Source organism: Dermacentor albipictus, chromosome 5, assembly GCF_038994185.2.
Source record: "Dermacentor albipictus isolate Rhodes 1998 colony chromosome 5, USDA_Dalb.pri_finalv2, whole genome shotgun sequence".
Taxonomy (NCBI): Eukaryota; Metazoa; Arthropoda; class Arachnida; order Ixodida; family Ixodidae; genus Dermacentor; species Dermacentor albipictus.
Window position 1 is genome coordinate 139,916,970 of NC_091825.1, and position 103,738 is coordinate 140,020,707.

The 103,738-nt window shown below is 43.5% G+C and overlaps 5 protein-coding genes across 8 annotated transcripts; 3 read left to right on the forward strand and 2 right to left on the reverse strand.

Annotated features, from left to right (window-relative positions):
• Window positions 1-2,973: 2,973 nt before the first annotated feature.
• On the forward strand, window positions 2,974-16,958 carry LOC135908396 (major facilitator superfamily domain-containing protein 6-like). 3 transcript variants are annotated; one of them, XM_070539002.1, is made up of 5 exons: window positions 3,083-3,098; window positions 3,351-3,464; window positions 8,840-9,004; window positions 10,217-11,494; window positions 16,594-16,958. In XM_070539002.1, the coding sequence occupies exons 2-5, from the start codon at window positions 3,449-3,451 to the stop codon at window positions 16,782-16,784; spliced, it is 1,650 nt and encodes a 549-aa protein (XP_070395103.1). In that variant the 5' UTR covers window positions 3,083-3,098; window positions 3,351-3,448; the 3' UTR covers window positions 16,785-16,958. The 3 variants fall into 3 exon arrangements, with proteins under 3 accessions (XP_065296255.2, XP_070395103.1, XP_065296253.1); XM_065440183.2 differs by lacking the exon at window positions 3,351-3,464 and having other exon boundaries at window positions 2,974-3,098; XM_065440181.1 differs by lacking the exons at window positions 3,083-3,098; window positions 3,351-3,464 and adding an exon at window positions 8,537-8,675.
• A 14,805-nt stretch (window positions 16,959-31,763) lies between these two features.
• jagn (jagunal) lies at window positions 31,764-34,265 on the reverse strand. The gene is made up of 2 exons (XM_065440151.1): window positions 34,080-34,265; window positions 31,764-32,587 (listed from the first exon to the last, which is right to left on the reverse strand). Exons 1-2 carry the CDS (start codon window positions 34,166-34,168, stop codon window positions 32,095-32,097), a joined length of 582 nt encoding a protein of 193 aa, XP_065296223.1. The 5' UTR covers window positions 34,169-34,265; the 3' UTR covers window positions 31,764-32,094.
• Window positions 34,266-34,436: 171 nt separating this feature from the next.
• On the forward strand, window positions 34,437-72,098 carry LOC135908376 (X-linked retinitis pigmentosa GTPase regulator-like). The gene is made up of 18 exons (XM_065440148.2): window positions 34,437-34,654; window positions 36,726-36,851; window positions 39,489-39,581; window positions 40,623-40,685; window positions 41,924-42,082; window positions 43,848-43,997; window positions 44,942-45,103; window positions 48,530-48,688; window positions 51,995-52,122; window positions 52,638-52,766; window positions 54,782-54,830; window positions 55,571-55,722; window positions 55,817-55,897; window positions 56,094-56,174; window positions 59,738-59,930; window positions 60,338-60,403; window positions 62,147-62,181; window positions 62,368-72,098. The coding sequence occupies exons 1-18, from the start codon at window positions 34,624-34,626 to the stop codon at window positions 62,389-62,391; spliced, it is 1,881 nt and encodes a 626-aa protein (XP_065296220.1). The 5' UTR covers window positions 34,437-34,623; the 3' UTR covers window positions 62,392-72,098.
• Window positions 72,099-72,949: 851 nt separating this feature from the next.
• Window positions 72,950-74,472, reverse strand: LOC135908379 (transmembrane protein 242). Its single transcript, XM_065440152.2, has 4 exons — window positions 74,298-74,472; window positions 74,080-74,180; window positions 73,854-73,991; window positions 72,950-73,103 (listed from the first exon to the last, which is right to left on the reverse strand). Exons 1-4 carry the CDS (start codon window positions 74,365-74,367, stop codon window positions 72,969-72,971), a joined length of 444 nt encoding a protein of 147 aa, XP_065296224.1. The 5' UTR covers window positions 74,368-74,472; the 3' UTR covers window positions 72,950-72,968.
• A 208-nt stretch (window positions 74,473-74,680) lies between these two features.
• Window positions 74,681-101,959, forward strand: LOC135908377 (palmitoyltransferase ZDHHC18-like). Of its 2 annotated transcripts, XR_010566302.2 has the most exons (11): window positions 74,681-75,344; window positions 76,235-76,395; window positions 77,903-78,061; window positions 80,503-80,640; window positions 82,273-82,324; window positions 83,352-83,454; window positions 86,059-86,168; window positions 88,667-88,757; window positions 89,682-89,865; window positions 92,333-92,408; window positions 99,340-99,479. XR_010566302.2 is itself a non-coding variant. In XM_065440150.2 (10 exons), exons 1-10 carry the CDS (start codon window positions 75,109-75,111, stop codon window positions 99,495-99,497), a joined length of 1,392 nt encoding a protein of 463 aa, XP_065296222.1. In that variant the 5' UTR covers window positions 74,682-75,108; the 3' UTR covers window positions 99,498-101,959. The 2 variants fall into 2 exon arrangements, 1 of the variants encoding a protein (XP_065296222.1); XM_065440150.2 differs by lacking the exon at window positions 92,333-92,408 and having other exon boundaries at window positions 74,682-75,344; window positions 99,340-101,959.
• The last annotated feature ends 1,779 nt before the right edge of the window (window positions 101,960-103,738 follow it).

Consider the following 103,738-nt stretch of genomic DNA (forward strand, 5'->3'; position numbering starts at 1 on the left):
ACTTAGGTAGACATAGGGAGTCTAAGCGTACCGAAGCCTGTCCAGTTCGAATTCCACAACATATATTACTGTGCCATACAGAAGGGAAGGTACGTAGTACATCACAAGTAGATGAATTTACAGCTTAACTACCTAAGCAATGCTTTTCTGTTTATAATGTACAAGCATTATTAATAATTATTATTTATGTATTGTTTTAATATATTATTCTCTTGTAATTTTTACTTTAAATTGTTGCCTTTACTTTCTTCCACCGCATCCATTCAAATTACGTCATAATCGCCAACGACCTCTCTAATTAACCGCATTTCGTTAAATTTCCTTAAACCATACGCAAGCGTAATGGGGTAGCAGGAAGCAGGCACTCCCGCTCCCCCTCCGTCACCCCCTCCCCTCATATATTCGGCTAATCTCCCTGTTAATCCTGCGCCTTTAATAATTTATTTTAATCACAACATGTTACAATGGCGGAAGTGAAGTCAGTCAGAACTCAATGCATGCCCGTTTTTTGTAGACCAGGAGCGATTTCGTGGCGCGCGTCCCCAGATTGTGTCACGAAATTAATTGGCGTTGCTGGTAGTGTCGTCCCCCCAGTGTGTAAGCTAGAGTTTCAGAAATGGAAAATTGAATGCATTCCATCAAGCGACAGCCAAGCGAACACGGCACTGCAAGATATGAAGGTGACAAGAGCAACCTGTGTGCAGACGGCGGTGGTGTTTAGTGCGTCTCACGGGAATAAACGCTATGGGGAAAGTCTGTCTCCGGTTCTTCGCACCACTATTGCATAAATAATAAAGATGGTACACATTTTTTAGCGAACTAGAAACAGCAGGAGAAGACTGCACACGCTAACATATACCACATGCACATCCAATCAGGCACCACGGCTACAAGCAGCCCTCTCACACCAACGGAATTACGCGATACCGTGTACTCGGACACAACCACTACAGGAGAACATAGAGAGGTTCGCAACAAATGGTGCCACGTCAGGGGTCGAGCGCGGCGTCGATTCTCGCATAGAAACCTCAAAGCATGACACAGGTACAAAGCAACTAAACAAATTGTGTAAACAGGGAAGCAGACTAGTCAATAGGTCACTGAGACACTAGTTCATAAAACTATTATGCATTAGAAAATCGCAAAGCGGTCTGACAGCGCACTTCTGCCAGTTAAGGCATGACCACGGTTTAAGCACGGTAGGCCACTAGTACGTATGGAAAATGGCGCAGACGACAGGACAACCGCACGTATTATGGCAGACGACACAGACACAGTAGCTGCGTCGTTCTGTGCGTGCAGTGCGCGCCGATGAACGCGCCACTAAAACGCCTTAAACTTCGTAAAGTGGTGACACTCTCCTCCTCCGCCTTCCCTCCTCCTCGTTACTCCTCTTTTTCACGCACCCTCCTCGACCGTGGCGCCTCCTACACTGCTGTAGCGTGGCAACGGCGCCAACATCATGCGTTCCTCGCCACTCTGTAGACGCTTCTCGAGCAAAAATGCCGCTGATGCACGGCGCGAGGGCCCACGTTATGCTATTCGGCCAATAGCGACGCGGCGTCGGCCTCGGTCAGAGCGTGCGAGGAGGTGGCGGTATTCTTCAAAGCGTGGCACTACTTCACGAAGTTTAAGGGGCTTTACGCGCCACTGGTGGCGTCCTTGCCCATTGCACTCGGGAAAGGAGCCAGCCGCCCGCTGTAGTTTTCTGTGTCGTTGATCGTGCTTCTCTGTTTTCATTCACATTTTCAGAGCAAGACAAGCGACACCCTTCGCAAGTGTGGGATGGCTAAAGCTTCAAGGAATGTCGAAGAAGTGTTGCACGGTGGGGTGCTCAAATACTGGCAAAAACGTGCCGGCGATACGGTTCTGATTAGTCCCCGCAAAGCCTCATCAGCGGGGGCAACGGTAGCGATGGATCGCCGCCGTTCGGCGGGAAATTTCTTGTTCTTATCCTTTCTTTTGTCGTGTGGAGGCGCCCGTTAGGTGGCTATCAGTGGCGCCTCTATAGGCGGTGCACTACGCCTATACTGGCGATCAGTCGTCTGCGTTACTGCATAGTTGTGCGACTAAATGCGCTCGCAAGTATTCTGTGCGGGTTTTCACAGAGACCTGAGATAACAAAACTATTCACCAATTTTATATTTAGAGGAAATTGAGGTGGGGTGGGTGATTACGTTAGGGGCGATGTGCAGGCAAATTTTGAAGTGTTTGAGTTAACTAGCGACTAAACTAAATTTGCCGTATTCTGTATTCCAGCTTGTTTATGTGTTAAATGAAACGCTTGCATTGTCTCTCCGCTGCCTTGGAAAAACCAAAAGTGGCAGCATTTTATATTTGGAGGTAATGGGATCATATGTTAGGGGTGACGTGTAGCAAAAGCTTGAGGCATGTATATTAATTATGTGCTTTGAAACTATTTACTGAATGCTCACATTTTTTTATCACCGTTTTCATGCATTATGCGAGGCGCGTAGTCTCCCCGTTTCCTCGGTGAACTAGGTGAGGCACGTTGTTTATACTTCGCTAAAAAAGGAGGCATATGCCTTGGGAGACGTACTATAAAGGATTTAAAAATGTTTTGTAGGTTACAGTTGCACCTTTTGTTAAAAAAAACTTACTTATTAAAGCATTCTAGAGCACTTAGGAAAGGTGTCCTTACACTGTCACCCTCGAACCACCTAGTCGAACTTCGCACACTAGTGCTGTCACTTTGCCGCCATATTAGGCTGGATATTTCTTGATTAGCCAAGAGCGGGTAAATACAAGGGAGGAGTGGGCGGTAGGGGCGATGTTACGAGAGATCTCGCTTATCGTGGATATACACGTGCCATGACAGTGAAAGAGCAGTGGCGTCCTGCTCCCGGCGCCGCCATCTGCGACTTCTTCTGAAAGCCCTCGTATATGTCGCGCCCATTTTGGCGATTACTGAGGACTACAGATGAGCGAGCCGTCACAGGGCGGCCGAGGCTGTCCTGATAAGAACGGCGGAATCGTAAAGCAATTAGCAGCTGCAGATCCCCGAGCTCGACCGCTGACTCTCCGCTGCCTAATCGCAACGACCAACGGCGTCTTCAGCGAAGTGGCAGTCAGAACGGGTAAGCCGAAACCCTCGTTATTCAGACGATGCGTCTCGAAGTGTCGCCGCTGCACGTAAACTGAAGAGATATGTCGGTGACGAAATTGCAAGTGCAGTCGCTGGTTCTTAATAATTACGCCAAGGGTCCTAGCTTAATGCGTATCGAGTGATGGTTATGTTGAGTTTGCCTATTTTATTAAAGTAGCTACTTAAGCTTCCGCGTATTTTGGAAATTGACGCTGTAATTGTTTGTATTACTCTGTACGAACAGGTTTTATATACTTCCAGTAGTACATTACTTGATAGAAAAAGTACCACTACCTGTCCTTCGACGCTGCGTGATATATCTGCGGCAAGGACTGCCAGACTATGAAGAGACAAGCGGGTAAGAGAGAGAGAAGGCTTATTTTTACGCGATTGTTTGATTTGTCGCTGTCGAAGTACGGCCGAGTCACCGGTCGTGGGGCTGAACCCGGTTGTCTAACTCGTTAACTTTCTTTATTGGCTCACAATCTGCAGTGGCCATAGAGTCGGGCATAGTTCTTGCATTGGAGCAGTCCAAGGGCGCTAACGTAAAACTATTCTAAACTTTTCTATTCCAATTCTGCAATCAGCCCCCCGCGATTGGTGAAAAACTTTTTATACCAGCCCCACTGCACCTGTCTGTCACACGACGTCACGAAAACCGCGATACCTCCCCATCTGATATGACATGTACACACTGATTATGCATGATTTTACCGACCATACGAAGAATATTTATTTCTGATTCGACGCCTTTTCACCATTACCCCCGGCTATTGGTCAAATGTTTTCGGGCTGCACCCACTTCACCTGCCTGTCACGCGACGTCACAAAACCGCAAAACCTCACCACGTCAAAGTGACGTGTACGCGTTAAAGATGCATTAATATGCCGAACAAAACTGAATTTTCTTCTGAATAGCCACAGGCTGCCCCGTTCCGAAAGGAATAAAAGATGGCTGCCGACGATCGCTCAGGCACTGGCTACTCGCACCTGCCGGAGAGCATGGGTTTATTTGCGTGTAATGAAACTACTTGCGTGGCCGTGTAACGTTTTCGAGCACTTTCGGCACGTTTACGACCTCGTTCTGCCAACTCTTCTTTGCTGAGGATCGGTTTTAGCGTCATTCTTAAGGGTTCGTTGCATGCCGCCGCGATGGTCGACGAGCCACCGTAAGCTAGGCAAGGGAAAGCGGACCAATCACAGACGCTGGCACCACCCTCTTTATGCGGTTATCGATTTTCAGTGCAGTGGTTCGGTCCCATCGAATCCCTCTCCACTTGAGCGTGCTCCTCGCCTCTTGTGAGCCAATTAGATAATACAAGCCGCTCAGTGTAGGCAATGTTCTTCGTTTTTCAAGCAAATAAAAGTGACCTCCTATGAACGAGTAGAGCGTTTTATTGGTCTGTTGAGACAACCTTGCGGGTGACCGCCCGATGCTTGCGTTGGCGGTTACGAAAATTTGACGTCAGGAGGTTGGAATAAAACATATTGGAATAGTTTTACGTTATAGGGCCCCAGCTCTTCCAGGTGTAGGGACGGGAGGGTAAACATTTTTAAGCAGGTAAAAATGGTGCGGAGAGACCTCTCCAGAGCGTTTCTAGTAAGCTTGCTGGCGCCGAGGCAACCGCTCCTTATTTGACGCACCGGTTTGTCCGGTATGTGCTCAATGTGGTGTCCGATAGCATCGTTAGCTAACGTAAGTGTTTGCCTGAAGGATTAGTAGCGCCTTCTCTAGTGTGTGTATATGATAGGAAAGGATTTTTCTTGAGTTGATTTAGATTGGGCGCAACGGAGACAGCCTTATTTTGAAAGAACAGAAACTGCCAGACCAGCCTTTGCTAGAACCCTGTACCTGCTCCTGGCTACGACTCATTGATTCACCACGTCTGCAGCTACCTTACAGTTTCTGCCCCCATCATCATCATCAGCCTGGTTACGCCCACTGCAGGGCAAAGGCCTCTCCCATACCTCTCCAACAACCCCGGTCATGTACTAATTGTGCCCATGTCGCCCCTGCAAATTTCTTCATCTCATCCGTACACCTAACTTTCTGCCGCCCCCTGCTAGGCTTCCCTTCCCTTGGAATCCAGTCCGTAACCCTTAATGACCATCGGTTATCTTCCCTCCTCATTGCATGTTCTGTCCATGCCTATTTCTTTTTCTTGATTTCAACTAAGATGTCATTAACTCGCGTTTGTTCCCTCACCCAATCTGCTCTTTTCTTATCCCTTAACGTTACACCCATCATTCTTCTTTCCATAGCTCGTTGCGTCGTCCTCAATTTAAGTAGAACCCTTTTCGTAAGCCTCCATGTTTCTGCCCCGTAGGTGAGTACTGGTAAGACACAGCTAGTATACACTTTTATCTTGAGGGATAATGGAAACCTGCTGTTCATGATCTGAGAATGCCTGCCAAACGCACCCCAGCCCATTCTTATTCTTCTGAATATTTCCGTCTCATCATCCGGATCCGCCGTCACTATCTGCCCTGAGTAGATGTACTCCCTTACCACTTCCAGTGCCTCGCTGCCTATTGTAAATTGCTGTTCTCTTCCGAGACTGTTAAACATTACTTTAGTCTTCTGCAGATTAATTTTTAGACCCACTCTTCTGCTTTGCCTTACCAGGTCAGTGAGCATGTATTGCAATTGTTCCCCTGAGTTACTAAGCGAGGCAATATCATCGGCGAATCGCAAGTTGCTAAGGTATTCTCCATCAACTTTTATCCCCAATTCTTCCCACTCCAGGTCTCTGAAGACCTCCTGTAAACACGCTGTGAATAGCATTGGAGAGATCGTATCTCCCTGCCTGACGCCTTTCTTTATTGGGATTTTGTTGCTTTCTTTATGGAGGACTATGGTGGCTGTGGCGCCGCTATAGATATGTTTCAGTATTTTTACATACGGCTCGTCTACACCTTGATTCCGTAATGCCTCCATGACTGCTGAGCTTTCGACAGAATCAAACGCTTTCTCGTAATCAATGAAAGATATATATAAGGGTTGGTTATATTCTGCACATTTCTCTATCACCTGATTGATAGTGTGAATATGGTCTATTGTTGAGTAGCCTTTACGGAATCCTGCCTGGTCCTTTGCTTGACACAAGTCTAAGGTGTTCCTGATTCTATTTTCGATTACCTTAGTAAATAGTTTGAAGGCAACTGACACTAAGCTGATCGCTCTATAATTTTTCAAGTCTTTGGCGTCCCCTTTCTTATGGATTAGGATTATGTTAGCGTTCTTCCAAGATTCCGGTACGCTCGAGGTCATGAGGCATTGCGTATTACTGCCCCCTATTGCCCCCTATTACTCTTTATAAGCACCGCAGGTAAATTTAATTGCGTGGGCATGATAACAATATTAATAAATCGAAAAAAAAATGAGCAGCACACACGTACACTCGTCAGAGATATCCCACAAGGTTTCCAACGCGACACGTTTGAAGCCTTTCCGGCGTTCTTTTTTTTTCTTGTCATGGAAAATTAGCAGAGACAGACATAAACTGATTGTCTTTACCATTATTACGAAATGGCAACACACCTTGTACTGAGGAAGCAGTCTTAGTATTCTCAATTCCAATTACTATGAAAAGTGTGTACTTGCTAATATAAGGTGTTTTGACGTTATCATGTGTATACTACAGACTGAAGGTATAAAGCACTGTGACACTCAAAGATGAGGAAAACAGCCACTGTAACGGGCGACAATTAGCCGTTACATTACACGCAAACTGCTTTTACGTCGCTCTCTCTATGTGGGCATTGGTTTATATATCCGTACAATTACTCTCATTGCCAGTCTCCTGCTTCTGGTCTGAGAGTTATTCATATCAAAACTAAACGAATAAATAATTAATTAAATTGTGAACTTCTTCGAGACGAATGCATGAATCTATATACTCGTATCATTTAGGGGTTAGCAAATTATCTTGCAACGTGACTCTACGCTTGTATTAAACTTACGTACGGTTCAAAAGACCTGTATTGTTACACACATAAATCCTTAACTCATTTGTACTCAACATCTACAAAACCACAACCATTTGTACATGTATTGCAGGCGTTTGCCTTGCTATTTCTCGGCTTATGCCAACCGCCCTCTGTGGAGCATAGTACTTGACCCAGTGATCCTGTGATCTGGCAGAATGACCATGGCAGCAATGCATTTTGGCAATGCGGGTGATATTTACAGGTACAAATGCAGTTCCGTGTCACTTTTGCAATGTTTCACAATACGATTACAAAAAACAACTCTTTGCATTGACTCTCTTTGTTAGAGACGCAGCAGGCAAAGATATAACTCTCGCAACTTGCTCGTAGAATAGCTTAAAGGGTCCCTCACCAGGTCACTTAGCAAATCTCGGTTATACGCTGGAAATTGTTACGTGTCCTCTAGGGAGCGTTCTACGCAAGGCTTTTTTTTTTTCAATTGGCTCATTAATAGAAAAAAATTAAATTATGGGGTTTTGCTTGCCAAATTTATTTTCTGATTATGAGGCACGCCGTAGTGGAGAACTCCGGAAATTTCGACCACCTGGGGTTCTTTAACGTGCACCTAAATCTAAGTACCACGGCTGTTGTCGCATTTCGCCCCCATCGAAATGCGGCCGCCGTGGCCGGTATTCTATCCCGCGACCTTCTGCTCAGCAGCCTAACACCACAGCAACTGAGCAATCACGGCGGGTGGCTCATTAATAGCAGAGATAGAAATATTTCAGTGCCGCAAACCCACAATTTCTGGAGGTGAGCGTCCCCGCCAACATAGACCCTCTCTCCACTTACCCCGTCTAGCATCCGCAGCCGAAATTTCTTCCCAGCGTTCTCCCATGCCGGAGCTGGAGGATCGCGTGACGCATGCGTTACGGACTCCGTCTTCTCTCTCTCTCTCTTCCGTCTTTTCTTTTCTTTCTTCTTTTTCTTTTTGCGCGCGAGGCGCACTTTTGCTGACGGTCTCACGCGAGAGCTGTTGTGCTTGGCTCGTTTCGCGCAGCGCTCCGATTTTACGCCCTGTGCACGAGAACACCTGAGTAGCGATATAAGTCGGTGCTACACAAACACTGAGGCAGGCGAAAGCGGATCACAGAACATGATCTCGCGCTGGAACGCGGTAGAAAATGGCATAGTTTTGCTCTCCGTGCGAGCGACTGCACGACTTGGGAACAAGCAGACGAAGCAGAAGTATAGCTCTCTTGCTACGGAACGAGGTAGAACAAAGACGCGCAGACATTCGTTTCGTAGGTTTTATTATTTCTCCAAACTTTGATTCGTCTATTGAAGCAACAGATCAACCAAACAAGTGCTGTTGCCTTAAGTAATTATCAAGGTCACGTGTCACTGTGAGCGAAGTCACAGCACGGTGAACTACGCAGGCCCACTTGCGCGACTGACGTCGAATCTCCGGCAGGTGGCGCGGCGTCCGCGAGAAAGGCGCAGGGCGTTTGGTTTGAATGTCAGCTCTTCTCGCGCGCGTAGCGGTGTAATTCTTTTGCATGCACGGTGGTCAACGTTCATTGCATGCACTGCGCTTGTCAGTTCGAAATGGGCAGACCTGGTGGAGGACCTTTTAAGGGTAATCATGCATTCTCTGTCAGAAATAATTGCACGCAGCTTTGACCTGTTCAGTTTATTTATCTTCATAGGCGCCCTCGTGCAAACACACGTTGCTCTTCTTTGTTTTTTTTCTTTTTTAACGATGCTTTATTAGCGGACGCTTTATGCCCCCTTCTCTTCTAGGAAGTGGTTCGCTGTCATTCGCACCTCAAGCGACCGACTGGACAACAACTACGTACGGAGCTAGCCGCATGCCTTGCGGCTCGGGGGAAAAGGGGAACATTATGTTTCCAACCATCAATCGAAGCTTGCTGCCCATTAAAGCACACTACTTCCTCTACGTTGCAGGTGAGTCAAGCGCATGGTGTAAGCTCGTACAACGGCTGGCCTACGAGTGTTTATAGTGGTGATAACAAAAATGTAAGTTTTTTCTCTTTTTTTTTACAGGACGCTATCTTTAGCTGCTAATAACAGTTTCTCGAATAAGTGAAGTCTGAATGTTATTTTTTATATGCCATGGAGCTGAAAAGTACCCGAACCATCATCATATCGATGAGCTGCTAACGACAAATACTGGAAATTAAACGCGGTGCAGGCAGAGAGTGGTAAGAATTATACGATATACGTGTATATTTATTTTTATTCGATGGAGGATTGATGCTCTGTCGCGTAGAGGATAACGCAACGTATCATGTAAATGTGTTAAACCCCGCATCATTCAATTCTGCAGAAACTTCAGTAGGGCTCTATACTACGTATGGTGGCATTGACAGTGCCCTTCGGGAAACACCGTTCACGCTGCTATACATGATGGACTTTCTTGTGTAGTTCGTGCCGTTTCGCACTGTCAGTAGTTTAAATACACTTACCATCGCGAGTTCCAGGAGCTTTTGTTGGAAAGCGTAACGCCGGGGTATATGAGACGACTAAAACGACCCCCAATGGCTAGAAAACATCAACTCCCACTGATGTGGTCCCGGTTGCTTCCTATGACCCAACATCGCTGGCTGTAATACTCCGCGTAGCTAAGTTAATCATGATGCAGAAAACTGGCTGCAAGGCTCCGTTGCGGCTTTGTAAGTGTAGCTTTCCTTTTTATATAAAGATGGCGGCTCACCTTGTCGTGTTGCACCAGTTGGCAACTGTCTGACGTTGTCTCGCGTTCAGTAGCAACTGCGTATTCTCGAAATGTCAAAGTGACTTTAATGCTCAGCTTGAATTGTTAGGTACGAGAGCTGTGGCTTCCTCTCGATTACAGTCGCAGCAAGAGAGCGCAATCACAGTATGTAATTCATAGTGTGTAACTTCTTAGTCTTTCAGTTCTACTGCTCTTAAATTGACTGAGAACTTTCATACATTTCGCAATTCTTTTCATTATCATTAGAACGACGCTGCTACTTTGAAGAAAGCTTACTTTTGCCAGAAAATTATTTGAAATTTATGTCAAGCAATGTATGGCGAAGGTCATTTTTAAACTTGCATGTTTCGAACAGTTTGTTGGCGGAGTGGTAGAGTATAATCACACAGGGTGTCTTGTCTGTTTTTGTACTCGCTACGCAGCTCAAGCCTGCGTTCTTCCGTACCTGGCTGCGGTCGGTCGAAGCAATGGGATACCCGAGTCGAACATCGCCTACATATTCGCCCTCATTCCCATCGGCGCCATATTCGTGAAGGTCATCGGTGGCTACGTCGCGGACAAAACGCAGAACGTCACGGCCATACTTCTCGTTCTCGTCGTGTCCCTGTTGACATCTAACGGCATGGTGTTCTTCAGCAAAAGTGTGCGGGACCCCCCGCTTCCTCCGCTGACGCGTCTCAACTGCCCGCTGACAAACTTGACTCTTGAAAACCCTTTCGCCAACTGCACAGAACTCGCGCCTCCTTGCAACCTCGCCTCTTGTTCTCACAAAGCGTCGACGGAGACGGACGTTGTCTTCGACGGTAACGCCTCAGCGGCGAGCGCGGACAGTATGTGCTCGCTGCTGCGGCCGAACGACACGGCCTTACTTCGTGCTTTCCCCGTCGAGGTGTGCCGATTGAGCTGCCTGTGTTACGAGGCGGAAGACAACGCGGTCAACTACGGCGTCTACGTCGTGTTCGTCGCGATCTCGTTCATGACCGGTGCCAGCGTGTTCGTGCTCACGGACGCTGCCGTCTGCGAAAAGCTCGGTGACAGGGCGAACACTTTCGGCAAGCAGAGGATCTGGGGAACCATAAGCTGGGGCGTCCTGAGCCCCATAGCGGGAGTCGCCATAGACGCGGCAAATGCAGCCACGAGTGGCCGCGCCGGGTACACCCCGGGCTTCTACATTTTCGCCGTGCTTCTCTTGATGGACATGGTTGTGCTGCACTTCACGCCACGCCTGAGAATGGGCGCCCAGTCGTTGAGTTTCTTCAAGGACATCAGGACCGTCTTCGGCGGTTGTGAGGTTATGGTCTTCACCTTCTGGACGTGCTTCACCGGCGTGTTCTTCGGCGTGCAGGCCTCCTACAATGCCTGGTTCCTGGAGGACATCGGCGCGCCCAAGCTGGTCATCGGTCTCGGTTTCTCCATCATGACGCTGCTGGCCGAACTACCTATCCTGTTCGTGGCTGACAAAATTATGATTCGAATCGGCTGCTTCTCGTCGTACTGCTTGTCTTTCGCCTCGTCTGCCGTAAAGTTGATCGCTTACTCCTTCCTGAACAACCCCTGGTACGCCCTCATCATCGACGTCATCGGCGGTGCGGCGTTTCCCCTAGCGTTAGCTTCCATGACGGTCTTCGCAAGAGAAAACGCTCTCCAGGGCACGTCCGCGTCCGTGCTGTGCGCTCTCAACGCCTGCTTCGAAGGACTCGGTTAGTATCACCTATTTTCGGAATTCTCTTTTGTTCAGCTAACTGACGCCAATACGATGCATGCGTATTAGGCTTATAGACGATATCAAGGAAATAGGGAGACCTGTAGGCGGTGGTACTGCCAACCCTTCCACTATCACGCAGGCAGCGACATAGCTTTGCCCCCTACATTCGCACAAGAACTTTGGTTTCCTCACTACAATCACTGTGACGAAGTGTTCCCTTCCGCTGTGCTGTGCTGACAACCATAAAAAAATGGAACAGATTCAACGAGTGCGCTATCTTCTGGCGTTCAATCTTTGGCGCGCACGTAGTATGAACCCTCGTGGTCGAAACCGAGGCGCTGGCTCCACGCGGCGTTAATCCTTCGGCAAATTCTATTTTCACGAAGCTCTGTGACAATATTGCTCGAATATTCTAACTATTGCATTTTAAAGCAAAGTTTTTTTTTCCTACCTTCCTGGTGGTCGGCGCGCCTGCTGGGTGCTGTATCGCCTGATAAAGTGGGCCAATCCTGGATTAAAAGGGAACTGGCCAGTTCCCTTTTAATCCAGGATCGGCCCAGGATCCCGCCGGCCCATGGGCCGATCCCGGAGATTGCGTGCTCAAAACTGGGTTGATCCTGGAGTCCATGGCGGGGAATTGGTAGGCCGGTCCTGACACCAGTGTACGATATACGTCTTCGAAAGGGCTTTAATGTGGTTTGGAACGCAGGCCGATCCTTTCGGTGGTGCAGTCAAAGCCGTGGCTGAGTAGATTCTGATAATGCTTATAAGATTACAGTCACTCAGCTTTAGCATGTGGCCCCGTAGCTAATTCTCTGCCTCCTTCTTCGAGTTTGGCGAGACTGAGTCTCACGGATTAGACGTTGCAGGGTGTCTCTCACATAGTTGCAACGTGAGGAAAGAAACCACGCTAACGTCGCAGACCAGCTGCGACGTTAGCGTGAGGATTTTGGAAAGGAACGACTTGCGTAGTGGCACTGGTTTATACGTTATGCTATACAGTGTCTTTCCTTTTTTTTTTACTTCGAACACTTAAAAAAAAGCCCACAAGAGTTATCTGAATGACGTGACTACAGATTAATTATGTGCCTAGGCTGACATCATTTGCAAGAAAAGCCAATGCAATTAATTCACTAGTTAAACTAACTATAATAAGTAACTTTTTAATTACAAATTTTATGGCAGAAGCTTATATTGGAAATCTGAAAGAAATTGCCTTAAAAGTCTAGTTCCTTATTTCAACATTTCAAAACGGCCATTTAATCCGAAATAATTGGCCTCAAATAATTTGTTGAAGTTACCTGATTACGCATGTAGCATTGTGAGGCGTGGCTCGTGGTACAACTCTCATTTTCATGTAGCAGGGCGGGCTAAAATGTAACCCCAAGGAACATTTGCCAACATCTCGATAAGGAGGAGCAATTGATCATGTCTTTGCAAGATCTGTAGATGCGTTAAAGGGGCCCTGAACCACCCCTCGGGCTTGGTTAAAAACACAGTCGCCGGATAGCATATGCAGCTTTAAAGAGGAGGAGGAGGAACAAACTTTTATTGAAACCAGCAATAAAAGTTTGTTCCTCCTCCTCCTTTGACCATCTCAGCCAAATTTTGCAGCCGCGCGCCGCGCGCAGATCTTGTAAGCGGAGCGCGAAGTCACCTTTCTCTCTTTTCAATGGAAGCCTGCTCCTCACTATTCTCAAGACGCTTTATTTCGTAATATCGCAGATTCCCATACGCGGCTGCTACTGGGCAATAGCTGACATTAAGCAAGAAGGGTGTTGGATCACTGCAGTGCGCTTCTTCCTGTTGTTACTGTGTATATTTATTGACGCAGCTTAATAAACAGGCTGAAGTAAGCGACAATCTGCTTTCAAATTTCAGTAATAATTACGTACTTCCGGAAGAAGCCGACTATCGTCTGCACCGGCTCGGCCACGGCCGCCCGCGTAGGAATTTAACTTTGGCCACCCTGCTTGTCGGTGTCGTAACCGTCGGGTCTCGCTAATTTCGGCAAGTTTTGAGCACACGACTATCCTCGAACAACACGAAACTTAAGGTCAGACCACATGCGCGCTTACTCCTGGCAGCTCCTGGTTAGACGACTTGGCAGACTTCGCTTCATACTTAGCTATTGATAGCGCTTCAAAATGTGCAAGTTAGATGTGGCTACTATCCGTCGGTCAAGCTGGTACACGACAAAGCCGGTCCGCACCACGTAGCACAGCCAGACAGGAGAATATGAGCGCGAGCGCGCACTCTAATCCTGCTGTGCACAAAGCAAACGCTGCAGTTGCGTGTAGCTGCGGTGCGCTGCATAGCGTAGATGCCACCGCCGCCGTGGGGTGCCGCGACGAGTCCGCGGGCTGAGCGCAGTGCTGCTCGCTGGGCACAACCGCGTTTTGCGCGTCGACGGCGACAAAATCAGAAAGGTTGGTGTCTACGGGAACACCCAAAGTCAAATTTGAACTGTGCGCCACAGTGGCGTTCAGTAGGCGGAGCACTGTGGGCACACCGCGCTCCGCCGTAGCCTTTGTTGTGCAAATCGTCGAAGAAGGAGCGGAAGCACCTATTCGACGATTTGCCGATAACTCCGTCTCTGCTGAATGCATTGAATAACTTTCTGCGGCAAAGCATTTCTGAAGTAATCTAACTTCAAATGTATTTCTCGAATTCGATAGAAAGCGCTTCAGGGCCCCTTTAAACGGCAAGCGTTACATTTCGCACTTCTCAATGCATACACCCGTATCCTTGCAATTCCACATGCACCGAGAGACGAACAGCGTACCAGTACTAAGAGCATGATTTGAAAGTTAAAAGCTTTGCATGTTTAATTAACACGAATAAGATACACAATTACAAAGTACAGACTTATGGGACCCAACAAATTGGTTAAGCTTTTAGAGTAGGCTTCGCATCCACCAGTTGCTACAGTGCGTGGAATCCGCATAATTCCTAATTTAGTGGCTGCTTAGCACATTGCACAACCATTAGCCTGTATATATGGCGTATCGAATAAGTTCCTTATGTATGTCTGCGCGTATGTCGTGGCCACTTGTAAAGCGTGCTTCTCAGCAGCAAGATACTTTCTGAGGAGAAGCCCCCTTTTGTGACATTCGTTTTTGAGGCGGCATAGCCGGCGCAATATAGGCACGCGTGCAACAAAACGCAAACACGTCAACAGTAAGCGCATTTCTAAATTAACAAATAATAAATCGAGGCTAATCAGTCGGAAACCACACCTGGGAAGTCTCAAGCCCAAGACCCAAGCCCAGGTCTGATATCTTGGGCGCCAGCCCAAGACATCAGACCCATACTAAACGCGCTAAAAGGATCTGGGCCCGTATACGCAAAAGGTTATTAAGCTGGATGGGTTCGTTCCAGCCAATAGTGATGTAGGACATATTATTATCGAAGGCGATCAGCCAATGAAGAAGAGCGCTTACGAACGAAAAGCTTTGTGAATTCGGCCCCTGATTCCTAGCGACACATCTCGCACTGCGTGCGCCGTATGCCGAACGATGATGAGAACCGCAGTGTCCAGTAGCAGTGCGGTGGTGCATTAAATGACGTAACACAAACTAACCCCATAGTTCCTTAAGAGAAATGGTGGTTCTTGAACCACCAGAAAAAAGAAATGTAACCCATTGCTACAAGCACGATAATACAATTCTTGGAGAAAATGGAAACATCAGGGATCAAAACGTTGCTAAACTACATAGCGATTCCCTTCATCTCTCTATACTTATTCTTGTTCTTCTTTGTGTTCTTATTCTTGTTCTTTTGAAATAGTAGATATTCTAGCTGACGTGTTCCCTTGTGCTTTCTTGTTTCTGCGGCTCTTTTATTCGAATACGCGAGCGCTGGATTTGGAATGTGGCACTCGAGAAAGACCCCAGAGACATCCTCCGCGATAACAATGGAACACTCAACAGAAACCTCATCTGACTCAATATAATTTATGAACAAACAGTGTACTAATTGTAGTCAGTCATAAGAGTTCTACCAACTTCGTGCTGAAATCTCTGAAGAAACCTAAGTGTTACCACTTGTATCGTTAGATATTTAAAGAGGGTTGTAAAGAAAATAGTCTACCGGAAATGGTTCCTCAATGGCGAACCAATTTCGTTTTCCCTGCCTCTATGCAAATGGACAAAATTTCGCCAGCCGTAAGTGGTTTCCATACATGACTCTTCGTATCCTTCACATATACATTTGCACGTAATTGTCGTTTCTTTGTCTGCGCGGTGTCTACAATTACAATTAACGCACAAGCGTTTACAGTCAAAATTTTTCGCCTTCTTCATGTCAATGTCTAATGACTGGAACTCCCGCATCAACTTTTAGGTAGATCCTCAAAGTTCACTTAGACACTTAATTTCTGTGTCCATCTACTTCAATCTTCACATAAAATGGGCAAATGATTTTTTACGGCGAAACTGTCTATGGCTAGGACCTAGAAAAAGATATGTCCGGGATGTTGACGAAAACAAATCGTGTGCACCGATCCTGGTGATAGTGCAAAAAGGGTCCTAGCTCAATGGCACATACCCCTGTGGGCTCGGTGACCTGTAACGCGCCCTTGGGCTATCCTTGTCACACGTCGAACCCAAAGAGGTCCCAGGCACAAGGGTAAGAACAGTTGTTTTTGAAAAAATGTTCTACACAGCTTTTTCAAAAAAGGGTTGTTAAAAAATTTTCGGCGCCAACCGCGCAAACGCGCTAGTGCCGCTGCTCGCGCGTTCATCGTCGTCGTCATCTTCCACAGATGACTCCGTTGCCGCTCATCATTCAAGCGTAGAATTTCACTTCTGTCATCGTAATGGGGAGGCCGCGATTACGGTGGTAGGTATGAGCCATTGCTTAAGGGGTATGAGCCATTCATTGTCTTACGTGACGGACACATTACACAATAACAGAGGTGATACGCGAATGTGTGTGCGTACCTATATCGTCACGATGACAACAGATTAGGACAATAAATATGTTCGTACCATTATTCAGTATTCTGGGTCACCTCTGTGTCGTGTGCTAAACAGCTTCGCCGGTCATTCACCGAGTGGAATCGCTCATGATTTTTTTTGTTATTTCCCTTAGGTGTCGTCCTCGGTAATTTCATCGGTGGAATATGTTTCGAAAAAGTCGGAGGCAAGCTGACCTACCAGTACCTCGGCATCGCAGCGACCGTCTGCATGATCGGCTGCGGTCTCTCGGGAATCATCGTGCGGAAGCTGTATCCAAAAGACTCACTTTGGAAAGCTACCGTTGAGGAGCCAACCGGTGCCTAGTTAATGATTTCCTAAAGCGACGAACGTATCGATAGGCATGTCCATCTATAATGAGTTGAGCGATGGCGCGCTGTTACGCCGACCGTTCTCCACAGACACCTCATAATAATTTTTTTTCAAGGTGATCGCAGCTCAAATGGACAAGATCACAGAAATAACAAGACTATACATATGCGTTCGTTTGGATGTCTCGTTCATTCGCGCTGTTGTCATCCTGAAAAAAATGCAATATCAAATGGCCCAGGACAATGCCCGCAGAGTATAGGCACTTCCCGTGCATCAGCAGCATAGTTATCGCGCGACATGCAATAGACGCCGGATGACGCGGCGCCGGAAATACGTCGAAAATACGCTTCTTGTGGTTGCGCTTTGACGTCACTGACGGCAGCGCATGCAGAACCAAAGTACGTGTGGCATGTTCAACTGCCTCCTGTTCATGCCGAAAGATAATGCTTCTCGTTCACATCAGAATGAATGGCAGCTGGCGTTTCTATTTTTGTGTGTTTGTTTGTTCGTTTGTTTGTTTTGTTATGCATGGCAAGCACTGTAATTTGTACAGTCTCCTGCTTCCGATGCTGTTTGGAACGTAGGCGTGTGTATACATACAGCACCTTCGCAGAACATGTAAGAACTGTAATTAATCCGGAGTCAAGTGAATAGAGGATAGCGGGAGGTATAGCAACGAAAACTATTGTGGCATGTAATGCGTAGAATGGTACGATGAGCAAATGACATATCGTGAACATATCCTGAACCTCTCAAGCGAGACTGACATTGGCACGGAAACAATAAGCAGCGCTAAGCGTTTACAAAGAACACACGAGGAAACGCAGACTACCTGTATGGCAAGTGTAAAATTGTATTCGCTACTTGGTCAGAGCACGTACGCTACGAAACGTTAATTCGTTGTGAACATACGTGCACGCCCCTGCTAGCGTAAGCAAGTAAGTTGTTGCTGGGTGGTGTGGTACGGCTTCTGTTGACAAGCATTGATAATTCTTCTTAATTCTCGCTCTTCGCTGCTTCAGAGCGCTACAATACATATAAGCTACCACGACACAAGCCTGCATGCCTCCAGCAACATGCCCCATGCGGCCTAGAAACACCTCCTACGTTCCGACAGTTGGTCAGAATGGCAGACAAAACAAACGTATAGCTATACACATAAAGTACGCATCCCACATTACGCGAACACTGTTACGTATAATTAAACAACGCATAAACTTAAATACAGGACAACGGACACAACTCATTCATTTGGTAAAAGCCCGCAAGAGAAAGCCACAAAATTGCGTATAGTCACGCAGGAATGTAAACTGTACAACAAAAAAGAAAGAAAGAAAAGAATAAACTTTTAAGTTCCTTAACGAAGGCCTTCTTCCTGCTACACGTGGGCAACCCTGTATATTCGCGTCCCCTGAACAGGCCAGGAAACGTACCAAAACTCGTACAACTCAGCATTCCGCGTGCGCAACGCCCAGAAAATTCTGCAGACTGCGGTCTATCAAAGACGCGCTCACAAATACACCGGCAGAGAGCCGAGACGAATTACGCCAGCGCAGTGGCTCTGCCTTATGTCTGGCGAAGTGCTATGCGGGAGGCTATGATAAGCATCGATAGTTTATGCAGCTGGCCTGCCTGGTTCTCGATGAGCCGCGGGTAGCCTATATTTAGATTACGCCACCGTCCGGCCGTATGTGCGCTTGGTTATTTCACGAGTCACCGTTTCCTGCCTCTGCAGGTGCCCCTCGTTCACCGGAGCAAACCGTTTATGCATTCAGCTGGCATATATTTCTCGCCTGGCACAGAGAGAGGCGTCGAGTAAAGCGCATATTTTCGTGTAGCTACCGATTGGCGCCATGTATTTAATGCATATATAGTATATCACCGACAGGGATCAGCCTGCTGCTGGCCATCGGGAACACTGGAAGCGGCATAACTTTGTCACAGTGTTTGCTGACCTATAATCATCAGTACTGTTCAGTTAATGGAACACTGGAAACACCACTTGCGTGTCACTGGTTCGGCGTCAGCCCGCCAGTGACTTTGTCACCTCCGTGCACGGCTGAAGTGAGGCCAGACACGTGATTCATTGTGCAGTTTAACGGCCGCGGACCTGTACAGTATAGGCTATGAGGGACGGACCGTAGAGGAGGGCTCAGAATTAATTTTGACCCGCTCGGGATTCTTCAACATGCAGCCAAAAGCACGATGCACGAGGGTACTTGCATTGCGTCCCCATCGGAATGCGTCCGCCGCGGCCGGGAGTCAAACCCGTGTCTTCGTGCTCAATTGGCGACTCCATGTAAACGCTCGCCACCTAGTGGCCGCGCCGAGAAAGAACCGATCCAGGTTCAGGTTTGAAGCGAAAGAGGGGTGTCCTTTCACGGCATGCACTGAATGCCTCGTAGTTCTCAAATCGTGGTGATGCCGCCGCGCACAAGCCCAGAAATGAAAAAAAGACCGATGTCGAAATACTTTTGCTTGTACTTTTATGCGTGTCATTGCGGTGGGAAGGCAGCAATGAACGATTTCGTCACTTCTGGAAAGAAACAGACGACGTGCTTCGGAAAGCGACTTGTAAAGAAACTTACGCATTGGGAAAAGGTTGATACTATATCGGTATCGAAACACTTCACTCGGTTCGACATCTTTACACCGGCGAGTTGACCATTGCTTTAGTTTTGTTGATTGTAAATATCTTCCTTGCATTTCAAATCGCAGAATGTACTTTGTTCAGGCAGGCGCTTTGATAAATTATAGTGATGTACGCTTAGCTTCATTTGGTTTTCGTTCGGTTACAGTTTTCTGCCTCAGATGTAGTGTGACGAACGCTTTAAACAGAAGGACTATTCTCACTATTGTACTTTTGTCTGCAAGAACGATAACTGCCTCGGAAGGCCTGAAGTCGATCATGGCACATGCTATGCCGCGAAGCGACATATTGTTTCCCTAGCATGCTTTAGCTCTAGCGCTGCACAAGCAGAAGGTGCTGTTTTCTCATTCAACGTGGTCAGCTGTCAGTTTATTCGCTCGCAAGAAATTTAGAAGCAACTGCAAACAGCCCTCGGTCCAGCTTTGGAGCGTTCGACATGCGCAAAGTGCCGCTAGCTTGCTTTCCGACACTGTGTACACAGTTAAATTCCATTATAACTGGTTCAATTCTTTTCCAAGTTGTGCATTTACACTAATACAACTTACTTTGCCAAAAGAAAACCCTTGAAAAAATGTTAGATATCTGTTACAAGAAACTCAACTTGGTCCGATTTGTTGTTATGCGCTTCACACATTTCAGCGGGTTTGAGAAATTCTCAGGGCAGCAGGTGTTTGCTGTGTACCCAAGCCCGGGCCCTACGAGCTCTAACACTGCGTGTACTTCCAGAACGAACAGTGCCAGTCATGGTTCGGAGACGACATTATCACTCGTACCAGCTAACTATAAAAGAAGGTGCACCCGGACTCACAAATGGAACTCTCATTTGTTTTTGTACCAAGACACTATGACCAGGTAGGCAAGTTTACAGTTTCTAGCCTTGTTCCATCCGCGCAGAACATGCCTATATGGCTTCTCAACGCACGACAGATGTTGCTGCCTATACAGGCTGTCTCAGCGAACACTTCCAAAAAATCTTAAAAGTTGCCTGTGGGAGATAGCACAATTCTAGTTCACGAGGTGGTCTACTCGAAGCCGCAAACACTACTTGCCTAAAAAATTTAAATGCATAATCGGCTAATTAACAAGAATTCACTAAATAACTGTTAAACTATTTACGTTATGGGCCGTATTGCAATTTACAAATTCTGACCGTGGAGTTCTCAAGGCGGATCTACTTGGAAGGAATTCTCAGGATGACACCAGTTTTGATATATAAGTTGCCGAAGTTGGCAGAGAAATGCATTTGCGTCCCAGTTGCTATTGTGCTTGAAGGCATAAAACGACGTTTTGTTAATAAAGTAACTGGAACGCCAATGCATTTCTCCGCGAGTTTCGGGAATTATCTTAATACCGGTGTCATCCTGAGAATTCGTTCCAAGTGAATCCGCCTTGCGAGCTCCACGGCTAGGATTTTAACGCGACAGCGTTAAGGAGCTCGTGTCGCAGAAAAGCCGGTGTCGTCGGCAGCGTTGGCCGTGAGCGATAAATCCCAGCAGGCACTTCATGAATAAAAACAACTTGCAAGATGGGCTGGGTGGGAATCGAATCAGGGTCTCCGGAGTGTGAGACGGAGACGTTACCACTGAGCCACGAGTTTTTTTTTCTTTATTTCTGAGCCACGAGTACGATGCTTCAAAGCGGTACAAAAGCGCCTCTAGTGAATGCGGTGTTGCCTTAGAAACGAGCTGTTTCTAAGGCTCAGGCGTGCGTCGCTTGCTCAGGCGCACATTTCGTTGCCGCGCCGAACGCTGCGTTGCTCGACGCTCACCGCGTCCAATCCGGGGCGCGTAGTCGCTGCGCCGTAGCCCATTGTCTTACACCCCTTGGCGGGTCGACGGGAACGCTATCGCGTTCCACTCTTGAAGGCGAAGCTTAAGCGTCCTCCAATTTTTTTAAATTGTAATATGAACCACAAGGTAAATAGTTAAAAACGAAATTAGTGACTTTTTTGTTAATTAGTTGATTATGCATTTCAATTTTTTGTGCAGGTAATGGCCGCCTCTTCGAGTACACCAGCTCCTGAACTCTAATTGTGCTATCTGCCGTAGGCAACCTTTAAAAAAATTTTAAGGTGTTCGCTGAAACACCTGGTATGTCGCAAGATGCTATATGTGACACACCGCAACAGAAGTCGCACTGTGGAGTTACCTATGAAGGTCGAAACCGGTCAAGCATCGCACTTGCATCAGTGTAGCAACGCCGCGAACGAGTACATGTTTGCACCTCTCGGAGGCCCACTATACGCACAAGCACTTCCTTTCTTTAACCTCCGGTTCGCTTGAAAGGCCTTTGTCTTTACAAAATTCTGATACAGCTCGCTGGGCAGGCCGGATATTCGCAAGCACAGCGCAACTATTTCCACCATTTTGTCGCTCAAGTCCTTGAGATCGATCGAATTAGGGTGATCGGCAGCAGGGACTCTTTCTTCTTCCACGAAATACATCGATTCGACGCCACTAAAAGGAAACGCGACCACCATACCAAGCGAAAGAGCCGCCGTGAACCTGGATGTCGTATCCATATTTGTTTATTTGGACAGTGTTGCCAGCTCTAGTAGCGGATCCTGGAGTCGCCAATTGCACAAGGCTATTGGGACACGTGACGTATCCTCGCCACACGCTGGCGAAAGACATCGCGAACGAAGAGAAGCCGCATTCAAGTATTCGTCATTTCTACTTTCCAGTAGAAATAACACCACCGGGTTTACGGCATTTCATAATGCACCATAAGGAGCCGCACTCAGATTTTTTTGTTTCCTTTTATCTCCCCCTCCCTCTTTCTTTCTTTAACGGATTCAGGTTCTGCAATGGCGATGACGTTCTACAATATAACTATTGTAACTTTCTCGTGGTGAGCCTTACTAATGCTAACAGAAACAGTAACCAACAGTTACTTACCACCGTTCATCCGAATAATGTTCCCGAACTGTGGAAAATAGAACGCCTGTCACCTCAACAGCAATCTTTTCATGACATATTTTCAATGCGTTTTTACCGAAACTTGCCGTACGCACAATGTATATACTAAGTTTATACAAGGTTTTTACTAATGATTTATTTAGGGCTGCAGACAAAGGACTAATAATAGATTGTATAGTCTTGGATTTCGCTAAAGCTTTGGGACTCAGTGTCTCACTAATTGTTTTTCCTTAAGTTGCGTAAACTTAACATCCATATTAATATTTTGCGCTGGATTGAATGATTTCTTTCGAACCGCTTCCAATATGTATCTGCTAACGGACATGACTCTTCTATCGCTTTTGTGCAGTCTGGGGTACCTAAGGGATCTGTTCTGGGTCCACTACTCTTTCTAATTTTTATTAATGACCTCCCCAAGTTCGTTACTTCTTCTATAAAACTTTTCGCCGATGACTGCGTAGTTTACCGCGTCACCACTAACGCATCTAAGCATTATCTAAGCATCTAACGCATCTAAGCATCTAAGCACTAACGCATCTAAGATTGCCCTGCAATCTTAGATGCAACCTTGCTGCCATATTATCATGGTGCTACGATTATTTAATGACCCTTAATACTAATAAATGTGAAAGCATGCGTGTCTCACGGACTTCCGCTTGCCCTCTTTCTCTCAATTGTACCCTCAATAACACACCATTAGCCTCTGTAGCATCTTACCAATATGTTGATATAGATATCACTAGTAATCTCTCGTGGAACGGACATCTCCAATACACATATAATAACGCTAACCACATGCTCGGTTTCATACTTGGCAATTTTTCAAGTGCGACTGTTCACGTTAAGTCACAACTTTATAAAACGTTGGTACGCCCCAAGCTCGAATATGTCGGCTCCATTTGGAACCCTTATCATCTAACCTAACAAACATTCTTGAATCTCTTCAGAACGGGGCCGCCCCTTTAATTTTATCAAATTATACACTTCACGCAAGGGTATCATCAATGGAACTGACGCTCGGTTTGCCAGACCTTGCAGTACATCGTAAATTTATGCGCTTATGCCTCTTTCATAGGATTTACTACACTAATCCCGTTCTAAAAGATGAGTTGTTCCTTCACTTATCCTACGTTTCACCTCGCGTTGATAACCAAATGAAGGTGGGGGTTCCACCATGCAACTCCAACTCTTACTTTCAACCATTTATACCACACACTTCCGACGATTGGAACCACCTTCCCGCCTCCATCGCTGCCATCTATGTAAACACTAATTTCAAGAAAAAATTAGGGGCTTTTACGTGCCAAAACCACTTTCTGATTATGAGGCACGCCGTAGTGGAGGACTCCGGAAATTTCGACCACACGGGTGTTTTCGCAATTCGCGCCCATGGAAATGCGGCCGCCGTGGGCGGGATTCGATCCCGCGACCTCGTGCTCAGCAGCCCCTAATTTCAACAAGATTTCCAACGATTGCACATGTACTCGCCACTCCTCCCTGTAATGCCCTCGCGCCTTTAGAATAGGTAAAAAAATAATGGGTACGCAGTATATGCGAGTGCTCGTTATCTTTAATTTTGAAAGTATGACATGCCCACTAAAGTCAAGGAAAAGTTCATTAGTAGATATTGTCACTTATTCATATTGACCACATGTTCTGGAACTTAAGCTAATTGGTAACATACTCGTGTAAAGAAAAAAAAAAGTGGGCTGCAACTCAGGCTGTGAAGGTGGTTTGTGAGCGAAGCTCTGTATCACTGATCCGATGGACCTATGTGACGTAGCCTTGAACTGGGTCCTGTAGAGCCTGAACACGACACCGTTGTGCATATTAATGTTGATATTCCTTTCGTCCATCATCATATTGGCGCTGCTCTTCATGCGTCCTAATTGGGTATGGCTTGCTTTGGCCAGGAACAGCTGCGTCCTGCCTAGCCTGAGCACGACGCTGTTGTGCATATTGACATTGCTGCTTCCGTCACCGCTCATCGTGTTCATGCGGCTCTTCGTGAGTACTAACTATTCGTCGCCTTCCCATAGCGCTATCACCAAACAAATGAAATCATTTTCTGGGAGTGTTTTTCTTTTACATATGAAAGTGTAGTGACGCCACTCCCTGCTTCTTATGGTACAGTTGCTGCTTCCCGGCAACTGCGCCTTATGCTACCGGGAAATGCTTGCGGTGAATGCTATGGACGATGGCGAGCTTTCTGGTTCTTTTTTCTCTTTCCCCCGCGCGGCCAGCGACGCCGCTTCCATGGATGCGAGCGCCATCTGGTGGCGCTGCTAGGAACACAGCAGCGCACGCCTTCCATTGTGATTGGTTGAGTGGTCAGTCGACGGAGACGAATAAATCCCAGCATCCTAGTCATATACAGCTTCGCTGTAAAATCTGAGGACACCTATAAGCACTTTTGAGTTTTGAATACGAAAGCATTAGTGTCCAATCGAACGCCGCTGAGCGGTCCTTCAAGTTACGAACTGCTCGCGGGCAAGTGAGCGCGTCGAGACGCTTGGCCAAGGCCTCCTTTAACACAAGGCCGGCGCACTTCAAATACGTGACGTCATGTTACCTTGCCGGGCTGCCTTAGAATGTAATGGAGACGCGCCCGAGTAAGCCGCGGTGATTTTGACGTCACCGCTTTCGTCATGCCGGTCTTGGCAATGAAAATATCGGTCCAAGTAGCATGACGTCACAAAGCAGAAGGCACACGTCTGCTATGTATAAAAGAAGCATTGGCTCGGCGCGTTTTGATTTGGCCTTACCGAGGCGCAATTAGAACGCAGGCGAAAAGCTTGCGCGGATAACACATGCTTCCGAGAGCGAGGGTGGCGTGGCGTCGCGGCAATTCCATTTCCCCTCACGTAACACCTCACGCGCTATCGACCCAGCAGGTGTTCCCTTTCGCCCGCTCTGCTTCGACGAGGCACGTTCGTAACATGACGTCGCAGCCAATGGAAATTTAGGGGCCGTTTTTCGCTTGCCCAGACGACAGACGACGACTTTTTCGCTCAATGGGCAATTTGATGCTTCCGCATCATTAAGCAGTCACATTCAGCTTCAGTTAAACGTGTGTCTAGTTTTGGACGTAATAGCACAGCGCAGTTTTATACTGAATGTTTCTACGAAGACTAAGTAATACGCATGAAAATATCCATTTTGAAATAAAAGGATGGTTCCTTCGTAATCATACCGTCAGTTGTGACGACCACGGGTTATACGCGATAATTAGTCGCCAATTACGCAACAAAAGAAGTCGCAGTTTCGCCCTAAAGGCGAAGCATCGATTGCAATAGCAAATTAGTAGACAGCTTGACGAAGTAAGGATAGTGTTTTTATCGGCCGTATAAACTTGGAAATATTCAGTTACTAACTGAATTTACAAGCGTGGTGTCAGCCCGGACAAGCAAACATGAACACGCCACACTCGGTGAACGCGGAACTCGCTCTCCAAACGCTGGTGTGGGCAAGCGCGGCAGCAGCAGCGAGCGAAGTTACCTTCGTGCTGTCTTATCGCTTCAACGCTTCAACCCAAGAGCGGCGAGAACATCGCGCACAATGGTAAGAGCCGCTTCCAGATCGCTTTCAAGATACAGGGCGCGGCCGTGCAAATTGTGCACTTGTCGACAATGTCGAAGCCGCTTCCCGCGCTGCCTCCCCACTTTCCTTCCTATCACGCGCGAGACTGAGCGGCGATTGTCAGTTCCACTGGCGCCCGGTCGCGAAATACGCAATTGCTGCCGGAGCACAACGCCGTCCCCCTCCCTACCTCCTGTCTCCCCACGGCCTTACGTGCGACGGAAGACGGCGCGTTTGCTCTCCGCTTTCCTCCTTCGCGCGCGCAAGATTGAGCCATGGCTCAAGCCAGCCATTTTTGCTTCCCTCCCGTGCTTTCACTCGTACATACAGCATACGACGCGCGGCGACGGTGTTATCGCCCTTGGATTTTATGCGGAACATCACGGCGACGGCAAAAGTGCTCTTGGAGTGTCCAAATAATTGATATCCCAATAAAAATAATCCATTAACTTTTAACCATTTAGTTCCAGCGGGCTCATTGTAATTGCGAAATTGAAGTGAGCTCTCCGTACAAGCCGTCTCAACTTTTGGATCTGGAAAAATCGGATTACCCTCGGAGCTGTGGCACGAAATTCGTCTATCAGATCCCGCGAAACCGAAACTGGGAGGCTGCCGCGAGTAAAGCCGCGACCGCAAAGCCGCCAAGCGCGTTGGCTGCCCGCTGCTGAGCGACGTAAGCAGAATGTCGCCTCGAGGGGCGGGGCTTCGCGCTCGCGACAGCCTCCCAGTTTCGGTTTCGCGCGATCTGATCGACGAATTACGTCATGTCACAATTGGAGGGGTAATCACATTTTTCTAGATACAAGAGTTGATATGGCTTGTACAGAGAGCTTGCTTCAATTTCCCAATTATGATGGAGCCCGCTGAAACTACAAGTTTAGAAATTAAATAATAATTTTTGTTAATTAGTGACTAATCGCCGCATATCACCCGTCATCTCGTTGTCATCACCACTCATGGCATGTCTCAGAAGGAACCGAGCTTTCTTTTATTTCAAAATGGCTATTTGTAAATATTACTTAGTTTCCGTAGAAACGCCCCGTGTATTCTAAAAAAAAGATAGAGGCTCAACATTCGTTAAAGTTACAAAAAGTATGCAGAAACTCCGTTGGAGTTGTCCGAGTAAGTGTAAGCATACCCCCAAGCTTCAGTTGGCCCACTCCCAAATTTCAATTTGGCCCACCCCCAAATTTCAGTTGTCATACCCTGAAATTTAAGTTGACTCAACCCCATATTTTAGGTTGACCCACCCACAAATTTCATTTGGCCAACCCCTAAATTTAATGTTGGCCCACCCCCAAATGTCAGTTGGCTCACCCCAAATTACAAATTAGCCCACCCCCAAGTTTTAAGTTGGCCTACCCCAAATTTCAGTTAGCCCCATGCATTTTCTATGTAGCCCTATGTATCGGTATGCATAAATCTGATCATGTGGGCATTCTCTCTGATCAATATTTTTTGGGCGGTGGGGTTTCACCTTTTTTATTGTTTATAAAGCTACCAATTATCTACATTTACACTATTATAAGAATTAACTGTCTTAACTTCACAAATTATGAATTTTGTGCAGATACAAGGTATTACACTTTTTGCATGACAGACAGATTTTCTGGAGTACTCGCCAAAAAACGCTTACACATTAAAATGAACTTTCTTCGCTGCACTGTGTTGATGCATTGTTATATTCTTGGTGATGAATAAGTGCACTAGCTGCTATATGCTGATTTCCAGACTCTGGGCATCTTCATGCATGTTGCAATATGTCTATCTTGTAAATTAAGATACACTATACTTCAATCGATTTATCGAAAATACAAATACTGATACCCATTTTCTCGTATGTATCATATGACATAGATATAAGATAACCAATGAGTGTCTTAATATAGTATTTAAGATACATGTATCTTCGATACTGCCCAGCTATTCTTGAATGTATTGTACACCCCTTCATGTATCTTGTCGCATGACAAAGGAGCCAACTGTCACCATATATGTTGGTCTTTTGCTCTTAAATGCCAAAGAAATATTCAAACTAGTGAGATAAAGGTGACCTGCATCATTGCTGTAGTTGCGGTATCTCATTTCTGTTACAAACCGATAGCATCTGCTGTTTGAAATGTGCCCAAAGCATGCTTCAATACCAGCATCATCTACTACGGTATTCACTTCAGGACAATGCATTCCCTGCCATGATTTAAAAAAAAATTTTTTTTTAAGTGGCGTGATGTCGAATATGCGCATGACTCATCTGTGATGAGCATTCTATTTCCTTTTCTTTGGTATTACTCGACCCGTACTTGAGCAATAAAACTGAAATGAGAGGAGTGTGCAGTCCTGAACTAAACAGCGTCACAAACGATGCTCGCATTCTGGTGTGGTCTAGAGTTACCACATAGACTCCGTTTCTCTAGTGTGGTCTAGGGTGCCTTGATGCACGCACACTGTTGATGTGCTCATCGAAGCACACTAAGCACATGGAATTAGTTTTCAATCTATTTCAAGGCACACCATCCCTGTCCAACCAAGCTGTAAAATGTGTTGCGTGGCATTCTGCACATTGTTATAATTTGTCCAAAGTTCTCATAACAGGCTGGCCATCGTTTTGATGGGTGAAGCTATCTATTCGAAAAGTGGTCTTGTCATCCTCGGAGGGTTGGTCTTATGTGATTACTTGAGTGCCTCGCCCTTGGCAAGGGGACATACTCTAGAAAAATATGAAACCGATAAAAGAATGTGTGCTGCCATATTGGATTAACATCAGTTGATCTTTCACCGAGGTTATTGCAGCTTACTTAGTTGGAAAGAAAAAAAGAGCTTTAGGAGTACACCCACATAGAAGCATTGTTATAATGGCAATGACAATGACAGAATAAGCTATCAGCGACTGAAAAAAAGAGAAAAAGACCGGCTCGCCGGTTCATTATACGTTGGTGCATATTGAATGACGCTAGCATCTCATGCTGAATATGGAGGAATATGAAGCCAAGTTTTGGTTCTACATAAGGGCCTAACACTCTTCGAGATAGCACTTAACTGAACACTGCTGTGCCTATATGTCCAAACAGTTGCAAGTTGCAATTGCAAAACATGGAATGAAGCTGGTTTATTTGTGCTCGACTGAACAGCTTCTTGAGGGCCCTTGGTTGTGTGAGTGACATTTTCTTACCTGTTAAACCTGTGACATGGCTGGTGTTGGCTGGCTTGTTATTTAATCCAGCCTATTTTGCTACAGTTGTTACAGCCCCACCATGTACACTGTGTGCCGTAATGGAAAGGAACACCCGATTTGCAGTCAATACCCATACCTTTCTTCATTCTTCCACTCAAATAATAAACATGCAGAGAGAGGAGGTCTTCATGATGACAGCTACATTTCAGGTGAGGTTCAAACTTAGATCTGTACAGGAACCATTGCTTGAACACAGATCAAATGTTCTTTTTATGAACACTAAATTTGCATCTAACAATGAGCTGGTGAAATAAGCAAAGGTATTACCAAAAAGTGCTAGCAAGACATGTAGATTCTTTCTTAGCGCTGAACAATTAGAAAGACCCCAGTAAAATGCTGGAAGTCAGATTATTCTCAATACTGCTAGCTTATTTCAATGTTTTATTTTCATTCTTTTTAATGCAACCATGTTTTTATTCTCACAGCCCGACCAAACACCTGTGACGGAAAGTGCCCAAGTACCAACAAACTGGAATAATTTATTGCGCCATGGTTTCACACATACACATTGTCACAAAAGCTGGCAGTAATAAGTTGGACAATGTATCACTCCGTTTTTAGTAATGAAACACACCCTGCAGCATTCACAGTCCGCACTTCTGTGCAAGCCCCAAAGCAAGCCCGCCAAAGTTATCAGGAGTATCTGAAGTTTCCTTCCAACAAGGAGCACCAATGCAGCCACAACTTGCACATACAAGAAACCACCCCACAGCAATGCCCACATATTGCAAACACACACATGTGTACACAATACACCATCGCAACACATAGAAACATCATACAAATGGCGGCCATTTTCAAGTTTTTCATTTCTCCAAGCAATCATGCGAGCATCCTCTGTCAGCACATTCCGAATTCATTTTGCACACATTAGGCCGCAAGAAATAAAACAGTCATTCAGGTTTCAACGCTGTTCCCAGCGTACAACGGCAGTCGGCAGAGATGCCCTCCGACCACTAGTCTTGTGTATTTGGCTGCACAAGTTGTACAACCAAAGAGTGTGAAATCTTGTCATATCACTAAATTACCTTAGGGAAGCAGCCACTGAAGACCTGACGATTTGCTCTAAGTGCACATCCCTCACTGGGTCTGCCAATTTATAACTCACCCAAGTGCCTGTGGGGACAAACTTCTTTTATATAGACATGTTTATGCACATCAATTCGAAGACTGCTGCTTTTTGATTGAAGCAGTATTTTATATCCAGTCTGCACATCTGCTACAGTTTCCACCGTGTCGCAGTTTTCACGAAAGAGTAGAAAGCAATGGCAAGAATATCTATGAATAGCAACATATCTATACCAAATCTGCCCGCACTGCAGCACTTTGCAATGACTTTGCATCTTCTTCCTATGCACTTAGAACGTTCTGTCAAAAAGTACGCAGTTTCACTGCCCATACCAATGGCATATATATTTTGGGTGAAACCACGACATTCTTGAAGTAGCAATGCAATGAGTGATAAGCGTGATGTTGTTACTACCTGAAGACCAATTTTTCAGCCAAGCTGTGCCAGAAAACATAACTTGCAGGAGTGATGAAAAACAGGCTGTTTGAGTCATAACCAATGCACCTACTACAGGCTCGCATATTTAAGACTATTTGCTAATCACACATGGGAATACAAAGCTTTACAATTATCACATATACAAGGCTCACATAAGGCACACAGGAAAAGCTTCAAAGCAAGGCAGCAAAGCTGCAAGACATGGCTGCAACACCAGAATAATGTGAAGACATCAGCCTGTAACTGTTCTTGGCTCCTCCCAGGCATTTTATGAGAACATAACCTTCTTAAGAGCACAAAGGAGTGATCCATGGTACATCATATGCAGGAGCTGCATGTCTTGCAATCCTGACAACATAACCGAATACCATAAATTTAAAAAAAGGACTAACGATTCACTGAACTTGAGCTATGCTGAACTACAATGGCAAACATCTTGAGGGGCTGATGTCTTAATGAGTTTGCCAGTGTCAAGTTCAGCACAAGCTTGTGCATGTAGTCGCATATAGGAAGAACATCCTCATGAAAGTTTTCTTTTACTTGTGAATTGTTCCTGACACCAAAGAACACAGAGCTTTGTGCACATGGACTAGAAGACACCAGGAAGGCACAACACACAACACAGATGCGCATTCCCGTGGTCCCCTGGAAATTGTCAGGAGACGCCACATTCCGAGAATGGTCACTTCTCCCTGCAAAACTTGCTGCAAACGTGTCTTCACAGAGGATGCACAAGAAACTATGGTGCACAGCAGCAGTGCCAAAGTTCCCAGTTGCCAAGGTTGTCCCCAGCTGTAAATTCCAGCAGGGCATGCCAGGGGTTGAGTTACATAGATCCTCTACATGTATAGGAAGCACTTGCACATGACAATAAAAACGATAGACATAGTATATATACTAACGGCAATTTAACTGTGGGTATAAAAAACTGTATGGCACAGAATACTACTACAATGACTTACACTGAGCAAATCTCATTCAGCTGTGGCCATCGTATCAACACTTAATAAGCTTGATTGACTCATTTAGGGTACACTGTCTTGTCGAAGAAACTGACTATATGGCATACAGACCTAGGAAGCCAGAAGCAAGCACTGCAACACTTTATTCTGACAGCATGATTTTGGACAAAGAAAAAGGCCATGCTGGAACTACAGACAACGGGCTCAATAGAAATGGCAGTAGTTGACAGTGTGTTTAAAGGCTCCTGAGTTGGGTAGAAGGGTTTGCACTGGGTGATGAGGTGGCTGGCTCACTGCAGTTCGCACTTGGTCAGCAACCGACAACTGTGACACTGATCCAGCACACTCCACACGTGTATGGACAGAAGGAAAGAAGGAAGACTGCTGCACAAGGTCAGCCATACAGGACGCTGCAATGAGTGTGCACCTGCGGAGCAACGTGGGCACGTAGCATGGTTACTTGGCTTTCTTGACGACTGTTCCACGTTGCCAAGCCAGAATGAGCCTTACGCCAAAGTAGAGTGAGAACATGTGGGCCTGGAAGGCCACGGTGAGGAAGGCATACCAGAGGACTGCCACGGGGTAACCCTGCCACAACTCAACACCTTCGACGGCATGACCATGCTGCACAAAGCCATACATGTCGCGGAAGAAGTAGGCCGCAGCTCCGATCACGGGACACAGCCCCAGGAGGAACGTGCCGGCAACGTACACCTTCATGTTGCTGGCACGGTTGCGGCGTATAGCTGTGAGGCCCGGCACTGTGAACGCCAGGCTGGCCAGCCAGACCCACTCCCAAAGCAGAGGTTTCGGTATGTACAGCTCCTCCAGCTCAAGGATGAAGACGTCCAGCCGATCAAGCACGTCCTCAGCTAGCTTGGCGCACATGGCCAGAAACAGGAAGAAGTGCAGCAGCATTGCAGTCTTTAGCCTTGTCTTGTAAATGGCACTGCAAAATACAGGAAATGGTAGAATGGAATATTGCCACGTACATTCTTTTGAGAAAAAATGTCAGCAGCACTGTCAAGAGCATTTGTTGGCGACAAGATGACTCTATGAAAGAAAAATCTCATCCTCATAGGAAATTGTACATCCAGACGCTCTGTTTGCTATGCAGCTTTTGTAGTTTTTGGGTCTGTGCCAAACACCCATCAGTACGAAGAACCTGGCAGCAAGGACGTTTTGGCACAATTTCTGACCTGTCTCTGTATACAGTAGCTTCACCTAATTGAACAATGAACACTACGTAACATAAAACAGATTTATATAAATAAATGTTCGCATTCAGCTATTTTTCATACTTCTCTTTAGGATGCGCACTACATTGCTGCACCTACTGTCCCAAGTGTTGTACTTGTGCAGCACTTGCAAGACTTACAAAAATGTTCGAAGTAAACACATTAACCGGGCATATAGCTTTCCACCATTCCTTCGGTTAGAGGCAACAGGCATTAAGAGCGCGAACTCCGAGTGCAGCCACATTTGCGGTGCTGTCATAAGTACAGATACGACACTTGCACTTTATACTAAACATTGCAATTAATGCTGTTTTATCATAGGAAGCTTTCATAAATGCTTTTCAATTAAACTGATTTTTAGCGGTAAAGAAAAAAGTATGCGGCGAAATCCTTTCACGTCACGAAGCGCGCATCCAATCAATGCGACAGACAACATCGTTCACGAGGTGCTGAAGCGAAACCAAACTGCGATGTGGCCAAACTGGCGATGTGAATCATTCTTGGCTAACGAGAAGGAATGTGAAACCAGGTTATCAACTATCTGACGATGGGGCATCGAGCGATAAACATCGTCCAATGCGTCGGTGTAATGTTTATCACCTAATTAGCATAGTGCGGAACAGCGTTGAATGCCGAAACCACGTCTGCCACCACTAACATACTCGCACAAAGTAGTACATGTTCAGTACCCTCGTGACATTGAGGTAGGTATTCGATCTATCATTATTGACTATACGACAGCAGCACTGAAAACTATCTTCAGTAGAACATTCAGTTCGGCGCGCGCCGCCATCAGGAAAACCTTGACAGCTGTGAACTCATAGTGGTAAGTTTGATCGGTCGCGTGAAAACCCACAGATGTATAGTCGATAAAAGCAATATGCTTCATCGCAATGGAATTCGAAGCAGCGTAATACAGCAGCTTCGGCCAGCTTTCTGCTAGTAGGAAAACCTCTCCAACGTGATGCCACGTATTGCTTGCCGCGTAGCATAACGTAATCCCTGCACTTGCCAGCAGCCGCAGACGCCCAATATCGCTATATTCCTCTGAAATTACGCAATACACCGGGCCGTAAATGTTGTTATATCGCCCAATTTGCTTCGATGCCTTGTTGTAGTAGAAGTTATTCTGGCCGTTCCTAATATTAGCAACGCTTGCTAAGGGTATTTGTTCGAAGACAATTGCTCGGCTGGACAACTAACCTGATCTGGTAGTGCGATGCCACTTTTTGTCGATGGTTGAAATCGCTGCCATCAGTGCCGCTAACGTGAGTGCCACCTCGAGATGCCATGCTTTTCGTTATTCGTCGTACAAAATTTGAGGAATCCTTGATCGAGGTCGGCTAGACGACATCGTTTCTTTGCCGGAAGCTCTGCAGCGCTTCCGGTAGAACGGTATAAAATAGTCATGTAAAACAGCAATAATTGTCTATCAAAATAATTACTGTTGTAATAAGTCGCACAATAAAATTTTGTAAAAACTATTTATTGCAGTTATACTGTTTAATTTTATGTAACACCTCCTAGCTACGAAACTGTTCATGGTTGCACTACGCAACGTCCGCCAAATCCACTTATGCCAGAGAGAGCTTAGGGAGGGTGCCTTATATTTCATCCTCTTGCGTTCTTCGGTTTGCGTGCATGTTTCATCCCGAATCGAACTATATCTACGAGTTTCGTGCCTCTCCCCTGTAGCCTCTTTTAGATCTGTGTCGACTGTTCGCCGTGACCGCTTCGAAAAGTGAAAATGACAGCTGATGAGGAAGAGGACATCCCAGGTAAGCTCGCTCCCGATGCTACATATGAGATGCTCGCGTCTCGAGCTCTCACATCGTGTTTCCACGCGCGTGTTTCGGCCGCGATTGTTGTGTATCTCGCGCATTTGTGCGTATCGAAGGGTTCGTCTTTCTTTTCTCTTTCGATCCGCCTCACCGAGGCAAGACGATCAGGGCGTGGAGCGTGCCTCTCCGGTGTACCGCTATGCGGAGATGACCACTCCTACGCACGTCGCAAACGGGTTCGCAACATCGGTCGCTATGCAGACCGAACCGCGACGGACACGCTCACGTCTTAGCGTTTCCGGGAAGAGCACACTCTTTTTTTTTTTTTTCACGGTCGTGTGCGCGACGTTTCGAAGCGCGCTTCGGCGTAGGTCAGGGTGAGCGTAAAGTACGCGCAGCGCTAGTCAAGATTAATTACGGCGGGCGCTCTACAGAGGGGAGGGGCTGCATGCGGGCGGGAGGGAACGCGTCGCTACGGTGCTGCTTGAGCGATTTCCCTCGCGCGCGTCGCGGCTTGCCCGATATTCTTCCTTTTCGCGAACGGAAGAGGGTCGCCGCCGTCGTTGCTAACTGGCAGCGGTGCGACTCCCTGCCGTCTTACAGAATACTTATTTTGGAATCGGGCCAAGGTTGCCCGATTGTGACAGCGGGGGTGTGGCCAATGCGCCTTTTATTTTCGCTTTTTCGTCTTTTTTTTTCTGCGCGGTATACAGCGCATCGTCGCAACGACGTCGCGTCGGTAACGCTCGCGCACGCGTAGCGGTGTTCGGAATGTGGTTGCGCGTGTCTCCGTAGTGGTGTACGCGGATCCCGTTCCGTTCGTCTTGTAGGGGCTTGCCTCGTGGTCATTTCTAATGCACGCGTATTGTGCGGCTCATTTGAGGCTATCGACGCGCCTCGAATGATGCGATATTACATGGTGCCTCTTTTGATTACCAGCCTAATCTAGCTTACTATAATGACTCCATTATGCAGGTTGTACTACTTATTATTATCTTTTTTGCTGCATATGTGTGATAACTAAATAGAACTTAATGTCTTGCAAGTTTTTCGAAACAACTTCAATAAACCAATTAATTAATAAATCACAGCATGAGCGCTTGTGCTGTGTGTGTTTTCGTTTCTCGCACTATTCCCACTGCAAGATACAATACCAACTAGCTCATTGATGCATCCCTTTGCAATCAATCAAACCCTTTGCACTTAATTAACACGGGATTGTGAGAAGGGGTGAAAAAAAAAAATGTGCGTGTGGTTAGCAGAAAAGGTCAGTAGAACTCATGCACAAAAACACCTGCAAAACGTTCTGCAATAATATACATTCAGAGTTGGAAGTGAAACCACTACTGATGGTCCACTGGATGCGAATTCAGCTGCAGGAACTTCCAGGCGTAGTAAAGTTTAAGGTGTGTGGGAAAAGATATCATACCTTTATTAGCAATTGCCCTGCATTTGTTAAACTGTAAAGTGCAAGAATGTTGTGAAGCTGACGCTTGGTTTAATCAGTTATTAATACCCTTAAATGCAGTGTGAGGGAGGAAGTGGTAGTGTTGAAACTACCATTTCTGCTGGTATTGTAGTAGCATAGCATAGTAGCATAGTATGGTTAAATGCGAAGACAAAAATAAACTTTAAGAAGTGGCATTCATACGCATGTAATATGGGATGCAGCATCATTAATAGGCCTGACAATGTTTTGAAATGTATCAAATGTTGTGCACTGTTGTTCATCTTGAGAGGCTCACGGTCTTCTGGGAAGAGAAATGTCACCTAAAATGTTGCACAAGTGTACACATGAAGTGCCTCTGCAATGAGGGCAGCACTGGGATCTTTTTGTTAGGTTGTCAGTAGCAGCAGCCCCTGCCCCCCTCTCTTTTTGTAGAGTCATCCCTGCTTTGCAACCTTGTTCACTGTACATGCAGTTAGTTCTTGTTGGTTTCCTAACTTCATAAATTCAGCTACGCTGCGCACTCCTGGCTAAATGAAAACGCCATTACTTATAGACACTTGCTAGGGTGCTTTTTGAGTAAACTGAAAGTGTCAAACTTCCATTTTCTCATTGTCAAAGGCTCTGGGGCAGTATGCACCTTTGGGAAGACCCGGTTTGCTGGCAACATGCCCGGAATGTTTTGGGTGAAAAACGATCCCGTCATTCACGTGGCCTGCGGGGACGAGCACTCCGTCTTCATAACGGGTATGTCCAGCTGCATGGTATGCGATTCGTCTGGCAGTGACGTCTGTTTCTGATGACTGATGCCATCGCAGCTGCAGCACTGAAAACGTGCACTCAACTGTGTGCAGCTTTGTTGCAACATTTCTTTAACTGTCCAATGTCCCTTCTTGTTTTTTGAACTAGTGTAGTCTGGCATGATTTTGTACAATATGTATTGCTTTTAAAGTAGAACACAAATTTAACATTTGGCCATTCATTACAGCTCGATTAGATATGAAGACCCAAAGAATAATTTGTTTTATTTGTAGATCTTTACAGAATTTGTCAGACATAGCATGTTTTTCTTATGACTTCGAAGAAATATTAAAAAGTTATGTTAGTTTGAATACTCATTCGATGCTTTAGAGTGTAGTATACATTTAAATCTCGATCTTTCTTTTCTTCATTTATATTTCTGGAACTATATGCTTGCCCAACTAAATGCGAACGATTGAAGTGTGCTGACAGAACTTCTTGTTAATATATGTGACAGTGTACCACAATGTAACACTTCATTTTCGTACATAATCTAATGTGTATGTACAGTGTTGCTCCGTATGCATGAGGTGTTGTATATACAAGGTGTAGGCATGTCATACATCGCCAACATGATATCACTGAAGACTTTGTGTCAGATAAACTAATGCTGCAGGTTGTTGGTGGTGAGGCTTGTATGTGAATGCTTTTGGTATGTTCTCCGAGGCCTGGATAGTGTAGTGGTCCTGATCCTGTTCAACTCCGGTCTGCCTTTTCTGTCTCCTTCTTCCATTCTTTATTGTAATCTCGAACGCTGCCATGCCACTGTTATCACAGGTATTATACACTTGGCATGGCGAAGGATAAGAACATAAAATAATTGCAAAACAATTGTTGCACTTTGCTGAGTGTGACATATGTTGATAAAAAACAAGAATTCTGTAAAATATCATAAATTCATTTGTGCATAAAATAAAACCCAATTCTTTGTGCATTCAGTGGTTGTGTAAAATAACTGATAGTGCATTTGACACAACATACAGCTGAAATTGATAGACTTTTGGATATGTATATGAATTGGTATGCAATCTCACAGCTCTGCAAGTGGATGAAATTGTCTGATCAGTTGAAATGTCTGTTGATGTTGAAAAACGTACATGACAAAAGCATCACTCTGGAGCGTGTAGTGCTGTAGTTTCTTGGTGACTTGAGGAAGGCATAACCCCCTTGTTGAAACTTTGGCTCCACGCTGAGGCTTCTCTTGTTCGCTAACTGTTCAGTTCAAGGCACCGTCTTACTGTGACTGCTTTTTCGTATAGTGAATACCCTATATTTATCTCTTTTCATCCTCACTTAGCCTTTAAGGGTCAGTGTTGGGTATTACATACAAGAGAGCATGATCTACAATCTTGTGAGGTAACCAAGGCGATAAACAAGAGTGCCCAATAGATGATGATGATGATGTTCAGATGAAGATGTTCAGGTGTAGCGCTTGAAATAGACAGTCATTGATCAGTATTGACAAATGATGATTCAGCGCAATTTTGAAAATAAGAAGAATACAACTCGAGAACAGCGGAGTATGAAAGATAACAGAATTCATTGGGACGAAGGTATCAATGTTAGTTTACACCAAAAGTGTGCAGTTTAATAATGCCTTGAAATTTAAGAATTACATTAAGTGATCATTTGCATCACAGGGAGCATACCTGTCAACTTGCATAATGCTTCTTTGAAATATTTGCAGGTGCCTATGTTACTGAGTTGAAGAATTGATTTTGTTTATTTATTTATTTATTTATTTATTTATTTATTTATTTATTTATTTATTCATTCAATACTGCCGGTGGCCTTTTGGCAGCCAAGGCAGGAGTGGTACAGGAAGAAATATGATAACACATATGAGGGTAACAAAAATTGTTGGAACATAGAAGCAGCACAAGCACCGAGGGTATTAACGAAACAAAAGCAAACAAAAAGGGCACTAAATCACCGCACCTATTGGGAACGAACAGAAGTGGGTAAACGATGACAGCAAAAAAATTCCCCCTCTCCCCTTTTCCTTTCCTCCTTTTATTTTCCACACAATTTTTCCTTCTCGTTTCATATCAAATGATGAGTAAAGAACCTTGCTAAACAATATTAGACACCACTGATTAAAGAGATATGGGTGATGTCATTTGTGTTGCCTCACGTGGCATTGAATTCCGTTCCGTTATCATTCATGCAAAGAAAGAATAGAGGTAGTTGTTGGTTCTCGTTTGGGGCATTAACAACATATTCTCACGTTTTCCTCGAGTCTGTTCGGTGGTGTTAAAAGGCATATATGTAGGAAAGTCTAGTTTTGTTCGGCTGGCGACAATACTGAAGAGAATCTATAGTCTGTGAAGTTTGCGGCGCGATTCAAGTAGAGGCAGTCCGGATTCCATGCACAAGTGGGTCACGGGTACATTTCTTCCATAAGCATTGTAGATTTTGCTCGGAAAAAGTACAGACATGAGCTTGTTGTTTAGTGTGGCAGAGGTTTAACTGGCTATTTATTGTTTCTGACCTTGAATAAACTTACCAGCTGCAAAGTTTTCAAAATGTGGCCACTGCTGCTCTTTCTCATGGGCTATATTGTTTTTGTTTTTTGTTTTTCAGCGGGAGGCCGTGTATTCAGCTTTGGCAGCAACGAGTATGGCCAGCTTGGGCATGGCCACAAGAACACAGTTGTGCGGCCCAAGTGCGTGAAAGGTACTTTTGAGACACACACATTTTATATGCATTTCTAGAAGATGAGGTGCAGGTGGCCATGTTTTCACGTACGTAGTTCCTAATTGAGAAATCTTGTTTGACTTGAGGAGCTGATCAATTTCCGTATTTCCTGTGAATATGCCACATTAATATATTGTACCAAGTTTATTCTTTAATCGATTTATTTTAAAAAAGTTAGTCTATGGAGCATATAGCTTAGTTAGGCCTGTTTAGATGAGTTGCCTGAAGAGGTGGGCATATACACAATAGACTGCCCTGTCCAGGTAGCTAAGTGAAAAGATTTACTAATTATTTGTTATTTACTTTAGAGCATATGTTGCAAATGCAACATTGGAGCTGTACAGAAGTCATGCCTGCTCAGCAGAAATTATAAGATCAGCACCATTTTCGAGATATCTGTTATTATCCTGAACTACTTGAAGGAGGCCTTTGAAAAGCTGTTAACTGGAATGCCAATATAATTTCATAGTGAATATTAAGGATAGGTATCCCAAAAGTGGTGGTAGTCTTGTAGCAGACACGGTTTCACAGTTGATTAGGGAAACTTTTTAATTAGCTGCATGAACATTATGATTTCTCATGCAGGTAATTTACACCTCTTGCAAAAAGACACCTGGGAAGGCAAAACAGAGCTATCTGTCACAGACAATTAAAAAAATAAAGTATTTGAGATAGAAATAGAAAAACAAGTACATAGCATGTATGCATGGCTTTGCTCCATTGCTATCTTCAAAATGGATACTGTATAGTATTGTGTAAATAATTGAGGTAGCTATTATTGGCTTTTTCAGCTAAACAGCAACCTTGTTAGTGCTTAAACTTCATTTGCAGGTGGCATTTTGCAGTGCATTCATTTTATACCATGTTTAAATGCGTGACTTGCTTGTTTTAGTACAAATAAATAATAACTGTGCACCATGTGTTGCATCACTACTGCTGCTGCTGTCAAGCAGAATCATTTTCTGTTGCTATGGTAAAAATTGTAGCGAAGGTACTCAGCTTTGAAATTTTATTTTTCAGCATTGAAAGACCAGCGGGCGGTTCTTCTAGCGTGTGGACGGGCTCACACACTGGTTGCAACAGGTGAGAACATGCATGTAGGTTTATTACTAAGTGCAGTACCATATTTTCCTTAATTTTAGCATTCAGTCTATCCAAGTTAGAACCATGCCCCCTTTCTTTATTATCAGGACAAAAGAGCTCAAAATTGTATATGAGTGTATATCTTGCCTTCAGTCTAAGTATTTCTCTACTATGGTCATCATGGACATTCAATAAATAAGGCTCTTAGGTTCAAGTTACTGTTGCATAAGTGAATTCGTCTCCCTGAAGCCTTGGTTCCATAGACATTATTTATACCATAGGTCAATATTGAAGATTGGCTTTTGCAATTAATAGCATTATTTTTGGTGGATGTGTTATTTCAGAAAAGTTTGTCCTTGTCAAACTTTTCTGTCATTAAAAGTGTGTCATAGAAATTTAATTGTAGTGCTTTATTTATCTGGTTCATTTTTGATATGTCATTGGCTCATCATGGTGGCTTAGTAGCTTCTGCATTCTACTGCTAGGCATGACTTCCGCATTGTAATGGTGGTGGTGCCATGAAAAAATGCTTGTGCACTAAGATCCTGTTGCACTTTAAAGCCCCACAAGTGGTCTAATTAATCCACAACCACGCTTCCTTATGGCGGCACTCGTAGCTGTACTGTGGCTTTAGGACATCGAAATCCCCGAAGTGTTATGTCCCCCTTTTTTTCATATTGCTTCCAGCCATAACCTGCCGCTGTTGATTTTGTGATTGAAGTGTTTTTCATTCTCAAATAACCCCAGGCAACTTGATTTGCGGCTCATAAGCTTATTCTCCACCACTTCCTCCTCCCTGCCCCCCGGTTATTAGTGCTGCGCTTATTTTCAACTTAATATCACACAATTTCTTGTTGCAAGCAATAGAGGTCAAATTTGCCGGCAATAGATGATATGCGAAATTCACAAGTGCACTCCTACATACCTCTTGCCTGACCCAACCAATACGGCGGGGCGCAGGCTAGAATAGAAAAAAAGACTGCACCACTATGCCTGCTGTTCACAGTTCCTTGGACCATCAGAGCTTTCAAAATCAAAATGCACTTCTCACAGTCAATGTGGCTGCCAGCGGAAGCTCAGCCATATTGTTTAGGGCAAGTCAGACCTGTCAGAAAGCCTGTTTGTCAAATTTCACATGTTGCCTAGGTATTTGTTGATAAGTGCAAAAGCAGCATTTGTTCTTGAAAACTACCTCTTGATAATACGTGTGTGCCTTTCCACCCTTCCTGTGGTGTCAGATGATCACAAAGTTTATGGCTTCGGTGTCAACACCGAACACCAGTTGGGCCTCAACTCTCAAGAGTTTCAACATGCGGAGCCTGCACTAATCACTGCACTCAGCGGGCTTCAGATCAAGCAGCTGGCTGCTGGGGCTGAGCACTCCGTGGCGCTTACAGGTATGTGAGGGAGCATCATTTTTTTGTTGTGAGAATGTCGGTCAGCATACTGAATTTTGTGTTTGCTCAGGGAGTCAAGTGAAAGAACACTGATTCCTGATATGCTGCTGGCTTGTTCAAATTTGAAAAAGTGCTGGCTCATATTTTGAAGTTGTGTCAGCTTTACCGCTCCATGGTTCACATGTAGCGAAGGTTGGGAAACAGATATATTTTAATGCGATACTAAAGTTTGTTTTAAAATACCAGACCTTGCGTCATCGACATTATGAGGCGTGATGTCGTAGAGGAAAATTTGCTGACGTCGTGTAGCAATAAGGCTAGGTACAGTTAAACCTCGATATAACGAACTTAAATATTACGAAATTCTCAATATAATGAAGTATCTAAAATTTCACAACCTCATGTCCATAGAAAACCATGTATTTAGAGCCTCAATTTAACGAAGTGCGTTTCTATGCGACTTCATTACAACGAAATTTTGCTTCAGCCATAAGAGAATGCCGAGACAATACAATGGAAACTTCCGTTTCACAAGTTCACAAGTCATGTCCACTTGGAACGAATTTGGAAGATGACGCCACTTTCTAGATATGCATCTCTAATGTATGCAACGAAATGCATTGGTGTCCCTGTTATAACTGAGTTTCGATGCATAAAAATATGATATTTTGTTAAAAAATGTTGATGAAACAACAGTACATTTTTGCTGCAATTTTGACAGTCCTTATCTCTAAACTGATGCTAGATTCAAAATTTGTTCCAAGTGGATGTGCCTTGTAATACCACTCGCTTCAGTTCATAAATTGCAGTATGTGTGCTAAAGCAGTTAGCTAAAAGTTCATTAGCAAGCGTTTGTTTATTAGTCAATAGTGCATTTTCATTTCTTGTGCAAGTAATCTCCACCTCTTGTTTGAGTAATCCAGCTTTCTGAGTAGATTTATGCTTTTTGCCACGAGTGATCTTAAAAAATTCTGTTTACATTGTATAATAGGCCAGAAGGCTGGCAAAACAAAGTGACAGCTTTATTTTGTCAGGGTGCCCTGAAAGATATGGCCCATCTCGGAACATAAGACATAGGCATCAGACTGTGGCTCATTGTTCTTTTTTGTTGCTGCCAATTACATATACTTCCCTATCGTCATAATAGACCACAGGAAGTGTGAAAGATTCCCGGAGGAAACGTGAGCATTATTGAGATTGGAGCTGATAGTTTGTGACATCTTTTGTAGCTAGTTCTGCAGCAGTTTTCCGGAACCTCTTTATTGATAGTATCACCTTTAGTTTTTTCATGAGTGCGAGTAATCGGGGGAAGTGAAAGACTGAATGTTTAGTGAAGTCTGTATGAAGTCAACAGACGCTAAAACCAAAGAAAACATAGGGGAAATTAGCTGTATTTTCTCTTGAATCATAGTATTAATCATGACAGAAGCTTTTAAAATTTGAGATAAACTTTAGATTGTTGACCAAGGAAAAAGGAAATGAAAGTGGTAGGAGAGAGAAATTGTTGCCAGTGGGAGCTGAACCCACAGCCTTCTGATTGAGCTACGGCAGTGACTGTCCGTCTACACACTTGGACAGGTACTTTTGTGCATGTACTAAACCTAGTACTCAGAGTTTCTAGCCAGCACCACCCCGCCCCACCCCACAGCAAAAAGGATGTGGAGCATTCCTTGTTGCTTTTCAAGTTCATATGGTTCTTTTATATGATCCTATAGTTTGCTGACAGTGTGTAGAGTAAGCAGTTGATTGCCAAAATTCATTGCAGACAAGGGAACGGCTTACGTCTGGGGTGGTGGCAAAGAGGGCCAGCTAGGCCTTGGGACCAAGACCACAGTTCCCTCGCCTCTGGAGCTCAAAGTGGACATCAGGATAATGTGCATTTCTACGGGCTATTACCACACAGCTATTGTTTCAGGTGAGTGCCTGCAACCCGCAGTAGCTTGTAGCATCATTAAACTTGTGAAGTTGATGGAATAATCTACAAGACAGCACTCATGTTTTTTTTTTTTTAACTCTATGTGCAATGCTCACTAGTTTTGCCTGCAGGCTTTTATTGCTGGCAGCACAGTTTACACAGCCTGTTTACAAAGCCATGTTATTAGGTGTTGCTCGCAATATAACCTAAATGTCATGTTTTTGTTTATTAGTTCCGACTGAAGCTAGAGAAGTGTTTTTGGGAAATCTTAATGTTCCAAGTCAATTGAACTTTGTCTGCATGCATGCTAGTGCCCACATTCTTGCTAACGGACTGCAGGTAATTGAAAGGTAAGGCCCTTGACAAAACGATAGTTCCTGGATGCCAAAGAGTTTGTTTGAAGCATTACTTCTAGCCAAGCATAGCAGTTGCAAGTACAACAGAAAGGCATCAGAAAATTTTAAAACAGTGATATGAAATCAGCTCCAAAATATCATGTCACTGCAGAAAGTACACACTTAGACATGAGTCTTAAGAGTACCGCCTGTTATCAGGACTTATCACTAAAAACAATGCCTGTACACCACTTACACATTCTTGGTGATTCATAGACACTACAGTAATGGTAACATGAACGTGTGTGCAGCTAGCATCACCTGGCTTTCGCACTGTGTGCATGCATGTGTGTTTGCATAATCTGCCACCAGTGCTAGTGGTGATCACAGTATAGTAACTGCAAACATTGACAACAACGTAATTTATTGCTGCAAGGCACAACTGTAAAATTGCAAATTTCTAGAATATTCATTATGTCATCCAGCCTTGTTTTATAGACGCATTTAAAGTTACACTTTGTCATGATTAATTACCCATTGACAGAGAAGGATTTTGGGACCTTTGGCAGAGGCATGAGCAAGTCATAAGTTGTTGTCACCTTTTGACAGTTGATGGCATTTTGTATACATTCGGAGAGAGAGACGGAGGAAAGCTTGGCTTACCAAAAACCCTATGCTGCAAGCGCTACAACAAACCGACAGAGGTCTCGACCATCCCAGGAAAAATAGTCTCCGTCTCTTGTGGCGGGACTCACACAATGGCGCTCACAGGTAGGCTTCAACATGTTTTGTATCCCGTTTTCTGTTTTCTGTATGAGGGCAAATCAGAAAGTCTTTGCCGCTATATATTATTAGCCGGAATAAGGTACATACAGGTAATCATAAGCGCTCTTTTTCTACATAGTCCCCAAACCGGTTCAGACATTTGTCCCATCCCGGCACTAAATTTGAGGTGCCCCTGTGACATGCTGTCGCCAGTCAGCACAGCATACGGCCTCCCCAAACGCTCATTGTTCTGCAAGTCTTCACGGCCTTTTGATAACTCACAACACCACTACCTCGCACTTCTCAAAGCGAAACACCTTTCCCCATGCATGGGCTGATTTTCCCTGTGGATTTCGATGGGCATTCATCCCTTGCTTCATAGAAAACGAATCACACTTCAGAAACTCTAAAAAGGTTTTAGTGCTTCTACAATACTATGCACAGATAAACTTTAATCCATTATCCATATAAGTCAAAGCATAATCAATGCTGTGTGCCTTTTTAGTGCTGTTACTGCATCATCTGTGTACATCCGTAATGCTGTTCACAATTTAGTTTTACAGTGAAACCTTGTTAAACCTTAGTTGGCCAGAGCTTGGAAAAAGTATGTGCTAAATGGTAGTGCTGTTTAACTGAAATAGCATGAGATCGCCCACTTACCTGTCAAAAATGTAAGTACGAGAGAGTGCAATGAAAGGGCAGAAAACATGCAATATTTATTCACTTTGCGCAACAAAAGTCTGTTACTTTCGTTTTATGCTGCGGCGGGCTAGCAGTGATGACGGCAGCCTCAAACTCACTTAAGCGACGAGCCAGCTTTTCTGCCAGCCCCCTCTTCTTGACAAACACCCGCATGAGGCTAACGTAACACATAGCATCTGTCACTGTCGGGGCTGAATCACCCGTACTTTCACTTTCCGTGTCATCCTCATCACTGTCGTTAGGCGACACTTCGGCAATAACAGAGGCAACGCTGGCGAGAAGTCTAACCTCGAAGAGTCGAACCTCGTAGCTGGCGTATTTTCATGGTCGCAGCAGCACCACTGAGCAACTTCTCCTTCGTATTCCAAATGCCACACGCCGTAGTCAACGGTAGATCCCTCTCATGTGCCAGCACTGACTTCGTGCCACGTTTCATAGCACGAATGATGTCCAATTTTTCTTCTATGCTGAGCACCCGGTTTTTGTCCTAGCTTTTACAATGCCACAATGACTCTGACGCGGCGCCGAAATAATGTTGATGTGGCTTCACTCTTCCAAGTGCCCATTGCATTTGCACTTGGAGGCCGTTCCAGCCTCTGAGGCTGGTTGTTCTGCCAGGCTGCTGTGCCGCCGTGATTTCATGACAAAAAGTGGGAACACTATGCGTTAACCATTGCGTTTGCAATAAGCTGGTATGGTTTATGCGGATACAAAATGCATTATGTTTAATAGCCACTGAGTGAGGGATTTGACTTTACTACTTTTAGTACGAAACTACTGTCTATGTGGGTACGGTTTAATGAGATTTTACTGTAATACTTCACATAAACATTCTGTGAAATTCTGTTATACTGTAGTCACATGTGCACTTTCAAGGACCATTGAAATCTGTGATCATCTAAAAAAATCTGCGAGCCCCAGTGGCTACCTTCCATGAGCTTGCCCAAAGAAGCACACCGATCATAAAGGGGCCACGAAAAAAATGTTCTCACTATTAAAGAATGTAGTCTCATGAATGTCATGCTGCAAACATTTTTCAAATTGTTCAATTATAAGTGAAGTTATCACACCGATGCCCTGCTTTGTCTGTTTTCGTTTCCACTAGCATGTGGAAGCAGCACAGCGTAAGAGCCAAGAAGGCAAAGCCCCACCCAAAAGTTGATTGTCGCAGCACTCCGTGGCATACACTGTAGACTATGCTACGCAGCACGCCACTGCTATCTTGGAGACCACACGCAGCAGATGCAGCTACATGCAATTTTTGGGTGTAGCCCTGCAATCCAAAGATGAAATTATTGTTTTTCTTTTTTTTTTCTTTGAGAACGTAGATGTACTGGGGGGGTGTTTATTTGCATGATGATCGCACTCGCGTAATGATCACACACTTGAATTTTGTCGTCAAAATTCAATTTCTTTCCCGTATAATGATCACACCCCGAAATTGCCGCTGCGATAAGTCGTGTGCCAAGTCTAGCTACTGATGATCGCGCTTACCATCTGTTGAATGCTGTCGAATGCTACCATACAGTCTGCACTCGCCAAACAGATTCTTAAGCAGATGCCCCATTTCATTCCTTTCATCACTTCTTGCACTTCCATGAAAAAAAGAAACATCTACAATCGAATTTGCCTTGGCTTTATTATTTGTAGGCTTTTTAATGGTTGGGGTCAACAACAACAAAAAAGGCGCCTTTCGATGCCTCTCGTCTGCACTCATGGGCATACAACAAATTCCAAGCGGCAACGATAGTAGCCACGTTTACATTGATACGTTAGAACTGTACCCTATTCATATGGCGGTGGTTGTAACACAGCTAAGATATTCGCTCACCCTTAGCAGAAACGAGCCGTATTAGGATAGTAGAAGTGAAGGATGGTAGTGAAGACGAATGCCTCAGTTTTCAAAGCATGCCCGTCATGTATTTCTATGTCACTGGCAGCTAAGCACACCCATTTCTGTTTCTGTCCCCTCAAAGTGGACATGGCTATGTTATTTCCTCAAATTTGCCAATATTAACAATACTATTATTCATTACTGATACAGAACAAACTGTTTCAATGCACATAATGTTCTCACAAGAAGGAAAAAAAATCACATTCGGCGCATTTGGCGTGCTCCACCGGCCGCCATTTTTGTTTTGGTGTCCTGCACTGTTACAATGGCAGCCACGTGTTTGTTGACCTTTTGTCATCCCATAGTAAATGCGGAATGAAAAAAAAATGTTTTTTCTTTTTGCGGAAAATGTAACCCACGTAATGATCGCACCCCTAAATTTCCATCAATTATTTTGACAAAAAAGTGTGATCATTATGCGAGTAAATAGGGTATATATGTTTCATTTGTGTAATTAAACATTAGCAGTTATGTATTACTGAGAATGCTCTCGTGATCAAGAATCCAGCCAATAGTTTTGGTGGGCCTAGCTGCTTGTGATGCTGCTGCGTGATGATATGGCGGAAACAAGGGCAAGCAATCTTTTCTGTTTTTGACACAAAATTGTAATTACCCTGCTGCATGCAGCGCAGTAATATTTGGCTCACATGTTCACCGCAGCCTCTACGACAGATCAGCAACATTTTCTTACTATTTTCAAGAAGTGTTTCAGGGCCCCTTTAATGACCTTTGGTTTTGATAATTCATTGAAAGCAAGCATGTGAAGCAGGTATTGCTTAGGTAGCATTATAGGCTCTCTTTTTCATAGCACTGCATACTTTGTTCTTTGCTTCTAGCTGAGGGAAAAGTGTATGCCTTTGGTGATGGTCGGAATGGCCAGCTCGGGCTGGGGAACAAGACACTGCAAAGCAACAAGCCACAGCTGATCCCCTTTGTCGAAGGCATCAAGATTGCAAAGGTGGTCTGTGGAGAGAGTCACACCGCTTTTCTCTCAGGTGAGCTTGTATTTCGTCAGTAAGGAGTCTTCATTTGTGGTATCAAGGGCGAGGACATACCGTGGTGTTGCCTGCTGCCGTCAGCATCTGAATGACGTACAAAGTTGACTCCTGTGCCGGAGTGTCTGCTTCAGCACCATCGCACGCTTCGTTTTTCTTCTTACTGCTGCAGAATATTGGTTGGTTGTAGTAGTTCTACACAACAGCACTTGTTCGTTGTTTTGATTTTAAACTTTTGTAACACTCTATATGAATATACAGTGTTTCTCCATGCTGACGTAGGTCAGGCGTTGCTCTACATACTGTCGCAAAAGCAGAAAGCACAGTAGCTTCTACAGAAGCTCCATGGCTGTCTGACAAATTTCAAAGTGTGCACATACATGTACAAAACAAGTTCTATTCGCAAGAGTGACACTGTTAACTACGTGACTACGTTACCTGTGTAACTACGTCATCACTAACTGCTTTTATCACGCTTGTTGAAAACGATCTACTTACACCTCAGTAATTATTTCTGTTTACTGTCAGTATCACTTTGTTACTACCTTTGTTTTGCATTTTAACACTATTATCTGTTCCACCCAAATCTTGCAGCGTGAACCTGATTATATATTTTTTTACTGCTACTGATGTGTAAGTTTATTCTGTGTATTAATGTGTATTTCTAAACCATTATTGTTGTCATGTTTGTATGTCATTGTACTTTTTTTGAATGCCCTTTCTGTTACGATCCCTGACGGGATTGACAGTATTGAATAAATAAATAAATAAATAAATATGCAACTAATGCAGTCAGTCATGTGCATGGCAAAGCATCTTGTCTCGTAAATCGACTATTGGCTTGAACATGTGAAGAGATCTTGCTGCAGATGTTCACAATTTATTGGTACATTTTATTTTATTTATTCGGTGTAACTTGATGCTGCAAGTGTTCTCATCACTTAACTTACCAGCAATATTGTTGGTCGATAAATCTCTGTAACAGCGCAAGTTTTATCACCTGTGTAATGTAGAGCCTTCAGGATCAGTGCACGCCTTTATTAGCTTACATAGGATGCGTATTTGTATGGGCCCCAGTGCACAATAACAAAAGTCAATATCTACTAAAGTCAACTACCTGTTTTTTGTATACAAAATGCCCGTAGAGAATAGAAGAAGAAAAGAAGCGTGCAAACTACGAAGGGAGATGGGAAGTGGCCATGGGTTTTTGTGCTGCAAAATTTACGTTATTTTATTTTGTTTGTATCATGTAGTAGTCAATGCCATCTTTATTTGCACTGCTGATGAACAAATATAAAGAAAATGCAACACGTCAAGCACTTCTTTCACTACGGCAAACGTTATCACCCTCTGTAACCCAGCCGCACCTTGAAAGTGACGACCTCTGACAAGTTACTTTACTAATAACAATATTCTGAGGAGTGATCTCTAAGCCATTAAGGTTGTTGGAAAATTCTTTGACCAGTTTGCTCTTGCATGGACCAAGTCTTGTTGCAGCTTTCTAAACGAACAATCCAGCCAAAACAAGAACAAGTCGCAGCCTTGGCTAGATATATTCTGCGACAAGTATATTAAAAAGCATTTAAAAGGCCCCAAGCAACTTTTTTTCTGTTCTAATATGACAGTAAGTACTATTCAATGACAGGGTGCAACGTTTATGACCAATCAAAATAAATATCCTAAATTGCAGATCAAATCGGCACGAGAATGCTCGCCACAGCAAAGTGATGTCACATGATCCCACTTTCAATGCAAAAGTGATTAAAAAGTGATGCAAAAGTGATGGAAAAGTCCGAGTAGTGGCCCTCTATTTGCAGAAATGCAAATATTTGCAGTCAATGCAAATATTTGCAGTCAATGCAAATATTGCGAGCCACTATTTGCAGAAATGCTGGATGCACGGGACACGACCATAAGTATGCAAATGCTGCGTTGACACTTTTTACTGTCTTCGCTTGACTTGTCCCACGGCTTGGGCACGATCAGTAGCATTCTGCGCTACTTTTGGTTTCGAGGAGATGCTGGCAACATATCAAAACAAAAACATTGCCCTTTACGCCCATCTCTGTGGCCGAACTTATATGCTGTCATGCAGACGAAGTCCAAAATATCAAATTGTTTATTGGAAGGCATCCGAAATAATGGCCGTCCTTATACATTATGCTATGAGAAAAGTGACGAGGCTGAGACATCTGAATAATCGAGCATGTCCAAGGTATCGGTGTCTGAATTATCGTTCAGCAACTGTGCACACAGACTTAGGTGCACATTGAAGAACACAAGCTGGTTGAACTTATTTCGGAGCCCCCGAAAACATTGCTCATAGCCCGTGTGCTGCTTTGGGCAATAAACCTCATATAAAATTTAATATACTTTGCTGGAAGTATTTTCAGTCTTGTTCATGTTTTCTTACCTAAAAAATAGAGAACAATATGTTAGTTTTTTTGTTTTCTGACAATGAATATTTTAAAGGATACATAACATTCGCCAGTCAACTACTGACATTGTGTTGCATCTTATTTGTCATTTCGAGTTGTTGCACATGCGAGACTGTCAAATTTTTTGTGTGTTCCTTAAAGGCAACATAGTAGTAAAAGGCCCACGTCTTCTGGTGAGTGCTTGTTGCTTGCTGTCCTGCCTGTCAGCTCCCCAGAGAGACTGATGACTAACTTCAGCAACAAAAGACTGCTGAAGCACACAAAACAGGTGTTTGCAACGTCTATATAGAAACCGAATAATCGTATATGGAAATCGCAAACTTTGGCATGTACAAACGAGTGATTAAATTTACATATGTTGCGCCAGCTTTACTGACACCAGCGTAGGTTGCGTGTCTTAGTCCTAACCGACGCCAAACCATGCGACTGGCTACCTGAGGCACTTTGCATGTATTCGCGGGCTTCTTTCACACACGGAAAAACACTTTTATGTAGCGCAAATTGAGCAACAGAAAGCTGTATCGGGAGTTTTTCATGTTGCTCTACAATTTTCTCATTGACGCTTTTCATCTGATTGTAATATTTGAGAGGTTGATTCATTAATTAAGACTAATTATCTAATTAATCAGAATGAAAAAAAAAATGAGTGTGTCCAAGCGATGGCAAACATTACCTCGGTTCTGCCCAGCCATGTGGAATTCGCATATTTTTAAACTCTGGCTAAAATCAGCTGGGACACCCTGTATATAAACACACATACATTCAAAGGAAACCATCTCAGTTCAGCACATTTCTGCACTAACAGATCGTATTTATATTCATACCCACACTCGCTTTCAAGTGCCTCTTGCTTTCTTTTTCCTTTCAGACAAGAGGCAGCTTCTGACATGTGGAGACGCTCGCCACGGGAAGTTAGCACTGGTAACTAATGATGTCTCTGCGAACCAGTTTACTCCCACCTTGGTCGAGGAGCTGCTTTCATACCAAGTCCAACAGGTGAATGGCAAATGTTGTCACACATTGTTTTATACCAGGTATACCGGTACTCAGTAAGTTCAGGGGGGGGGGGGGGTGGTGAAGGTAGTGGTGGGCACGTATTTGGTGTGCTCATGTCCTGACTTGCTCCTCATGTGGCAGTGACTGGAGCTTTTTATTCTTTTTTAAAATTTTATTCAGAACTTAACATATACCTCACATGATATATGATTGGTTGATTTGCCGTGCTCTAATTCTTTTTATTTGTAATTTTTTGTTTGGCAGGTTTGACTTGTGCTTTGGTGCAGTGTGCTTGGGTGCAGCATTTGTAGCAAGTCTGCGCACACTTGCTTACAGTATTTCAAGTAGTAGTAGTAGTAGTAGTAGTAGCAGTAGCAGCAGCAGTAAGCTTTAGTAGTAGCTCATATTCATTAGCCCACTGGCAGTTCAAGTTTGAGTAAGTTCAGACAGAAATCACCAAGTTAGCATGTCCTCTCACTCCCTGATGTCACATCCCATTTCTTGTTTCCTGCTAGGTTGCTTGTGGTGGCTGTCATACGCTGGTCCTTGTCATTCCTGGTTCTGGCCAGGAAGTCAACGCAAACAATGAGGTCGGTGCTACAGGCGATGTCAATGGGGCTCGTGCAAAGAGACGTCATCGAAAGGTATGCAAAGCTCTGCTCTCCCTTGAGGTGGCCTTTTAAGCAGATATATACGGGCGCTCTGTTCTACTCTTTATAGGAACGGTGTAAGAACAGTATTCGGCTTCTGTGGTCACCCTGGCATTTGCTTTCGACTGTGCAAATGAATTTATATATAGTACGTGTTTATAGATGCATGTTTGTAAAAGCACTGATTCTCTGGCGCATTGTGTGTTCAGTGAGGCTGTCCTACTTTTTCTATAAACACAAGTCTGGCTCATGTCGAGCTGTTGTGTCTGAGGGCCTAGAATTGTCAAGTGTTGTGCAATGAGTGCTCTTAATGAGCTGCTCCTCAAAAAAAAGAGAGAGAGAGAGAGAGAAAGAGAGACAAAAGTGTCGGAAAACAACAAAAGTTTTTTTATTGAGTGTTCAGTGAAGAAACGCCTTCTAAGTTTGCCTTGTGCATGATTTGCCAGCAAACTGTATAATGGAGAATTATAACTTCATGTGTAGTCCAACTGCCGACAGAAATTAGTGCCAACTTCCATAAAAACCTTGTTCATTAAACCTAGACACAAAAGCAATTCAGTTCATGTCATGACTGCTTTATTGATTAAGAAGTGAACAATTCACTTCTCTTACATACAGTAAAACCTGGTTGATTCATATTTAACGGGACCAGAAAAAAAGAAACGGCTGAATTAGTTGGATGTTGAGTTAGCGAGGGTATCAAGAAAACAATAAATAAATGCGTGCTGCACCAATCCACCTTTATTTACTGAATCAATTTGCAACCCTTGTTTCTATTTCGTACAAAATCATAGCAGAAGAAGCATTCCTTGTCTTCATGTGCTCACAATTTGGAGAGCCTTGCAATTTCTTGCACTTCTTGTTCATCCAGGTAGACATGCTTTTCAGTACCGCACACACATCCTGATCATTTTTTCACCGTGAGCTAGTTGGCAAGAGATTGTCCATCCCTCGCAATATAGCCACGGGTTTATGCCAACGTGTGGGCTCTGGTAGAATCGGTCGTCACCCTCGACAGCTTCCACCATGTTTCCGACATTCGACGCGCACTGCACTGAGGCAAAATGTAACTAAGCTCACTGCAACTGCTGCAGATGAAACTGTGGTCGTTATTGATACGATCGTGCATGGTGACTATGCAATTCTGAAGACACGCTGCCAACAAACACTCTGGCACTGAGTTAAAATGAAACTACTGCTCACTGATACCACTGCGGATGAAACCCGAGCCGTTATTGTTGTGATCAGGGATGGCAACTACGCAGTTCTGAAGGGACGTGCGGCCATCACGGTGTCATGTGCTGTGGCAAATGCATAAACTCACTAATAGACACAAAGCGCTCTGCGTTTTCATTGTTCCTCTACGGGCTCCGCTGATGACTATGGCAATGTGGACTCCGCCGCTTAGTTTCAATTGGCCGCTAGTGCCGCTTTTGCTGTTTTGTGTCGCACATTTGGGTTGTTCAAATTAAACGGTGCGTGACCGAATACATTCAAATGAACAAGTGTTTGATGTCATTAAATAATGCATATGTCTACTGGGACCAAAGAATGATTCTGAATTATCAGATTTTTTTAATCAACAAGAGTAATTTAACAAAGTTTCACTGTACTCTTTGTCTTTAAAATGAAGCATCACTTACTGTTATGTTTTTATTGGTTCATAATACTTATGCAAGGGAAAATTGTGATCTACCAGACTGTAACATGGAGCTACAAAAGAAGCCCATACAGCCTTCTTGGAAAGAAAGTTTGCAGTTGAAGAAAAAATTCCTCCTGGTCCCGGGATCGAATCTGGAACCATGGGCTTCCTTTTTAGCTTTGTGCTGCTGTTAGGCAGATGACAGTTTTTTTCTTTAACAAAACTTCTACCACCTTGCGTGCTTCTACAGAAGTGATTTGCCATATTCTTGTGTAGTATTTGCCCATCAGCTGTGGTGGCCACAATGAAAGTGCTGTTGGGTCACTTCTAAATTCATTCAGTCAATATCCTGTTTGTCTCCATTCAGGCGGCACTAATTGAAAACGACCAAGACGAACCAGATGCTTGTGAAGAAGGTCAGTCACCATCATATTTGTTATCATAAAATGTCAGGAGTATGTTAGAAAAAGCTGCCGCAGTAGCTCAGTGGGCTACGACGTTGCCCTTCTGAACTAAAGGTCACGGATTCGATCCTGACTGTGGTGGCCGCATTCTGATGCCGGTAGTATTAAAAAAATGCTTGTTTACCGTGCTTTGGATGCACATTTAAAAACTCCAGGAAGTCAAAATTGATCCAGAGACCTCTACTTCGGTGTTCCTTATGACTTACTCTACAGTTCTGTCACATTAAACCCTGTAATTTTTTTTTTTGCAATTGCTTCTAGAACATTACTTTGTGATGAATATTGTGCCAGGTTGCTTTTCTGTTGATTTGAATGCATGATTACTTGCATGGGTAATATGTCCAGCTTTTTCTTTTTCGTTTCCCAATGATTGAAATGGAGGAAGAAGGTTAATATAGGGGCAGGTCGTACACATGAAAATCTGGTATTAATCTCACTTGACTTGTCTTGGTAATGGAATTATGGCGGAAATGCTGGTTACAGAATACTTTGTCACCTCAAAGCTGTTGCACGTGAACCATGCATAAACTGATTGGTCATCATGTCAGTACTGTGTGCAATAATGATGTAATGTGTAATGAATTCCAAACTGTTCTTCATTGATTCTGCTGTAAGAGCTCCACATTCCTAAAACGTAATTCCAACAAGGATGCCCTGGTTGCCCTGAAGTGAACCCATTGTTTGCATCTCAGATTTGCATGTTACGGCAAGAGTACTCAACGAGACAAGTCGACAGCCACGAAAGCCGCCGTTTCTCGTAGAAGCTGAAAGGGACACCAGTATCCGCCACGTGGACAGTGACGTCAGTGATGATGACACATCAGAAATGTCTGTGCTAAACAAGGTAAACGTATTGCTGTGAAGCAAGTGTCAACTTTGTTGAAGTAAATGGGAAGTTGACATGGGAAGTGTTAAATGCCCTGTTTGTTGCTTTCCAGACACAGGTAATCAACCACATTGGATCTAAAGAGATACTGTCAGCCCTTGATCAAGATGAGAAGCCACCAGGGCTAAAGAAAGTGAGTGACGCATATCCTAAGTTTGTGTTTACAGGTAAATGTTGAAAGTTGACAACATTCATCATTGTATTCACTTCCTTTTTCGCATAATTCCTTTCTTCCATGTGTATGCTTTGAAAAAATTGCTCGATATTGTTCCTGTTAAAGATAAGTTATTTTATTACTCATATTTATTAGTGTACTTTTATTTGAACAGGAGTCTGCAAAATCACCTCAAGGAACAATCCAGAATGGAGATAAAGCCAAACTGAATGGGCCCAAGGAGGAGCCACCTGTGGTAAAGAACATTTTTACTGATAGGTCAGAGGATCTTACTGAATGGACACCAAAGACATCCCAATAAACATTCTCAGTAGATTACAAAAACGGCACATTCGATTTCTAACAGAAGCTCTTTGCTTTCAGGCAGGTCCATAGGCGTATCACTTATAGCTAGTTAGTGCTGGGCACTTGAAGCAGTGCCTCAGTGTCTGATATTGTTGTATCGCTGAGCACAAAGACCCAAGTTTTATTCGGGACTACCATAGTTGTATTCCACGGAGGCAGAATGCAGAAACATTCAGGTAATTAAATTTAGATGCACATTAGAGCTTCAGGAAGTCAAGGGTTTCCCTGGAGTCTGTCACATTGGTGTCTTCCACAGCATAGACAATCAAGGCATTCAAGAAAGTTAGCCACATGTTCAACTTGTCAATAATAAAGGTGCTACCTCTAAGACGTAGTACATGTATGCTGTGGGCTGTGTTAATATGAAGCGCCTTCCCTCCCTGCTCCATGTTGTGCTGGCTTAGCGGCTATGACGTGCTGCTAAGCACGAGGTTGCAAGATCGTATCTCGGCCGCGGCAACCGCATTTTGATGGGAGCAAAATGCATAAATGCCCATGTACCATGCATTGGGTGCATGTTCGAGAAGCCCAGGTGGTCAAAATTAATCCATAGTCCCACATTAAGGCATGCCTCATAATTGTATTGTGGTTCTAGCACATAAAACTCCAGAATTAAATTTTCAATTCGCTCTCTGCTTTATTTCTACAGATATTCTAAAGGCATCTTGAAAGCAGCTTGTTTGCTGTGATAAGGCTTTCCTTATTTGATATGATCGCTTAGGTTCCTTTTTTGAGTGCTTGTAGAGTTCTTTAATTGTGACTTTTTGCAATTAAAATTTTTCGTACCTACTATGCAAAGAGCAGACAAGTATTAATGGTGGTCACTTTGTTCTTCCTCATTCATGCGACATCTTAAAAAGCTGTTCTGGTCCTCTCTTCTGTTTTATTTAAATACTCAATGCTTATCATTAGCAGAAATTTTGGAACAGTACTATCAAAGTTCAATTGAACAAGGTGTAGGCTAATATGGAAATTTTGTTTGTGGTATGAGGCAAGGCATGATTATACGACAGTAGTGGCAAGCATTAGTTTTCTAATGTCAGTATACCATTGTGCAGTTTCTGGCTTTCATCATTGGGTGATGGCCTGCATTACTTACTTTATTAATTAACAAGTTAGGATTGCTAAATAGCACTAGTACAATTAGTTTCTCAATTTTTAAGGCATGCATCGCAGTGCCATCCATCTTCATCTGCTTATTTGCATACAGGTTTATCTCTCAACTACGAAGCTTTCTGAAGATAAGACTGTGGCAGATATTCACATTTAGTCACGTATGCATTCATAAAGATGGAATATTTAACTGCAGAGCTAATTTTCATTCTGAATTTTTCAAGTTGCAGCCATTGCCTTTAACATAAGAGCCTTTGCTCAAAGGGATACTAAAGGCAAATATTAAGTCAACGTGGACTGTTAAAATACCATTCCAGAAACCTTGCAGCACTTGTTTTGTGCCAAAAAAAGACTTCATTTAGGAGAAAGTAGTGTCTGAAGAGTGCGGATACCCTTAGTGCAATTCAAATTGCCCACTCCGGAGCGAGGGAGTGGTGATGTTGCATACACTATCGCCACCCTTCACAGCCGTCTGCGAGTAAAACGGTGCCTGACAGACGGCACTATATTTCTTTGTGCAAGACGCAAACACGTAACAATGGAGAAACCAAGCCAAGATAGCATTGGGTTTGTTGCTGCAGCTACTTTTGCTTAAGTGGCATGGATCAGTCAGGCATTCCGCAACATCACATAGATGTGGAAATCTTGCCTACTTGCACTTTGTAGGAGTTTCGCAAGCCAGTAAAACCAGCGCGGCAATACGTGATAACAGAACTACTGAAACTTGAAGGCACGGGTTGTGTAGAGTCAAGCGAAAGCAAAACCTTTCGACCACCCGCGCCATTCTCAAACGAAACGTAAATTATTTATTTTTTCTAAACATAGAATAGAACTGGACTAGTAGCATTTTCTTCTGTCTTATAATGCAGTGCAATTACATTTTTACTCTGAGAAGTTGAGTACTAGTGACAGAAAGAAAATGAGGAGTGCCTTCATGTTAATCAATAATATTGATTCCTTAGGCATCCTCGAGCATTGATCTATCACTTTAGCTTCACTTAATATTTGCCTTTAGTGTCTCTTTAATAGTATACGTACAGAGGAGTTCAACTTGAGAAAGAAGGCATTTTTTTCTAAACATTGATTGTAGGCACCACAACATATGTGCATGTGTACAGTGTCTTCCGTATTTGGCCGGTGGCCTTTAAAAATTTCCTGTCCATACACTACTCGTCTAATTTAGGGCAAACATCGCTCACAGGGTAGCATATTGTAGTCTAAGTTGCTTGAGATGTATTTAAACATCGGTACTTGCCTGCATTTTGTAGAATGAAGTAGAAACTGCTTTTGGCTACGAGCACAGATTTTGCAGACAGGAGCCAAGCTGCTGATTTGACAGGTTGCGCCATCTGGCGGACGGCGAGGGAGACAACTTTTCTGCTCGGGAGATACGAGAGAAGTGCACTTGCTTTGAAGATGCGGTTCATCTGCCTGTCGAAATGAATGACTCGTTTTGCGACATTCATTTCAGCAGACGAACTGTATCTTCGAAGCAAGCACGCTTTTCTCCTTACCCCTGAGCCGAGTTGTTTCCCTCTCTGTCTGCCAGATGGCACAACCTGTAGGATCAGCAGCTTCGCTCCTGCCTGCAAAATCTGTGCTCATAGCCAAAAGCAGTTTCTGCTTCATTCTACAAAATGCAGGCAAGTACCGATGTTTATATACATCTCAAGCAACTTAGACTACAATATACTACCCTGTGAGCAATGTCTGCTCTCAATTAGACGAGTAGTTTGTGGACAGGAATTTTTTCAAGTCCACCAGCCAAATATGGAAGACACTGTATACTGAGAAACGCGTTGTTATCCAGTTATGCTGATCAAGTTTCTAAAGTTGACGCCACACACATCTTGAAAGCATACATAACACTGCATACATACTGTAGGGATTGATCAAAGCACGACTGTCAACATAGACAAACATGTGCACTGTGACTAAAAGTGATAAATGCCAGACCTGTCATGTTTATGATCCAAAAAACATCTGGGTAGCTCCCCAATGCATGGATAACTTAAGGAGTGCTAGAAGCAGAGGAGGTATTCTGTAGGAGTCCACCTAATGAACATGTCCATTTCATCTGCTGCTGAAGTGCTGATTGGCTGTGGCACCTCGCTGCTGCGGACGCACATTCCAGCCCAGCCAATCAGAACTTCAACAGCAGACGAAATGGACATGTCCACTAGGTGGACTCTTACTGAATACCTCCCATGAACTGTTAATGTATGAAATAAACAGTAAACATTACATAAACTAACATGTACACTGTTGTTCAAGGTGATAAATGTCAGGCCCGTCTGGTTTCTGATAACATGTCATGTGATGTGTTTTGGCATCTGCTAGGTGCCTGTTGCAGAAACGCCAAAGAAAATAGCTGCACTGGCCAGCCATCCTAAGACTGACAGTGAGGGCGAGGAAAGGCGTGACAAAGTTCGGTGGCTACCAGCACACAAGGAATCACCGAAACATCGCAAGGAACTGGAGCGCATGGCCGAGAAGGCTATTGAGAAAGCCAATGAGGACTGCTCAGACAAAGGTGAGACACATCTTTTTACTAGTGTTAGGCCTATATACCGGGTATAGCACAATCATTTGGAAGTTCCCAGAGAATCAAGCTCTCCATGTGATGTTTACAAATTGCTATCAGTTTCCAAACTTTTGCCTTGGAGTGGTACGGGAAGATGATCCCATTCCATAAGCCACTGTGCCAGCAAAGACAGTCTGACATGGGAATACTGCCTTTGCGGTGTTCCCATCACCTTCCAACTGATGGAAGGTGAGTGCCATCATTGCCATCACCAGCTGGCTAACATTAGGATGGCAATGGTTACGTTGACAATAACACCGAACAAGTGTAATGGCCAGGCGCTGCTTTCTCGTGTGTTTTCTTGTTGAATCAATGGTGGTTCATTTTGCCTATTTCTCATGGTCTCCAACATGCAGGTACACCCACAAAGCGTGCTGGAAAGAAAAAGAAAGACGCAGAGGCAGACAAGGAGGCCTCTAAAGGTACCTTGTACTATCTGAGGGGGGGGGGGGGGGGCTGTAATTAATGTGATACCGATCCTGTATATATGACATTCTTGGGTGCAACACATTTTTTTTTTCTATGATAGTTGCTTCGTAGAGAGGGCAATTTAGAAGTGTGAGCAGTACTGTGAAATACACTAGTGAAAGCAATGCTGCAGGTTTTATGGGCAAGCGTTCTTATGTTTGTAAAATCACAGCATAATGTTTTCAAATGGCTGCAGTTTGAGAAAGATACAGGTGTAGATCTCCGCTACCTTGGGAGTGGCCAGATAATGTTGTGAATGCTTCAAGACAGGGCCTAGCAGTTGTCACATCACTGAAATGTAATTGGCTCTGCTTGTTGCTGTCATGCTGCCAAAACAAAATTGCCATGACAACTGTCTGCGGATGTGGCGCAAGATGCCACTTATTTGATTTCCGTGCTTCATTTCAGGTGATGTATGATTACAGAATGTTCTCCTCATATCATTCTTTTATTGGTACTGCATTTTTTTCGTGTGTGACCTGCCTTTCCTTATAATGTGTGCCTTTTGGTAAATTGCAACCCTGCAGGAGGAAAGCAATACTATATGTATATAATCCATGCAAAGAACTGCGCCCAAGAATATTCAAATATTCACAGAACTAACCCTGCACAGTTGTCTGTCATCTCAAAACAGCATTTCAGAAACAACATTGGTCCACATGTTCAATTAGTGCTTTCACTACTACATTCTATATATAGACGTTCTGCAGTGTCGTGGCATGGGCATGTTCATATATTAGGATCATGTGTGGTTATGCCAGCACGAGTAGCCCGGAAACAGAGCGAAGTCTTTTAGAGGCTCTGGGAAGCAGATGTCGATTGTGCCAACAATGAATGCTCTAATCATGTTCCCAACATTGAGTTATTCAGTGATTTGTAATTATAAGGCCGACATACTATTTGGTAATGCTTGTGCCGAGTCATGAGTGTATAGTACGCGTCTGAACTTCTATCGAGCTAGTTTAGTGGTAGCATGGCGACAGCTGCACCTGCTGCGTTAATTTGTTCATCAGCAGATATAATTGCCCGAACTGGTGTTCTCTAAAACTCCTGTTTGCGTCGTCACAATTGCGAAATATGGTGCATATAGTGTGTTTTTTTGTTTGACTATTTCCTGAACTGATACGCACATTCTTCATGCAATCATTCTTGAATTGGCCTATGGTACTTGTGCGCCTTATGCATTGATCAGTGACATTGCGACTAATTAAGAAAGTTGCGACGTTTGTCCTTGCCTAATGATGGATGTGCGGTTTGGAGGACTTGGTTTACACAGAGCACTTTCAAGCAACATTTGTACAACTATACTGTCTGCCTACGAAACTTCCACAAGTATGTAATTGGGATTTTATAAGTTGATAATTAAACTGCAATCAAACTGGGCTTGAATGATAAATCTAAAGTTATGAATGTTGGGACACTCTATTTTGCTGTGTGCAATTTTTATATCTAAAGTGTAAAAGCATTGTGCGTTGCAGTTAACTGCCCTCATTGACTATTAGGCGGTTATATTGTTACATTGTGGGTTATACTAGCAAAAATTTAGTATTAGCAGTTTTATGGAAACCTTCCAGAAATGAAAGATGATAATGCGAAATGATACGATAAGGCGTACGTCATTGTTTTTACACCTTTAAACATTATTCCTAGGATTGTTGGTTGCAAGGAACCTACAGCTGAACCTTTACTGTTTTCAGATGGAAAAGAAGATGGGGAGAAGAAAGATTCGAAGGTAAGGACGTTGTGACATTTTAAAGTAAGGTTGGACCATTATTGAACATTCTATCTAAGATCATAATTTTTGTTCATTTGTTATTTCATATTTTTAAGAATAAAGCTCACTTTATAGCTTGAAATGCATTTATTTGTGTTTGCTGGCTATGCTGAAAGCTTCCCACTTATCCTCCATCTTCTGCAGTCGTCGACCTGCGTTGTCATGTGACCTTCTGCACGAGACGGCCACTAGCAGGCAATGCCCGTCTGCTCGTGTTTCTCAACATTTTGACAAGACGGCTTCATGCAGCATGCTTGTTGCTTTTTTTTTTCTTTTTTTGCCCACAATGACGTTCGCTCCTTAACCTTCTTCCAAAGAAAGCAAGCAAAATGGCTGCTTCCGCTTCATGCGCAGCAGCTGAGCGTGTGGGAAGGATCATATGGTGTTTGTCGTCTGCATCCGGTGAATTCGCATCTTCTGGCTTCTTGGTGAAGTGACTTCAGCGAGTAATGTTTTCATTGTCTGTTTGCTGTTTGCTTTTCTGTTTGATAGACAAGCACCTTTTGTGTCTGTGTGTGTGTGTGTGAACATTTGTTTTCTGACCCCCTGAGTCTGATTGCAGTACAACTGTCGTGTTACTCTGGCTTTGGAGTTCTGTTGCACTGTCTTGGGCCGCCCTGAACAACAATGTTTCCTATGTGTTTCCATGTCTCTTTTTAATTTAATGTAAATGCACAGCGTATCCACATAACATGGTGCAAGCTTTTATGTAGGAAAGGCTCATTTTACAAGTGTGGAGGCACGACTCTGTAGTAGTTGGCCAAGCCAACTTTCACCTCTGGAACATTAAATAATATTTGCTATGACGTGCAGAGTAGAAGTGCGAAGGGAAAATAGGGACAACAGGACAGGCAACAAGTGGTAACTTCAAACTAAAGTGCTTGTCTGTGTCTGTCCTTTCATTTGCTTTGTTTCCTTTTCACTTCAATTCTACTTGTGATTAAATAACTGCCCACTCTCAAGCATTGCTTATTTTTAAAGTATGCTCATTAATTTCTTTAGGATCGCTATTAATCATTACAGGTGCCTATTCACACAAATGTAATAGAACTAAGAATATAACAGGATGGACATAAGAGACTTTGATGACTTAGAAAAGAAATGAACATTATATCACAGATGTAACCCACACAGAGTTGTGTGCCATCATTCCCAACACGTATAATATAGCATGACAGACGATTATGCCTAATGAAATCTTCAACTCATTGTTTTACAGCACTCTGGCAGTGCTACGGGAGTTGTACGAGGCTGTATTCAATACATATTGAAAAAATAAGCAGGCCCCAATAATGGCAACCTGACTTCATTCACATTCTCACTATTGAGAATTACTCATTCTTGCTTTATTATATAAAGCTTTAGTCGCTGCCTAATGTGATCTTTGTAGCATGGCCAGAGTATTATTCAACAATCTGTGAAGATGCTAAAAGGTTACATTGTCCAGTAGCTGTTTGCTGGACTGCTAAGATAATTTGTTGGTCAGGTAGTCTGCAACAAATGTGCATACATGTGGAATGTTGCAGGCTCTAGGCATGCAGTGCTCTGTGCATTCTTTGCTTGCGTGTAACTACCATAAGTGTCTGGTTGTGGTCTTGGGCTGTGCTTAAATTTGATGTTCTCGTCTTGGGAGTGTGGGACAGACTACTAGAAAAATTGGAACATTTTAGAAGTAGTGACGTTGGCTGCTGGGCACTCTGCAGTTCTGCAACAATATATCTTGGCTGTCGCCAGAATTCTTGAGCAACTAAACCACTCGGTATTGGCTCATTGACTATTCGAGGAACAAATGCGTGTCAGGCATGTCAAAATGCAAACTCGAGATGTGCCTTCACCTCCGTACTATGACTTTTCTCATCTTTATGCTTGTCTCATGGCATGACAGATACATTGTGCATGAATATATATGTACATTTCTTTTATCAACTATTTAATGAGTTAATGTGCTTTACTTCGGTGCTGCTACGACCTAGAACAGTGTTTAGAGAAAATCATTATAGTTATGGATTTCATACTTCCGCCATATGATCACCCTCATAGTATTAAACTATCAGTTTCAGCATTGACTGTTGATGCCAATAAGCAGCAGGTAACATCTTCATAAATTATCTTTATTTCTTTTCTTGCTGATATATTTTAATGCACTGAGCGCTCAGTTCAGGCCAAAAGCCCAAGTTATGTTTGATCAACCAAGAATGGAGGTCTTGAGGTTTGTCTCATGAGGCAGTCTCATGAGGGTTGTTCAGGGCTGCTTGGGATTAAATGTGTGGTTGATTTGTTTGACATACACCTCGGGTAGCTTCATACGGTGCACTCGCCTAGTGTTTACTGAGTGTATTTTTGCTCTCACTGTAAAGCACGTGGACTAAAGAGAAGGAGTGGTGGAGAATGTGGGAAGAAGTGCAATCTGTAACTGCTTTTCAAGTGTCGTATATGTCTTGCACGCTTTTTGATGACTCTTTTTACATACTGTGTGGCAGTTTGACAAGATTCGAACATTTTTCTATTTGGCACTAATGCTCAGGTGTTGCAGTGTGGCCAGGAACAAAGCGAATTTTGGAACTTAGCGCTGCTTGTCTTCTGTATTACTGTATGTGGCCTTGTACATATGTCACTTGCTTATGTACAATACATGGATCAAGTTCAGGGGTCTCCAAACTTTTTCGCCCTAAAAAACCCGCACCAACTTTCAAAATGCCTAAGAATCCCGTGTCTTTGCATCCACACACACATTCACTAATGATAACAGATGCATGGCCCACAGACAGTAATGGCACTCATATTGCAGCATCTTTACTACATTGAGACAAGAACGAAAACAGTGCGTATCCTGGTGCAAACGGTACATTGCTCGGTACATTGTGGTCGCTTCTGCAGTGTGTCAGTTGCACAATCAAAGCTATGCATGCATGCCATGATTAGTTGTAGGAAAGAGATAGCAAGTCAGTGGCAGGGTTAGGATGCCACTGGCAACCAAGTTTGGGAACCCTTGATCTAGAAGTTGGTGCAATAAGGACGAGCAAATGAACTGATTTCCATGTTGTTGTGATGGGAAAACTGTACTGTCAAAGAGGCACGCCACCTAACTTACAAAGAAAAATCTTTTCAGAGATTCTTGGCAAGACATTAACGCTTGTATAAGGAGCGCTTGCAACTAGAGGCAGCAAGTGCTTTGTAATAACTGCTCCTGGAAGTGCAATTGACATTTTGTCACTGCTTGTTTCAAGGAACAAGCATTTTGTGGGTCTTGTGGCAGCTGTCTTGGAAGGTGGGATGCTGTCAACGTTGCATGCGATGGTTCACTAACAAGTACGTTTTGTAGCTTGCTTTCAGTGCACACAATTTTCTTTATTGTAGGGGAAAAGCATACAATTTACTTTTGATGTGGGATATGAACTTTTCTACCATGTTATGTCTAAGGCTCTTTTGCAATTTTCAGCTGCAATCGCTTCCTTTTTTGGAGCCAAGCCACAGTGCCCTCTAATTTTTTTAATCTAGCTAATGGATAACTTAGCTTTTGGTCGCACCAGTTGAGCTTGTGCTACAAAAAACTGCCTGCCTTGGAGATCTGCTTGTTACATTTTAAATGCAATGGTGAAAAAAATCTCAGGAGAACTGTTTGTTTATTTTGAGTGCCGGAAAAGCTAAGTACTTGGCAAAAACACAAGCAGAGTGCCTGCTACCTCTGTCTTACCGTCACATGGCTTCTAGCTGGTCACTGAGGCAGCTCATTATTGGAAAGTAAATGTGCATGGTAGTCTTAAAAAATTTTCACGAGGTTTTTCTTTTCTTCCTTTTTTTGTGTTTGTGTGTAGTATACATACTATTTAGCCATCACTTGTGGATTGGAAAGTGGCAGATACCTAGCGAACACTGATATTTACTTTAGTCTTCTGTGCTTTTATATCATATATATGTTAAGACAATTGTAATGAAGTCTGACACCGAAAAACCTTCGTTATGCTCAATACAGTAGACCCCCCTTAAAATGAACTCGGAGGGACCATGAAAATTAGTTCATCTTATCAAGTTTGTCTCATCAGAAGAATAATTGACCTGACTAGGTGCATCCAAATATCTTACTTCAAAACGGAAAATGAAGTAGACCTTCAAGAGCAGAAAAGTGAAAAGCATTTAGTTACTGAACTTAATAGAAAACTGTCAAGTGGTACTCTTGCTTGGTTTCATCCAGTCTGTGATTGATGTTTGTCACTTTTGTGCAAAATGGCGAGCAGTCACGAATGACGTCATCTCACTTAATGACCTTAAAGATCCTTCTGTGCCGTCGTGCTGCTGGAAAAAGTTCACTAGGAAGTTCAAGCAGGCACCTGCCGCCTCACAGGTCATCGGTGCAGGCTGCGAGCTAGTGAAAGTACAAAGGAGTGCGCTGAGCACGCGGCAAAACAAAGCCGCCAAGAGGAAAGTCTAGCTGATAGTTGAGTGAAGTGGGGCACGAGAAACAAGGCAAAGCGTCGCAGTGGAGGAAGGTAGGCGGAGGCGCACTGTGTTGACCTCCTCTAGCAGTTGCTACAGGTTTTGTTTGCGATTCGGACGTACGGTCGTATCGTGATAACATCCTCGCGCACCGTAACGCTGTCTGTGCGACGGTGAACGGACGATGGCGGCTCAATCACGTGCACAAGGGAAAAAGCAGGCCGTCTTCCATAGGGCCAATAGCTTTGTGTGCGCTATACAGTGGCGTAGCTAGGTCATCTGGCACCCGGGGCCCATAGGTCTTCTGTAACACCCCCCCCCCCCCCCCCCCTCCGGTGTAGCCGGTGTAATGGGAAAAGGGTGTACTCAGACGTATATGACACCCCCCCTCCCCTCCCCACTGGTCCCTTGCACCCGGGGCCCACGGCCCCCCGGCCCCCCCTGTTGCTACGCCACTGACGCTATAGCACCCATACGCTTATGCGTCACCTGCGTTCAAAAAATGAAATGTCACTAACTTTTTTGTTTCATCTTGTTTTCGCCTCTGTCCAAGGGCGATGTGCACTGCAGGCCTCCACTAGGGTGCCTCAATGTGCAAGCCCCCAGGCGTATGTGTGAGGCGGTTTGTCTTAAGCATTTTGTCTTTCTTTTGCAATGAGTTTATGGAAAACCAAACGTTCCCATGTTCTTCGTTATATGCAATAATTTGGCTTAACTGGGTTCGTCTTAACGAGAGTTCACTGTATTCATTATAAGCATTCTTTGTTACACACCAATATTGGCTAGAAAAATCTTTATTCATTATATCCAGTGATTCAGTATATGCATGTTATGGCTAGGTTCAGCAGTAGATGCAAGTGAGGCCCGACACAAAACAACCTTTGTTACATCAAATATTCCTTATAAGCATATATTTCTTTATCTGCTGATATCGGCAAGAAAATTTTAATCTACCTAATGCGTCTAATAATTTATTATATTGGTGTTCGTTAAGTTGATGTTCGACTAAAGCTCCAGGTTAAATCGTCGTTAATCTCTGCATTTTTATGCTTTCTTTAGCCAATGAGGAACCTTTGTTAGCAGTATGACTCCCCCTCTCCACTCCTCGTACTCAACGAAAGCCTGGCTGTGTTGTGGGGCTTACAGTGTTGGTGCTGTAATGATCTGAGCTGGTGAAAACTTTGCACTCCCTAGAGATATTGTGAAGCACAAGTACAATGGGAGCCTTCACCATGGAACCCAACAAATGACTCGGGTCTGCAGAGAGTGGCCTGTAGACTTTTAGCAAAGGCAAAAAATTGATTTAATAATCCATGCAAAACTGAATGTATTCATCGATGGTTCAACTGTGGCCAATGTATTTCTTGAGTGTGCATTGCCGAGCACAGTAATCGTTACTGTTCTGTTCTTTTGGGACAGCATAGCAGATTTTAGTTACACTTGGTATCAGAACACTTGGTATCAGTGGGGGAAATAAACAAGTGTGTGCTTACAGATAAATGCAGCGTGCAGTGGCTGCAATTTATTGCTCAGTTTTGCGACACCCCTTGCAGAATCTTCATAGTCAACTGGGGTGGCCACAGCAAATGTTATAGCACTTACTTCAGATAGGCCAGTGCGATTGCAGACTACAAGGAATTTGATATGCAAGGAAGCTTCACACAAGAATGAGGAAGGACTTTGATGCTGTGCAGGATGGCTTTCGGTACCCTAGTTGCTGAATTCCATGGGTGTTTTAAAGTGCACCAGACAGTGAGGAAGCAAAAAATTGGAGCAGACGACAATGCTTTGAAGGTTTGAAGCACACACTGACAGTAATTTGCCTGCATTACACTTCAATGTTGGAGTTTCAACTAGTCCCTTATTGCTACAATGGACCCTCATTTTGAATTGTTGAGTTTGTGTCTCTGTGTCGTATTCTTTTGTCAGTAATGATGGAAGTAATTAAACAAATATAAATGCACAGATTGCGTATACTGCTGCCTAATAACGGCATGTGATGCAATTGCATGAGCCACATCGATGTCAGATACACTGACTGCACTGTGTCTGCTGATCAGGTGCAGGATCAGAAATCATTGTTCGAAACATGCATTCAGTTTGCGTTCAGTTTTGCCTCACCTGGTTGGCCTAGACCGTACAGACGCCATCAGCCACACCCGTTGGCGTGGCCTAGGCTAATCGCGTGAGGCGAAACTGAACGCACGTTTCAAAACTATCTTCAATTGCACCCCTGAAGTTGGCTGTGCTACAATGTGGTTAGCTTAGTATGCCTTGCAGAAAAGCTGACTCAACAATTGAAAGGAGGGTTGATTGCAAAGCCTACAGCAAACAATTACTGAATGATGGTAGCATAGTAGTATTTTGCTATGCCATTTTATTCTATGTGCATGACGGTGAACTGCATTTTCTTTTCAAACTCATGCGTGTGCCAGCTTACATAGCTTCTTGTGCATACCGCTGACAAGGTGCACATGGGACGTACTTTATCGCATACTTGCAGTGCACAAAGATAGCTTAACAGCAATTCTTTTGCCATTCTATGTTTAACGGCAAGCGTCGTACACTACAAACTATATGATCTGCACTATTTTTCTACACACAAGGTGGGCAAGGCCTCGACCTGAATGTCAACTGTGTTGATGGACCAAACCTTTTTTCTTTTTCTTCTTACTGCAGTTCGAAATTTGTCAAAAGTCCTCTTTCCCCACTCTCCATTTTTCCGTGTTGTGCACAGATGTTATAATAAGAGTGACAGAACTGTTCACTCATAATCTTTACAGAGCTCTCACACTTCGGTGTTTGGCTTGTGGCTTGCATAGACCTCGCATCGTGCTGTACTGTGGGTGTTTGTAGGTTGGTAGGTGAAGTGCGCAGGGCTGCCTTTTGCTGCCGATATTGCAGGCTTCTCGTAATCACCTCTCTCAGTGCTGGCACAAATGGCTGCTATAGATAGCCTCTGATGTGTATGATTTGTTGTGTAAGTTTACAATTATATATATATACCTGTAGCAGATGCACTGTGTTGCCATCTGCTGCATACTGTTATGAAATCTGCAGTCTGTGTGTGGGTGTACACTTCACTCTGCCAAGCACTGCCTCTCGGTGTTCAGACTGGGTCTTTGTGGTATAGTCTTTCATTACAATCATAGAAATAACATTGCTGCTCTTTCAGTGGGTGTATTAAGTCACTTCTACAATTTCTTAAATTTAAGAAAATAAGTCACTGGTATGTAAATTTGTTTTTACTGTGCTTCAATAGCTGGCTTCAAGAGAATATAGAAAGCTAAGTTCGCAGTGAGCTGTTCGCTTCGCTGACAAGTTGTACTGCCAATCATTCAGTGGACTCTTCTGCAAATTAAATGTGGTGAACTGCTTTATGAAAGTTGATATCAAGTCAGTTTAAGCAAATCTCACCATTAAGAGCAAACTTTCTTTCCTGTTGCATTGCTAAACTGCTAAAGAATTGGGTAAAGAATAATGCCACAAGGCATTTTTTACTGAATAACCGTGTAACGAATGGCTCGTGCATTACAGAATAGGGGACACATGTCAGTGCAGATAAACGCGATCGTTCAGCAATAGTGCTGAACGACCACTAAGACCACCTGTGTGATATTGATTGAAATCATCACCCAGAAAGGTGAATTGGTGTTGCATTCTTGAGGATGATTATAGCGCATAAGTGACAGTGCCAACATTATTCTTGTAAAGACAAAGCACACAGATAAGAACCCATACTGATAATTGAACAGCCGAATGAAAAAAAAGAAGTAAAGCCTTGTCAAGGATATTCCCAGTACACATGTGAAAAGAATGTGAAGTAAAAGCACCAAGTAATTGCAGCACATTGCCTAGTCTCTGCAACTGATATTTCGTTCCAGGTATTTGTTTTAGAAACATCCTGAAGAAAACAATTTTTAGCTGAGAGCCACATGTACAACTTGCTATTGCGAAGCAAACAGGCTCACCATGGTTGTTCACAGATTTCCAAATTTGGGAGCCACATTCTTTAGTTGTCTGCCCCTTAAGAAATGCTACAGGATGATGGCCCTAGTTTGCTGCCTTAGACACTGCTGTGCCTCGTGCTGGTGCCTCTTGGTATACCCTGTCTGCAATGTTGAAAGCTGCCAATTGCTCATATTTTCGAATGCAGAGGTGTGGGGTATTGATGGCTCGCATTTTCAAGGAGACAGTGGACCGTGATGAGTGCATTGTCACAGACCCGTCAATTTCTTTCGCTGAAATATTACTGTGCAACTTTCATGGGTTCTCTAAATATTACTCGTGTGACCATCATCCGCCCTGGTCAGCTGGCAACTGCTAGGGGAGTCAAGCTGTCAAGTGTTTTCACTTGAAGAAGTGTTTTAGGTGTGGGTTGTTGGTGCTCGGAGCAACCTGCAGAATTTTATTTGTGCTTTCTCATAACTTCAGCTCCAGTTCACACAGATTGGGGTTGATTGATCAGTGTTAGTAATTTAGCAAGAAAATCATTAAATTTAGCAAATATTTGGGCGCCTTAATGGCATATGTGCTTGTTTTGGAGTCTTAGCGACTTTTCTAGTGACGTAAATGGACAGTAAATTGCTTTAGCAACTACTTTGCTGAGTTCAGTGCCTCGTTCCCATTTATCCTAAGGTTAATATATGCTCCTTCATTTGTCACTACTTTTAAAGACATATTGAAGAGTTTATTAGTGATCCATCTAGGTATGTAAAAGCACAATCTTCAAATCTGATGTCGTTTAAGGGAATGTGGGGTTGTTTTCCCTTTTCACATTCTGGCCATCAACTCGTACTCCACGACGGTCAACTTAAAGGTCAATTTCAATTATAAGAATCTCTACTTAAAGCTATAGTTTAAAAGGTAACCAAGACTCTACGGACAGCTAAAACATAAGACAATTCTGAGCAACTTATCATCAAATGACCTTTCACTAAAGATAGTGTGCTTTTAACTGTGACCTGGCAACTTTGCCAAAAAAATAAATAAAATTAAGTGGTGCATAGCATGCAAGGGCTTCATTCTTTGCTTTGCATTTGAGCAAACTAAACTTTGCTTCCTTTTTGGCAGAGTAAACAGGAGGTTGCTACGGGCCACCAACTACTGCATACCTTACTAAATTTTATCACATACAATTGATGCACATGAAATGCTTGTTGCATGCACAACACGAATATTCTGTGACAGTGGCCTCATCGCAGGCAGCCATCAAAATCTCAAAAGAGATGCCGTGTTGTAATCGCACTATGTGGGTGTCAGGAGCGTAGATCCGATATATTTGCCAGTTAGATGCCTTTGCAATTGCCGTAGCAACGCATACCAATTGCATTCAAGAGCTTGATTGGAACCAATGAGACATATTCTATACAGGCTGCCTGTAGTGTATGCTGTTGTAATGTTGAAAGCTGTGTATGAAATAAATATTTTACAAAGGCAAACAGTGTGAGGCTTCTGTGATTCTGTTATCGAATTCAGTGTGTTGCAGCTGCCTTAATTCCAATACAAAGCAGTGCATCAGTAATACGTAAGTATTATAGACCACCATATTGCGTGCGCTTAAGAATTTATGGCACATTCTGATGGTCATGTAAAACGACATTGAAGCTGTATTTGACAAAACTTTGGTAGCATTATTCTGGTTATGTTCACACTATAGGAGTGTGCTTATTACTTATTATTACTAGAGGTTATCTGCGAAAAGCATGGGGACAGTTATCGTTTCCTTAAGGCTCACGTGTACCTTGTATTTACAGGCTGTGCAATGGCATATAGCTTGAAGGACAGTTCTGCATCATTACCCAATTGTAAAAGTTGCAGTTGGTCACTAGTAGCTGATGATCATTACATTCGAATCTCGGGGATCCTTGTGGCAGTCACCCTGACCAACTTATTTTCTTCAAGGCTAAATTAAATGGTAGCACTCATTTGCTCTCCAATAGTGTTGGGAGCCACTGTGCACTATACCACAAGTGGCACATTGAACGTCGCAGTTAAATTGGACTTTTGTGCATGACTGCAATTCGATTCCAAGTAAGATGCATTATCCAACATTTTCTTGCACCTGAATGCAAAGATTTGTACTGCATGTCTGCCATGCAGGCTCATAACGTAAAGATTGACAGCATAGATAATTATACTAGTTCTAGGATGTTATAATGGTTAGGCCAGGCTGATTCATCTAAAGGGAAATGTCTGAGATGTGTTCTTTTACATAGCAATTAGATGTGGGTTGAATTGCAAGAGGTCATTCCAGGACTCTTGCAATATGCAGCAATGGATATGCAAGCAATTTAAAAGTGGGCTTATGGTCATTTCTTTTTATCGCTTTCTTCAATTATGTAGTTTAAAAGGTCTCGTAATGAAGAAAATTCTGTCCGTCCTTGTGGCTCATTTTTTGGTATCCGCGGGAGAATTGAGCCAACCTTCAGTTTGAATTCTTCTAGCTGAAAAGGTGAGGAAGAAGACAATCAATGGCAGTAACAACCAAGCCTCGTACAGAGTATGGCTAGAAGTACCACACAAAGCTCAAGCAGCTAGGAGCAAAGTACAGTCACCCACACTTATAGGTATGTTTGATTTGCCTGCACCACCTGAACCCGTTCACGAGGTGTTGCACACTGCATTCATTTCGGCGGCGCAGTAATGGCACCTTCTGAACCACGTCATTCGTTTCAAATGTCTCATTGTGCCTGCACCGAACAAATCGAGCTGCACACAACTTCTCGCGAGTTGCCGTGAACTGGTTCACAGTAGTGCAGACGAATCGAACGGACCCTATGCCTAGAGTGCTTGAGCACTGGGCTGCAAAGCAAACAATGCAGCTGCTGGGTTGAAGGTACCGGGCTGCCACTTACTTCATTGCTTGTAAATACTTGCGACTACTGCTGGTCACAAGCATAGTCTCTCAATCTGGCCAGCAACATGCAGATATAGATTTCTTCGCATCTGTGTGCACTGATTATGTGCTTTACACAAGCATGGTCGACTATGCTATGGACATGAAACTCGTCTCCATTCAATGCTTTGCATTGCAAAGACGTTTAACGTAGTTCTAACACAGGCGCTAAGCAATGCATTTATCTGCTTACCATGCTACGTGCCAACATTCAGTTTTGCTCTACTCGTGCATCAGGAGGCAATAAAAAAAAAACATCTATGCACAAATGGCAATGGTATCGTAAACGTGGTCTCACATTTGAAACTCCTATCGCCTTCCACGCGAGGAAGCAGAATAGAGAGAACCCTGTCACAGAATAAAGCGTTCCCCTTCCAAGGGCTCGCAACGCAAGCTTTGACCCGCTTTCGTGGAGCTTCTGCGAAGCAGTCAAGCCCTGTGGGTGAAAACACGAGGCGGTGAGTAAATTTGCGTATGACGTCACGAGATCAGAGTCCCCTCTAAGAAATTTCTACATCGCCCACCTCGGCAAAAGTTTCGGGGTCGCGTTTCTTTGCCTGCGCCAACGTCATACCGAAGCCGAAGATTGCCGCAGCTCCAGCGACCCCAAACAGAAACGCAGCTTCTGAAACCAATGCAACAAATTCGTTGCTGCTGACCACACCACACATGCTTTCTACGAAATCTATTCGAACTGTGCTACGCTTCTACGAGTGTGCTACTGATAGGCGTATATTGCTACCTGCATATTTCTTCCCTCCGACATTATTGCAGTCATCAGTTCTTTCAACAGCTTCTGAATTTTGATTCATCAGGAACCTTCAGAAACAAACAATGCTCAAAACTTCCGTACGACCATACTACACGTGCCGCCGCGCTCCTGAACACATTTGTTGTCATTCATAAGGACTGGCAGTGTAGTCGATTTTGATGGCAGGTTGACTTGTTTTGGCAGCACATGGCAGCATTGTCAATGAAACTAAGCACAAAGAACTGTTTATAATCAGTTATCAAAGGTTTATATTTCTACACTATGCAATTCTACGACGTTATTATTAGTAATGTTTATTCATTTGAAATGAAACTTGTGAATTGTTAAAATTAACACATTTTGTAGCGCACTCTTGCGGGTTAGAGTCCTCCTTCTTGGGTGGGCAATACCGCTGATACTGCTTCTGCTGCTAGTGCTTGCATATCTGACGTGAACCTGCTGGTGAGACCGACTCGAAGTTGCCTGTCTGCGAAATATGTGTTCTTCTAACCGCTCGAACCTCTCCGGATTGTAAGCTGTTTTTCACCGGACCTCTCGTGGCAATGTCCCGTCAGCCGTTCTCCCTCTCCGAACGTCGTGACTGTACCTCGTTGTGACCCCTTTGCCGTGTGATGTGTGGATGGACGGTGTTTTCGTCGAGGTTACGCGTCTCCCTAAGCCTATCCCATGCTCCAATCCATCTCTACGGCCTCATGAGCGTTGATTCCTGCTCGGGAACGCCCTAGGGGATCGCCGACTGGGAGACGAAGCTCGAGAGCATCGGCCGCGCAGCCGCCGACCCATGGTAGGAGAGACCGCTTACTCCAAAGTTTCTACCGCACTGCCGTCCGGCGTACCCGCCTTCGTGGACGGCCGCCGCAAAGGTAACATGCCTCAAGTCGTCAAGAAATGGCAAGTCTTCCCAGGAAGAAACAAGTTCTACTGCGATGGCAGGCTCATGATGGCGCGACAGACGGGTGTGTTCTACGTCACCGTCGTGCTGATCGTCGGAACGTGCACTCTATTTTTTGTGTGCGAGTGAGTATGGGTCCCAAAACAGCACACCGCCTGGCAGCCTTCGGTCTGTCAGTCGATCCGCACTTTGTTGTCTCTGCTTCGTGAACCGGTCATGTGTGTCGACAGGTGTACGCAATTAGTAGGCCGACGTCAGTGCTTCTAGGCCAACGACAACGCCAGTACCGCGTTATCATTTCAAAGCAACACGTTGTATACGGCGAACCTGTCCTTCCACTTCGCTCACGCCGTTTTGCACCTTCTTAATAGTGTTTAGCGGTCGCCCGTTTACATCCACATCCGCACACGCTCCGATAATTGGATTTAGATCATAGCATTGGCACACGTAGCAGGATCGTTGCACGGACCTTGCCGGATTTTTCGGGGAATCCTCCGTCTTTTTTCAAGAATGTCGCGCTGCTCGTGCATTGAGTGGCTGGCTTTGTGACTCTCAGGTTAACTTTCGGATATCGTAATGTGCCTTGACTCTAATGGCGGACATACGCAACACCCGCCAAGCGATTATGCTCGTCATTTCTGACGGATGTGCGTGCGCTATTGCTGTACTCGAGAAACTGCGCAGGTTGTCATAGCAAAAGAAAAAAAACTAACAAGATAAAAGACATTCATTGGCACTCTGTGTCTGTAAGCATTATCTGTAAGGAACTGTTGACTCATTATTTCTCAGTCATATTAGGAACACAGTTGTTACTCACGCTGATATATCAATTGAGCATGTGTGTTCCCCCAGCTGGTCTTTTTCACACATGCAACATATGTAGCAGCATCCTTACATTTTATAGCAGTGACATTTTTAGACTGTGCTAAATTCATGTAGTACATATTTTTTTTGCTTATTTGCTTGCTCCATCCATTTTGTTTGTCATATTTGTGTGGTGCATCTTACTGTGCAGTTGCCCTTACCTGACTCGTGAGATCAGCCCAGCAATCCCAGCAGTGGCAGCAGTCTTGTTCCTCTTTGTGATGTCTGCGCTGTTTAGGACTAGCTTCAGTGACCCTGGAGTCATTCCTAGGGCCAGTGCTGAAGAAGCGGCAGACATAGAAAAACAAATAGGTGAGACAATGGCCTTACCCATGCATTACACGCCAGCCTATATTTCAAGTTCTTGTACAACTGTATTGATTGTGTTCTGAAATGCTGAACAGGGCTTGGAACAAGTCCCCCTGCTGTAATGTGTAATATGCGGGATGATTTATTGCACAGCGCATGTTATTTGAGAAGTTAGTGTTGATGATATTTAAAACTTTACTAGCCTTAATGGAACATTAGTTTAAAAAAGATGAGACTGTAGTACTTCAATGATGGAAATGTCTTGGGATAGACGTGTACTAGTGTTTAGACTCGACTGTATCATACATTCCACAATACTGCAATATAAAGCTTAATGTGTGCGAGAAATGAAATGGAAAGCAAAAATTGCTCAATTTGTATGACATCCCTATTTTTAAGGCTCATCATCTTCATATGCAACAATTCTGTGTGATCACATGGGATTATTGGATGTGGGCTCCCAATTAGAGGTGCCTTCAAATATGAAATGGCTTTGAATACAGATTATTTCTAACTTTCCCAGTTTACTATTTTCCATAATTCAAGGCACCCCAACCCGAAATCTCTACAGAAGTAGAAAGGAGCTTGGTGTGTCCAGTGACTGTGCGCACACCCATGCACGTGTTAAAAGAACCCCAGGTGTTCAGTGCAAGTCCAGAACCTTCAGCTATGCCATTTAATAGCCTTTCAATAGTCAATGCCTTTCATGTTGTAGTAATCATGCATTAGTGATTAGCAATTGAATATTTAAGCAGCACTTCATGAGTGACCAAAGGGGGGAGGCAAACTTGCATGCACAGAGAGCACATCTGTGCTAATGTTTTTTATTGGCTAAGTTAGTCATAGATTGTGTCATAGATTGTGTTAGTCATAGATAGCATTTAAGTGAGCACTTGCACACACGTAAGCACTGGCAATTCAAATAAGCAGTGTTGAGTTATGGCCCATTTTGTATAGCAGCAAAGGAGCAAAGTACTGCGAGACAGAGGTCGAGTGCAGACAATATATTTTCAATCTTCATGTATTGGGCAGAAAGTGCTTGCTGTTTCAACATTACCTTGTTTCTTTTGTGACACCTGGCAGAGCCATATGGGGAGAGCACCTGCATAAATTTAGTTATGAGCATTTTCAAACTACTTTAAAGGCAATTTTCTTTTCCGGAAAAACTGCTTTATCAAAACTTGGAAATGTTTTTTTTTTATTCTTTGGAGGCCAAATCTCACGTGCAACTTTGAGGTCTATATTAAAGCCTACTTATATTTAATCATGTGTATGTGGCAAGCCTGAGATTAGTATAAAACTCCCGTGTGATGAAGTATATAAGCGAGCTCAAATGATACAAGCCACTCCATCACAGATATTGGTCCCCCCTGTCCTTCTCTTCATATGGAACGAAAAACATACCATACTATAAGAGTAATGTTGTAGCACAGGGATTAGGCCACAAAGGCATTTGACTGTGTTTCCACATGGCTTTTCACCTCTAAGATACAAACACTTTCCATGACAGAGGTGCCAAATGGGTCAAGTTCCCCGACGTTCCGGCCGCCTCCCCGTACCAAAGAAGTGGTCGTGAGCGGCCAGACAGTGAAGCTCAAATATTGCTTTACGTGCAAGATATTTCGGCCTCCGAGGGCTTCGCATTGCAGTCTCTGTGACAATTGTGTTGGTGAGCCTCCGCCCATTTCTTCCTTTGCCTGATTCTTCAGTTCATTAATGTACGTGTCCTGGAATGTTTAAAGAATAGACTGATTTTACCACGTTCAGAGTGCTGCTGGCTAGCTGACACCATGATGGCAGTAGGCCTCTTCACATTCGCGATGTGCTCTCTCTGCTAATATGAAAGGGAACACCACATTTATCTTCAAAGTCGGTAATTTTCCCTGCATGGGGGGGGTGCTTGTATTGAGAATGGTTTTTCTAAGTAGAATTCTTCGAAAGGAAAACAGAATAACAAATACCAGTGAGTGAGGTTCTGACTTGTTGCAAGAATCGCTGTTTGAACACAGATGAAGTGTTACCTTTTGTATTGGTGGAGTGTGTTTGTCTTCAAAGCAACATCAAGTGAACGGCCTAGTAGAATGCCACTGGATTTTAGGGAGAAGTTGTGATGTGTGTTTCCTCAGCTCCACTGCTGTTGTAGAATCTATTCTCATATACCTACCTTTTGATCTTGGGCTTGTCAGGGTGCAAACACACATACTTCTTGCTATAGTTGCCTTCCTATCTGCTACAGTTTACTCCTATGTGCATGCTTTGCGGCAGCACTGCTGTAGTTTCGTGAAACTCACAAGATTGGCTTATTGGTTAGTTTAGCACAGAGCAAAAGAGAAGGAGATGAGAGCACTGGCACAGAATTACTTCTTTATACAGAATTGACTAATATTGTAAGATGGCCATCATTGCTGCTCAAACACAGGGGCCATAAACTGTTGTGCCCACCCTTGGTTTATTTGGATAGTGGTCCTCTAGTCTAGTGGACATATTTCACAAGTTCATCCATGTTGCCACTGTCTCTGTAGCAACTCTGTCTGTAGCTGTCTGGTTTGCCATGCAGCTGACACGTTCTTGTCTTCTTCTTTTCTTTTATTTGTGTACAAACTTGAAAAACTAGAAGGATGTAAGACCTCCTTATGTGTTCCTTGAACAATAGTTTTTATGGACACCAGTATAAATTGTTGGCAAATTTGCGATTTGGCTATCCTTGGCATTTGACCTAACATTGCTTCGCACCTGAGCAGAGTGGTTAGATGGTGAGTAACGCTGGAATCATGGTGCGGGCAGTAATTGTGCATTTGTGCATCTAGGCAAAGCCTTACTTTCCAGGCTGTGTTTCCTCAGGCTCAGTGTAGTGTCTGAATGCTCATTATCCACGGCACCTCAGCATGTTTTTCTAGAGCTTCATCTTGCCTTCTTCCCACGCACCTGATGTCAAAATGCGCAGCGAGTTTGCGTATCTACAGAGTGGTCAATGCTGATTGTGATTTACAGTCGAAGCTGCATATATCGGTCCCACTTAGAACAAACTTTTGGATACTACGAACAATTCCTCAGCCAAATGGGAAAATGTTTCGCAAGGAGTCTTTAAGAGAACCACCCCTTATAACAGTCTGGCACCCGGAGGTATTACGAGCCGCAGATTTGCCCGAGTATTTCGATTCCTTAAAAGCACTTCTTGTTGGGCTAGTTGGTAGCTATTCATTATAAAATATGAAGACACCAAATAAACAGACACACACAAGAGTGAACGTCCCGTTTTCTTCTCTTGTGTTTGTCCATTTATTTGGCGTCTTCATATCTTATAATGTATTTCGAAACCATCTGTCTTAGAATTTATAGCTCACTCAAGCATTTTGCATACTCCAGGAGCTTTACCTTCAACCACATCGACAGCTTTACAAACTTCTGGAGTTTGGTTGTTGGGCGGAAACTACTTGGAGCTCAATCGCCAATTTCTGCGAGTAAATGTTGTGCACATAATTTTTAGCAATACAGCATCTCTTCTGTGTGTTTTTGACTTCTACATCGGTAGTTTCGAGGGCAAGTTTAACTATTGTGAACGTCTGATGTGGTGAACACACTTTGTGCAATTAAGGCATTCATTGTGTCCGGGCTCAACTGTAGTTTAATATGTGCACATGCTGCAGCTTCATGCATATAACCCCACGATCCCAACCACAGCCCTCGGAAAGGAAAATTACACTTATAATTGCATGCAGTAACCTTCAAATCTTTAGGAAAGAAACGCTACGTGATTATAGGTAAGAAGCAAAGCTTCAGAAATTATCTTGATTTGTATGTCCAGCCATTAGTGCCTTCATCGCTGCTCTGTGTTTAAAGATGGCGTAGTTTCGTGAAAATGCATAGCACATTGCTGCGAAGCCGCATTTAAATACACCATTCTTTAAATGGTTTGTGTTAGGTTAAATGTGTAAAAGTACAGTATATGTTTGACTGAAGCGTGTGCATTTCCCTTGGCTTCATCTGTGGCAATCATTTTGTCATTTTGCTATTGTGTGCTCCGTAGTCAGCTGGCTGTGGGATGCCAACAGATCTTTTCTTCTTTCATGAAGCACCAGTAAGCATTGTAATATTCTTTTTTTCTTTCAGAGAGGTTTGACCATCACTGCCCTTGGGTGGGCAACTGTGTAGGAAAAAGAAACTATCGGTACTTTTACATATTCATCATTTCACTAGCTTTCCTGTGTGTCTTCGTATTTTCCTGTGTCATCACGCACATTGTTTATGGTGAGTTATGGCCTTGCCTCTCCATTTTGTCACTCTTTTCCTGGTGATAAGAATGCTGTGGTGTGGGTACTTAATGCTTGTGTTCCTGAAACTGAGGTGTAACGAAACCACTTTACTGAAAAGTATTCAGGACAGAGCTGATTAGTGAATAATTAGGTGGAAAGGTGGGCTAGTTGGTTGCTACAGCTTGCATTCATGCCAGGTATTTCAGCGAACATATTCAAGAATTGGTAAATTGCCTGTGGCAGATAACAGAATTCTCATCCATGAGGTAGTCTACTCAAAGAGGTGGACATTTCTCTCAAAAAAATTTGAAATGCATAATCAACTAATTAACAAAAATTCACTAAGGAATTGTTTAACTATTTACCTTATGACACATATTGCAGTTTACAAATTCTAGCTGGGAACTGAGTTTGCAAAGTGGATATACTTGGAACAAATTCTCAAGGTGACACCAGTCTTGAGATATTAATTCCTGAACGTTGCGGAGAAATGCATTCACATTCCAGTTACTTCTGTGCTTCAATGCGCAAAACAGTGTTTTGTTAAGAAAGTAAGTGGACTGGCAGTGCATTTTTACTCCAGGTTTGATGTCACATCTCGTAACATTGTTTCATCCGCACAATTCTTTTTAAGTGTATACATGCCTTGATTTTTTTTAATAAGTCAATTTTTCATTTCAATTTTTTGTGCAAGTAATGTCCACCTCTTCAAGTAGACCAGCCCATGGACTAGATTGTCCTATCTGTCACAATCAATTTAAAATAATTTTTGACAATATTCACTAAAACATCCTGTATATTTACAGTGCAATATTGAAAACGTCCATAAAAAGAAACAAAATAAGTGGGACAAATGCACTTTGGCATTCATATGGGAAGCACAAAATGGAACAAAACACACGCACTCGAAGATAGAGATGAAGTTCATTCAATTTATTTCATTTCATTCTTTGTGTGCATGTCTTCAGTTTAGTACTGCCAGTATGAATATCTGCATGAACGTCTGTTTATATTACTGTTTATCTTAATGTGGCGGCACAGTTCAAATAATAAACAAACAAATTGTTACCCTTGGTTATTTTCATGGCTATGGTCATTCACACCAGTACATTGTTCATGACAGTACGTTGAACTGAAAATGGTGGCTAATAATGATATCAGCCATTATAAAAAACGAGACTAACTGGAAAATCAAACCTATACTTAGCATTAAATTCTTGAAGCTTGCATTTCAGTTCATCAGTCACTCTGTGATCACTTAGGAACGGACTCGTACGTAACGAATTGCATGTAACCAACTGCCAACCAATTGCATTTTTTGATTGAGTAACCGCAGTCTTGTGTGCAAGGTACTCGTACAATACATCAACTACACTTTTTGAACAATGTGATTGTAGTTGGTTACTTATTTTTCTGCAATGTGCACGACTCTGATTACGAGTGCCTCTGAACCTTTCACTAAACATATACAAGATAGGCAGTTGGTTGAAATAGCACATTTTTTGGTGTTGGCTGTTTACCATATAGGAGTAGGGTTGTGTTGTATAAATCACAGGAATGGCTTCGGACATTGCAATGGGACTTCAGGCATTGCTTCTTATATTTCCTGCCTTTGTATGCATTCCAGTTGCCCGTGAACATGAGTCGTACCTAGAGGCTGTGAAGGAATCCCCTGCGAGATATCCTTTGTGCTTATCACCTGTGTTCCCAAGATAATGGGTTGCTAACCTTGAGATTATGGGCTTTTGAGTTCACATCCTTTCTTCTTTTAGCTTTATATCTTTATTCTTTCAGATGGAAATGCCTCAAGTTTAGTCAGCATTCAGTCATGGAATGCCCCCCCCCCTTTTTTTTTATGTAGCAACCTATTCCGCTTGGTGCAGTGTGAAAAGGACAATACATAGAAACACAAACTTAGTTTAGTATGATTAAGTAGTCTTCCTTAAATGTATTTTCATTACTTGTGCTAGGAAGTTAATACCAGAAGAGAAAATAATGAATGGCAAGCTTGAATGTTTTTAATTTTACTTCGCTGCACCAGTGAGGCATAACCCGCCATGGTTCCTTAGTGGCTATGGTGTTGGGCTGGTGAGCACGAGGTCGCGGGATCGAATCCCGGCCGCCGCAGCCGCATTTCGGTGCGAGCGAAATGCAAAAACACCCGTGTATTTAGATTTAGGTGCACGTTAAAAAGCCCCAGGTGGTCGAAATTTCCAGAGTCCCCCACTACGGCATGCCTCATAATCAGAAAGTGGTTTTGGCACGTTAAACCCCATAATTTAATTTAATTTTTAAACAGTGAGGCATCACAAATTTCTAGGTATATTCTTGTATTTGGACTGTTGCGGTGCAGAAAATATTCTCAAAATTTGCCAGGTTGAATCTATGGTTCGCTTAGAGTGTGCCATTGTGTTTATCTAGCATCAAACAATTAACTGTACCAGAGTAGATGTGGTCAGAATTTTCGATGTCACACCGAGCTTGCGTAGCAGCTTCAGAGCAACATCTCCATTCATATTTCATTTTTATGTTTTTTTTTCTCACTTACTATGCCTCTTCTCACAGTAATATTGCCCATTCTATTGCAAACCTGTAATTTACTAATGCACCACAACTTCATTTTCTGATCGGTGTTCCTTTAACTAAGGCAAATGATTTTTAAGCATTTCCTGCTGCTACTGCTTCTATTCCTTGACTTGCCATCACTGTGGTTGAAGGAGTGGTATGCTTCTTCTCTGTATGGTCCATCATGGGCCTGGCGGGTTTCCACACCTACCTCACTACTTCCAACCAGACTACCAACGAAGATGTAAGCTGCTGCCTTTCTTTTCTTGTGTTCTCTCTTCATTTGTGTTTCAACTTTCATGTGGCAAACGATACAATGTGCAAACATGTCTGCAAGATGGTTGCTCTGACTGTTTGAAACTTGTTGGACACTTGTTCAGTGCAGGTATTGGTACAGTTTTGCTCATTGGTAATCCAAGAAATCAATACAAGTTCTGCCCATAAAACTGCACTACACTGCTATCAATGCCTCAATGCTTCAGAACATACATTAGAAACAATGTGTAAAAGATTGGAGACAACGTAGGGAAAAACAAGGAAGCAACACCCTTGTCCTTCCTTGTCTTGTGTCCCTGTTCTTTGCGCATTGTTTATAGTGAACCTGTTCAGACTTACCAGACTTGCAGTTGTCCAAAACATACTAGTCCCTAAAACGCGACATTACAAAAAAGTTGCCTCTTTCATGAGGTCACTGAAATAAGCAAACCTTTCAGCAGCTGGCGGATTTATACAAATTCTGTATGAGTTCATCATCCCTAGCATACTTGCCATTGCATTCTTTCCGAAAGAAACTTACCGAGTTTTTTTAAAGTTCGCGCCGGCTGGCGGGAATCGCGGCATTAGGCAGTGGAGTGCCATAAAGGTTCGTTTGTATAAAGCATGATTCGTACCTGCGCTGAAGCATTAATTCTTATCGCATTAACTTTTTTGGTAAGTTGGGTTTCTAAGCCCTGCAGAGTATGTTAGTAGTTTACATTGAAGTTTCTTGTAAATCCATCGCGCGAAATAAGTAGTATATTTATAGGCATAATTTATGTGCGGATTTTACTATGGTTTTTCGCGGTCCCGAGAAAGTCGTATAGTCGGGGTTCCACTGTATTTGGATGTTGAATCACACACAGAATTGTTCTCTCTGTCCCTATGCGTCTCCAGGGTTGTCATGCTTTTGCCTTCAGACAATTGGTCAGTGTGATACTGTCATTGGTGCTGTTAACAATAGCCTGCAAGGTAAATGCTTGGTGGTAATTATTAATAATAAAGAAATGCAGCAGATCCAATGAGTTGGAACCTATATACTGCAAAATTTTGTGTGACTGTACACATCCACGTGTGTGGATGCGCACACATTATATCGAGCCTTTTGTTAAGCAGATTTGCTGACTACTAGGGAGTATGACGGATGCCTTGAATGCATCATGGTTTCAGAGGCAGCATGCGTATACGTACATAGTGCGATTCGAATCTATTCTATCCACAAGAAGCATTTACTTCGTCATTACCATGCAGCTGCAGGTGCGTGAAGGCGAGCTTTCTAGTTCTCCTTTTTTGATGCGAAAGCATCAAGTGGCTCATTGAGTGAAAGAGCAAGCGTCTGGTACCTGTAGCAGCCTAAATTCGCATTGGCTGTAATGCCACATCACGAGCGCGGCTCGACAGAGTTCCCATTGGCTGCGACGCCACGGCATGAGCGTGCCTCGACGGAGCGGAGGAGGTGAAACGGAACGCCAACATGCCAGGCATTGCGTGAGGGGAAGAGGCATCTCCGTGATGCTACATCACCCTCGCTCTCGGAAGCCTGTGTTATTGGTGCATTCCTTGTCCACTCAAGCTCTTGCCTGCATTCTAACTGCGTCTCAGTGCGTTCGCTTGCCCAGGAGGAGTTTATAACTCGAAGGACCATTCAGCAGCGTTCAGCTGGACATTAATGCTTTAGCATTCACAATTCGTAAGAAGCGTTTAAATATCCTCAGTTTGTTTTTCTTTCCCCCACACGGCCAACGCTTCCACTGCCACGGATGAATGGATGGATACTATGAGCGTCTCCTTTGGAACAGTGTGGTGGCTTGTCCACCAAGCTCGTTTTTATTTTGCCTAATGTCCTACCTATACTTTTGAAAAAAAAAAGAAACATGCACCAAGAATTCCCAGCATCTAACTTTCTGAACCTCTACTGGGAACGTTGTTCTCTTGTACACCTCCGTTGTTTTCGGTCTCCCTACTTTTCTGCCACCAAAACCCCAATCGCCTCTTAGTAATCTCTATTGCGGACATGTTTACTTTCCCCCTGCTCTCTCTGAACCCAAGGTCTTCAAGGAGGTCTGAGGACCCTAATTTGACAACTGGGTAGATAAATTCACATTCTAATAAAACATTTTCCATCGTTTACCTAGCTTTACTGCAGCAAGCACATGCTTCTTCTTCCTTGGTGTACTTCATTTTAAAACTACACTTTCTAAGGCATCCTGATCTCGCTTTGAAGACTAAGGAGCTTCCTTTTGAGTTATCATAAACTGTTTATTTCCCGATTTCTTTTTTCCCTTGGATGTGTGGAAGCGAGCGCCGTCTGGTGTGGTGCGAGAAATCCAGCGGTGTGCTTACTTCGCTGTGATTGGTTGGCCTATTCCGCAAGAGAACAGCCAGGCCGCAGCCAAGCTTCGATTTTAAAGAAGTGCTGCATTGCAAAGCAAACGAAATCGTGTGTCTTGGAGAGAATAGTCAAGGCAAGCTTGTGTGTGTTCTACTATTGCCAGAAGGCTCAGGCCCTTTACATGTATGTTATCTGATAGGAGCTGTAATTATGTATCATGTAGATTGGTAACAAGAGTGCTTATGGTTACTTTGTTCCCAGATCAAAGGCTCTTTCTCATCAAGAAGAGGGCAAGATGTGTACAATCCATACAGCAAGGGCTCTTTCATAAGCAACTGCATATCGGTGCTGTGCAGCCCTGCACCGCCAAGGTGAATGACATTACTTTTATGCTTCGTCATTGTAAATCAGCGCTGCAGACGATGCTGCAACAGAAAAGAACACAAAGATGTTGTCTGCTTCTTTGCAGCAGTGTGTTGTCTGCAGTGTTGCCTTCATTGGAGTTGTACAGTCGAACCTCGATTTAACGAAGCATCGGATATAATGAAGCCAACTTAAACTAATTCTTGCCAATATCAGTGCATGAGAAAGATATGCTTATTAGCAAATATCCAATAAAACAAAGGTATTTTCGTGCTGGGTGCGACTTCATTATCACAAGGTTCGACTATATATATATATATATATATGCCAGTACATTGCTTGAAACTGCAGTGTATATGTCAATTGGGATTGTACATGGCTTTCTTAATCTAGGGTGGCGCAGAATACATTCTTGTTTGTGGTTAGGTTGTCCATAGCTGTTCAGAATTATACAAGGGGGGATCCAAAAGTAGATAGGATCAAAATCTTTTCACTGAGGCAGAAGGGTAGCTAATACTGACCTGTGTCGCCGGCTGCACGTGCTACACTACCGTCCTCATCAATAGTCCAAGCAGCACTCTTGTGTAAAGTTGTCTGCATTGCTTTCTTTTAAACCTCTTATCACCATCTGTGTGGGCTTTGCGATGATGAATATCAAAGAACAAAGTGTGTATATGAGGTTCTGTTCTCTCTCGGCAAATTTTGATATCAAGGCGCTTGTTCATGTTGAACTTGTAAGGCAAGGCCGCACGGTCAACCAGCATTCTTATGTTGAAGTGTGCAGGTGGCTGCGTGGTGCCGTTCAAACAGAATGCCCCAATCTTTCGAGCTCGGATGAGTGGTTTGTGTGCCACGACAGCGCTCCCGCCCATACAGCACTGAGAACATTTTCTGACAATAATGAGATGAGAACGATACCTCATTCTCTCTATTCTCCTCATATCCTCCCCCTTGCAATTTATCTCACAAAACAAAACAAAACCTTAAAAAAAAGGAAAGTTTTTTTCAAGATGTGGAGGAGGCTCGGAAGAAAACCTCAACATAAATGAGGGACATTGGTTTGCAGGAGTCACTGGATATTGTACAATCGATAAAGCAAAGGGGCAAGTCCGTTGCATCCAAGAGAGTGTACATCAAAGGTGATTAATGCTTGGGTACTTTCGAAGAACTACACAAATTAGAAAAAAACTGTTCTCGTTACTTTCAGGCCTCCCTTGTATACCTCTGTAACTTGCAGTGTATGATCGTCTCTTCATTGTCTATGAATGTTTCTGTTCACACTTTTGAGTCTTTAGCTTATATGGTACACACTACTTCTTTTATGCAAGAGAGCAATAATGCTTGCTATTCCAATATATAGCACTTTAAATTGTCAATGGGTACATCCATGAGGCACATTAGCTTAGAGATGTAACCTTTTGTAGGCTTTGTAGCTTGCTCATTGAAATGGTTTTGTTGTGTTGACCTCGCTGCTGATTAAACTTCTACTGCTTTTATGAACGCTTTGTCTTGCTCTAGCAGTGGTGGGAATACTGCTACAGTTGCTCCAATATGCTACATCATGTTAAAGCTGCTACGTTCATGCTACAAATGAGAGAAATTGCTCCAAAGCTGCTCCAGCATAACCTACACCTTGTAGTCTCTCAGGCCAATGCGAAGAGGATTTGTAGTGAATGTAGTTAATGTTGTAGTGAAAATCAAGGGGCAGCTGCCACCACTTTATGCGCAGAGTGTCATCGCATCTCTTGTCATTCAAAAGTTAAATGAGCTAAAGAGGCACTGAGCTAATCCAATCCAATGCATGCTCCCACGTGTTCACGATTAGTCATTCGGAAACTCTATGCGCCGTATTCGTGGGTTGTGCGTAGTTGAGGATGAATATCTGTTGGGCCTGTAGTGCGAGCTCTGCCCATACGCATTGTTGGCATGTCCTGCATTCATAGTTCGTAGTGGCGGTGTGGTCTTGAAGAAGATGTGTTCCTGAACTGATGGAGCGAACTTTGCGCATTCGGTACAATGGATGTGTCGCGGGGCGCTCGGCAAACTGAAACTTATCTTATCCCTTTGCATGTTATTAGCTGCTTTGTGGTGTCCTGTTTACCTGCGTGTGTTTGTAACACAGCGGATTTGTAGCTTGGCCATTTTACTGGCTAGATGTATTTAGGCCTAAAATAAAATTTAGCCATCCTGCACAACATGTGACTGTATTTGCCGTGAGTTTTTCATGCCTTTGTGTGGCTTGCTTTACCAGTGGGGACACACAGCACTTTCTTTGTAGAGCGTTCTGGTTGACTCAATGTGGCTGCATGGTGGTTGTGATTTGTTTGTGAGTGCTTGCATACACGAATCATCTTTGTTGGGAATATTTGCATATTCGGATATTTTTCGTGCTATAAAATCTGCTTCAAAATGGTCTTGGCCATTCCCACCACTGCTCTAGGCTCCACTGTGAAGCACAAGTTTTGCTATAGTTTTGTAATTGGCAGTACATGTATTTTGCTTGCAGCCTGATTGATCGGCGAGGTGTGGTGATCGCGGATAGCGGGCCGGTGTTGAGGGAGAGCTACGGCAGTGTTAAAGCATTTCATCTATCACGGGTAAGTGAATGCCACGTTCATGTGGGGCAGTGTTTCATATCATTACTTCCTTAGGTTAGTATAGTCAACCTTTCTTATAATGAATCACATCTGATGCAACAATACCTTCATTATATCTGTTGCTCCTTTATAAGCATACTTGCTGATATCAGCAAAAAAGTTTCGGTTCAGTTCATGCGAAAGAAGCGCAAGTGTGGTGGCTTCAGCTGGCCAGTGAAGGATCTCCTATAAATTTTTTGGTGCTTGGTAGCTTGCTCTGCTGACATATGGCACATGAACATTGCTAAATTACAAACATGCTTTTCACTTTCAATGATGTTCAGCTAATCTATTTGATCATATGGGATCAGCATGTTGGCCTGCTAGCTGTGGGCCAGCCAGGCCAATTCGTCAGCCAACGCGCATGGACATCCAGAATGTGCCATTTGAAGTTGCTCTCGCGAGGTATTTGATATTTTTATTACTGGAATACATAAATTGAGCTATGAGTTAATGAATGTTGGCTTAGCTGTAACCACTGGTGTCTCAGGTTGTGCATGTTTCAATATTGGCTTCATAATAGCAGCTGAATACTCACGGAAATAAAGCATGGCCAAGCAAATTCTAGATTTACTACATTATATGTCATTATATATCCAGGTTTGTTATATTAGGGTTCAAATGCATCACATTTTTACTGCTGAAGAAAGAGGAGGACAGCGAAAGAAAAACGGTTTATCACAAGACAGGTGTTTCGTTCGCTGCCATAGCTTTTTGTTAACAGTGCACTTGCCATGTCATAGAAAATAAGTAAACTAAACATGTCATGCAATGAATACCAACTAGGTTAAGTTCTGGTTCTAAAAGTTAGAATGTATAAGAGAAGAGGTACCTGTTTTTTTTTTCCCCGTCTGTCTCATTGTGCCACATTTTTTTTTAATGCAGAATGGTCTTCAGCTCAATGCTAACACTGCGAGTGGGGCTGTTGGCCCGACTCCCATGATTGACATGAAGACCAGCCATGTGCCATACACTGGGCCTCCCCTGCACACGGGGCGAGCCACACTACCCCAAGCAGCCAATGGCTCCTACCCGCGGGACGTACTCTATCAAAACTCTGGCAGCCACGGTCAGTGCGGTGCATGTGTTTTGTTTGTGTCCTTGCCTACTTTCTCTCCTATCCACATGCAAGCCTTTCCCCCCTTTTTCTTTACCATTTCCATTTTCATATCTTCATTGGAAATAAATGTACATAATCAGTGTACTTTGCTTAAAAAATCTAGCACCAGCCTGTTTTGTCTGAATTTGAAGGATAATAAAGAAGCTTAGAAGGGAGCTAAGGGTTGGGCAGTGAGCGATAAAAGGTGAAATTTTAGGCATGTAAAGATAAGTAGAAAGACAATAGTGTACATTAAAGGTCAGCTGCTGGTGCATGATGATTTAGATGAAATTAATAACATGAGGAAGTGTAGAGCTCAGTGCAGGTCCCTTAGTGTGTAGAACAAATAACTGGTGGTACATTGGAATAACAAAGTGGGCACCCAGGAAAAGAAAATGGTGTCAAGGTCAGGAGAGGATTGGGAAGAGTAATGATACAAAAAAAATTTGCAGGCATAGGAGCGGTTTGGTTGACACTGAACAGCAGTAATTGGAAATCTCGGGGATCCTAGGATGCCTTTGTCCGTTGGTGTGTTGTTAATATAGGTAGTTGATGTAGTAGTTTGGCCGAGACCCACAAGGTGGAGCGAAGTAACTAATAAAGGGAAAATGAGACATCCACCCAATTGATGGTTGATTTTTGACATTTGACATTGACATTACGAGTTCATGTTTTGCTACAGTCAACCTTTTGTCTGTAGAATGAATGGATGCAAAACAATTCCAGCGCATCAGAGCGTTTGGGATTTTGGCGCACAGTAACGATACTCTGGTGCACAGTAATAGTACAGCGGTTCTTTACCTAACTTCATCTGACCGAGCAGCAAAAGCTATGGGTTGTCACCCTGTACCGAAGGAGAGCCACAGCTAACCTTCTGGTGTGCAATACTTGTTGAATTGAAGGATTGTGTACACATTAGCAGCACATAATCGTTTTTATTCGAGTGACAACATAGCATATTTTCATTCCTATTCGGCTGATGGTAACCTTCTTAGCTATTGGAGCACTGCATGGAATTGGTGAGACGAAGTGTGATGTGCATATTAACACCGTACAACCACATCTGGACTGCCGCGTATGGTTATAGCTATTGTGAACTGGCGCCCGATCGAAGGTAGTTGTTTTGAAATGCGCATTCAGTTTGCGTTCAGTTTCACCTCATGCGATGGGCCTATGCCAGTCACGTGAGGAAGAACTGAACTCAAACTAAACGCGCTTTTTGGATAACGATCTCTGGTTGCTCCGCTGGTGTTCAGTGCTTAAATCCTTCAAAATTGGCCTCTGTTTGTGGTCAATTTGGCCAGCAAATCACTGGCCACATGAGCACTCAATCACTGATGAAAAACATGTTTCATGTTGTACGGAACATGAATACGAACATTTAAAGGATCTGCCATGAACAGGTGAACTTCTTTGTTTTTATTTGCATCGTCAAAAGTGGTAAAATTTCTGAAAGTAACTTATATGTACATAGATTTTGTGAGGAGGCTAAGTTCTGTCCTGACATGTAGTGGTTTATATTAAACTCAACAGTGGCTAGATATGTCTTAAAGCATAGTGATATTGAGTTTCCTTGCCTGGTTTTGTTAATCCTGGCACTTTCAATGAAGTCGCACGCTTGTTCTGAACATAAATGTTCTGGCTCTCCACCACGACCATGTATGCTTTGGTATACCAGAAGCCGCTTTACTTAATACATGATATCTGGGGTAGCTCTGCTTAATTCATTTACATTGGTGTTTGTATTCGGTGTATCTTAAAATAGTGACTTCTTGCTTGTAAGGTGCATGTTGTTTTGCATGTAGCCACAACTTTATTTTGACTGTTTGTAGTTGTGAGCTGACTTGATTCAAAGCTGTGTAGAGCTGCTTGATCTTGCCGATATGCAGAGCATTTTGTTTACCTAATTTAAAAAGCCTGGTGAAAATGTAAAGTCGGCATTGTTTTTCTGTTCTTTTTCTTTTTGTAGTTTTAGATAGAAATTAATTTGCATTGAGTGAGACCATCTTGTTCCAGTTGCATGTATGCTATTGTTATTATAATGGTTAGAGCCTTTGTGAGTTCCAAATGTAAATAAAATAAATGTTTTAATTTGCACTGCTAATACAAATGCAAGACAATAGACATCTCATCTTCTAACTACAGACCATACTAGATCTTTCTGCTGTTTCCGCATGCCACTAAACCCAAGTGCAATATCTATCACCTTGCTTTACCAACTTCATCAGCAGCCTAAAGAAAGAATGGTGAATCTTCCGTGCACCCTTTGATCTTGTTTCTCTTCTTCCTGCACACCACATTTGACTGCATGAGATAAAGCTTGTTGCAAGTTAAGACCTGTTCTTGAAATGTCCTTCTCCTGTTTCATTTTTTTCTTTTCTTTTTTTCTCTCGTTGGTTATGGTTTCATTTTTTGGTGATGGATCCGTGGTTTTCAGGTTGACGTTTCTCCTTCCTCTTCTCCTTCTCTTTGCGATTTACCTAACCTTTCCTCCAGTGCCTCCGAAAAGACATGTGAGTACATATGGATCAGTGTTTGCCTTGCAAGTTTTACTGCGCTGCTGGCTTCTGGCTTGCCTGTCCACCCTGTACCTCTTGTGGCTAGGGTGCCTGTGCTTGCTTTCTTATTTAGGTGTGCATGTCTTTATTTTTGTGTGTGTGTTGCCCAAGTAGCCTTGCAGCATCATACCACTAGTATGCCATGGGCTGAGACATGTACTCTGTGCCTTTAGCTTGCCACGGGTTGCTGAAACGCTTGTGCTGCCTTTCTTTCCTGTGCCTGTTGACGTGCCTCTTCTTCTTGCGAAGCACGTTAGTATTACAGCCTAATGTTTCCGTAACAAATTTCATCGTGGATGGGGACAGATTGCAAGGTAGGACAAAATGAAAATAGGCCATACTTGCACTTTGCGTGCAGCACATTAGTGTCCAGAATAATTTAGAGTGTGAAGCAGATATTTGGTGCCTAATTTCTCTTTCATTAGTTCAACAGTTGCAGACTCCTGCCGTTGAGTTTGACATTCAATCCCCACTACAGTATCTGTGTTCATACTACAATCCAAGTGTAGTAATCTACATACATGCAATCTCAGTGCATGTTGTCTATCCCTGAATCTTCCTCACATCTCACAGACTTAACATTTTTTTTTTTCATGACATTCTCGTTTGCTTAGCAGCAGTATCCCATTTTAAGCTTAACAGTGTGTGCTCGGAAACTGCAAACATAATGCAGCAGGTGTTGTGAATGAAACTTCTGGCTTGCTTTTCTTACGTAGTTGGCTTTTGGTATTTAAACTATGGAGATACAAACATTTCTTGATTACATTGATTAAATTGATTTTGCTATCACAATGCATGCGGACATGTTCCGTAATCACTGTAGTTAACACACCACCATCCTGCTCAGATTCAAGGCAGCCTTGAGAGGAGTGCTGTGGCTAGCCATGTGGTGGCATTTGGCTGTGGGTTATTGAGATTGCATAATGACTATTGGACACATCTGCTACGGAGCTCTTCTGAAGGTCAAGAGAAAAGAAGAGACCTTTCACTCTAAAATGTTCTCAACATTCTTCAAGGTCTGGTTGTTCTATTGGCAGATGTTGTACAGTCAAATCTCGGTATAATGAATCATGCGGGACCACCGAAAATCGTTCGTTATTTTGAAATATCGTTTTAATGAAAAACCTGCGCTTATATAAGCCAGTGGACAAACAAAGGAATAAAAATGACGTGCCTTGACAGTAGACACGTATGCAGACAAGCCTACTCTCAAATAAAAATGTTTCACTAACTTCAAATCTGCTTTATTTGAAGAAATCAGTGATTTTCTTATGGCGCGTGCAGCATGCATTACCGAATAGGAATGAGTCTACATCTTCCACTATGCGCAATACCTCGTCAGGTACATCATTGCACCAAGCGATGAAAGTGTGGACTTTGTTCGTATGCACTAAAACATTATTGATCGACACGATCTCATCTTCTGTGTTCGGTGACCCATAGTCATCTTCCTTCGGGTCGTCATCATGACTGGAGGCATCGCGAACACAGTTAACAATCTCTTCAGTTCTCAGGTCCATCACCATTAGTGCTGCGCTGTCGCTGTCCACATAGTTGAATGAAGAGACGGTGGTCAGCAGTTCTGCAACCTTGGTCTACCGGTCTCCTGAGTTGTCAATCACCTCCAGGTCATCTTCAAGCTGAACAGGCGCGTTGACAAGCCCTGCTTTTCGCCAGCAGTCGCTAATGGTGGACGCCTTCAAGTTCCGCCAAGCTCCTGTGAGCATTTCCGCTGCCTGACAAATATTGGTTGCAGTTAGCTGCTTTAGGCAGAGGTTGATAATCAACCGCTGCACAAGGCGCTGACGAAATTCTGCTTTCACACTCTTTATAATTCCCTGGTCTAGGGGGTTGCAGCAAGGACGAGTTGTTTGGTGGCAGAAACTCCAAGCAAATGTGCGTCAAGCGAACATTCACAATATGAGCAGAGCAGTTGTCGACAATTAGAATTCTTCGGTCATCCCTCATTTGGTCGTCGAGTTTGATGAGCCATTCGGAAAAGAGTTCTCTGGTCATCCAGGCTTGTTTGTTGGCACGCTAGTCATATGGTAACGACATGACGTTGTTCATGCAGCAAGGCTTCGCATACTTGCCGATGATGAGCGGTTTAATTTTCTTCATGCCTGTTGCATTGCAGCAGAGCAGGACTGTCACGCGAAGATGCAACTTCTCTCCTTTGCACTGCTGCCTTTTGAAGTGCATCGTCCGGTTTGGCAGCAGCTGATAAAAACATGCGGTCTCATCCACGTTGAAAATATCGTCTTCAGAGTACGATTCAGCCACCTCTAGAAAACGATCATTGCGCCAGGATTCCGTGCCTTCTCTATCAGCAGTCTCTTCCTTGCCCGAGACTACCTGCCAAGTTATTCCGTTTCTTTGGCGGAAAACAAACAGCCAAACCGCACTGGCGTCGAACCCAGTTGTTTGAAGTGCATCGGCAGATTTGCTGACCTTTTTCTTGGAGCATTGGGCCAGACACAGGAACATTTTGCGGTCTGGCATCTTTGAACCAAGTGAGAACAGCTTGGTCCACATTTTGAAAGTTTGGGATCCCAGTCGCAGCCATTTCCTCGTAGGAGCGAGTTGCGATTCCCGGTGAAGCTTGACAATCTTGTCTCAGTCTTTCAAAATGTCTGTCTTTCAACAGTCAATGGGGCAATGCCGTGCTGTCTGCACACGTCAATTTGCTTTTTCCCTGCATCAATTTCCTGCAATACGTCCAATTTGTCCTTCAGTGAAAACTGCTTTTGCTTCGCGCCGTCGCTAGCTGCATCAATTGCTGGATCTCGCGCGAACATCGCCAAACCTTTGTTGTGAAGTTCTTGGTGAAGTTTGTGGTGAAGCAGTTGGCACTCGACATGGTGATGATGATAGCTACCACACTCTCAGTTTCTGTTTCACGCGAGAGTTGTGGTGCTGTTACTTTTAGCCGAATTCGTAATACTGATGTTCCTTGGTTATACATGGGAAAATAAACTACATGCGTTATTCTGAAATATGCATTGTGTTGAAATTCATAGTTCGGAAATATTTTTACATTGAACATATGGGCAGTCCGGTGGGGATTTTTAAAATATTTGTAAATTTGAGAAATTCGTTAATGTGGGGATTGTAGTAACGAGATTTGACTGTTGTGATTTCTCAGGCTTACCACTTCGCCGTCCTTCAATCAACCCATAATCTTTCTGTGACACTTCTTTCCTCTCTGTCACATGAATTTAGCGAGTTTTTCACAAAACAGAACATCAAAAAGAAAGAGGACTGCTGCAACTTGTATTTGCCAATTCACTCTTCTAAGAGCTACAGCTAAGCACACCACTTCCTGTTGTGGGAGCATCGTGAAAGTAGCCATTAGATCAGCCTGTTATCATATACACTTTTGCAAAATGTGTTGATACTATATTTGTCTACAATTACCAGGCGTTTCTTTTTATGTAGAACACTTTATTTTAAAAGAAACTGTCATACCTAAGCTGCTGCTGTTTTTGCAGATAGGCTAATATGGCTAGACAGACATTAACACCAAGAAAAGGTTGGTTATTAATTTCACTAGTTAACAAAAATGTGCTAAATAACTTTTGATCATTCACTTTAGGGCACATACAACTGGCAAAAATGAAGCCAATGAGTGAAGTCATATCTGCCTAGTGGAAATCATTAGACTAGCACCACTTTCGAGATATGGCACCGTAAGATATGCAACAAAATACTGCATTTACATGCCATATAAGTTCCCCTAGAGCGTACCTCTAACAGTTTGGGTCAGTCTTAACCGAATGCCGAGGCATTTCTACCTTTTAATGAAGTTGCATGTTGGTGCCTTTTGTATTTGATGGCATTATCCATGTCAACCTCTACGTGCACCTGCTATAGTGGCCCTAGTACCTACGTATTGCATTCTGCTGATGCTGCTAAGCATTAGGTTGCAGGTTTGATTCCTCACTGCAACAGCCAAGGTCTGATGGTAGTGGAATACAAAAATGCTTGCACACGTAAGTTTAAGTGCCTGTCAAAAGGACTTGCGGAAGTCGAAATCAATCTGCAGCCCCCACCATATTATACGGCATAGTGTCCGTCATGACTCACGGTGAAGTCTCGGGATGTTGAACCCCGTAATTACAATTCAAACGTTTTTTCAGCTTCATTTGCAGAAAAGAAAAAAGAAAAAGAAAACTGGATGTGCTTGTTTTTGGTAGGAATCGGGGGTGGATAGGCGGGTCCATTCAGAGCCAAAGAGTTCACAGCAGTTAGACCCTGAAGTTTCACTCCCTAATGCCATCAGTTTCCTTTTGTGCGTCTCTCCTTCTCGTTAAGAAATGCTTGTCTAATATTCTGTAAATGGCACATGCGCAAGTTTTCAAAAACGGTCTAGTTCCGAAAAATCTAGCACAGTATTGCGCGGCTATTTACAGGGGTGGGCATGCTGCACCAATCTGCACCCACTGGAACTCGTTGCTCAATGCTGTTCCAAATGGGTCTTGTTTGAGCTAAGTTGCACCACTGCTGCACCCCGACGTAGTTTTGTTGGTGTGAAAATTGGGAAGCTAACACGCAATAAAGCTTGGCGCCTCTGCATTCATTGACCGCATTCGTTTATGGTGTTACAGCCAGCATGACTGCCTAGAGAATCCAATTTATTCTTATTTTTACGCACCAATTGTGAGGCTACAGTGAGTTGTGTGGCCATGCTGGCTTTGCGACTGCATGATCAACACTGTAGTTTTGCACATCAAGGGCAGATGTGTGCGTGATAGCGCTTTGTAGACAAAAAAAAAAGAGCTAAAAAGTGTCGACTTTATTAATTGCACTGTGTTGCATACTTTTCAAGAGAATTTCACATCAGGCATTATAACCACACACACGGTGATTGGGTCCTAGACCGCAGTTCATGCTTTTTGTAAACTATGTCATTGGCAATACATGTATCTTTGGTAAAGCTTTGTAGTACAATCTTTAACATGAATGAGGAAATGGCATAGCCCTAAACACCTTGTCTTTTGAGTACACATCAGTGGCGGAGTAAAGAACATTACGTGCTCGCACTGCTGATTGTGGTTAATAAAACAAAATCAGAATGCACAGAATATGAAGCAATTAACTACAGAGAAAATAACTTTATCTGCACTGGTGAATTACCTATCTAAATAACAAAAAGCCCTGCTTGCTGTGAAAAGAGACTTGCTAAGCCAGAAAAAGACGTAAAAATGAAACTCGGACACCCACTTTGCCTTCATGTTCCCGCCTTCTCGCTGTGACATCACGATTTTGTCATTGACTGTTTGAGCCTTGATAACTGTTCATTGGTGAAGTTGTATTATATCCCATCCTAGAAGAGTGGGAGGCTGTACTTAGTCAACTTCAAGAACTTTTGCCAGCGCACAACAGCCCGAACACACACACAAAAAAAAAGATACTTTGATATCCTTGGCGTAACACTGGCATTGGGGTTTCGGCACAAAATTTAATAAGAGGCAACCGTGACTTTCGCTTGGTCTTCTAATAATCTACTTTTTACTGCAGAATTGAAGAAAATAGAGCTTTGAAAGGATATTTTGTCAGACTAGACTAATTTAGTGCTTGTCTTTATAGTGTCCCTTTAATGTTTCTCAGCAAGTAGCATGACATTGTTAGGGTAGGCTCGTCACTGCTGTTGTGATGTGCTGTGGTGAATCACTTGTTTTGCTTCTGTTCTTATGAGGAAATGATTATGTTAACTAAAGACAACACTAAACATTATTTAGTTATTCTGTGTGCACTTTCGTTTACGCCTGCACCCATCACTTCAGAAGTGCACTTCAGTACTGCTCCCATCAGTAGTAAGTGCTCCAAAAGTAAAAGAGTCTGTTGTGAAATGATGAAACCCAGACTTTAAGACGTAAACAACAGGAGTCTGTTCCAGGAGTCTCTCTGTGTCTGTCTACTTCTCTCCTGGTGTTTGCGTCTTAATGGCTGGGTTTCATCGTTTCTAAAAGTAGATTTTGCCTGCTCCAATGGCCGCTTCAAAGCACTCAAGGGCATCGCACCACTCAGAGCAGGCTGTGGCCATAGAGTTACCTAGAGGTAAAACTGGCACTGCCATGCTGTTGTGTGCATGGGAATGCCAGGTAGTGGTGGCTTCCGATTGGCATCCTTCTCGGAGAGACAAAACCCCAGAAAGGCGCATCTGGCTCACAGTGTTGTATCTGTCTCGGTGGTTCATTCTTTGCTCAGACAACATGCAAAATATAGATTCTTTATTATTGTGTAAAACATCTTTTTTATTAAGCTATGAGGACTCATGTTGGATTATGTAATTTTATCAAATGTGGGCAGTACCAGCGGGCCACTAAAGTCTCAAGAGAAAATACAAGGCCTGCAGTTGCGATACGTCAGTGTAGGTCATCTGCTTCTGGCTTTTTTTTTCCCTGCTTGTATTAAATGTGAATACGAAACAATAACAGCGTATGTATTACAAGCAAATCTTTTATGATAGGATTTCATTTTAATAAATTTTTATTTGTGTGTGCTAATTGCGTACGTTCTAACCAAAGCCATGCAACAGAAGCTCTGCAAGCCCACATCGTGGCATTCCCATGGTGATACAGTGCCTGCAGTAGAAAACTCGCATAGTCTGGTAGCATGACCTTTGCTTCCAGGTAAAATTTTAAGAAACCCTGTGGCAGTGATTGTCTGAACAAATGACTGGCCGTGAACTGAATAAGGGTCAAGAAAAGCGTCAGTTTGCCTACCACTGGTAAATATCAAGGGGGGGGGGTATGCATATGACTCTAGAGGCATGTGTACACATGCCATCCTTTTGATCGAGATTGGGACTTTTTCTTTTCCCAAGTTGTGTGCACCTCTCTGACACATCCACATTTTTCTGGCTTTCCTGTCCACCCCACAGGGAGGGGCCACATACCCGTGGCCGTAGTGCCTCCGCAGTCGCGCCACCCATCCGAGCCAAGTTCGATCACCAAGGGTCTACTCCCAGACAGCATCGACCACGAGTTTGGGGTAGACGCTGGTAGTCAGCTCTCGCTCCTCAAGCAAAGTTCGGTGTGACCGCGCCAGGCATGCGCACATAGTCTCACTGAAAACGAGAGCGGCCTCCTCGCCAGAGAGTGCCGCCTCTTGCCAGCGCCTCGGGCCACCGCACAGTTGTCTGTTATTACCTCCTGCACGGCCGACAAGGTCGCGGCAGCGGAACAGAGAACAAACAGCTTGTTGACTTGTGATTCTCCACCCCTGAGCCAAACCAAGAACTGCGATGTATCATGGCATGCAAAGTTTGGGGCTAGCCACCATAAGGCCAGAATGAAAACACAACTGCTCACAATTTTTTCTCATTGCCATCGGCAGAACTTGGTGATAGCAGTATCCCATTCATTTTGTATGGCGTAATTGACTTAAACGGTTTTACATTCGCTGAAGATGACTATGGAAGGCATTGGCAGGACAACGTCAAAGGTACTGTTTACATCTGTTGTGTGCATATCTTATGCCAGTTATTGTAGGTCCTGCTCTGCCATGTTTTGTGGGTGCTCGTGTGACGACTGGGAAACGTATGTGGTTTGTTAGCTTACGGAAATGCCTTTGCTATCTCTTGACATGAACAGAGCTTGCTCTTTGTAGTTTCTCGCGAGTCAGACATCTGATACAGTTTGCCTCCTAATTGGCATGGGAACAGCTTTGATCTATTAGCATGCCATGTTTATTATTATTATTATTACGCAATTAGTGCAATCACTTGCCTGGCTTACAACTCACTCATGTGCACCTCAGCAGTGTGTTTGTGTCCCATCCATCCCTTACGTTCTTGATTAAGCAACGTGTGTCATATTTTAGCAAGGTTTGAACTGTCTAATCATTGTGAAATGTGTTTCCCATTTGCTTTGCTTCATGGATCCAGATAATGGTTGTAGCAATCATTTTAATGCCATATGGTGCTTTCCATGTTGGATGGCTTCGTTAGCTGCTCCATGGAAAAAAAAAATTTTATCAGGCTAAGCAATACCCGTGGGTCTTGGCTGGAAGGTGTCGGAGTATATCCTTTGCAGTTCGCAGGCTTCAGCGTTGCAGAGTTGCAATTGAACACACGCTGTCAGACAACCCCTAGTCACACTTCGTTTTAGCTCACTGCCATCTCGGCAATCGCACAACGGTCACACCTAAGGCTTCCATGAGTCTTTGAATGTGGGCCCGCCAACCGTACCTTTAGCAAGCTCCGTCATTTAGAGCAGAGCTTTTATTTCGTTCAGGTATTGAGTGTGCCCTTTTTGCCATACTGCGTGGGTGTTGGTTTTATATAGCAGACTATATTTGGTGTGTAGTGAGTTCGCATAAGTACTATATGCCCACGCTTATTTTGTTTTTATTTTTGCCCCATATCTATCAGAAGACATTTACTTATAGCGTTGAACAAAGAGAAGAAAAAAAAAAAGGCAGTCTTACCCAATGACGCACACATGCTCCCCATATTTCAGCTCACTTGTCTGTCAAATTGCGACTTTTTTTCTTTTTACTGATGTTTTTGTTGGTCCTGTGTACAGTTGAACATGTAATGAATTTATTGCTGTTTCTGGTTGGCAGTACATTTGTTGAAGTACATGTTGTGATGGCCACCCCTGTAGGTAATGCGCACAGAATGTGCTCCACAAGGGAGCTGCAGGTTGCCCATCATGTTTAAGTGGTGCTCGGTGTGCTCTGCAGTGTGGTGAATGAAGGCCTATCTGCTATTTGCTAATTGCCATTTTATCATGACTCAGATCTGTCAGGTTTCTGCACTGTTTGCCTGGCGCTGAGTTACTGAAAAACTGCAGACGTGTGTTACAGCAGAGAAGTGCTTTCTCCTGGTGCGTTTCACTTGCATCTTGTCGCATTGAAAAAAAAAAAAAATGGCTGTTATAACTCGTTCTTGACTGAGCTTGTGATGCATGTTTGCTTCAGGAAGTGGCATATTTATTGTGTGCAAGCCACATTGTTATGGTTTCTGCTCGAAGGCATTCTGTACAAATCAAGCTGCAGGTGAAGGAACTTTTGTGAGGTAAATTAATTTTGTTCACCAGCGTAAACTCGGACTTCGAAGTGGTCCCGAGATTTTTTTGTATTCGTGTTGTCTAGCAGCATTTTTGAAGAACTGTGGTTGCACCTTAGATGGTCAGTTATGTGAGCCTATAAAGATGACACCACACATATTGTAGGGCAGCATTTTAACTGCTGGCAGTACACCGGTGTGTTTAACTTATTTCAGGGCTTTGACTGGAACATTGGTTATCATTCTCATTTCACTGATTTGCTTCAAAGTACTGTTGTGTTGCACAAAACCGTGATTTTGGTATTTGACAATGGCATATACCGATGCTTGTATCAGTGTACATATGCATTATACACATATACATATATAAATATACTTGAAATGTACATAAATATGCTGTGTAGATATTTTTGTGGAATGTGTACATTGGGTTTTTAATTGTTATGCTTTTTGCATATCGATATTGCAATAAATAATTTTATACAAGACATGGTAACCTTGTACAGTTTCTTCTTGGTATTACATTAGAAATAACCTCTTTTTCTGTGTGAGGTACCAAAAGTGGGAAGCCATAATTACAAAGCTGCTTCTCAAATCATAGCTGATAAAGTAGAGGACATTCTTGATAAACTGAGCACAGCTTTTATGCATGTGTGTGCGTTGCAGGTATTGCGAACAGTGGCGTCAACAGATTTATTGAATGGTGTAGATAGTGCTGTACATGCATCTTTGGTGCAGTTAATGTTGCAAGGTACTTTAGCATCAAACTTGCCGATTTTCCATGTACACATGAATGCTTTCTCAGTAATGAAAATGGGGCATTTCGTGCTGGTTTGTTGACGGTGCAGTTACAGCAGAAATGTGCACTGACGTGCTGGTGAAGATTGGCTGGTGTCGTGATGTTTATTGCCAGTGGGAGCAATAACTTGGTTCCATGGTGCCTAACAAGGCATTCATGTTTTTTCGTCATTGAATGGGTCAAGTAACTGTGACCACCCATCCCGTCATGCAACTCGCTGCATGGTTTGAGTGGTTATAAGGCAGTCTGCTGCCATGCACGAGGTCGTGGGTTTGATTCCTGCCTGCGGCTGCCGCTTTTCGATGGCAGTGGACTGCAGAAATACTAGTGTTCCACGTTTCACATACAAGTTCATCATCATCATCAGCCTATTTTATGTCCACTGCTGGACGAAGGCCTCTCCCTGCAATCTCCAATTACCCTTGTCCTGTGCCAACCAATTCCAACTAGCGCCTGTGAATTTCCTAATTTCATCACCCCACCTAGTCTTCTGCCGTCCTCAACTGCTCTTCTTTTCTCTTGGCACCCATTCTGTAACCCTAATGTCTACTGGTTATCTAACCTACGCATTACATGATCTTGGATTGTAGCGCGAAGGGACATGCGAGGGGACCAACTCGCCCAACTTTCTATCCTTTTGCACTACACATTACGTCACCTGCCCAGCTCCATTTCTTTCTCTTAATGTTAATCTGGACATCGGCTATCCCTGTTTGCTCTCTGATCCACACCGCTCTCTACCTGTCTCTTAACGTTATACCTAACATTCTTCGTTCCATCACTCTTTGCAGAGTCTTTAACTTGTTTTCGAGCTTCTTTGTCAGTTTCCAACTTTCTGCCTCATATGTCAGCGCAGGTATAATGCATTGATTGTACAATTTTCTTTTTAATAATAATGGTAAGCTTCCAGTCAGGATTTGAAAATGTCTGTTGAATGCAAGTTACATACAAGTTAAGGAGCCACAGATGACCAGAAATAATACGTCCTTCACTACGTAATGTTTAATAGCATCTATATTTATCTGAGACACCAAACCAAATCAATCAACTGACCTGTCTGTAGGCTATTATAGTGGCCGTACACATGTATGCAGGCTAAAATATTTGCTTGCTTTTGTTGCTTTCGCAAGGTCGGACACCAGTTGTACTACTTCAGGGGACAGGGCAAAAGTAAATTATAATTAGAAGAGCAGTTTGCAACTGCTGCTGGCTGATAGTTAGAAGCTGCGCCAAAATATGTGCCAAACTAATGAACGTCTGGTGCACCGTGTAGGCCTCCATAGAAATAAACTGAGTTTTATTTTGAGCCTGCAGATTGGGGTTACAACTTACACCGGCACGCACCATCGTTCTGGGTCACGTAAGTGTCCGTTGCCACTGCCGCTGTTAGAAGCATTGAAAAAGAGCCTATCTCAACGTATTACAAGGCAGTGTTGAGTGCAAATGGTGGAAGCACACACCCTTCTTGTG

Bases quoted from the DNA above. Each gene is read 5' to 3' on its own strand.
- jagn (XM_065440151.1), bottom strand. From the start codon at position 34,168: ATGGCATCTCGAGGTGGCACTCACGTTAGCGGCACTGATGGCAGCGAT. The intron at 32,588-34,079 runs GTTAGTTGTCCA...TGTATTTTGCAG, and splicing joins GCATCGCACTACCAGATCAG to TGCCATTTACAAGACAAGGC.
- LOC135908376 (XM_065440148.2), top strand. From the start codon at position 34,624: ATGACAGCTGATGAGGAAGAGGACATCCCAG. The intron at 52,767-54,781 runs GTATGCAAAGCT...GTCTCCATTCAG, and splicing joins CAAAGAGACGTCATCGAAAG to GCGGCACTAATTGAAAACGA. The intron at 56,175-59,737 runs GTAAAGAACATT...GGCATCTGCTAG, and splicing joins CCAAGGAGGAGCCACCTGTG to GTGCCTGTTGCAGAAACGCC.
- LOC135908377 (XM_065440150.2), top strand. From the start codon at position 75,109: ATGGTAGGAGAGACCGCTTACTCCAAAGTTTCTACCGCACTGCCGTCC. The intron at 76,396-77,902 runs GTGAGACAATGG...TTTCCATGACAG, and splicing joins AGACATAGAAAAACAAATAG to AGGTGCCAAATGGGTCAAGT. The intron at 83,455-86,058 runs GTAAGCTGCTGC...CTTTGTTCCCAG, and splicing joins ACCAGACTACCAACGAAGAT to ATCAAAGGCTCTTTCTCATC.
- LOC135908396 (XM_065440181.1), top strand. From the start codon at position 8,621: ATGCACTGCGCTTGTCAGTTCGAAATGGGCAGACCTGGTGGAGGACCT. The intron at 8,676-8,839 runs GTAATCATGCAT...CTTCTCTTCTAG, and splicing joins TGGTGGAGGACCTTTTAAGG to GAAGTGGTTCGCTGTCATTC. The intron at 11,495-16,593 runs GTTAGTATCACC...TATTTCCCTTAG, and splicing joins CGCCTGCTTCGAAGGACTCG to GTGTCGTCCTCGGTAATTTC.
- LOC135908379 (XM_065440152.2), bottom strand. From the start codon at position 74,367: ATGAATCAAAATTCAGAAGCTGTTGAAAGAACTGATGACTGCAATAAT. The intron at 74,181-74,297 runs GTAGCAATATAC...CATTGGTTTCAG, and splicing joins CGGAGGGAAGAAATATGCAG to AAGCTGCGTTTCTGTTTGGG. The intron at 73,104-73,853 runs GTGAGACCACGT...TCACCTTTTCAG, and splicing joins AGGCGATAGGAGTTTCAAAT to CTAGAAGAATTCAAACTGAA.